Raw genomic sequence first — 144,179 nt, 5'->3', positions numbered from 1 at the left:
TTCAGACTGACTGAAAGGAAATCTGGTATAGTATCACAAAGTCTAATTTTTCAAGCTCCTACACAATACTAAAGCTAATATAGAACTGAATTAAGCATTAATGCATTAACCATTCATTTTGCCCTTGTGCAAGGACTTTCACAGTCATAGCCATTTTATAACATACCTCAGCAGGGATAAATTGTGATACCAGAGTCTTGACCACAGTTGTATTATAAAGGGGAAAATTAAATACTATGATGTGTAACAGGAGCAGAATTATCATTCTGTCTATTTTATGTCAGATTTTGCATGGAAGATTTAGCTGGGCAGTATACTCTATTATCCATTTGTATGCTGGCAGAAACTAGCATGTAACTTTATGACTCAGACATGCTTTGTTTCTCAATGATATGATTCAGCAAAGTGTTTTTGTCCTTTAATCCAGACTTTTCTTTCTCAAAGCATTAGCTTTCTAAACTGGTCGTGCCACTTGTGATGGAGTACCTACCTTTATGGCCTGCTTGCACCTGTCTTCTCCCGAGCAGTTTATTTTTTCTCCTTCATCTGTTCACCTGATGTGTTGAGCAGCAGGGGAGGAAAAAATAAAATGCTCAACAGCTTTCAGAGCATAACCACGGGTATGCATTCTATCATATTACGGCTTGCAAAAAGAAGTCAGTTTCAGTTCAGTCTAGGTGTTTGAATGAGTCTTTCAGAGAGCTGGGACTGAGCAAATTGATCCTTTCTTATGAACTCAGCACTACAGAGGAAGGCAGCCTGTTTCCATGAGTGACCTAAGATGAACCTTATTCATGAAGCTGAACCATTTAAATATTCTCCCAGCCCTGTGGGATCAATTTCTGCATTACTGGGAGTATGGGTAAAGGGCACTTAACAAGACTTGACAATTTTAAACACTTAGGATAACTAGGATGAGCAGATTGGGGGAAATCATGTATACAGAAATGCCAGCTAGGGCCAACAGTATGTGTCACAGCCATGGACTCAGTATTCTGGCTAGACTGCAGCTGTTGAGTCATTTTGCATCCCATGTTTCCTGCTGCTCCACTTCCCCTTTCAATCTCTTAAGGAGGACACCAGCAAAGTGAAAGTGAAAGCAAGTACAATAAAGATTTCTGCAGATGGAAAGGGAAGCAATAGTCACTGATTCCCTCTTTCACTGCAGAATTCTAATTCATTTTCATGCTATTCCTGGGGGAGGGGGTTATACCCTGGAAGCAGCATTTGCTGGGGCATTATGAGCCGCTGTGGTAATGGGAACTTGTATTTTACAGATGGAAATCACTTTCATGCACAGAAATTACCACTGAATCTAACCCAGAAAGACAGCCTGATCCAATCTTATCAGACTGTATCTACGTCAGAAAAAAAATCATTCAGATTAGCTACCCTCCTAAAAGTAATGAGCAGGAAGTGCTTAGTAGGGATGATCACAAACTGGCTGCCAAAGTAAAGATCATCATGAATTTTGGCTGGTACATGGGTCATGAAGCAATGTTTGCGAACAGAAGAACCGCCATGAATTTTCACTAATTTTGATGCAGTTTGTGAAGAGCAGAAAGCATGGGCTTAAACAGAATGTATGACCACTGTGGCTTTGGCCACTGGACCATCTCTGCCATTCATTCGAAGATCTCCAGGTATGCCTTGACATAATCTTCTGTGTCCAGTTTGGAGACCCGGAAGGCAGGCATCTGACCCCCAGCATGAGGTACCTCCATTCCTCTGGGAAGCCTGGTCATCTCCCATGTTTGGCACAAGTCTTGTAGCATTGTGACCTGGGCTTCTTGTTGCTGCACCACCCAGTCCCACATTAACTTATCCTGCTGCTCAGCCAGCCACTGACCTAACTGAGCCAAGTCCATAGCTCTGCTAGTGGCAGGCACCTTCTGCATGGCCTCCAAGGAAGGGGGAGTATGACTTGGCCTGAGCAATCAATTTATGACTGGGCTTCCACACTGCTGGAGCCAGTAGATGGTGACAAGAATGGGTCGCTACCTCAGTACAGGCCACCAAGTTGTCAGGTCTTGTGGGCTCTGGGGCTGGAGCCAGTGGGGTAGAGCCCTCCAAGGAGTGACTTCTGCTGGTTGGCTTAACTCTGGCCTCAGATGGCAAAGGTGGAGGGAGGCGTGTTCCCACTCCCCCGTCTGCAGCAACCCAGTCATTCACCCAGTATCCTCAGCCATGCTCTTCCTTCATGGCTTGCAATATGCCCACTGCTTAAGTCCCCCACCCCAAGGCAGGATGCCACCAGACCTGCCAATCCCCTGGCTCCCCATATGAGACCTGTGTGATGGGTCTCTTCTGCACCCTGTGGGGCACTACTGTTCTGGCACCACCCTTCTCCCTTACCCTCAGCATTGTCAGGGCTCATAGGAGATAGAGCTGCCAGCCCTGTTCCTGGCCTCATTTCCATGCTACTGCACTGGCCTGCCACCTCCTCCCCTGGTAGCATCACCTTCCCATGACCTGCTGTGGACTGAGGGTGCCCTGACATTCCTGGCCTGGTGTTACCCCAGACAGGCAATGCATCAACAGTGGTGGCATTCAATCTTGGGGCCACTCCCTGCTCCTTGGAGTCTTGTCACCCTTTTTTGCACCCAGGGACTTTCTGGTCTCCCCCTCTACAGGTAAGGATGGTGGCAGGAGTGCTGCTTCCAGACAGGGAGCCTTCCTAACTTCATCAAGCTGGCTATTTCATACGAAGGGACCACAATAGAGAGTACATGTGTGAAGTTGTTGATTTTGTCCATTTGCAGGGTGGCACCAACAGAAGGCCCTGTTGAGAAGGAAAAGATCACATCCATGGTTTCTTTCATGCATCAGGTCTCTCACAATATGAGAGAGGTTTGTGGGAAATTGTGTCTTCTTTGTTCATGGCACCAGTCTCTAGATTTAAATAACTGATGCACCTGTGTTGTGAATTAAATATGTAGATATACCAATACACCCTTGTACTACAAATATGGTGTTACCAAAAGAAACACCAGTGTAAGTTTTCCCATATTTGTAGGACCCTGGTTCTGGGGGACTTTTAAACCTGCAAATACACACCTAACTTGATATTCCTCTACTTGAAGGAAACAGAAATGATGCTTAAACTAAGAATAATTTCATTGTCTTAATCAAGATGCAGACTAGCTAAGAAAAGTAAAATAATGGCTTTTGTATGTAGCAAAATAGGACAGCAAATCTAGGTTCTTCAGTTTTAAAATATAGTAATTTACCAGAGGTAGCCATTAAAAACATTTACTTCTGTCCAGCTGTAGCTATTTTAACCCCAAACAGTTAATTCCTCCAACATGGCTAGTCTAAGGATATGAACCACCCAGGGTGCAGAGAAAGGTGTAAAATATACCCCCAAAAGGGATGCAAAGATGAAGACAGAGTTTGGAGAACAGAAAAAAAGATCACTGGAAAGGAGAGAGAAGACAGTGCTGAAAGACTGAGACCTCTGGTGGCCAAATTCCATAACTACAGCAAAGATTAACATCTTAGAGCTGCTGAGAGCAATTATATTGCTGTTTCATAAAGAGTATGTTTAAGATCATAAAGAATATGGTTAGGATCATAAAGAGGGCCAACCCAAAATAAATTCCTCAACAAAAGGAAGCTTCTTCCTGCCTCCAGAATCCTCAGGGCTTGTTGGCCTGCTCCAGGCTGTCAGTCTGCCCACAGGTGCTTCCCTGGTTGCCTCCTTCCCCATACCCTGGACTCCCTGGTTGCCTCCTCCCCCATACCCTGCTCCCCCACGCCAGTGCTAATGGAGTCATTTTAAAAGCTTCCCAAATGACAGGCAGAACAGGCAGGGGGGGAAGGACTGAACCAAATTATCACTGGACAGAGAGAATTTCCCTATACCCTTCTGATGCAGTTGTAAATATGGAGGAAGGTGAGGAAAGCCTTCCCAAAGGGAGGTGTGACTACAGAATTACCAAAGGGAACAGGGCAAGAGCGTTCAGTCACAGCTAGCCTGTTGCAAACTTTGCTGTAGACTACTCTGCCACTTATGGATCACAATCTTTCAGAGAACTTAGTGGCATATTTAAAGCCTTTAGCAGAGCAATTGAAAGAGATAAAAACACTCATGCAGACCTCATAAAAGGCTGACGCTGCTTTAGACCTTGGACTAATTTTACAGGATGAAAACTGGCAAGCAGATATGTAACTCCTTACAGAAAATGTCATTCAAAAAGATAACTCTGCATGGAAGGGCAACCTGAAATTCTGTGGATTTCCAGAAGGCATGGAACAGAATACAGACTTGCTTGGATTTTTGGAGACCTGGTTAGCTAAATCTCTGGACTTTAAAGACATGAATATCCTAACAATAACAAAAGCTTATAGACTGGGGAACCCAGCTAATTCTAAGAGAAAATTCCCTTGGGACATACTTGTGACTTTTGCAGATCTTCCTGGAACACAATGGAATTAATTCTGGATGTCATCATTTTAAAATATAGAAAAGTAATTTTAATTGTGATAGTTTAAATATATTTAAATATAAGTTTATGTTTATTACTATGTTGTAAAATGCCCTGAGCCCATTTGTGGGAAAGGAGGGCTAGAAATCAAATAAATCAAAAGCTATTGAACTGCACACTGCCATCACATTCATTTTCAGGGTCTTTTCAGGTCTTTTGAAAGAAAAATCTGACACCAGTTTTAGGCATCCAGAAATGACATTTATCAATTCAGCACAATGTTTATTGCATTTTCAGTATAAGTAGTGCAGGGGTGAGGCTTAAACATGCACTCTCCCTATCAGCATTGCATGGAGAAAGGCCATGAGGCTTTGCTGAAAATAAATCATAACCATATTCAAAAGCACTTGCGATGTACAATGGAAGGACCAGCTTCTTCGTATACATCTTTGCTGATCCACATTTGCTGGAAGGTCGTTACAGAAGGCAATATGGAACCCGCAATTCAGACAGAATATTTACGTTCTGGTGATGCAATCATCTAAAATTGGTTGAGGGGTGAATATAGCACAAAGAAGAGAAGAAATAGATCAGGTAATGACATCTCTATTTTTAGTCATGCTAAAGGCTTCTATTTGACTGCTTCTTTCTGGAAATAACCAGAAATTTACCTAAATTAACAAAAAGAATAAACTAAACCTGTTAAGAGTAAACTTGCTAACATTCACACAGGCCTGCACCCCTAGGTCAGACTGAGATCCTCCACCCCCCTCGCTATCTTAGCACGCACAAAGTGCACATGCCAGTGATGTCACAATGATGTCACTGTCACCCCCCCCCCTCTTTGCCAAAGACTCCTGAGCCTTGGGAGACCCCAGCAAATTCTGGAAGGGCAGCAGGCTCCACCCCCACAGTGCCATTTGCAGGGAGGGCCCCTCTTGAGGAGCCCTCTATGCAAACGCCCCCCCAACCTTTCCACACCACTTTCCTCTGACTGAGTCTCGAGCGGGGCGAAGAGCTGGAGCAGGACCTCCTCTTCACTCTCGGGCTGCCTCTCCTGCCAGGGAGCCAGCCTGAGAGCGGCTGAGCCACCTCTTTCCTTCACCCGAGTTGGGTGATTGGGTGGTGGAAAGAGCCAGTGCAGGGCATCCTCTTTGCTCTTGGGCTGCCTCTCCTGCAGGGGAGCCAGCCCGAGAGCGATGCCGAGCCGCCTCTTTCTTCCACCCGAATCTCAGGCGGGGGAAAGAGCCGGCGGGGGGCATCCTCTTCACTCTTGGGCTGCCTTTCCTGCAAGGGAGGCAGCCAGAGAGTGAAGCCGAGACTCTTTCCTTCGCCTGAATCTTGGGTGCGGGAAAGAGCTGATGCAGGGGCTTGTTGTCGCTCTTGGACTGTCTTCCCTGCAGGAGAGGCAGCCTGGAAGTGAAGCTGAACTGCCTCTTTCCTCTGCCTGAGTTTCGGGTAGAGGAAAGAGGCAGAGCTGTGCCAGCTGGCATGTGGGAAGGGGGCCCCTTGCAGTGCCCTGTAGGCCATGCAGTGCCCGAGGCAGCCGACTATGTGGCCTACTCCCACGCGCCGGGCCTGCATTCACAAGTATTGAGGTGAACATAAAGACCATCAAATCAATGCCCATCACTTCTTAGAGAATCTCTCTGTGAAGCTCTGTGTCCACAATGTGCCTTTACGGTAGACTGTTTTCATTGTGTTTAAATTTCAGGTTTTGCATTTTAATGTGTGCTGGTTATGCACAGGCCAGAGCTGTCATACTCAACATTATTTGGTCGCTTATATGATTGACAAGCTAATACAGCCAAGTGTTTACTTGAACTTATGATATCTTTTTGTAGATACAAATTACACTAGAAAGCAATGTTATCAGTGTCAGAAGAGCATCTGTTGCACTTTCCTGCTGCTTATCCTGAAAGAGCTGTGTGCTAACCTCAAAAAGGTATGTTTTAAAAAATAAATTATAAACATCTGCTACTCTAAAATTAGTACTAAGTAGTTGTTAACCTTGAGAAATTTTATACAGTTATATGACAAAATATTACTGACACCTTCACTTGACACAAAATACTGATTGATTTTAATCTAAGTTAGGGAAATAGGTTATGACCACTATCAAGTCAACAATAGGAATGCAAGTGCAGATAACTATACTACCTGGTATTCTCTTGTGGACATCTGCCATATATTCCTTATAAGAAGAATAAAATTTGAGTCCTGTAGTACCTTAAAATTACCCAGGGTATCGGCTTTCATGAGTCAAAGCTTGCTCAATTGGATGACAAAAATCACACACAAAATCTTTGTCAAATGCTAGTAGTACATTCCAGCTGTATTTTTAAGGGTCACATACAAAGGAAGGTTCCCCAGTCAATACTGGCCTTGTTGATAAGAGGAGTCCTCCTTTACACAGCATGACAGGTGCAACGTGCCAGCAGGAGATCTAACTGACAGGTCAGGTCACAGTGGCCTTGTCAGCAAGCCGGTTCTGGCTGGTTAAGGACAAGAGGAAAGTACCTGCTGGAGTCAGCAAGATTATGGACTGCCTGGATTGGCTGATGTACATATATAAGGACTGCATTACCTGTGCATAGTCCTCTCACTGGAGAGATAGATGCTGGCGGAGCACTTTGTTGCTGAGGTTGATGTTTGTCACTGCACTAGTAACTACTTTGTATATACACTGTTTTAATACTAGGTGCAGGTGTCTGGCTCACTTCCTTACCGGAGCTCATTATTGTACATATCTCATTTCTCACTCTGCACACACACGCACCGACAGGCCTGCTCTGACTTCATTTGATCTGCCTTTCCTCATAACCACTTCTCATATCAACCTGCATTTTTCCTCTGGCTCTACTTTACATGTTGTCTATCTCCTTGCTGTTCCACCTCATTCAGGGTGTTTCAGGACACCACTAAATGGTACATTGGAGATCTATGACAGGGCCTCCCATCTCTTTAAATTTCTATAAGTAGTACTGCAAGAGAAAACAGGGTCAGGACAGATAGGAGTAAATCCTTCTTTACTCAAAACTGTGGAATTCACTGCCAGGGAGATAGTTAAAAGGGATTAGACAGATTAATGGAGGAGAGGTTCATTAATGGCTACTAGCCATGGTGACTGAAGAGGCAGCACTGGGAAAGTTTTTTGAAACTTCCCCCCTCCAAACAATTTTCAGATTGTAAATCATCTTCCAAGGGCTTTTGTTTGCCCTGGTAAGGAAAACATGGAGCAGCCCAAGGGAGGAATAAAATTGACTGAGGAAATAACACAGGGAAAGCCCATGGCACCTCCTTCAGTGCCATGGTCTTGATTCAGGTTCAGATTCCTCCATGGTTGCTTGCTAGTCATGGAAATGCAGAGGTGAGAGATTCAGTCACATCTGCCCAGTATCTTGCCCAACTGATGATGATCCAGCCTCCACCTCTTGCTCATGCTCTACTGGTCATAAAACCCATCCAGAATACTCATTTTGACATCTGATCAACGAACATAAGAATTGTCTTGGTAGGTCATCCAGTTTATCTTCCTGTCTCTGAGTAGTAGGCCATGATAGAGGAGATAGTCATCACCAGTGTTCCCTCTAAGCTGAGTTAGTATGAGCTAGCTCACAGATTTTTAGTCTCCAGCTCACACATTTTTGTCTTAGCTCAGGAAGAATGACCCCAGAGCATACTAATTTACACAGTAGCTCACAACTTTAATGCTAGTAGCTCACAAAGTAGAATTTTTGCTCACAAGACTTTGCAGCTTAGAGGGAACATTTATCACCAGGGCTTTTTTTGTAGCAGGAACTCATTTGCATATTAGGCCACACCCCCTGATGTAGCCAATTCTCCTGGAACTTACAGTAGGCCCCGAACTAAGAGCCCTGTAAACTCTTGGAGGATTGGCTACATCAGAGTTGTGTGGCCTAATATGCAATTGAGTTACTGCTACAAAAAAAGCCCTGGCCATCACTTACCTGTAGGCTTCCCAACCCTCCCGCCCTGGCGGGGGACCCCCGAATTTTCAGCCTCCTCCCCTGCTCTTAAAAAATCTGGGGGCGGGGGGAGAGAGAACATACCTGTAAGCATCATGTTGTTTTACAGCTTGGGATCTGTTTTTAAAATGTGTCCCTTTAAGGCTGCACAGGAAACAGGAACAGCCCCTCCCTTTCTTTTCCTGTGCAGCCTTGCTTTCGTTTTCACAGCGAGCAAATTCTGCTGGAAGAAGATCAAGTACGGTAAGTATTCGTGTGTGTGAGAGAGAGGGAGGGGGCAGGGAGGGGGATTCCCTGGTATGGAGGCCCTCCCCCCATTTAGAAAGTGGGGGGGGAGGGAAATGTCTACTCGGCACTCTATTATTCCCTATGGAGAACGATTCCCATAGAGATTCCCATAGAGAATAAGCTTTTCTAGCTAAAGTATTATCCAAACTTTTATATGGCTCACAAACTTTTTTTATAAAGACACCAACTCCCTAGAAGCCATACTGTCCACATTCCTAAGGAGTATATTTGGTGTTCTTAGAATAGAATCAGACAACTATCACTGGAGGTGAACAGCTGGTATCTAGCAATATGCCTTTGGCTTAAGTTAAACTGAAATCCATCTGGACTAGCCCCCTTAATCCTTCTAGATACCTACCACTCAGGTTGGATGGACACTGTCAAGAACAAACTACAATTATATGACTTTTTCCCCACAGCAAGTTGCCACCTTGGACCTTCAAGAACCAAAGCAATAATAAAACAATGAATTTGGGATACATCTCTCTTAGCTTATCAATGTTGGGCATGCCTCTAGCCAGCAGTGAGGATTTACACCTGAAACTTTGTGCCAGAGAACTACCTTTTTATACCATAGAATTCACCAAACACTGCAGAGCCTTCACACTGGCCTGGCTTAATCTTTTGCCCTCCGTGCTTCTAGAAGGGAGATGCCCTCATATTCTATACTTCATACACATTGAGTGGAAAGAACATCTTACACAGGGGAGTTCCTTAACACCTCCAGAAATCACTCCTCCCCAATATGAAGATTGGTTTAATGTTTGAAAGGGAAACTACTACACCAAAATATAATAATATGACAAATCAGAAAAAAATAGATAAAGGGGCGGCTCAGAAAGTGAAAGGAAAACTGAGGAAAAATCCTGCATGTGAAGGGAGAAGAGGGTGGGACAACCATAGATGCATATTGGAGCAAATAATCTCAGCTTCACTTATACACTGAAGAGATCTGAGTTGATAGTAACAGACCAATCAAGGGATCTTTGGGGTGGTAGTGGATAGCTTGATGAAAATGTCAACCTTCTTTGAGGCTGCTGTGAAAAAGGCAAATTCCAAACTAGCTATAATTAGAACAGGAATATAAACTGTTCCATCATATTGCCCTTATATGAATCTATGGGAGACCACAAATGAGATATTGTGTACTGTCCTGGTCACCACACCTTAAAAAGGATATTGTAGAGCCTGAAATGGTGCAGAAAAGAACAACCAAAATGATCAGGGGCTAAAGCAGCTGCCCTATGGGCTGCTTAGCTTAACACAAGATGAGCAAGGGAGACGTGATAGAGGTGTACAAAATTTTGTGTGGAATCGGAGGAAGTAATACTATAACCAGTAATACCATAATACTATAACCAGGGGTTGTCCACAGAAGCTGAAGGCTGGTAGATTCCTTCTTCACACAGCACATAGTTAAATTGCGGAACTTGCTACCACAACAATGTGGTGATGGCTACCAACTTGAAAAGCTTAAAAAGAGGGGTGAATAAATTCATGGAGAATAGGACTTCATGTGGGGGACAGAACATTATATTCCTCATAGACGTGGAAAATTAGCAGTTTAGAAGTTTTTGTCTGATGCTATTTTTTCTTCTGCAGGAAGATTTTGATATGGCTACTTTTAAATAAGCAATCTGTCACTTGTATTCTGACATGGTACTGTCTCTTCCTCTTACCTCAAAAACCCTATGATGAGATATGCAGATTACACCACATTACTGGCAGAAAAGAGTGCCAAAGCAGGATTACAGCTGAACATAAAGAAGACAAAAATAACAACTGCTGGGGAATTATACAACTTTAAGGTTGATTATGGAGAAACTGAAATTGTTCAAGATTTTCTATTCCTTGGCTCCATCATCTATCAAAAGGGAGACTACACCCAAGAAATCAGAAGGAGACTAGCACTGGGAAGGAACAGTCATAAAGGAGCTAGAAAAGATCCTTAAGTATAAGGATGTGTTGCTGGTGACCAAGATCAAGTTAATTCATGCCACAGTATTTCCCATTACTATGTGTGGGTGTGAAAATTGGACAATGAAAAAAAGCTGACAGGAAGAAAGTAGACCAAATCAATCTTGAATTCTCCCTAGAAGTTAAAATGATTAAACTGAGGCTATCATATTTTGTTAACATTATGAAAAGACAAGAGTTACTGGAAAAGAAAAGTTGAAGGGAAAGTTGAAGGCAGCGGGAAAAGAGGAAGACTCAACATGGGATGGATTGACTCCATAAAAGAACCCGCAGCCCTCAGTTTGCATGACCTGAGGATGGCTGCTAATGGCAGGATGTTTTGGAGAACATTAATTCATAGGGTAGCCATAAATTGGAAGTGACTTGATGGTACTTATCACACAAACAGTCCCTTGAGAGGACTATATCACATGGCAACCTATACATTTCAATCAGATATTCATTCCTTGATTGCCGCAACTCTAATGGCTTCTTTCAAGAATTTCAAGATGTTATAGGAATAGGAAATATGCCACAGGTAACTGCATTACAACCTTAATCAAGGGGATTCAGTTGCCATTGAGGAAAACCTTTAATGACCAACTAGGTTCCTCTACAGCTCTCCTTTCTTCTGTTTTATGAATGCCACAGACAGCTGAATACTGCTTTTATCAAGCCACAGCATTCTCAAATGCTTAAAATTAAAATGTGTGATAATGGATTCATTTCATATGCTGTTCACAAGAAATGAACAGTAGTATTAAGTCATTAGTGGAAGATTATGACCCATATCCATGTTTTCCCCATTTTACATTGGATGCTCAGAAACTGCAAATACATTAACACTTACATGCTGACCTAAATAGCTATTCACAGTAAAATGGAGCAGCCTGGATTTGAATATTGTGAACTGAAGCATGTGAGCCAGAGAATGCTTCAATTCATTGCCCATGCATTCTGTTTTTCACAGCTCAGTATCTACAAGCCCATGGCAATAAAGAAATATGTATACCTACAGAAATGTAACAATAAACATGACTGCACTTGGGAGCCAGATGAAGGAAGGTGGAATTACTTCCTTCAAAACTGAAACTCAGTGCCTCTTTTCCGGTTCTTGATGCTATCTATTTGCCTGGCTATGAAACTGTGGTTAGTAAATGTCTCAGCATTGCAAAAAGATAAGGTCCTATTAATAGATCCAGATGGCCAGTCGTGTTGGTCTGAAGCAGTAGAACAAAGCAGGCGTCAAGTAGCACCTTTAAGACCAACGAAGTTTTATTCATAATGTAAGCTTTACATTAGAGCACACGAAAGCTTACATTCTGAATAAAATTTTGTTGGTCTTAAAGGTTCTACTTGACTCAAGGTTATATTAAGTGAGTGGGATATCATAGGAGGAGCAGGAAAGAGTTTGTGGATAATCAGAAAACTTGTGTGCAGTGTTTCTCCAAGTCACACTAACTTACCTGTCTTTATTCCCATTTTATTAGTGTGTGTGCACACCCTGAATGTCTGTGAGTGCTCATTTATGAATTCTCCCCCAAAAGTTTTTTTTCCTCCAAAGTGTCAGTGTCAGTCATGACTGCAACAATATCCTCTTAAGGGGATTATTCATCTCCTCAGGGGCATCGCCACACTATCAGGCAAAATCACTAATTTCAATATATTTTCTATTAATGTTCTCAAATCTCCTTGCTCATTCCATATTTATCTCAATTGGATCATTTCCTCTTCTGTCCTTTTTCTGTTGCCTGTTGTTACCTGTTTATAAGCGGCTTGCTTTCTCCAATACACATTTTAGTCTTGATATTATGCTTTTTTAAACTGAACATTCTGTTTTTAACTGCTTTGAGCTGTGGAAAAGAAGAATAGGTTTTTATATCCCATTTTTCTCTACTTTAAAGAGTCTCGAAGCAACTTACAACAATAAGTTCTCCCCACAACAGACACCTTGTGAGGTGGGTGGAAATGAGAGAGTTCTGAGAGACACTGTGACTGGCCCAATGTAACCCAGCAGGATTTGTGCAGAGGAGTGGGAAATCAAATCCGCTTCTTCAGATTAAAGTCCATGGCTTTTAACCACTACACCACACAGGAAACTGACACAAAACTTTTTAAACATTAATATTTATGGGGTTTTAATTGCCTGCCACCACCAATATACTTGGCACCTTACTAAATAACAAACAAAAAGACAGATTCTTGCCCTGATGAGCTTACCTTCTGAATTTTGACAGACAAAAGGAGTACAGAAGGAGAAATAGAGGTGAGGGTAACAAATAGAGGTGAGGGTATAAAGGGAAGACTGAACAAATGCAATTCTATTTACTTGGCTTTGTTTCTACAGGATGAGTTTGAAAGGGTTGCATTTTGATGGGGAAGATAGGCTTTGAGCAGTCCTAGAAAGTTCAAGACAGCTGATCCCCTATGATCTGATTTGAAGGGGAGGACAGTTGCAGCTTGTATTTAGCAGTAAAAGCACATTGGAGATCTGTCAACCCTGTTGACTGCACTGGGTTTGGGACAGTGTAACTACATAGGACTACACAGTATGTCTCTTCTGTCAGCCCACTACAGACAGCAAAGTTAGCTGAGCAAAGGTAATGGGCAAGAGGCACAGCACCCACATCCTCTTTCTCCACTTCAGAATTCTTTCATCACTTCAGAAGAAAACCTATTGAAATTCAGAACACTTCAGCACTCGGACTCACCAAGATTGTATCAGGTCCCACACATCAAGCAGGCTACATGCTGGACTTGATCTTTGGCATGAGAGTTGATATGGATCTGATGGTCAAGGTGTTGGTGCCATGGTCGGATCATTGCATCCTGCAGGTCCAGCTGAGTATCCCCACCCCCTATCTAGGTGACATGGATTGATGCTTGCCACAGAGACTAATGGACCCAATTGGGTTCCTAGATGCCCTGCAGGAACCAATGCCCTCTGATGAATCCTTAGATGAGCTGATAGAGGACTGGAAGTCCTGTCTCTGAAGCCATTGACAAAATCACCTCCCAATGTCCTCTCCATCCCTGGCATATATCATCCCCTGGTACGTTATAGAACTCAGAAGAATAAAATGGAAACTCAGATGACTGGAGCAAGTTTGGCAGTGAGCTCACAATGAAGCTACAAGGGCATCTTATAGGACGCTTACGAAACCTTATGAGATGGCAGTGAAGGCCGCTAAGAAGAAATTCTTTGCAGCCTCCATTGCATCTGCTAGTTTACAGCTGTTTAGGACAATTCGGTCTCTTATGTCCCTTTCTGAGATGACCAAAAAACCCTAGAAATTTGACAATAAACTGTGCAGCATTTGTGAGATTTTTTTTGCGAAGTCCTGTCAGCTCCACTGTGACCTCCCAGCCAACCTTGATACAGTATGTGAACTGGAGGCCTCTTGGCCATCTTTGGATTCAGTCTTTGACATCTTCAAGTGGCTCTTTCAAGCCAATGTCAACAGGATTTTAGGTGCTGTCCAGTCGACCACCTGCCCTCTAGATCTGCACCTTTCATGGCTGGTGAAGGCCAGTGGTGGGGTGCTATGGGGTCTCCTGGAGAATATTATCAACCTACCCTTGGGTTCAGGGGTTTTCCCAGTGGGACTAAAGGAGGTGGTGGTTATCCCACTCTTTAAAAACTTTAGATCCTACAGATTTGTCCAATTACCCCCTGGTTTCAAATCTTTCATTTCTGGGCAAGGTAATTGAGAGAGTGGTGGTCAAGCAGCTCTAGCAATTTCCGTATGACACATTGGTGTTAGACCCATTCCAATTGGCTTGGGAGAGCTTCCACCCTGGCCATGGGACAGAAACAGCACTGGTCACCCTCACAGACTATCTCCATAGGCAGCTGGACCAAGGCAGGTTGTCATTGCTGATCCTTCTTGATCTTACAGCAGTGTTTGACACAGTTGACTATGAATTTTTGATTCACCACCTTGCTGACATTGGAGTCTCTGGGGTAGTCCTGCAGTGGCTTACCTCTTTCCTCCATAGTCGGGGACAGAGGGTGGCACTGAGAGAGGAAGTGTCCCCAAGGTACCCACTAGTATGTGGGCTCCCACAAGGGGCACTCCTTTCCCTGATGTTATTCAACATCTATGTGCACTCCCTCACCCAGCTGGCATGGAGTTTTGGGCTAGGGTGTCACCAGTATGCTGATGACATCCAGTTATTCCTGTTGATGGGTAGCCAGTCTGATGCCATCCCCTTAAATGTAACCAAGATGGTTGGATGGCTAAAGCAGAGTTGGTTGAAGCTGAATCCAGATAAGATGGAAGTTCTATTGTTGGGTGGGGGCCAGCCATAGTTGGGTTGCCAACTTCCGGCCCTTGATAGGGTGCCCTTCTCATTGGCACCTTCTGTCAGGAGCCTGGGCATGACTCTGGATGCCACCTTGTAATAGAGGTCTTCATCAAGAAGGGTGCTAGGCTGGCATTTTTCCAACTTTGTCAGAAACGGCAACTAGTTCCCTACTTGTCCTGCTCTGACCTAGCCATGATAATCCATGATAACCCATGCAATGGTCACCTCCAGGATAGACTACTGTAACTCATTCTATGTGGGCCTTCCCTTGAGGCTGGCCTGGAAGCTCCAACTGGTCCAGAATGCAGCCACACAGGTCCTGACAGGGACCCCTTAGACAACACACATCCAACCTATGCTATGTGAGCTGCACTGGCTTCCAGTGGAGCACCGGATCAAAGTCAAGGTGTTGGTTCTAATCTTTAAGGCCATTTGCAGTCAGGGACCTGCATACCTTCAGGACCATCTGTAATGTACTCGGAGACGAGACGTGTTGAAGGCAACATGCTTTATTTACTGGTACATCACAACAAGACGGGGCAACGTGGGCCGGGACCCGTTTTATATACACTCTACCCGGAACGGCCCCTTAGCTGGCCCAGACCTATCCTGGCCCATCAAACTTCCTGCCACTGGTCCTGATTGGCGGGTCACTTTCACGCACTGTGTCTAGTGACCAGGGGATTTCCCCTGGTCACCTCTATTGCGTGTCGCGCGGTGCTTAACTGAAGCACAATACACTCCACCATCTCTCTCAATATGCCCCCAATAGAGCATTATGCTCAGGTACTAAAAATCTGGTGGTCCCTGGCCTGAGAGAAATCCAGCTATCCTCAACCAGGGCCAGAGCCTTTTTTAGGCCTGGCTCCTGCCTGATGGAACTCTCTGCCAGAGAACATCTGTGCCCTCCAGGATTTACTACCTTTCCACAGGACATGTAAGGCAGATATGTTCCACCAAGTCTTTGGTTTAGAACAGTAAGTAGTCTGGTGCTCCTGGTTCCCCCAACCTAAAAGTCCAAATAATAAATAAATTCAGTTTTCTGGGTTACACCTCGAGCATGCCAGTCACAGTTGCTGGCAAAATGTCAGCTCTCACAATGCCAAGGCTATAGCCACACAGCCCAGAAAATATACAACAATCAATCAATAAATTAAATAAATAGGTATGACCTTTTGGTTGAAAGTTGGCAATCTTTTGACTGGCTTAATAGTATAAACAAGCCTCCAAGAAAACTCACTAAAGAATGTGCTGCACACACAGTTTCAACTGCAGATCTGCATTAATGAATAGAGAGAAAGAACATTTAGGAATAGTGTATGAATGACTGATATTCAGTGGGAATGAACTGGCCAGCATTCTACAAAGCAGTAAAATGAAGAACAGAAAAAACTAAAGTATGACAAGGCTATGCTGCCACCTAGAGGATGAAGAGTGCAGGGGTTTTGCTCCCTCTATAGAAAAAGTTAAGCACAGGAAATCCCATGCCCCCCCCCCCCCCCAGTTTACGATTTTAGAACTGTTAAATGTTATTGTATAATTAAGCTGATTTAATTATGGACCTTAGGAAGAAGCTATTGCTCTGTAGTAGTGTATTTACTTTGTATGCAGAAGATCCCAGATTCAGTCCTCAGCATCTTCAGAGAAAGTATCATGTGGAAGCTGACCTCTATACAAGGCCTTGGAGAGCTACTGCCAGTCACAACAGACAATATTAACCTCAATAAATGAACTAACCTCAATAAATGAATGGTCAGTATAAAGTGGCTTGAACTGTTCATTATATGCCATATATATGCATATGCCATTATATGCCATATATATGCATATAACCTACGTAGTGGAAAGTTTGTACCTTTGTAAATAGAACAGGCATACCAAAGTTGGACAAAATTTTATTTTCCTGTAGTAAAGATGAGTTCTAGGGACAAGAAAGGAAAAAGGGTGGACATCAGGGGTATGTGGGGGTGTCATTTTTTTTCAGATTCAATTGAACCTGAAAAATATCAATATTTCCTGATATTTCCAAATTCCAATATCTGTATGGTATTGGGATTCAGGTAAATATTCAGGAAATCTAAATTTATTTGGCTCCATTATACCCTATGGGGACTGGAGAATCAATCTGAAGTTATTCAGGTCGCTGGGGACTGTTTTTTGAGGTAGAGGCACCAAATTTGCTGCTGGTGTCTTTCCTCAAAAAATATGCCCCCAAGTTTTTAAAAGTTTGGACCAGAGAGTCCAATTCTATGGGCTCCCAAAGAAGGTGGTGCCATCCTCCATTATTTTCAATGGAGAGGGGGAAGAGCATTTAAAGAAACCACAGGCTCCTTAAATGCCTTCTGAGTTCACTTGCTGAGTTGCACTGCCACTGTGGCATGGCATGGCTTTCTTTAAATGCTCAAAGCTGGCCCTTGCTGTGGCAGTAGCAGGACTCAGCAAGTGAACTCAAAAGGCATTTAAAGAGACCACGGTCTCTTTAAATACCTTCTCTAAGCAGTGCCTGAAGAAAAGCCAAATAATAACAGCTTTTATTCAGGCTCAACTATATTGGTAGCCTAATCCAATTATAGAATCCGTATTCAGCTATATAAATACCAAAAAATACCAATAAGGTATTTATTCAACTGAATACAGATTCTCTAATCAGATTAGGCTACCAATATAGCTGAGCCTGAATAAAAGCTGATCTTATTTGGCTTTTCGGTTTATATGGAATGCACACCCTAATTGGACCTACATTTTCAAGTCTATTTCTTGCTTTATCACAGGTCTCTCTGCTGGTTCTCAGAGCTCTAGTTTTCCAGTTGTGTTTGTATTCATACCATCTAAGTCTTCAGTTGTTCTGAGCTAAATTTAAACAAGGCAGGATATCAATTTAGCCCTGGCCAAACACTGAACTACAGGATAAAAAGCCAGACCAGAAAAGAAAAGTATTGTATATCAATAGTCTGGAGCACACAATGTAGTATAGTCATTTAATATAGTATTACTCCTACAAAATGGTTTGGACTCAATTATTCTTTGGATTAAACAAGAGGTCTTCACATGAAGTTCAAGCTGGGTTTCGGAGAGGTAGAGGAACTAGAGAGCAAATTGCCATCATTCACTGGATTATGGAGAAAGCATGGGAGTATCAGAAAAACGTCTATTTCTGTTTCATTGACTAAGAACATAAGAGAAGCCATGTTGGATCAGGCCAACATGCCCATCCAGTCCAACACTCTGTGTCACACAGTGGCCCAAAAAATTATATATATATATATATACACACACACAAACACTGTGGCTAATAGCCACTGATGGACCTCTGCTCCATATTTTTATCTAACCCCCTCCTGAAGCTGTCTATGCTTGTAGCCGCCACCACCTCCTGTGGCAGTGAATTCCACATGTTAATCACCCTTTGGGTGAAGAAGTACTTCCTTTTATCCGTTTTAACCTGTCTGCTCAGCAATTTCATCGAATGCCAACGAGTTCTTGTATTGTGAGAAAGGGAGAAAAGTACTTCTTTCTCTACTTTCTCCATCCCATGCATTATCTTGTAAACCTCTATCATGTCACCCCGCAGTCGACGTTTCTCCAAGCTAAAGAGCCCCAAGTGTTTTAACCTTTCTTCATAGGGAAAGTGTTCCAACCCTTTAATCATTCTAGTTGCCCTTTTCTGGACTTTTTCCAATGCTATAATATCCTTTTTGACATACGGTGACCAGAATTTCACACAGTATTCCAAATGAGACCGCACCATCAATTTATACAGGGGCATTATGATACTGGCTGATTTGTTTTCAATTCCCTTCCTAATAATTCCCAGCATGGCGTTGGCCTTTTTTATTGCAATCACACACTGTCTTGACATTTTCAGTGAGTTATCCACCATGACCCCAAGATCTCTCTCTTGGTCAGTCTCTGCCAGTTCACACCCCATCAACTTATATTTGTAGCTGGGATTCTTGACCCCAATGTGCATTACTTTGCACTTGGCCACATTGAATCTCATCTGCCACGTTGACGCCCACTCACCAAGCCTCAACGACTACACTAAAGCCTTTGATTGTGTGGCTCACAACAAACTGTGGCAAGTCCTTAAAGAGATGGGAGTACCAGTCCACCTCACATGTCTCCTGAGAAACCTGTATAAGGGTCAAGAAGCAACTGTCAGAACAGGATATGGAACAACTGATTGGTTTAGAATAGGAAAAGGAGTTCGACAAGGATGTCTATTGTCACCCTGCTTATTTAATTTATATGCAGAGTACATCATGTGGAATGCCCACCTGGATGAAGCAGAAGCTGGAATTAAGATTGCTGGGAAAAACATCAACAACCTCAGATATGCAGATTATACCACTCTAATGGCAGAAGGTGAGGAGGACCTAAGGAACCTCTTGTTGAGGGTGAAAGAGGCGAGCACAAAAGTAGGCTTGAAACTCAACATCATAAAAACTAAGATCATTGCATCCGACCCCATCACACCTTGGCAAATAGAAGGGGAAGACATGGAAGTAGTGACAGACTTCACATTTCTGGGATCCAAGATCACTGCAGATGGTGACTGTAGCCATGAAATTAAAAGATGTTTGCTCCTTGGGAGGACAGCTATGGCGAACCTGGGCAGTATAATAAAAAGTAGAGACATCACCCTGCCAACAAAAGTCCGTATAGTCAAAGCGATGGTATTCCCAGTAGTAATGTATGGCTGTGAGAGTTGGACCATAAGGAAGGCCAAGCGCAGAAGAATAGATGCTTTTGAGCTGTGGTGCTGGAGAAGAATCTTGAGAGTCCCTTGGACTGCAAGAAGATCAAATCAGTCAGTCCTAAGGGAAATCAGTCCTGACTGTTCCCTGGAAGGTCAGATGCTGAAGCTGAAGCTCAAATACTTTGGCCCCCAAATGAGGAGGGAGCACTCCCTGGAGAAGATCCTAATGCTGGGAAAGACAGAAGGCAAAAGAAGAAGGGGATGGCAAAAGATGAGATGGCTGGACAGCATTACTGATATAAAAAACATGAATTTGAGCAGACTTCGAAGGATGGTGGAAGACAGGCGTGACTTTGTCCATGGGGTCGCAAAGAGTCGGTCTCGACTGAGTGACTGAACAACAACAACTTCACATGTGGCTATTACACACTGCAGACTTGATTTATTTCCACTTCACCTTTGCTTCACCATGCCCACTGTGCCTTTCTCAAAAACATGTTTTCTTATGTAGCAGAAACAGACTGACAGCAGCAAAAGCCCCTACCATTTGTTCTCCAGGCTGTTTATCATACAGCAGGGCAGCTGGTTCTGTGTGGAACCTATGGAACCAGCTCCCGGAAGAAGTGTGGGCCCTGCGGGACTTTGAACAGTTCCGCAGGGCCTGCAAGACCATCCTCTTCGGGATGGCCTTCACCGATTAAAAGATAGACTGCTTAAGTGATTTTTACCATCTGTTGAAATAGCACCAGGATGTTAATTTTATTAATTTTAGAATTTTAATTAAATTGTTAAATTAGTTATTGCTTTTAAATATTGTACAACTTACTGTATTGATTTAATGTTGTCAGCCACTCTGAGCCTGCTTTGGCGGGGAGGGCAGGATATAAATAAAATGATTGATTGATTGATTGATTGATTGTGTGGTGCACTGCGGGGCAGTACATGTGAATAGTGTAATCATATGGATGGGAAAAATGGCATGGAGTCAGCATCCTGCCTGCCAGTAAAGGAGAGTGTGATGTGATGGAAAATACCCAAGTATTAACCCCCATTCATGGTCATAATATTTATATATGCTTCAGTGCACTATGGGACTGCATCATGCAAAAGGGGTTCCACACATCTGGACACACATGGGAAAGGGAGCCCTAGTGGTGAGGCTTTGGGACATCAGTTATTACAGATATATTATCCACCATTTTCAAAAAGTGACAAATATGATTCATAACGCCAAAGAACAAAAGGATAAAATGCACTCACCTTTTCCATGTCATCCCAGTTTGTGATAATCCCATGCTCAATAGGATATTTCAGGGTGAGGATCCCTCTTTTACTTTGAGCTTCATCCCCAACGTAGCTATCTTTTTGGCCCATCCCTACCATAACACCCTGGAAGACTGAATAATGAAAGGAAAAGCATCAGCTTCAGTATTACATTATTGTGTATAAATGTTTACCATAGAATGCCATTGTCACCTCTTGTGGGGGAGAGGGTGTTTGAGTATGTATGTATTGAGTAAAGCGAGGTGAGAAAGCAATTTTTCCATTAATGTGTAATTTTCATAAGATTATTTTAATTGCTTTATTATGCATGATCATTTTGTTCTTGCCTGGGGAAAGAACTATAATTCAAAACAGGAACAAAATGCTTTTAACTGCATATTTCAAATGTCATTTTTGAAGTTTTTCTGAAGTTTTAATATTTCAACTTTACTAACCATGAACTTTGTTTGGCATCAGAAATATAAGTATGATGGACCTGATTCAGTCAGTGATGCATTTTTATGTTCTATTGACTTCATTAAGCATCTTTACTCTCCCAGTAAATTGATGGTACTTTTTGCTGCATTCTCCTGTATATCTGAAAATGTTCTCAGTAGATCTTATCAAAAGCGAATTTGTATTTGGTCAGTTGTCTGGCATTTCTGAAATACTGAGATCATTTCCACTCTAATTAACTTCTATTTTAAAGATACAAGTTTAAATAATCTGACCTTATAGAGTACTTTATACCAAGCTGGATTCCTTATTTAGGAAATTAATAAATTGTTTTTATTTTAAATTTAGGAATTAATAAATTTTAATTGTTTAATTGTAATTTATTGTTTTAGTCATTTAAATTTGTTGTACTCCACCCTGAGCCTGTTCATTGGGAGGGCAGAATAGAAATCTACTAAAATAAAAATAAAATACTGAAAAAAAATCAGTGACTAAGATACTCCATACGTTGTGAGATAATCAGCAGCCTAAAATTTTTGTTGCATCCCTACCATAACACCCTGAAAAACAGAGTAATCACAGGAAAAGCATCAGTGTTAGCAGTCCTGTAGTTAGGGACCATGCGGGGTGGGGGCCACAGGAGGCAACTGGGGAGGGGCCCATTGGGATGAGTGCAGAAAACTGGAGAGGTTGGGGGCCATCCCTCTACCTCCCATGTGATTTAAAGAGCCTGCTGATCAGCTGATTGGAGGGCCCTTTAAATGGCATTGGAGGGGCAGTGGCACAATTTAAATCACACAGGAGGGGGTGGCCCCAAGATGGGGGTGAGGGGCCCCCAAACCCTGTCAGGGGACCAGGCCCCTTGAGCTCCTGGTTAGCTATGGGCCTGAGTGTCACATCATTGTGTTCAAATTGTTCTATTGTTTCAAACCAACATGGCTATACACCTGGATCTGCTTAGGACTTTTCTCTAAGGATCTTTGCAGTGAGCATAAGGAGCAAATCTGACAATTATCAGAAATATATTCAGTGAGAAAAGTTTCTTCAGTTTTCTAAGGACTACACTAATTACCCTATTATAAGTTACTTGTTTTATACATTTCATTAATTTCTTGACTCACTTTGCCCTTTATTATTTCACGATGCCTATAATTCAGCCATTAACAAAATAAAAGAGTCTAGTGGTGTCTTAAAGACTAACATTTATTTAAAGATGAGTTTTCATGCCTAAGTGTGGATCTGAAGAACTGAGCTGTGAGTCACATAAGCTTATCTTGAAATAAAGTTGCTAACCTTTAAGATGCCGCTGAACTTTTGTTTTACTTTCTTATGATAGACTAACATGCAATAACCATTAACTAGCCTCCCTAAAATGTGATAGAAACTAACACTGAAACCCTGTGCTGCACTTGTCCAGTATAAGCCTATTGATTTCCATAGAGTTACCAAATCCAGGCACAGAAATCCCTGGAGATTTTGGAGGTGGAGCCTGGAGACAGCAGGCTTTGGGGAGGGGAGTGACCTAAGGGGGTATAAGGCCAAAGAGTCTGCCCTCCAAAAGCAGTCATTTTCTCCAGGGCAACTGATCTCTGTAGTCTGGAAATCTGTTGTAATTCCAAGAGATCTCTAAGTCCCATCTGGAGGCTGGCAACCCTATGACTGCATAGTGATTCAAATAAGCTCAGTCATATATGTTGTTTGATATGACATCTATGCTTTCCCCCCCTGCTTTACCAATAGTGTTTTAGTAAGAGTATGTACATGATAGAATTAAATGCAAGCAGTTTTAAGAAAACAAGAAATGTCTTGCTGAAGCAAAGTTATTAATCATGAATTTAGCTCATAGATAATACTAGAATAATAATTTAATACCAGAATAATCACGAGTGTTGATCCTTTTTAACACATTTTCCTAAGATCCCAACCTAATATTGAATAATGTTGTAAAATAAAGGATTCCTGTCCCACTAAGTGAATTCATGCAGTGTGCAGACTTTTGCTGCTAAACCAAGATGTCTGTTCTTCACCCAGAGGCCTAGTTTATGCATGCCATGAATCTTCAAGTTCTTTCTTAGAGATCTGACACCAAGACCTGGGCCACACATCACAAAATACTTTAAAACGGCAACATAAATCAGAAATGACTTCTAATCATGCAGAGAATCTACTATCCATAGAGTGTTAGCCACTAAAGTCAACATATTTATAAAAAGTGATCTGGTGCCGGGGTTGTCCAACAATGGATGGAAATACAGCCCATGGAGCATCATCTCCTGCAAATCCTGCTTTACAAAGCCCAGAACCATTATCAGAAACATTATCACTCATGGCTTCTCACAGTATTACACTGTAGAAAGAACAATAGATGAAAGGTTGGGTCCAAGTTTACTGCAACAGTGCTCCCCCAATAACATCCAATCACAAAGTCAATAGACAACTTATTTCTTTGTTCCAATAGTACTTTGAAGGCTTCAAATTAAATATTTCTTATTCTTAAAGCAATTTTGTAGCCTTCCAAGTAAGGCTACCAAAAACCATCTAACACTGCATTTTTTTTTCTTATTTCAAGGCATGCAAACTTGGATCCAGGGTAAATATAAATATCCATTTACCAGGTGATTACCAGCTATGATGTGTGTGCCAGCACTTCTGCACCTACTAACCTATGAAGATGTTTGACAGGTAAACTAGATTGTGTACAGTACGTTTTTTTAATTAAAAAGAAGGTACAAAAGGCTGCCAGTTTGATCAAATGAATGGCTCTGAGGCACTGTACATATTCCTCACATGATGGGCTCCCAAACAAATTCATCTCCCCCACATATCTTCACACAATACATCGAAAAGTAAATTGGAAGGAACTGAGAGAAAGCACCAAAGCAAAACCACATGGTGTACTGCTTGAGAAACTGGCATATTTAATTCACTGTCAACCTCCATTTATCATGAATACTGGATAACAACATTTAGGCTGTATTGTACATAGAGAAATAATGAAGCACTGCTCTCAGTCTACAGTACTTCTGAAAGCAACACCCTCAGTGCACCAAGGTTCTTTGACTTGTGTGGCTAGCTAATTAAAGTCACATAGTGAGACAAAATCCAGACAGCAAAAAGAGGTAACAAAAGTTTTATTTGAATAAGTGAGAGGAGTAAAATAATGAAATGAGCTGAAACAGGAGGAACCAAATGTAATGTCTTAGTGATTGTTAAGGTGCAAGGAGCAGAACCGGGTACAAACATTTAGTAACCATAGCACAGGGGTAGTAGCCATTGTTAAAATGCAGAAACCGAAAAGAAATAACGCGGCTGAACAAGCCATGGCAACAGTAAGATTGATAGCAATAGAAATTAATCAGCAGCAAGTACGCAGGCGTAATCAAGTAATGAATATTAACTGACACACCCCACCTCGGGGAAAAGTAAATTTAAATGCACATGCAATGTATGTAACGGGAGGGGTACATATCAAGGAGGGGGGTGAAGTAGGCATGCCAGGTAGCCTGTAGCCTCTAAGTACCTCAACCTATGGGGAAAGGAGGAGGGACTCATCGGCCGGGAGTAAAGGATAAAAGGGTATGTATGGAACTAATCAGGGAGCTCGTTGAAAAGCGACTCCCCTCTTTCTTGATATCAATAAAGTTGTATACTTTAAAGGAGACTCCCGACTGACAGCTCTTTTTCTTTGCATCTCCTGGAGGGGCCAGGGGAGGCGGACAGATTGTCTCTAACATAAGGAATAACATACAGCCAAAGGTTCAGCTCCGTCATTCACTGAGCTCCAGTGTGGTCACACTTTTATACTCTTGATCACTTCCCTCCCTTTACATCATTAATCTGACATCATCACACATGCACTCTTGCATTTTCTTTGTCTCTAACATTCATTCATCTTACATTTGACAAACAAGATGTTCCTGGCTTATTTTCAACTTTACTGTCCTTCTCATCCACAGGTGTGTTGTCAAGACTTCCTCATTAAAAATGAATTGTAATATCTTTCTAGACACTGACTTTCTTGCTACCTTCAGCTGACTACTTTCCCAGACTTTCCATCTCTCATGAACTTACAACCTTAAATTCATATCACAAGCACAACTTAACTTTATATTGTATAATGTTGCTTCTACAAACATAAAGACATATAAAAACATTTGTTCATTAAGCATTCCTACAAAATATATTAAAAGAATTGATAATAATACCACATCAGTCATTTCTTAGAAAAACTAAACTTTTATATGGACTTTTCAGCTTCAGAATAGCATATATTGAAAGAACTTATTTTTCTCTCTTGAATACATATTCTTGTTTATTCTCTAATTGATCAGGAAGCTTTTATCTGATTTTTCAAGATATTTAAGTTTATATTTTCTGCAAAAACTGTAAATAAAACACTTGTATTCTTAACCACTTGAGGGCCCTCTTTTCTGATTTCTGATGTTCTAATTACTATTTTAATTAGCCTTCAAAATTTGATTAACTTTCACCTGGTTCAAAGGTTCTAGACAAGAATCATAAATATCAAAACATCTGTTCTGTTAAAAGTATCTTAGTTGACTATTTCTTGACTCTGATCCCAGCCTAATTGCCTGAAAATACTTTCCAATAACAAGGTCTACCTTTGCTTGTTAAAAATAACAATGCTGATTTCAACAGGTTTTTAATTCCTTGCTACCAGCATAGAGTCAGGTAGGTTAATGATCAAACTGCTTAAACTTCATGCATTTCCTTAGCTAAATATAATAATTCTCTAACAATTCAATATAACACAGTATTAAACATTTAGAAGCCTTGTGATAAACATACAGTAGAGGAAAGCTATTCTGCATTTGAGTGTTAATAAATCATATTAACTAGCAAAGCCTCTCCTGTTGCCTGCCTATTTAGAGGCTCTTTAATTGAATTATAACTTCTTTTTATCCATAATGCTCAAAACTATTATTTTATGAACTCCTCAGAATCTAAACTATAAGCAACAGATTTCTTAGCTAATATTAAAATATTATGGGCTATAAGCAACATTGGGGGACTTTAAACTTTCATTCACCTTTTGAAACTGTGATCCACCTCAAATAAAGAAATGGCATTTTGCCAAGTTAGTTTTGTCTGTTCAGAAACTTAAATCATAAATTTCCCATTTTGACATCTTGTTAGTGAGTTGCATTGTATAGCTTGTTAGGCTGACAGAACACAGATTGCTCCTATCTTCTACTGTTGTCAACTGCTTTCTGGAGGCCCAAAGCATGATCCAGGAGATTTCCCAAAGATCTATGAAATAACACTAATTTAAGCCTTGCGCTTACTCCCAATCAAATTCACAACCTCTCATAGTAGCAGTATAATGTTAGGTTTGACCCTGAGTATACTTATTGCTTAGTTTAGCTCAGTATTGTTCATCCTGACAGGCTGTAGACAAATGTTTTCACCCTGTTACCCAAGGCCTTTTAATTGGAGATTGATTCCAGGACCTTGGGCACATAAAACACTAAAATAAGAACCCTCTGATCAGAAACTTTTAAAGGTGATGGAGTTCTTGCCTTTCCAAGAGACAATTAAGAAAACCGCTTTATGTCGCTCTGATTTGGATGGCCCAGGCTAGCCCAATCTTGTCAGATCTTGGAAGTTCAGCAGAGTTGGCCTTTTAAAGTATTTAGATGGAAGACAATCAAAGAAATCCAGGGTTGCTATGCTGAGGCAGACAATGACAAACTATTTTTGCGATGTCTTGCCTTGAAAACCATATGGGGTGGCCATAAATCAGCTGCAACTGAATGGTACTTTCCACCACCACCACCTTATGTTACATAGCACCATGGTAAATGATCAGTTGTATTCACCTTTCTATTGTAAACAATGTAAGAAACACTAAATACCATTTTAAAGAACTATTTTCTCGCAGTAATTTTTCCATTGCTCCAGGGGTGTGTCAAACCTACAGCCTGCACAGAACTGGCCTGCCCAGAGCTTTAATCTGTCCCACAACTATCTGGGTCAAATCTCAGCAGCTAATCAGGGTCAGTGATTGGAAGGGAGACTACCAAGGAAGGCTCTTCAGGGGAAGGCAATGACAAACCACCTCAGATTCTCACTTGCCCTGAAAGACACTTTCTAGAGTCACCATACGTTAGTTGTGATGTGACAGCAAATACGGACAGAGATGGTAATTTGATTGCATGAAATTTAAATATGAAACAATTATGGCAAAGAAACCTGATCTTAACAGTATACACACAAACTCTCTAAACTTGCTGAAAATGCTTTAACTATAGTGAATTCTAGACAGCATTTGTCCTAGGTATCTACTATTGAAAAAAAATCTATTGTTTAATATAGAACACATAGAAGTAACTATTGGATTCAACACTATAACTATATACTAAGCATATGGCCATTAAGAATGCAATGCCCCCACCCTCCAGTATACATACAGACAAATGCTAGCTTAAACCTAAATCCATTCATCCCAGTGAGAAGACCATGGCTTCAGTTTGCACATTACAACATGCAAAGGTAAAGGTAGCCCCCTGTGCAAGCACCAGTCATTTCCAACTCTGGGGTGACAACGCATCACATTTTCACAGCAGACTTTTTACGGGGTGGTTTGCCATTGCCTTCCCCAGTCATCTACACTTTCCGCCCAGCAAGCTGGGTACTCGTTTTACCGACCTCGGAAGGATGGAAGGCTGAATCAACCTTGAGTCAGCTACCTGAACCCAGCTTCCACTGGGATTGAACACAGGTCATGAGCAAAACTTGGACTGTAATACTGCAGCTTACCACACTGTGCCACAGGGCTCTTATTACAACATGCAGCAAAAAGCTAATGTACAAAGTGCTCTTGCTTCTCCATTTTTTGTTCTATATCATCACATCCTGAATGAACCCAAGCATTTCTGCCCCAGAGTATGCAGTTCATCAGTTCTCTGAGCAAGATGCAGAGATTTCCTTTTTTTATATGATAGTGTTCAGTGAGACTGGAAAACTAAATACAGATGTACATCTGATTTCTCTCACATATTGTCAATGCTTAAAAGCAGCCTCAAGTGAGCTTTACACTTGGTGCTACTGTTACTTCACTAATCTGTGAAACGCTCATATGTACAGTGTTTACAACTAAACAGAGGCATTAAGTTTATATTTCTGGCAAGCTAAAAGTTTTTTTTTTAAAAAGAACAGTTGCTGAGAAGCTGCTGTGCGTGAGAACTATTGCTGCTCAAATGCATGCATTCTTATTCCACAGGAGATCAGGAAGTTTGAGTTCAGTGTTTAAGGCTGTAGTGTTAATTACCTACACACAGTGTTCCAATTGGCCAACAGCAATTAGCAGAACTCTTCAACATACCATTGCTCACGATCACCAAGTGGCAACTAGACCACAGATATGCTATTTCATCTGGCCATCCTGAGTTATCAGGAAAAATATAATCTATGACTTCAGAAAGAACCAAGAACTTTCTGGAAATCAAACTTTTATTAGAAATAAAAACATAGAGAAATACTTACCCCAAAGACCAGGAGATGCCCTCTTGGAGCAAATGAAATGATCTCACATTCTATTACATTTATATCTGCTTGTGGAATGGTGTTCACAGAATATCTTAGTCTGCCCATACCATTTTTGGAAAGATTTTTTTGAGCTTGCACTTATCAAAGCAACAGCTTCAATGGTTGGATAAATCAGGGCAGAATTTCTGATATCCTTGGATGCTTTCCCAGCTGGAGTTGCTTTCTGTGTAACTGATTTTCCCCTCTGCTCCACCCCACCCCATCACATCTCCCTCTTCTCTTTCCCCTTTTTTCCAACTAAGAGGCAGGCTGGTTGATTAGTATGTTCACTGTCAATTCCAGATCAGAAGTGTTTATTTGCTGCATTATTACCTCCTTACCTAAAAATAGCTCTGTTCATATTTAAGAGGTACCAATTTCAAAAGGAGACATTACTATGCATAGTACTGCTGTGTGAAATATGCATATAGATATCAGGCTTCTGTAGCAGAGAGACAGAGAATAGCCACCTTATCTTAAGATTGCGTGACTCAGTTCCTGAAAATGAGGTCTGGATCAGAACCTAGCTGCCTATGTGGTTGCAATCACATCCAGATCTGTACACAATTCTACCTAAAGTCTATCTTATTACATGCAAGATTACCTAAGTTCCATATTACAGATTTGGTTTGTGGATCTTTAGAACTTAAAAAAAACCCCTGGAAATCTCAAATAGAGCATACACTGTGCCTCTTTGCAAGCGTTGTGTTGTCTTGGAACATTCAACTGGAGGAAAGCCATTTCTGCATGCCTCTTTCTCAGTGTCAGCTTCTAATAACAAGATCTATGTTAGAAACATTCTTGATCTTTGACCAGCTGTTACGGTAATCAGTGCATTAAAAACCATCCTGTTGTGTAAACAATGTGTATCTGTACTTCCAGAGATTGTGCTTGGAGTGTCTCTATTGTGATCAATAAATATTTCAATGCAGAGAAGAGATACAAGTTGTATAATGATGTAATCATATGCATCCTCAATTTTACAGTGCTTCATATTTTGACATAAGGCAAACATTTCTGTAAGAGTTAAATAATGCACACAGAAAGGTGAAGGCTAGAACATTATGCTGTCTTTTAGTATTGTGTTCATATGATGTTCTCTCTGATCTTTGGACTGGAAAGCCTAAGAAAATATCAAGCCCACATTAAATAAAATTACGCTTGCATTAATAAAATTACCTGCATGTATGATACTTTAAAACATTTCTATGTTAATGCATTCTGAGTTCAGTAGAACTTTAAAAGCCCAGTAAAATATTTCAGGGTATAAGTTTTCATGAGTCAAAACTTACTTTGTTTATAAAGTTTGTTTATAAAGTTTATATCTCTGCTACTTGGCATTACATTTTATGACACACATGGCCCGGCCCAACAAGGACTCATTTATATCCGATCTGGCCCTCATGTGTTTGACACCACTGAGTTAGATCTTTCTTAACAAATAATACCAGGCTAGCGGAACTGATCCATTTTGTGCTGTTTTTATTCCAAATGGAACAAATAGTTTTGTACAGTAACAAAGATAGCCTTGGCTAATTGGTTTCCACTACTACTTTAACCTATATGTCATGTACCACTTATTAGACAAATGACATACATTTATTGTAGTTGTGAAATGGATCCAGTGCTTCACTGCTTTATTTCTGCAATTTCTCCCCTGTGATTTCAGTTCATGTACTGAACATTTAATATGACAGTGAAATTTTCACACGTTTTTAAAATGATAACGGTTGTTATGAAAGAAACTGGACTCCACCTGAATCTAGAATAGTCAATAAAGTGGAGTGTGATGATGGGCCAGTTGTCAGGAGCTCAAACACAGGATCCTGACATACACAGAACTAGGAGGAGGCAAGAGTTTTGCAGGTGACAAGCACGGAATAATCCCAGAGGTAGAATTGAGGGAGATAAATAGCAAGAGGCCCACTTACAGAAAAGCAAAATGGTTTGAGTAAGAGTTCCTTACTGATAATGCAGTGAATCAACCTTCTAAAATCCATCATGTCTATTTGCGTCACCTTTTACAATTTGTTATGTGCCTTTGTGGGTCTTGAAATGTTCAAGAGAAAGACATACAAATAAACATTTAAAACAAATAATGTTTGTATCAGCCAAATCCCATACAGACCATGATAAATGTTCAAGCAGAGATAAGAGAAAGCTACTAAGTTTTTAGATTTTATTTAAAGGTAAGAAACCAAGAATGATTCCATCTTTTCTCCCTGTATTGCACTATGTAGGCTTCTTGTTATAATCAAGAAGACAAGAGACCCAAGAGAAGATATTTTTTTTCAAATTTATAATTCAACTCTGCTAAAATAAAATTTATATAGAAAAGATAGCATTTACAGCCCATCCAGCACTCATTATATATTCCCAAAGAATATGAAACACCCCGAATTGCAGCATGTTCTTAGTAGTGTGTTTGGATAACAGTATATTTTTCTTTAGCAAATATAATATTCCATTGTTAAACAACAATTCAACTCAACTTTGGAGAAACTGTGATGTACATTTAAAACTACTTCTTAAATAAGACGTTCAAAAGCCACACACTATCTGAGAATATTTACAACTGTGTTCAGTGCATAGCGTAACAGCGGCTTGTAAAAAGTCCATTCTCTCACCATTATTGGCACACCATTATTTAGAAAGAAAATAATTCACCCATAAAGTTCAGTGCATTTATAAGACACCTGTTAGACAGAGGAAAACAAGAAGATGTAGTATCACCAAATAACTAAGGAAGAGATAGCGGGATTTTGCTCTGGAGGTCAGCAACTTGGAGCAGTAAAAACTTCGCCCCCGAATCCATCTCTGGAAAGAAAGGGCCCCTCCTTTCACCTGTGCAGAAAAGAAGTGCAACATCTTATTAGAATGCATATAGTTTCCAACTAGATTCAGTAGGGACAAAAGGAAATACTTCTTTACACAATGAATGATTAAAATATGGAATTTGCTCCCTGAGGTGGTAGTTGGCTACAGGCACAGATGGGTTTAAACAAGGATTGGAAAGATTCATGGAGGATAGTCTATCTGTGGCTATAAACCATGGTGACTCCACATTCAGAGCCAGTCAACCTCTGAATCCCAGTACCAGGAGACAACATGATGGGAAGGTGTCAGCCTTTATGGCCTGTTGTTGGTCCTCCAGAGTAAGTGTTTGGCCATTATGTAAGACAAGATGCTGGACTAGCTGGACCACTGGTCTGATCCAGTAGGGTTATTCTTCCATTCTTAAGCAAATTAAATCATTCAATGACAGCAAATGTAATTTCTGCCAATTCCCCCTTTCTGCAGCAAACACTCAATTTGGCCCTCCCAAGGCCCTGCTGCCCTCAGGTGCAGCATTTCAGGGAGATCAATGAACTGCAGAGGAAAGGGGGAACATTGCAAAGTTCTGTTTCACTGATGAAAGGACCTTCTATTAGCAGAAAACTTAGTCTAGATCTGGCCCCTAAACTGGGATATCCTGAATTAGAGTTGATTCTTTCAGCCAACATGCAAATATTTTTATGTGGTCAGTGGGTCAGCCAAACAACAACACTGAAAACTGAGTTACTGATAACCAATTTATCAGGATGGAATCTTCTGTTTCAGCAAGTTTCTTAGAATTAAACAAAGACTACCAGATATTTGTTAAAACCTATTCACAATTAATGTGATAGAAGTAATATCTCAGGTTTATTTTTAGGATTTATAAACTTACCTTTCTTACTACAATATGCTCACTAGTGTTGATGATCAGAGCATCTCTTTCCTCATCGGACTCCATCTGAATGGCATATTCTCTAGGTAAGGACCTAAAACTACCTATTTCAAGCCTTAAAAAGGGAATTTGAAAAACACAAAAGCATTAGAAGAATGAGTCAGATTCTGCAGCTCTTGTTTACTACAATTTTAGTAGTCTTTAAGTAATACACATTCTTTTTAACAGTTACAATGCAGTCTGTCTTGGTTACCCAAAACTTCAACTAATGATTTTAAAGTAAAAATGCAGTCAAAAACAGAAGGTCTCAGTTCAGTAAATTCAGGTTTTAATTCTGTTTTCCAGGAAATTATGTAAACCTGGCCAGGGGTCTCCTAATGACAAAATCAGAAATTGCAAACTTTCTTTAAAGACATCTTGTTTACAAGTTCCCCTGAAACATGCAAGCCGCAGGAGAATATTTAATGTATTCTACAGTAATTCCAGCTAGGTAAAAAAAACAGTGATGTCCAACAATGGCTGCAACCAGTGTACCACATGAACTAATTGTATCACTTTAACCATGATCACAAATTCTCTGTCAGCATTCAGGTCTTCCATGACAGATGAATAAGGGCAAAGGATTCCATGAAGTGAGTAAAGGTAAAGAGAAAAAATTGACAACCAATGCAGTACACCATAATACAACTGGGGGAGACGGATTTGTGTACACAGATCACACTTTTAGGTCTCAACTTCCATCTAAACCATAGGAATAGATTTCTGCATTCAGTACGGACAGCTGCAAATATCAAGACAATCCACTGGGGAGCAATAAGGTGTTGCAATCAAAAACCAAGGAACATTCTTTTAAAATTGCTCCAATTATCTGTTTTCCTTTTAGATCATTCTGAGTTGTATATTTAGATATAGCTACCTTTTAAGTTGGCTCTCAGAGAGCTCAAGGTGTTCTTCTGCAGCTTGTCGCCTTTTCCTCTCTTCTGAGAGCGTTTCCATGAGTTGTGACATAGTTTGTTGCATGGAATCATGTTGCAACTCCATCTCTGCAAGCCTAGAAAAAAAACAGATTCTAAATATACAAGCAGAGACCTGCAAGAAACTTGTGAGGAGGCATTCTCCCACCTTTGCTTCTTTCCCCCTCCCCTTCCTTTCCTCTCTCTCCAAAACCGAATACACTTTTTTCTTTCCCTCTCTCCCCATGCCAATTTTCCTTTCTCTTCTCCTCCCCCCACCAAGCCAATACCCTCTTCTTCTCTTTTCTGTCTCCCCTATGCCAATTTCTCCTTCTTTGTCTTTCTCTCCCAAGCTAATCCCTCCAATCCAATCTCTCCTTTCTATTTCCCTCTATGTTCCCAACAAGCCAACCCCCTTCTTTCTATCCCCTGAAGCCAATAATCCCATATTTCACTTTCTCTCCCCCCCAAGCAAATACCCCCATATTTCACTTCCTCTTCCCCTCCTTAGATGTCCCCTTCCCCCTTCTTTTCCCCTACCTACCCAGACCAACAGAACCCATGGAGAGGGATGGATGAGGGGGAAAGAGTTGTTCTAAAAGATACTAGAAGCCCTTGTTGTGGGCAGCTGCTGTGCCGATCCCTCTGAGCCCATGCAAGTCCAGCTCCCAGGCTTTGCACAGCCCCTGGCCCCAGCTCCATTGCAACACACAAAAGAGTACCCTGTTGGAGCCATGCAGCCCCTCTGCTATGCCACTATGTTCCCTCCCTCCCATGCTGGCTGTGCACCCTTCTCCTCTGTGGCCATGGCTGCATCTCAAAGAGCTTCGGCGGCCCTGGGCAGGAGGGGATGGCTGCAAGCATCCAGTGGCCCTCCCAGTGCCCTGTGTGAGCTGTAAGCTTCAATAGTCCAGGTGGTAACAGCAGCAGCTTCCTTTGTGCTCTCTTGGACATTCTCCCATGGCTGACTAAATAGAGCATTCTGAGTTGTATTTTTATAGAGTAAAACACTGTTTTACTTTGGTGGGGATTTAAGTATCCCCCATATACTTTTTTCAATATTTAAGATTTTTCTGCACACCTGGGGAGTGGCCCACAAGCGCAGGATAATCATTTACCATTCATGTGCCTCTGATATGTGGGAATAAGTATCCACACATGGAGGCTATGTTGGGAATTAGATATAAAGATTCAAAGCAAAGCAAATCTGGCTCAGCATCCTCACTCAAACTAAAAATTAATAAAGGTAGATAACCAGTCCTGTAGTCAGAAAACTTTGGGTGGAGGGGCCTGGGAGCTAAAAAATTTGGTGGGGGGGGGGCTGCGGGGCTTGGCTGCTTCTTCCCTCCAGTGGCCACCCAGCCCCAGATCTCTCTTGCACTCTCTCTCTGGCTGTTGCTCTCTCACTCTCCTCATTGCTGTCACTCTCCTGTTTTCTCTCTCACCACCATCGTCTCTCTCTCTCGCTGCTGCTCTCCCCCTCACTATCACTCTCGTTCTCATGCTGTCTCTCTCGCTTTTGCTCTCCCATCTTGCTCTCTCTCCCCCTTGCTGTTGTGCAGTCTCTCCCCCCCTCACTGCCCCCTCTCTCTGCCGCTCTCCTGCTCTCTCCCCCTCACTGCCCCCTCTGCTACTCTCCCATTCTTTCTTTCACTGCCCCCTCTCTCTGCTGCTCTCCCTCACTGCCACTCTTCCATTCTCTCTCACTGCCACTCTCCCACTCTCTCTCTCTATCACTCTCCCCCTTATTGCCTCTCTCTCTCTGGCTGCCACTCTCTCGTTCTGTCTCTCTCACTTTGGCTGTCACTCTCTTTTCTTGTGCTCTCTCTCTTGCTGCTTTCTCTCTCTCCCCCTTTTCTGCGGGTCCTGGAGGTCCTCCAATGGAGTTTTTAAATACAGCAGGGAAGGGTTTTTTTTAAATAGAGCAGCCTGCCTCCCCAGGCCACTCCCCCCCTGTAGCTACAGGCCTGTGATAACATTTAAAAACACAAAGTAAGTTCTCCCTGAAGTGTGCCGTCATTTTATGGCAAAGTCAACAACATAAAAAGAGCTATCAACAAACAATCCTGACCTTTTCCTGAGATCACTAAGTTCCACATTATCTATTTCAACAAGGACAGCAGCTTTCTCCTGGGGAGCTCCTGGGGGAACTTCTGCTTGAGCTTCACCCTAAATACAGCAAATATCAATATGCTTCTTATGAGAAAAATGTTCACTAACAATAGTTCGATTTCTTAGTAGAATTAACTTGTCTGGCACAACACACACACACCAGACCTTTTTGTTAAAATAAAAAAGAAACGGAGTAAGAAAGGTGGGTACATATATTGTCTTAAAACAATTATGAGGAGATCTTCCAAGAGCAAAAGAACTCTCACCAACATCCATATATTCAGACACAATATAGGTTACTCGCCACTTCTTGCCTCTCGTGCATGAATTCCCTCTACCTGCCTTAACCATGTTTAAGGGTAAACACTGACAGCAGTCACAGCTAATGCCAACCATAATGTTATTAATTTCACCATTTGTATAAATAGAGAGTTGCCCCAAAAGACCAGCACAACCACATTTAACTTTAAAAGGGGTAAATTCTCTGAGATGAGGAGGCATGTGAAGAGGAAACTGAAAGGAAAGGTAAATACAGTCAAAACCCTTGGGGAAGCTTGGAGGCTATTTAAAACTACAATCCTAGAAGCTCAGATAAAATATATACCACAACTTAGGAAAGGCACAAACAACTATAAGAAAAGGCCTGCATGGTTAACAAAGTAATGGAAGCTGTAAAAGGTAAGAAGGACTCCTTTAAGCGGTGGAAAGCTAGTCCAAGTGAGATTAATAAAAGGGAACACAGGATGTGGCAAATCAAATGCAAGACTGTGATGAGGCAGGCAAAAAGGGACTATGAGGAGCATATTGCAAAAAACATAAAGACCAACAATAACAATTTCTTCAAATATATTAGAAGCAGGAAACCAGCCAGGGAGGCAGTGGGGCCCTTGGATGACCAAGGGGTCAAAGGATTACTGAAGGAGGATAGGGAAATGCCTGAGAAGCTGAACGCATTTTTTGCCTCCGTCTTCACTGTGGAAGATGAGAAGTGTTTGCCCGCTCCAGAACCTCTAATTTTGGAAGGGGTGTTAAAAGACCTGAGTCAGATTGAGGTGACAAGAGTGGAGGTCCTACAACTGATAGACAAATTAAAAACTAATGAGTCACCAGATCCAGATGGCATACATTCAAGAGTTCTGAAAGAACTCTTAAGGTGAACTTGTGGATCTCCTGACAAAAATATTTACTCTTTCATTGAAATCTGCCTCCGTTCCTGAGGACTGGAAGGTAGCAAATGTCACTCCCATCTTTAAAAGGGCTTCCAGAGGAGATGCAGGAAATTACAGACCAGTCAGTCTGACTTCAATACCGGAAAAGTTGGTAGAAACCATTATCAAGGACAGAATGAGTAGGCACATTGATGAACACAAGTTATTGAGGAAGACTCAGCATGGGTTCTGTAAAGGAAGATCTTGCCTCATTAACCTGTTACATTTCTTTGAGGGGGTAAACAAGGCTCCTCATCAAAGGCTCCTTGTTTCCTCATCAAAGGCTCCTTAGTAAGCTCAAGAGTCATGGAGTAAAAGGACAGATCCTCTTGTGGATCAAAAACTGGCTAATTAATAGGAAACAGAGAGTGAGTATAAATGGGCAGTCTTCGCAGTGGAGGACGGTAAGCAGTGGGATGCCACAGGGCTCATTACTGGGTCCCATGCTCTTTAACTTGTTTATAAATGATTTGGAGTTGGGAGTAAGCAGTGAAGTGGCCAGGTTTGCAGATGACACTAAATTATTCAGGGTGGTGAGAACCAGAGAGGATTGTGAGGAACTCCAAAGGGATCAGTTGAGGCTGGGTAAGTGGGTGTCAACGTGGCAGATGAGGTTCAATGTGGCCAAGTATCCCAGCTACAAATACAAGTTGATGGGGTGTGAACTAGCAGAGACTGACCAAGAGAGCGATCTTGGGGTCATGGTAGATAACTCACTGAAAATGTCAAGACAGTGTGTGATTGCAATAAAAAAGGCCAACGCCATGCTGGGAATTATTAGGAAGGGAATTGAAAACAAATCAGCCAGTATAATGCCCCTGTATAAATCGATGGTGCGGTCTCCTTTGGTATACTGTGTACAATTCTGGTCACCGCACCTCAAAAAGGATATTATAGCATCGGAAAAAGTCCAGAAAAGGGCAACTAGAATGATTAAAGGGTTGGAACACTTTCCCTATGAAGAAAGGTTAAAATGCTTGGGGTTCTTTAGCTTGAAGAAACGTTGACTGCGAGGTGACATGATAGAAGTTTACAAGATGCATGGGATGAAGAGGATAGAGAGAGAAGTACTTTTCTCCCTTTCTCACAATACAAGAACTCGTGGGCATTCAATGAAATTGCTGAGCAGTCAGATTAAAGTGGATAAAAGGAAATACTTCTTCACCCAAAGGGTGATTAACATGTGGAATTCAATGCCACAGGAGGTGGTGGCTACAAGCACAGCCAGCTTCAAGAGGGGATTGGACAAAAATATGGAGCAGAGGTCCATCAGTGGCTATTAGCCACAGTGTGTGTATATATATGTGTGTGTGTGTGTGTATAGGCCACTATGTGACACACAGTGTTGGACTGGATGGGCCACTGGCCTGATCCAACATGGCTTCTCTTATGTTCTTAACCAAATGCATACTTAACCAAGGTTTACTAACTACCTGGCAACCTGAGGAACTGGATTAGCCTTAACTATGGCTGTGGTAATCAAAGCAAGTGTAGGTGATTCTCAGATACATTACAAAAATATCAAAGATATATTACTAAAAAAAATAGAAGTCTAACTTTAAGAAAGCAATTTTGTTCATAATAAGAATGAACAGGATCCTAAAAGTCTTCAAATAGACCTTGACACACTTGAAGCAATTACATTAAACAGCTAGGATCTGAGATAAGTATCTGGCTAAAAAGGTAAAGGTAGTCCCCTGTGTAAGCACCAGTCGTTTCTGACACTGGGGTGCATCACAACATTTTCATGGCAGACTTTTTACGGGGTGGTTTGGCATTACCTTTCCCCCCAGTAAGCTGGGTACTCATTTTACTGACCTCGTAAGGATGGAAGGCTGAGTCAATCTTGAGCCAGCTACCTGAACCCAGCTTCTGCCAGGATCAAACTCAGGTCGTGAGCAGAGCTTCAACTGCAAAGCACAGCATTTCAGCCTCTGATGAATGTAGGTGCACTGTGATTCAGGATTAGATATTTCCATTGGTGCTGTAGCCTTCACTGAAGACCACAGTGGTCTGTTTTATTTATTTTATTTTATTTATTTATTTAGAATTTATATCCCGCCCTTCCCACAAGTGGCTCAGGGCGGCTGTACTCATATACCAGGGTTTTTTTTAACATGATACAGTTTAAACTTTTCTACCAGCAGCATTTGCAGGTTTTTTTCCCCAGAGCAGATAGCCTCATTTTTAGACATAACCACTGAAAAATAACATTTTTACTCTAGCCTAGAAATTTTCACCCTGGTTATGTACAGGGTTTTCCTGTTCCTCTACTCATCCTAGAAAATGGCACACATTCTGAGAAGAAATGACCTATCTGAGCATGCACAAAGAGTTTCCAGTTCTGCTTTTTCTGCCTAGAAGCTTCCTCTCTTATGCATCAATCTGATGAAGAAAGACTGCCTCACAGAAAAAGTAATACCAAAGTAATTATCTGTGCTTTCTTACCTCAGAAGTACCCTGAGCAGAAATTTGTGTTTGATATTCCCTTTCAAGCTGCAAGTAACGATTCTGCAGATCAGTGTAACAGAGCTGGTTATCCTGCAAAGCCTGGGACACCATTTTCAGCTGGGCAGACAATACAGCATTTTCTTCAACCAACTGCATTACCTGCAACAGTTGGCTAGGGTAAACACCACTGTGCAACTGTTTTTTCAAAGAAGGTTGCTTGACCATTCACTAACAAGTTTGTACATCCACTATGGGGGTGAAACACTGCTAGGTGAACATATGTAAATATGCCAGTTTGCTTTGCATTGCTTATGACACTTCCAAAAGTCAAGCAGTGAAACAGAAAGCTCCCTGAAGCACACTGCACATAATCCTTTTGACTGCGGATTCAGGTGGGTAGCCATGTTGGTGTAAATCAACAGAACAAAGTTTGAATCCAGTGGCACCTTTAAGACGAACTAAATTTAATTCTGGGTATAAGTTTTCATATGCATGCACACTTCTTCAGATACATTGAAACAAAAAAGGTGGTAGGTTAGTTACTAGGATGTGCTAATTAGAGTCAAGATGTGTAAGTAACTGAGTGATAACTACAGTAAGATTGGATTAAAGCAGTTGTAACACCTGTGAATAGCAGCAAATTAGCATACAGATAATAAAAGAGGTAACAAACAGATGTGAGAACTAAGTTTGAATCCAGTGCTCTACATAGGGCAAACAAGTCAAACCCTACACCAAAGGATAAAGGGACACAAAGCTGAAATCAAGAATCACAAAACTGAGAAAGCTGTAGAACACTGCAACCTCCCAGGGACTGGCTAAAATAGCTATTTTATTGCAAAAAAAATCATAAACAAATTACTGAATTACAAGTTATTACAACAATCAAGACAATGGAACCCCCAGGGCTTTAATAAAGATATCGCATTCTTATCTCTCAGTACACAAGCTAAGTGATTCAGTTCTCGCTTGCACCCAGAAATAAACATTGTTGGTCTTAAAGGAGCCACTGGACACAACTTAGTTCATACATCTGTTTGTTAACTCTTTTATTATCTGTATGCTACAGGTCTTACCCCAACTGCTTTATTCCAATCTTAGCTTTACTCAGGGGTTTTTTTGAACAGGAACGCAGTTCTGGCTGGCTAGGTGTCAAGGGGTGTGACCTAATACACAAATGAGTTTCTGCTGGGCTTTGTCTACAAAAAAAAGCCTTGGCTATACTTATTGTTCAGTTATCAGCATCTTGACTCTAATTAGCCCTTCCAGGCAACTAACCCCCACCCCCATGTAATGTTGAGGAAGTCTTGTTTCAATGTATCTGAAAAAGTGTGTATTAACACAAAAGCTTATACCCAGAATTAAACTTTATTGGTTGGTCTTAAAGGTGCCACTGGACTCAAACTTTGTTCTAATCTTTTTGACTGTTGATTTTAAAAAGCCTTACCCTCTGTTGTATTACAAAATGTTTTTGGAACTGTCCCAAGTTTAGAATGCATTTTCTCATATCGAGCTAATCACACTTCAGGCTTTCAAGGGGCCAAAACTCACATGGAACTGAGTGACAGAACTAGCGAATGACATGGGAAGGTGGGAAATAGGAAGGGAGGGTAGATGTCCATAGTACTACCTCCCTAGTATTAAGGAGACAAGGAACAGTGGGTACAAGACTGGTACAGGAAGCATATACTGAAGTGCCAGTCTGACTAATAGGATCTTCTAAGGCCTGAACCTTCCAACAGTCTCTGATCCCATTTTCAAGCTTTTATGTCTGTCATACACTAAAAAGGCTGAAACCATCAGAATTAGATTTGTGCTTATTTCATTAAGTGAAAATTATTATGACACCAAATTCTTTGCCACTTTATAAGATTGTATACATATGATGAAAACCTGCAAAAAAGCAGAATATATGTATTTATAATGTAATCATACAATTTTAGTACCCTTTTAAGAGTTTGAGAGTACTTCAGATACATATTCACTTATAATCAGGTAATCAATATTTTCAAATGTATCATAAAGTTTATGATGCCAACCAACAGTTCTTTCCTGAATTTATTGTGTGTTCAAAAGTGACAACTTAAAGTATATAAAATGTACCATTTCAGCTCACTAGTTCAAGGATTTTTATTCTAATAAATGGGAAACATACTGAAGTCTTTTAAGCATAAGATATTAATAGCTACAGAATACAATTTATCTAGAAATCACTTTGTCTGTATCTTTGAATTTATTTGCTGGAGTGTATATCTCTCTGGCACAGCTCTTAAGGGCAATGCTGGAGCTGATTTCTCTCCGCCAAGAGACAGTTCTCTTGTTCTCCTGCTTCCAGCAAGAGCAACAGTTTCTAATCCAGGGGTGGCCAAACTGTGGCTTGGAAGGTCGAGGAGGAACTTAATGCAGGCTTACTCTCAAGTAAGTGTGCTTAGCACTGGGACCTCAGTCAGCCTCTAAGTGCTGACCTATAGGTAAGCAACTATTTCTGCTATGAGGAAGGAAACAGGCAAGCTTGCAAGCTCTTCTCCACCACAGAGGTTATCAGGAGACTTAGAACAGGGAAAGAGAGTGCAAAAGCCAGTGGAGCCACTGGAAGAGGGAATGGAATTAAAGAGGGCCTTTCAGGGTTCCCCCTTAGCATCATAGCTCTTGTAGGAGCTGTATTTACTAACCCTTGGGTCAAGGCAAAGAGAGATGTATAATGATGCAAACGGTGCTCAGTGATTTACTTGTGTTTCCTTCTCCCACTGATGCCAAAAAATAATGCCCTAACCTTTCTCTATGCTGGTCTTATGGGGACTTATTCCCAGTTTGTTTGTTTTTAATCTCCTTCTAACATGGTTGTGTTGTAAAGTGCATACATATGTATATATGCAAATAAAATATTAAGAGTTTTAACAAAGATGTGTATGTAATATTTGTTCATGTCTTGTGGTTCTCAAACATATGATGTTTATTCTATGTGGCTTTTACGTTAAGCAAGTTTGGCCACCCCTGTTCTAATCCCTTAGACAAAGCACACAAACATACACAAAGCTACTGGATCTGGCAATACTGCAGGTGCATTCAATATTTCCAGTGCAGAATTATTCTAAAGACAATTTTTCTAATACTTAGTTTCATACTTTGTTACTGGGTAACAAACCTTAACCCTTACTGGGAACCTTAACACCGAGCGTACATAATGAAGTAATGCTCATTGTTATTTGCCCTTCCAAAAGAGCATGCATAGAACTGTGGGAGCTACTTGTGCAGATCCAGTTTTTAAAATGCTGAAATCCCACTGACTGGCAGGGCACAGAGAGGATAATGTTAACAGAATTCAGTTTCCTCTACTGCTCAGTGGACAGGTAAATATTTTTTAAGTTAGCTTTGCATGTGCGTCCTTGGATGCTGGATGGGAATGAGGAATTAGATGGCCAGGACCCATCTGCATGGGTGGTTGCTTATCCAGCTGAGGTTAGGCATGTGGAAACCTGTTTCTACTCTCTGAATGCTGCTTATTAGATGGAGGTATTTATACGGACCTAAATAAGAAACATCTCATTATATATATATTGAAGTATTTATATCCTACCCTTCTGCTAAAAAAATAGAAAAACTCTGAGATGGCATGCAACCATTTTAACTACAGCATGAAAACTGCAGATGATGATAGAAACAATTAAACAGTTCTCTCTTTTTTCAAAATAATCTTTTCTTTCAACCCTTAGATCAAGTTCTCATCTCCCCCTTTCTTACTGAACCTTCTGTGTTTGGGAAGGGAGTGAGTTGCTCTTGTTTTCTCAAAGTGCTTCTTGCTATTTCCTCATTCCATTCCAGTATTGTAGATGGAATGGGATTGGACCCACTTCATCCATCCTACAAGTACATCATGGCTTTCCACATCAACACTCCCTCTGTTGCTTTCACTGAGGGTTGAGGAGCATACTCTGAAAAACTGGATACAAGGGGGATGCTTAAATCCACAGGATCAGAGAAAATCCCATGTTTAGGATCTTCTAGTGTGCCATTATCTTCTCCCTGTAATGAGAGGAGGAAGAAAAGAAACAAAAAAACATGGTTGCTCTTACTCGTAACCACTGTTCATTCAATGGTCTTCTGTGCAGGCACATATGGGGACCGCATGTCTGTAGGCCAGCAGCAGAGATGAATTTACAAGATTTTCTGAAGAAAATTCTAGGCTCTGAAGTGCTTCCCCCTCCCCTCTATGTATAGTGATCCCTTTTCTGCCCAAAGGGTCAAATGGCAGAGTCGGGGCTAGCACTCTTTCCCTCAGTTCCTTTGTGAGAATTGAGGACTGTGACCTCTCTCTTTAACAAGGTCTTGAGACTTTGCTTCCAACTGCCATAGTGGAAAGCCATGATGTACTCGTAGGAGGAATACAGTGGGTCCAGCTTTGTGTTGGTATGCCACTTCCTGAATATCAGCCACATGGGATTATATATGCACCCTGTAGCTAATCTTCTTAATTGAAGTATAATGTCCACTATTTCTCTAGAGAAGCTCTGAAAGTCTTTCATTTCCAAGCTGGGTCTGGGTGGAGGATGGGACCCTGATGCGAGAGGTCTGGTCTCATTGTCAAGCTCGAGGGTGGCGCAACTGCCATTTGCACTAAGTCCAAGAACCAGGATAAGAACATAAGAGAAGCCGTGTTAGATCAGGCCAATGGCCCATCCAGTCCAACACTCTGTGTCACACAGTGACAAAAAATTTATATATATATATTAGCCAGTGTGTGTGTATGTGTATATATATATACATACACACACACTGGCTAATAGCCACTGATGGACCTCTGCTCCATATTTTTATCTAAACCCCTCTTGAAGGTGGCTATGCTTGTGGCCGCCATCACCTCCTGTGGCAGTGAATTCCACATGTCAATCACCCTTTGGGTGAAGAAGTACTTCCTTTTATCCGTTTTAACCTGTCTGCTCAGCAATTTCATCGAATGCCCACGAGTTCTTGTATTGTGAGAAAGGGAGAAAAGTACTTCTTTCTCTACTTTCTCCATCCCATGCATTATCTTGTAAACCTCTATCATGTCACCCCGCAGTCAACGTTTCTCCAAGCTAAAGAGTCCCAAGTGTTTCAACCTTTCTTCATAGGGAAAGTGTTCCAGCCCTTTAATCATTCTAGTTGCCCTTTTCTGGACTTTATCCAATGCTATATTATCCTTTTTGAGGTGCGGCGACCAGAATTGCACACAGTACTCCAAATGAGACCGCACCATCGATTTATACAGGGGCATTATGATTCTGGCTGATTTGTTTTCAGTTCCCTTCCTAATAATTCCCAGCATGGCATTGGCCTTTTTTATTGCAAACGCACACTGTCTTGACATTTTCAGTGAGTTATCTACCATGACCCCAAGATCTCTCTCTTGGTCAGTCTCTGCCAGTTCACACCCCATCAACTTGTATTTGTAGCTGGGATTCTTGGCCCCAATGTGCATTACTTTGCACTTGGCCACATTGAACCGCATCTGCCACGTTGACGCCCACTCATCCAGCCTCAACAGATCCCTTTGGAGTTCCTCACAATCCTCTCTGGTTCCCACCACCCTGAACAATTTAGTGTCATCCGCAAACTTGGCCACTTCACCGCTCACTCCCAACTCTAAATCATTTATGATGTCTCAGCTAGAAGGGTGCCATGAATATCACCTCTTCCTCTTCCCCCCTGATCCTGTTGAGGATCCTACTGATGAGGAGCATGGGAGGAAGGTGTAGAGCAGGCCTGCAGGCCAGGGGTGAGACAGTGCATCCTTGTCCACCACTCTGGGATTGCTGAATCTCAATAGAAACCTCCTAACTTGACAGTTGTTTGGCAATGCTAGCAGGTCTGTCACCAAGATCCCAAGTCTGTGAGTTATCTGGATGAATATCTCTTGGTTCAGGCTCCATTCTCCTGGGTCCAAGCCTGCCCTGCTTAGCCATTCTGCTTCCAGATTGGCTAGGACTTTGAGGTCTTTTGCCTTTGGACTGGCTATGTTCCTTTCCAGCCAAATTAGGAGGCATTTGGCTTCCAGGAACAGAGACTCTGACCTTGTGCCTCCCTGACAATTGATGTGGACCTTTGTTGACATGTTGGTGCGGACTAGCACATGTTGGTCCTGCAAATGCTGCTAGAAGGCTGAGAGAGCTAGCCTGACTGCACAAAGCTCCAGTCAGCTGATGCTGTGCGTTTGGGTCACCATATCCATGCAGTGGGCTTCCCAACCTCTCTTGCTAGCATCTGTAGTCAGTGGCGTAGCTAGGGCTTTGGGGGCTCGGGGCCCAAGATTTATGTGGGCCCCCCTATGTGTGTGTGTGCACGCCTCCAGAAACAGGATATGATGTCACTTCCAGTGATGTCACTTCCGCAAGATGGCCACCACTTGCGAGGGAGCCCTGCTGGAAACAGGAAGTGATGTGACTTCCCTCATTTGCATATCAGAAAAGAAACAAATTTGCATAGTTGTAAATGAGAAGTGTTTCTTTCTCTGTGGGGTGTTTAGCAGCTTGTCAGAGAGCATCAGCGGGAGATGGGTGTCTGGTTGTGCCTACCAAGATGGCTGAAGCAGCATGCCTACCAGCGGGGAAGGCACCAACAATGTCTGTGCAGTTGCCTGGGCCAGTCCCATGCAACACTTGTGCAAAAAGCCAGTGTGGTGTAGCGGTTAGGATGTCAGAGCGAGATCTCAGAGACTCAGGTTCAAATCTGCACTCTAAAAAAAGCACATACAGGTTCCTGTTTCCAACCAGCAAACAGGAACTGAGGTGAACCATCAGGTGTCCCTATGAAAGGAGGAAAGATGGTATGGTATATAGCCTGATCTTGTTGGATCACAGAAGGTAAGCAGGGCTGGTATTTGGATGGGAGACCACCAAGGAAGGCTGCAGAGGAAGGCAATGGCAAACCTCCTCTGCTTTTCACTTGCTTCAAAAGCCTCTTGCTGGGGTCACCATAAGTCCATGGCATAGCCCAATCTTGCCAAGTCTTGGAAGCTCTGTAGCTAGGGGCCAGGAGGGAGGGGGCCATCTAAAGAGGGGCCTTTCAAATCATGCAGGAGGCTGGTGAGTCCACCAATCAGCTGATTTGTGGGCCCTATAAATGGCATGGGAGGGGCAGTGGCTGCTCCTGGGTGCCTCTCCTGCCTCCTGCATGGGGTGAGGACCCCCCAAAAAAACCCTGTCAGGGGGGCAGGCCCCGTGGGTCCCTGGTTGGCTACAGGGCTGCTTGGAAGCTAAGCAGCGTTGGTACTTGGATGGGAGACCACTAGGAAAGGCGCAGCAGAGGAAAGCCATGGCAAATCCACTTCTGCTTCTCATTTGCCTTGATATCCCCCCCTCTGGGGACACCATAAATCAATTGACAGCACATACATATATATGTACTAAGCCTGCATTAAACACAGTTAGGTACACCAAAGATTGCAGGTCCCAAAGTATGGAGGATTCACAGTCTCTTGTATGACACTGAAGAAACAAACGTCAGGGGGACTCCCTCACACTTCCTGCAATTTGTCATTTTTTCTTAAAATGGAGATGAGCAGGGCATGCTGTACTCTGGAAGGACCTCGCTGGGGTGACTGACAGCAAGCTCCCTCCCCTTTTCTGCTTTGCACAGGGCAGTAGTAAATAGAGTTATAATTTGTGTTATAGTGCATTTTTTGACCCAATTTTCACAATGTACTCACTTAAAATTGCTTCTGCTCCTGTGATTTCACCCTTATCCTTAAAACAACTAGGAATAGCTGTTTCCATCTTGCTCTGCCTGTAACATCCCCAGGGGAATCTGGGTGGCTGCTGCTATTGGAATCAGAGTCCTGGATTACTAGGATCCATTCTACCAAGAGTTTATGCAGATCAAGGAGGAGAAGAGGTCTGTTTTTAACTACACATTCTAGTCAATGTGGGGATTAATATTACATTGCAAAGCAAGAACTGCAAAACACTTTTAAAGCTATTTTCATACATGGTAATAATAGCAGTGATGTTGTTTTTGCATTTCCCATATCTGTAATGCAAATATAAAACATACATGGGCTAGAATAGCACCCTTCCTTCCTTTATTAACAGAACTGACACTTCAATACATTAACATGATATCAGTGATGTTTGTTATGGGTGGAAGCACCCTCTGGATTAATATATTCACATGAGATTATTTTCAGAGTAAAATAGTATGAAACATCTATATGACAGTATTTATTCAAATGCAATACTAGTTTCTTCCTCAGGTATACTATAAAAAAGAAAGAAAAGAAAAAATCTTATGTTTGTATATAAGCTACAGCTATGTCTATTAATAATTTTTTTTGTATAACTTTTCAAGGGGGTCCTCTTACATTCAGGGTTATCTTCCTTTTCACACACACACACAGAGCAAGATAAAAATTTAAACAAGATTACAATCCGCTGCATATTGAAGAATAAAATATAAACCAGAATGTAATCATTAAATTCATTTAGGAATAGTAGTAATTAAGCATTCCAAGCCTGATTTTCTTCCCCCTAGGGCTCAAAGTGGCTTACAAAACTATTTAAACAAAGAAAGAAAAAGATATATAATACAATTTCAACATCCTGAACTGTTCCTGAATCCACTCCACTGGTCTGACTAAAGAGCCACAGAATACCTTAGGTTCACATCACTGCCCACACCCAGGTTTTAATACCTGTAACCAAAGCTCAGCCCAGATCTCTCTTAGGTGTTCCCAAGATTCCCCTCCCTTGCTAGAAGTGAATCTAGTAATGTTCGGGTTTAAACATCTGTGACACTTACTGGTTTTTACAGAGTCTATGTAGACACATATGTAACTATGTAATGAAGTGAATGATTATTGCCTGCTACATAAGTAAAGAGTAATTAATACTGCTAACTGTCTCCTAGCTTGTTTGCCCGGGAGAAGATCCCACGGTGTGCACGGAGGTTTAGGATTGCGCTTCGTGGGTCTCTCGGCATGGTGTGTGGGGTCCGGCCGGCTGGCGGGATGACTCAGAGAACTGGGCGCTGGGGGGGGGGGTACTTTCCAAAGAGGAAGCCCCCTGCCCGCCTTTCTGGTGCAGGTTAAGAAAGAAGCTGCTTGCCTGCCCAGGGCTCTGGCTTGAGTTATTTGCTCGGGTCCGGCAGAATCATCGCCTTTCTCTGCTCTCTCCTACCAAATGCGAAACCTATGCACAGCTTCCTAGGAGGTAAGCCCCACAACGAGACTTGCATCCGAGAAAGCATGCTTCAGAACAGATGGAGGAAGTCTCTCGCTTCACAGTCGGCTAGGACACACAGCCCTAACGGGACTCTGATCTGATTGTGGTGACCGTGAAACCGCCCCCGCCCTTTGCTCGTGTCGTGTGTTCGGGTTCTCATGAGGTTATTGAGTGCAGGGAGTGAAAAGAGAGATTCAAGCGTTAGCTCCTCTGGCACGCGCACCTTCTGAGGCGAGGCGAGGGAGGAGAAAAAGCGACGCGCCGCCGCCTTTGCGTGAGACGGAGAGGGGGGAAAAGGGGAGGGGGAAGGGCACGAGGAGCCCCGATGTGCGCGCGCGCTCCCCGTTGCTGTCGGGCGCCGCGCCTCCATTCTTTTTCTCCCCCCCCCCTCGCAGAGCAGCAAACACGGCGTCACGGCCATTGTTTGGGGGCCCCCATTGCCAATGCGGGGACCCCCAGACCCGGGGCGGCGCGCTCCCCCCGCCCCCCCCCCTCCTTACGCCACTGTCTGTAGTTACAATGATTTGATGTGGTAAGTGAAGCTGATCCCTTTGGTCAGGTCCTTGTGCACTGTCTACCCCTTTAGTTCCTTCTTTAGGTGGTCTGAGATCTTGATCCGCTTGTGTTTGAGCCTTGATATGTCCCTCTGGAATAGAAGGAGAATTCACTGTAGGATTCCAGAGTGGAATCACATTCATGGAATCAAGTCTGTGGTTGAGATCATGAAGCCCTGTAGGGTGGTGGTGAAGAAATAAACTCTATCCTGTAACCTTCTGTAATACTTGATAGCACCCATTTGTCTGATGTTGAAGAGCTCCAGGCCTCCAAAAAGAACTGGAGCCGGCCTCCAATCAGGTAGTCAGGCGGAGTGCTTTTTGGCAGGCAAGTTCTTGTCCTGCATGAAGGGTGCTGGTTGTTTCTGATGGGCCCTGGGGCAGTATCTGAGGGATGAGAAACCTCATACTGTTCTACAGGAAGGGCGAGCTAAAAATTGAATAAAATAAAAAGTCTCTTCCACATTCTGGTGGGCTGAAGCTGCAAAAGAACTGAGGTGATCAGGCCTTGGCATCCTTATCCCTGTTGATTGAGGATGAAGACATGGTCCTCTTCTTTTGTTTTCTCTTGATCAGGACTTTATCTACACTGGATTTTCCAAAGAGGAGTCTGTCCTAGAATTTTTCTGATGAGACACTGCTTTTGGACAAGGGATCCACCTTCCAGTGTTCAACTAGATGTTCCATTTTTCATTTATTAGTTTCTATGACCAAAGGTCTTAAGCTAAAAACAACCAGATGTTCTTTTTTAATATGTTTATAGCTTGAGCCCTGGTGCAAAGCTGGATGGTGCCCTGAGAGCATCAGAGGCAAATTCTGCCACCCTCTTCATCTTGAGTGGGAACCTCTTAAGTAAGTAAGTAAGTAAAATTTTATTTATATCCCACCCTCCCCCGCCACGCAGGCTCAGGGCGGCTAACAACAGCAAAACAACAATACATTTAACAAAACATTAAATTAACCCCAAACCGATTAATACATTAGTTAAAACAGTTACTAAATCTAAAAACATTAAGTTAGATCTGACAGTACCGTTATTAATCGACGCTATGCCTGTCAGTTTGTGAATGATGGCGGATCTCCAGACTGGACCATTTTGATGTTTCTCTGTGGACTTCAATGGGTTTATGTACAGGTTCTGCAGCAGATCATCTGCCCAGATGACTATGACGTGTAAAATTTGAGAGCACTGCCAATGCCCTGATTGCCAAAGATGACACCTTGTGATTTTTCTAATACTGCCTCATTCTTCCTGTCCATTGAGTCTTTTTGTGCATTAGTGGGAAGCACGGCCACCACCTGTGCATCCACCAGAGACACATTAAGGTCCTCCTCAGCATCCTCTGGTAACACGTAGAACTTCTTGGCAAGAGACATTAATGAATTGCCACAGCCCAGCAGGGCACATTCTGCTTTAATAAGAAACCAAAGGAATTTGGGAAAGGGAAAGCAATCTGTACTCTGGCAGGTCTTTTGAACCCTCTGCTGTCCAGGTTGGCAGAGTCTGACAACCTTGGCTTTTCTAGCAGCTCAAGCTGGTAGTTAAGAGTGCTAATCACCTGGACTTCCGGGTTTCAGCGCTTCGAGCTTGTTGGTGATCCATGGAGCTTGGCTCCAACGCCCCCCCCCCCGAATCGGGCAGTAAAAGAGGTGCAGCAGCATCTCGATGGGGACTCTGGAGGGGTCTCCTGACAGCAAGGAGCTCTACAGGAGCCAGGGAAACAATGGTGGTTGTTCCCTGTTCTTCCTGTCTGCTCTGGTGCTCCATCGCCATGGTTGCCATTATGGCAGCAAGAGGTGAATGCCCGACTGCTTTCCTCTCTTAACAAGCTTTTGATGCATTATTCTTCTGCCTTAATCACTTAAATTCTATTATGCAACTAAGTCTTCTTTCTAACTACCGGCTAATGAATCTTATAACAACAATTGGGACTATTCAAAAAGAAAGGGGAAGAGGAGGATAATTCCCCCCCCCCTTCTCCGCAAGGAAGGCTTCAAAAAGACAAAGAACAAACTTGAGAATTTTCAATAACTTAAATTGGACTGAGCACAGATATTCAAACTGATTTGGTTTACAATTAAACAAGTTATAATGAGATCACTACTTGGTTACAATACGGTCTGAATAAAAATGTGATATACCTTTAAGAGAAATGTATGTGATGCTTGATCAGGACTGAAACGACTACAATTGAAATGCAGGAGAAAAGCACACGGCTAGAGGAGATCTAGAAGGATAGACTAACTGGGACTTTGAGCTACTTTTTAACTTTGATTATCAGACTGAGTTATTCTGTGGAGAAAATGGCACTGCAAATTAAAGTGTTTGATAAAAAAAGATCCTTAATCTCCTTAAAGCAGGAAACTGGTCTGTTAACAGAGTTGATACAAAAGCAGACGGAAACCTTTATTCTGAAATATAGTGAAACTGAAAATTTATATGAGCAGAGTGGTAAAGAGACCACAGTGATGTCTGCTGAGTCGAGAAAAATGGATAAAGATTCATTGGGAAAGGTGCCGAAGGAAATCAAAATGGAGACAACATGCGCAGTTACAAAGAAGCAGCAAAACCAAGACTGATCAAAATTCTCACAGGAGGAAGTGATGGCGTGGGGGCCTTATCATTTTCAGCAAAACGGATGGATGTGCCAAGGGGAGAAGAGGTAGATTTTAGCAAGAAGATCAAAACTTGGAAAGCCTTCAAGAAGAAGAGATCATAAACTGTTTTTTCTGCATATAATCGGTTAACATTGAATCAATAAAAGGGAACTGGCATATGATTTTGAAATGGCAAGTGAGGCTTTTGGAATCTGGATGTTTCTCTTCCGTTCGTTATTTTCATTTATGGAAGCTAAATAGAGCAATGTAATAGAGAGTGGGCAATGGAGATTGTATGATTTTTTTCTCTAGGTAAAAATAAACAAGTGTGGGAGATAAGGCAGTTACTACATATCAAACTTGTGTTTCTTAAAGTAATATAAAGATAAGAGTTATAGTCTCCAAAAGTTTTTAAAGAATTTTAAACATCTGAAATAGGCAAACAATTAACGTGGGTCAATTTGTAACAAGGCAGACAACACAAATATTTTGTAATCCTGGAGGTCCTGGAGCGCCGGGACCTCGCAACAGTGATCCATGCGACGGTCACCTCAAGATTAGATTACTGCAATGCACTCTACATGGGGCTGCCTTTGTGTCGAACCCGGAAGCTGCAGCTGGTGCAGAGCGCAGCGGCCAGGCTGTTATTAGGACTCCCGAAATGGGAGCATATACAGCCGGGGCTGCGTGAACTGCACTGGCTGCCAGTTACATACCGGGTCCAATACAAAGTGCTGGTTATCAACTTTAAAGCCCTATATGGCCGAGGACCTGCCTACCTGAGGGACCGTCTCTCCCCATATGAGCCCCAAAGAGCACTGAGGTCAGCAGGGAAGAACATGCTGACTATCCCTGGGCCAAAGGAAGCAAAATTACAGAGTACCCGGGCACGGGCCTTCTCTGTTACAGCCCCGTGCCTTTGGAATCAACTCCCGGAGGAGGTACGGGCCCTGCGGAATTTGGATCAATTCCGCAGGGCCTGTAAGACCATTCTTTTTAAGCAGGCTTTTGTAGACCGTTGATAGGATGGCTGTTTAATCCATCAACGATTTATCCAGTGACCCCTGCCATAACATAAGTGAACAGAACAACATCAGGAAGATCACTGCCGTCCAAACCATGGAATGATCCAGGCAACTGGAACTGGTTTTAGATCGCTGTTTTAAATTATTGTATAATCTTATATTGTTTTAGATTGTATTTTATATCACTGTATAACCTAATTGTTTTAAACCCTATACTGTATAACTTATTGAAATGTTGTTAGCCGCCCTGAGCCTGCCTAGGCAGGGAGGGCGGGATATAAATAAAATTTATTATTATTATTATTATTAATCTTAAAAGATCTGCTCCTGATGTTTCTGACTGGAGAAACTGTTTATATTGAAATAGACAAAGTATTGTGTTTTTTGTTCTTTTCTCTCCTCTGCTAAAAACAAGCAAGTTAGTATTAAGGATAAAGAAATTATATTTATCTTTTATGCTTATGTTAATTGTTAATACTGTTAAATTAACTAGTTAGCTCTTATTTTTAATATTGCTAAATTTAACCAGTTAGTTCTGTTTTGTGACTGACTTCTCTGCTTTTCTCATTTGTATGTACTGAAGACGAATAGTTTAGATTTAACTGGAGAGCCAGTTTGGTGTAGTGGTTAAGTGTGCGGACTCTTATCTGGGAGAACCGGGTTTGATTCCCCACTCCCCCACTTCCACCTGTTAGCATGGTCTTGGGTCAGCCATAGCTCTGGCAGAGGTTGTCCTTGAAAGGGCAGCTGCTGTGAGAGCCCTCCCCAGCCCCACCCATCTCACAGGGTGTCTGTTGTGGGGGAGGAAGGTAAAGGAGATTGTGAGCCGCTCTGAGACTCTTTGAAGTGGAGGGCGGGATATAAATCCAATATCATCATCATCTTCTTCTAAGCAACGGAATAGTTAAAAGTATATAATGAACTAATAAGACTGTAGAATTTAATGGTTATACTGGGTAAAAATTTAAAGACTTGCAGGTAGAAGGAATTTGGTACTATGCTTTGAGGTAGAAATGTAACAGATATATTTGCTGCCTTTCTCTTTTTTTTTGTATCTCTATCTTGTACCTCCCCCCTTTATTTTTGCTTCTGTAACCCCATATTATTCTCCCTTTTTATACCCAAACTTAGAGTGCTAATCACCTTCTTTAGAAGGCACTGGAAATGTTGTACTTGGAAGAGCCTAGAGGAGCTTTCTTGGACCTCTGCCTCTTCCCCCGACCATTCACCCTCTACTTTCTCTGAGTCACCCTCCAAAGAAGCTATCACCAAGAAAGAATCCCTATATTCTGGGAAACGTGGATGCCTTATCTGTCTTCTGGCTTGGGTTGCCATCTCCTGGGGTTGTGAGTCTGCTATGCAAGCTTGAGTGTTTGCTGCTCTGGGCCTCATCCTCCTTGGCAGCGTCCAAGGAATGTGGGTCTATGTGCCTTGGTGCCACTTTGGACTTGACCCACTTGTGGGGTAGGATTGGTGAGGGCTCAGATGGGGAGGGGTCAGCTGAGGAAATGGAAGCCCTCCTGTGGCAGACCTTGCCAGCTTGCCTCCCTCTTCTGGCTTTCAGACACTGATCCACGTCCTCCTGTGGCCATGCTGTAAATGGGCAGCCCGGTGGAGCCACCTTGCCTGCTTGGCTGTTAATGAGAGCTCCCCAAGCCAATGGGAAAAAGCCATCGTCTCCTATCATATTCACTCTGGATCCAATGCATACAGCCCTGGGTCTACCTATGTGGTCAGTGCCATATTGAAGTCCGTTTGCAGGACCACAAATTCATGGAAGGGAAGGCCTGTTTGTTCTCAAGGATAGCCCATTTCTTTGCTCCCTCCCCCCCCCCCCCATGGCCTCTGATGAATACTGGACATTAGTTTGGCCCTGCATCCCTCGGCCCTGTCTGGGGGAAGGGTAACCTCACCCCACAGGCTTTCCTGCCTGATGTCCATCCCACAAGGCTCTGCCATGATATGCGAGATTAAGCTGAATCTTGTGGCCACTGTGCTGCTCACACCTGCTCATTTATTTTTTTGCACAGCAAAAAGCAGTAACCTTAAACTTCAGGTTGCCTCCTCATGCAGTTGGCCTCACTGCCTCTGGTAAGCTCTCTGCAGTCACCTCCCCACCTCCCAAAGCTTTGGGTGATGAGGACCTCTCTCTGGCTTCCTTCTTCCTCCTCCTCAGCTGTTGCTGATGTGGGAACTTCTTCAGCTGGACTCTACTCCACTTCTATGGTCCTAGGCACTTGCAGGTTGAGGTCTTCATCATCTTTTCTTCCCCTCTCTCTCTTTGGCTTTCTTTAAGTCTTCTTAAGGGTGTGTGAAGTTTTTTAGAACTCTGTAATGCTTTTCTCAAATTTTTAAAAGTTTGGCTTGGAGCAGAGCTCCAGCCTCTGACCTGAGCAGTATGGCTATCCAAACTGGAGGGTTGCCCTACAATCTCTCCAGTAGGGGCCCACACAAAATTTGCATAACCCTACCTGAGTGAGCAAAGGTGTAACCTAACCAGATTTGATTACTTCCACCCGCTAAAGGAGAAGCCACTGAAAAAGCCTAAGTCTATGGAAGAAGGTGAGGGATTGATAGAAAACATGCTACTGCACAGGAACATACAGGCATAGGCAATGCTTCATGAATGCAGACCTCAGGTAATGAAGGACCTTAAAGCTGAGCACAAACACCTTTTGGGGCACTTGGAAACTAATAGGCAGCCAGTGATGCAACTTCAGAATAGGAGTAACACAGTCCCATCAGATGAACTGCTGTATTTTGTATCAGCTCTAATTTCCAGATCATCTTTAAGAACAGACTTGTCTATAGCATATTACAGTAATCTCGCCTCAGGGTTATTGAAGTATGGATCAGCATGACCTGATCAGATGTCTGTAAATCTGGGGTCAGGTTCCTAATCAGATGTAGATGGAAAAGCATAGTTTGCTGTTTTCATGGACACCTCTTTCTGGTTCTAGCAAGACACCAAATCTCTTAACAGAGTTGTTCAACAAAAGTGGTATACTAATAATAATAATAATAATAATAATCGCATTTAAAACACTGGCTCTTCCTGCCAGCATCAACCTCAGTCGTCAACTTCAGTTTGTTCTACAACATGCACAAATGAGATAAATTAAAACCTAGTCGGTTAAGGACTGATAACTCTGTTTTAAAAATAACATTTGAATTCTGCTTGACTCTCAAAGCTGTTATTAACTTTAAATTTGAAACATAAAACATTATCTGTACTGGGTATGTTTAAAAGTTATTGAAGTGGGTTTTTTAGTTAGTTGTTTTACCTTGGTTGACTGAACACTGCCAGAAGAGCCAGATCCCTGAGATACCATTTCACAGTGTACTCTCTGCAGTTCTGCAATCTGTCTGTCTTTCTCTGCGATAGTTGCCCGGAACTTATTTTGAAGTGCACGAGATTCTGTCAGTAGAAGATTTTTTTCCCTCCTGGATATAAAAATATTACACAATGCGACATTATTAACACTCTTAACAAGGTTTCTTCCCCAAATTACTAGGGTTTTACTGATAACAACTTTGAAGAGGAGTCATATATGCAACATACAGCTCATCAAAATAACAATAAATCAATTACAATGCAAGCCCACATATATGGGAATGCACAGCACTTGGCTGTAGTGGGGCTGGTGAGATACGATATAAATGCAAACCTTTTGTTTGTTTGTTTATATGAGTAAGGGAGAAGCTTTTCATTTTTTATTCCAGATTACATTCTTAAACTGAAAAAGTATTTATACCAGGTACAGAAGCAGTATAGACTGCCAGGAATACTTGCTATCTCTCTTCAGTACTTTTGCCTTATTCAAGGTGACATTACAACAGTGGTGGTAAACCACTGTCCCCTATCCACCCATACTTTCCAGAATACAAATGTTTTAATATAGAAAAACATCAAACTTCCGATGAACTCCACAAACCAAACACACTGAGGCTTACAAAAAATAGCTCTAATTTGCACACAAGAAAACGGATACCCTCACAAGATCTTTTATTGCCCATTCTTAAATATTTTACCGTAATCCAATTAATTCACTTTGGTATGAGATTCTTTCTTTCACAGATTCTTCTTGAAAAACTTTTGTCTGGTTCAAGTCTCTCTCAAGGTCATAAACTTTGGATTTTAGATCTGATATCTCAGCTGTTGCAGGACTAGCTCCTTCTTTAGCCTACAGGAGAAGAAACAAATTAAGAAAACATATGAAAGGGCTTATATCTACATAGTTTTGTAAATCAACAGTTCAACTAAAATAGTTTTCAAACTTAATGTTTGACGTTGCATGCTAACCAGCTTCAAATGAGATCCAACAGCCTGGTTGGACCATCCAAAAAAGGCTAAACTGGAGCTCACAGAACCTACTTAGCCCAAAGCAATGTGGGATGGGGATGTAGTAAGGATGAGAATTGGGTGAGATTGAGTGAAAACATTGGCCGGATCCAACATTTACTCTCAATGTAGAGACAGTTACTTAGTGTGCAGCTTCAAACATTAAATTTCCTTAATTAGAAAAAGTAACCCTAATTACTATTGTAAGACAACACACCTATTAAAACTTACCAGTATCTCCCTATCCATCTGAAGAGTCTCCAAATTATCTTTATGAGAACTAATCTCATTTATGTAAAGAGAAGGTATGGAGCTCATGCCCTGTTTTGCTTCAGTAACTATTCTCAGTTTATTCAGTTCCTGCAGAAGACCGTCTCTATCATCTTGAAGACTGGCCATAGCCTTGGAAAAGGCATCAATCTGCTGGCTATAATTCTCACACTCGGACGAAAGCCTGTTAACGTCAATATGTTGAGTATTTAATGTCTTGCACAGGTTTTTGATTTCTTCAATGAACTGTTCAAGAGTAATGTTTTTAGCTTCTTCTGATGCCTGACTCAAAAGGGTATTTTCTTTGAGCAAACTGAAAACACTTGATTTGATACCTTTGAGCTCACTTTCAAGTCTGTCTGCTCTGTTTTTTTCAGACCTGATTTCAGAAGTGTATCTGCTCTGAAGTACCTTGAAGTCCTCAATTAACAGATCCCGGTCACTTTGTAGGGCTGTCATAGCTTTTCCGAAAGACTCTATTTGAGACTTCAGTTCTTTATTCTGACTCTGAACTTCCAATATCCTCTTTTCTGCCGATTCATTCTCTAGTGAACAAGCGTCATGTTTTGAAGAAGAAACAGTTGTGTAACACCTGTCTTCTGAATTGACTGTATTTTTATCAGGTACTTGCTGGAATACTTGCAATTGTTTCTCATGTATTTCTTCAAGTTGCTCACTGATGATGTGTCCTCTCTTCTGATGAAATTTGTACCCTTCCTGAGGTAGAAATTCCTCTCTGGATTCAGAAGCTAACCTCTTTTTATTGATTGATGCTATGATAATTTCTAAGTCATGAATTTTTGCTGTTAACTTCTCGTTTTCCAACCTTAGAGATTCTATGATCTCCTCCTGCACTTCCACTGTCAGCTTCATTTCTTTCTGTTTTTTCTGAAGCTCAGTTTTTTCCTGTTCAAGACTCCTAATGATTTCCAATTTTTGTGCAAGTAATTCTTTCAACTGGTGATCTTTCAGAGATAAAACTTGATTCAGGTCTTCCCTATATTTTGTGAGTTGTGCCAACAGCATTGCGTTTTCAGAATGAAGATCATCTATTTGATTCAGAAGCTTCCTTATTTCTTGTTTCAAAGCTTGGCTTTCATTCACACTGTCAGCTACAAAGCTCTCTTTCTCACTTAAAACTATCTGATGCTCTCGCTCTAGATCTTTCAACTTAGAAAGCAGGGAATCTCGGTTATACTGAAGAGATGACATGGACTTTTTAAAGGCATCAATTTCACTGACCATCTCAGCCCTGTGTTGAACAGCTTTGTCAGCTTTCATCTGAACAACTTTCAGGTCATTCTGTAGCTTCTGACAGATTTCATCAGATTGTTTTTTGGCTATTTGCAGAACCTTTAACTGTTGTTCACACTCAGCAACTTGTTGTCTATTCTGAGTTTGTATTTCAGCAAGATAGCCAGAAATTTCTGTATCCTTGGATGAAATAAGAAAAGAAATTTCTGTATCTTTCTTATTCAGCATGGCCTTCATTTGATCACAAATGGAAACCTGGTTTTGCAACTCAGCTTGGAGTTCACTTTTTTCCAAAAGAAACTGTTGTACTTCCTGTTCTTTTTGCGTCAATTTTTTTTGCAGTGCTTCCATCTCTTTTTCTATGACATCATTGTTTCTTATGAGATGGTTAAGGGATTTTTTCTCCTTTATCAGTGCCTGAAGAGAATTTTCTTTTGACTGGAGAGCAGTTTCTAGTTCACACTGAATGTTCTGAAGAATGGCATTTTCTTCCTTCATTCTGGAAAGTTCACTGAAATGGTGGCTTTCTACTGAGGCCTGCATCCCACTCTTAGGTTCTTCTAGTACAGAACATTTGCACTCCAGTTCTTGAACCTGAATAATTTTCGCCTTTATTGCTTCTTGTAGCAATGCTATTGTTTTATTGCTAGCCTCTATCTGTTGCTGTTTATTTTCAATAGCTTCTTTGAACTGCGTTTCCCATGATTTCACTTCACCAATGACTCTGTCCTGGTCATTTTGAAGAGAAGACATACATTTAGCAAAAGCAGCTAATTTAGCTAACGCATCATTTAGCTTAGCCTGTAGATTCTTGTTCTGAGAGTCTTTCATGCCAAATTCTTCTTGCAGCTTATGGTGTTCATCATGGATCCGCTTGTTCTCTTGTTGAAGGGCACTGTATTTTTCTTCTATGTTTAAATATTCTTTTTGGCAAGTTGCTTTCAACTGTTGAAGACCAATCTCCAATTGTCTGTCATACTCCTTCTTTTGATTTAATATTTGGCTCACTTTCTTTTTAAGTTCTTTTTTATTATGCATGTTTTCAGTGGCTAGCAGCTCTACTTCAGCCCTAGACTCCTCAAGCAATATTTTCTGTGAAGAGACCTTTTCAGTTAGCTTCTGTATCTCTTCATTTGATTTGGCAAGTTTTTCTGCTGTATTGTTTAAATCTTTCTCAAGCTTTTCACTTCTGGACTGTTGCAATTTCACTGATTTTTCTAAGTCTAGAATCATCTCCTGGTATTTAACAGAATCTTTTTGCAACTGGTTGATCTCTTGCTGTTTTTCCTTTAAAAGTTCCTGCAGCTCTTTGGTTTTGTTCTTTGTCCCATTATTGTCTCTCTGGGCAGACTTCACTTTTCCTTCAAATACTTTGACCAGATACAGATGCTGTTCTTCTTTCTCTCTAATCACAGTGCTGTTTTCCACTCTTAAATCTTCCAACTGCTGCACCACCAAACTGTTTTGTACCTGCATTGCTTTCAGTTGGTCAGTTGTCTCATCTAATTTTTTGATATGATTCAGTAATTCTGTCTCCAAAAATTCTCTCTCATTTTTCACTTTGTAAGACGTTTCTTGAACATTTTCCAATTCTTCCTGTAGCAGACATTTATCGTCTTCTAGTATCTTAATTCTCTCATTCAGGCTTACTATATCCTGATTAAGCCTTTTATCATCATTCTCTAATTTCGATAAAGAGATTTCTTTCTGGCACAGCAATTCCTCCAGATCCTTTAACCTCTTTGAAATAAGTTTGTTCTCTTGTTTTAAGATCAGTACACTTTTCTCCTTCTCTGAAATCCCTTCAATTAACAAATGGATATGTTTTAATAATGACTCTCTCACACCGGGAGTATCACTGAACTCACACTGCACATCAAGCTTGTCCAATTCCAGCAATGTTTGGAAATTCTTCAGAGCAGCTTTTGTCAGATTAAAATCCTTGCAAAGAGTCTCATTTTCATTCTGAGTTTTCTCTAATGTTTGCTTTAAGACTTCAGACATCTCTTTTAATTGCTCATTTTCATTTATTAGTTCCTTGTTCTCAACAGCCTTTTCTTGATATGCTTCCAAACACAACTTATGATCAGATGCCCATCTTTCTGATTCAGTCTGCAGTTCATCAATTCTCCTCTGTTTAGATTCAACAAGCTGTTTTAGTTGGTCACTGACATGTGCATTTTCAGCAGTTGCTTTTTGAAGCAGCTTCTCAAGTTGCTGTTTTTCAGATTTGGCTTCACTTGCTTGGTGAAGGGCATCTTGCTTTTCTTTTCTTGTAATATCAATCACTTGTCTCATTTCTGCTATTTTACTACTAATATTCTCATAAGCCTGCAGCAAAGACTCATATTCCTGTTTCAATTCACTATGTTTTGCTTTCCAACCTGTCAATTCAACTGTCTGAGAATCTTTTAAAGAATTCATCTGAAAAGAAAAAGCTTCCTTCTCTTGGACTATAGTCTCCATGGTAGATTTAAGGCTTTCACATGCAGCACTCAAATTTTCATTTTCAACTAATAATCTAGCGTTTTCTGTCACAACAGTTTCATTCTCTTTATACAGTGAAGAAGTAGCAGTCATGTCTTGCTTTTCTCTGCTCAAGTCAGACACCGTATTTTCCAGGGCATGAACCTTATTAACCAATTCTTTGTTTTGTGTCATTAGCAAGTCCACTTCATCTTTCAGTATTTTATTTTCTTTCAGAGCTTCTTTACGTGACATTAAAGCAGCTTGGAGCTTTCTTTGGAGATGTTCAATGTTTTTTTCTTCAGCAGAATACTTCTGCTCTTGGGGTTGATGGTCATCTCCATTTCTGTGTTTTTCTGTCAGTTCCTGGGTGACATCTCGTGATTTACATGAGTCTTTTTCTTGGACCCTGTCCTGCATCTGATTACCTGAATGTAAGCATACAGCTTCCATGTTATTTTGTCTTCTGCTTTCCACCCATGCTTCCACATTTTTCCCTTCATTAGAAGCTGGTAAAAGTTTCTCATGCAGCAGATTTAGCTCCACCAATAACTTTTTATTTTCTTCACTGCTATGTATTAACTCTTCTTTCATTCTTAGTAATTCTGTATTTGATTTCTCTAAGTTGCTGATATAGTCTTCTCTTTCATGTCTCATTTTCTCAAATACCATTTGGAAATACTTTGCTTCTTCCTGACTTTTCTGTAAACTTTGCTGCAACTTAAAAACTTCTTTCATTATTTCTTTTCCATGACCAAATTCGCCTTTGAGATCTTTAAGAGAATGATGCAAATACTGGATCTCTTCACTCTTCTCTGCAATTCGTGTGTTGGCTTGTTGAATTTCATGTTTCAAGCTTTCAATTTCTTCCTTACTGTCCAGCTGATCACTTTTTTTAAGGAAAATTTCCTTTTCATTATTCACACTTTCAGTCACAGTTTTAACTTGCATCAGTTCATTTTCATGTATTTTCTGTTGCTGCTGAAGTTGACCTCTCTCAGTTGGCACATCATTTTTGTTTTCTTCATAATTCTGGTTTAGATGTTCACCAGTGTTCTTCAGATTCACTGTATTCTCTAAATTCCTTTCACATTTCAACAGCTTATCTTGTAACTCTTCTTTAAAGTCTTTGTTTTCTTCCATAAGCCTAGTGTACTTACTGTGGAGTTTTGCTAGCTCAGCCTCTTTCACTGCCACCATCTTTTCTGATTTTTCTACCACAGCGTGATCCTTCATATTTAGCTCCATTGAGCCCAGTGTTTTATGTTCCACATTTTCACTGCAGGGAAGAACTACCTCAGTCTCCATCTCTTTCTTCAGAGAACATAAAAGCAACAAATTGGAGTCAAATTCCTTACACTTCATCTGATGAATCTCCTGGAGTGCATTATGTTCTTTTTTTAATAGCTCAAAGTCTTTAATTTGTTGATTGAAATTTGCTAACAGCTTAGCATGCTCCTCCTTTTCTTTCTGAATTTTTGTAGTGTTCTCCTTACGAGCAACAAGCAATGCCTGAAGCTTCTTTTGCAGGATTTTCTTCTCCCTCTGCAACTGATTAACTTGATTAATTTCAGAAAGATGTGTGGTGTCAGTACAAGAACTTTCAGCATTTAAGGTCTCTTCTCCCTCATTTGTTTCCTTGAATGTTTCTTCTTTCTTTGCTAGCTCAGCTTTGAGATTTTCTATAGTTGAGACAAGCTGGGAATATTCCATTCTATATGTTCTTTCTCTCTCATTGAGTGCAGATTGCAGCTGTTCAACCAGAGCATCTTTCTCCTGTAGAGATATCGCATACTCATCAGACATGTTTTTCTGCTCAGCAATGCTATCTTTGAGTTCTGTAACATTTTTCTGGAACTGCTCCAAAAGTAGTTCCTTAGCAGCCAACATTTCACTTATGTCTTTTATCTTGTCATCTTTCTCTATCAATTGTTCTTTTAGGACTTCAACTTGGGCTTCAAGGCCTTTGTTTTGAACTTCAGCATGTTTCCTCTGCTTCATCAATTCATCAATTTGCTCCAGTAAATCTTTTGTTTTTTTACGTTCCCTTTCTATATCTTCTCGCCCATTCTCCTCAAGCTTTCCAATCTTTTGCATTAAGTCCTTCCTTATTATCAAAGCTGCCTGAAGTTTCTTTTTCAAATTCTCTTTTTCCTGAAGCACTTTTTCCAGAGTAAAATTTAATTGCTCCTTTTCACTCATTAAATCTTTAATTACAGCATCTTTGTCGGCAAGCACAAACTGAGAGAGTTCAAGTTCTTTCTTACATTCAGCAAGCTGTTGGGATAATGTATCTGTCTCTTTGATAGCACTGTTCTGAGTGGCTTCCAGTTTTTGCAGTTTGGCAATAAGTACATTTTTCTCTTCAGAAAATTTTACCATTTCATTAGACATGGATTCCATGACCTGAGTAACTGAGCAATCCTTCTCTTTTAATTGCTGGCTTAGAGAAGAAATTAAATCCTTCTGCTGGTTAGCTTGAGATGTTAAATTGTCTATCACTTGGTTTTTGTGCTCTGCTTCTTCTAAAAGTTTTGCTACTCTTTGACATTCAGTATTTATTACCTCCTGAGCATTTTCAAATTCTTTTTCTGAGTTAACAATCTTTTCTTGAAGAAAAATAATCTCTTTCTTCATGTTCGTTAATGCAGTTTCCCTTTCTCTGCAGAGACACTGCTGATTACATAATGCCTCCTTGGTAACACACAGTTTGGTTAACAGATGTTCGATCTCAGACTGGTGAGCATCTTTAGCCTTCTCAAAGTCAATCTGCATCAATTCTTTCTCTTGCTTCAGGGACTGTATGCTTTTCAGCTGATTATTTAGCTCGTGTATTTCCATGGTTCTGTCTAAAAGGGTCTTTTGCAGTGCTGATGCTGCACTTTCTTCACTGAAAATTCTAGCTATCAGAGGAGAAAATTTTTGCAGTAGAGACTTACTTTCAGTTATTTGCTGATCAGCAATACAATCACTGTCTTTGATAAAATACCTACTACTTGTTAACACAGACAGGAGTTCAGACAGTTCTTTTTTAATCAGGTCCTGTTCTTGGTGTACAGATTGAATCTGATCATCTTTTGATTTTATTTCCCTTTCTAAATTGCTCAGTTGTTCAAGATTAATTGCATTTTGCTGAGTTGCCCTATCAAGTTCTGTCACCCATTTGTTTTCTGACTCACAGAGACTTTGTTCTAGTTTTTTAACCTTAAATTTTAATTCACCAACTTCTTCACCCTTCACACTAACCTGCATCTGCAATTGTTCTTTCTCATTCTTCAGTTGTGAAGTAATGGCATCTATTTGCATCCGTGATTTATTTTCTTTGTCTTCAAATTTTTCTTGAAATTCCTGTAGCTTTTTACATTTCTCCTGCAACTGTTTCTCCAATATAACCAGGTCTTTGTTTTCTAAACTCAGTTTTTCAATGTTCTCCTGTAAAAAAGTTTTGTCCTTAATTAAAGAATCCACCTGTTGTTGTAATTTTTCTATTGAAAGTGTGTGGTGGTGGTACTCTTGAGAGGATTTAGAATTTAAAATGCTGAGTTCAGAATTTAAACACTCAATCTGCTTAGCCTGCTCAGTGCATTTTTCCTGTATAACCTGAAGAGCTACATCCCTTTGTTGTACAGTTAACTTCCATAGGTCCACTGCTTCCAATGCTTTCTGGTATTCTGATTTTGCAGAATCTAGATCAGCTGTCAGAGAGTCTATTTTCTTCTGACTAAGTGCAATACTTTCGTCCTTCTCTTGTGACAGATTTCTTAAGCAAATGGCATTTTTCGCCAATTCTCCTCTAAGCAACTCAATCTCATTAGTAAGAGCATGAATATTGCTTTCTGCTAGGTGTACACTGATATCTTTCTGATCTAACGAATTAAGTAAGTCAGCAATAAACTCTTCTTTTTTACTCAAAGTAGCACTAAGGTCATTTTTTTGTTCATACTGATCAGCAAATTTGTCTTGCAAAGACAAGAAAGCGTTTTCTTTCTCTTGTGCTAGTTCTTTTAACTTTTGGGTTTCCTGAGTGAGTTCATTCATTTGACTGTGAAGCTGAGAAATCTGCTGTATTTTTTCCTCTTTTATATAGAGTTCCTCTCTTAGTTTATTAATTAGACTGGTATTATCTAAAAGAGAAACTTTTCCTATCAATGTCTCACTAATGTCATTTATTAATTTTTTCTGGTCACTTATTTCTTTTTTTAGATTCAAGTTCAGTTCTTCTGCATCTATAGCTTGCTTCCTCAAAGTCTCATACTCAATATGGATGTCTTGAAGTTCAGTTTTTAATTTACTGTTAAGCAATGAAGTATTATTTAACACCAATTCTTTTTCAGAAACATCTGCTTTCAGTTCTTCTATTTTAGAAGTCAATGACTCTACCAGTTTCTGGTGTGCACAGGAAGACTCAGAAATGTGTGCTTGCAAATTAATACATTCTTCTTCCTTCTGTTTTAAGAAGGCATCTTTCTGTATAATTGACTTATTTAATTCTTCTGTCTTTTCTAACATAGTTTTGCACTGGCTTTGAAGATCTGAAATTATTTCCATATGTTCAGATAATTGACCTCTAAGCAAAACAGACTCCTCGGATTTATCTTTAAGCAATTTTAATTCTTGTCCTTGCTTTTTAAATTCACCTTCTTTGCCTTGCATTGCTTGCTGAAGCTGGCAAGCTTCACAGCTTAGAACCTGGACCTGACTCTGCAAATTTGAAATCATTTGCAAATATTGGCTTTCTCCTGCATCCTTGTTCTCTTTCATTTGCTGAATAAAAGCATCCCTCTGAGAAAGGAGAGCCTCTTTATTCTGAACACTACTTTTCAGTGTTTCTGTTTCAGTGACCAGAGTATCAATTTGGCCCTTCAAGACTGAAACACTATGAGCTTGCTGTGACAGCTCTTCATTTAAAGCAGCTGTCTCTTCACATTTTTTCATTAAGGAAGAATTGACTGTTTCAATATTGGTTTTACATTTCTCATTTTCCAATTTCAGCATATGAATTTCATGCTTTACAGACATAATTTCACTTTGATGCTGTGTCAACTGATGCTGAAGAGCATCACATTCACTTGATTTTGTACTGCAAATAGCCAAAACACTGTCCTTTTCAAATGTCAAAGCTTCTATTTCTTTGCCTAATAATGCTAGTTGATCATTTAATGCTGCACACTCCTCAGTTTTCTTTGCAATCTGCCTGTGAAGATTCTCCAACTCTAGCCTTTGATACTGTAGAGCAGAATCCTTTTCTGCAACATGCTGAGACAACTGCCTGCAATCACCCTGAAACCTTTCCATTTGCTTCTCTAACTCTGTCATATTGACTTTCTTTTCTTCTATTTGCTTAAGCAAAGCATCATTAAGCACAGTCTTTTCTTCTAGAGATTTGCATTTTACTTTTAGGTCCATTTCCAAGTCTTGAACATGTTTCTCCAATGACAATATTCTTCCTTCTTCCTGATTGAGTTGTTGGACCATTTTATTATATTCTGACTCTTTCTGACTTAGCACCACTTCTTTCTCCAGCTCTCTGTCTTTAGCACACTTCAGCTGAGTGCTGTATGACTGAATTTCTTCTTCTAATTGCTTTGTCACCTCCCTGCTTTTCAACAGCTGATCAGTCAACACATTATAGTCTTTTTCCTTCTCCAGCAACTTCTCAGCAACTGAATTTTCTTTTTGCTTGATAAGGCCTGAGAGTTCTTCAACCTTGTTCCTTAAGGTTTCTTTATCACAGTTGACCTCTGAAAGCCTTTTTTGGAATTCCAGAGCACAGTCAGTCATCTTGCTGTCCATCTCTGCCATGGACTGAGTACGCTTCAACAACTCACATTCTTTAACATCTAGTAATTTTGACAAACTTTCATTCTCACTGATGAGCTGCTGCTTCTCCTTCTCCATGGTATGTATCTCATTTCTAAGAACTTCATTAGCTTTGAGTTGGTCCACAACATCTTTTTCTTTCTGCTCAAGAACTGTTTGCAAATTCTTACTGGCTAGGGTGTTGTTTTCTATTTCTGATTTCATTTTATTAATTATTTTGTGCTTTTTATGTAACTCACTATTAAGTTCTTTACACTGTTTTTCTTTCACATCCAGCTCTTCAGCTAACTTAAATATTTCCTTTTCCTTTTGCTGTTCTAAATCTTTAATTGTGTCTTGCAATGAAATTATAAACTCTGATTTTTCTTGTAAAGACCTCCTGGTGATTTCTAGATGCTCAGTATGTTCTGCAAGTTGTCTGGAGAGATTAGCCAATTCTTCATCTTTCTTAGCATTTTCTAAAATTAGCTGATTATACAAATCCTTCACAGATTTCAGTTCATTCACAAAAATTTGCTCTGTGTTCTCTCTCTCTTCCAGCAAAGTATGCAGTTTTTCCTTTGCAGAAATATGTTCATCAAGTTGGGATTTGAGATAATCGGTTTCCTTCCTGTATTTTCTCTCAGCTTCTTGCAGCTTTTCAGATGATTTACTTACTTGTTCTTTAAGCAATTTAATTTGTGACTCACATTCCATGAGTTTGCTGTTATATGTTACATCTCGGGTCTTGATGTCAGAATGGAGATTTTTAATTGTTTTGCTGGTCTCTTGGATTTGCCGAACAAGTTCTTCATTTTCTTTGGTTTTAGCCACATTCTCAACTTTCATCTTTGACAGTTCTGATTCTATTGCATTAAACTGATGGGAAAGTGCTGAAATTTTTGTGCTTGCATCTTTCATGTCTGCTGTTTGTACATCTTTCAACAACTGGGCTTCCCTTTCAGCCTTGGTTCGTGCTTCTTCCATCTCTCGTACTTCATTCTCTTTGTACTGGATCTGACATTTCAGAATATTAATCTGTTCAGAATATTCAGTCATACTAGAAGAAAGAGCAAAAATTTCTTTGTCTTTCTCAAGTAAAACTTCTTTTAGATTGTCAATTTCTCTTTCGTGTCTCTGGAGGTCTTGAATGAGTTGAGATCTTTCATCTAAATGGCTTGTATTCAATCTGTCAAGTTCTTCATTTGTCTGATCAAGATCAATCTGCATTGCTTCCATAGCAGCATCCTGCTTCAAGCTCTAAACAAACAAACAAAAAAGCTTATGAGTGCCTAAAAATCAAAACATTCAACAACTGTTGCTAGGATCTCAACACAACATTTGTTTTTCTTTTGAACGACTGCTTATTCCCAATGTTATATCACATTCTGCTTCTGAAACTCATTTAAAATTTAAAATCAATTTGCAATGTATATAGGGTTGCTGTTCAAAAAAAAAGTGCAAGTCCTATTGAGCATAACTTATTAATCTCTATCTGTAACAACAAAGAAAAAATAGTTTCTTTTTAACATATTACATATAAACAGGTAATCATATTTGAAACAATATACATATTTTTCATCTTAAAATTAAATAGATTTTCGTACCTTTTCTTTCAAGGCAGCCATTTTCTCTGTTAGATCACTGATCACCAATTTTTGTTCTGTGCATTCTACTTCATAAGTACTGCATTTCTTCAAGGTATTTTCCAGCTAGGTTCAGAAAAACAATCTTACCAATTTATGTAATTATAACAAAAAGGCAAAGTCGACATGGCAACATAATGCTGATATTTATTAGACTCTCACCCAAACATATTGTCTTAATTATCACTCATGGCAAACTTCACCTAAAGTGTTCCAAAACAGAAAGGGTATGAACAAATTACACACACTCCCTGTGTGAAAATACCTTTCCTTTTTCTGTTTAATTTAAACCATATTTTTATTTCTTAACTGGAAGGCACAGCAGCATATTTACATATATTTATTCAGGTTACTTAACGAAATCTACACCTACCTCCCAGTTAAAAGGGACTGATTTTTGCTGTGCACTGGAATTTAATGGAATTTAACCTGGAACAAATAGTTTGCACACTCTGCTGCCCACACAAAACACATACATCATTTTTACTGACAATGAAACGTACCTTTTGTTCCATGTGCAAAAGTCTTTCAGTCAGTTCCTTGTTTAGAGTTTCTTTCTCTTGAAGTGACTTTCTCAGGTCTTCTACATGTTCAACCTTTTCTGCTGTGATCAAAAGCTGTTGCTCCTTCTCCCCGAGCAAAGTTTCAAGCAAGGCATTTCTTTCATTTAACCTGTAAATAAAACAAATTTCTGGACTTAGCAAATATTGGCTTGTATTCAATCATACATGCATGAAACAAATGCAGAGCTTTCCTCTCTCCATGCTGGTATCTCCTTATAACACCTGGAAAGAGGATGCTTGTGGTCACAGGATCTGTAAGGAGGAACAACTGTGTGTGCCTAGTTGTTGCAATGAAGAAGAGTGAGGACATGAAGTCATTTGCTTTCTCTTCCTTCACTGGAGCTGTGCTTGTGGAAGGCATAGGAGCAATTTCACACCTTCTCCTGTCGTCCCTTCAGGATCATGACCTGTATGCCTGTTCCTTTGTTCAATTTCTACAACACCAGGAATTATCTTTCTAGGTGTCGGTAAGGGTTGCCAAAACAGACAGGAACATAGGGAAGAAAATCAGCACACATGGCTGGATTCATAGCTCATTCTTGGAAGAGACAACTCTTTACCTAACAAACAAAACATTAAAAAATATCTTTGTATTTGAAAACCAGATTGATTTTTCTATAAAGTACCATAATGTAACTAGACATGAAAAAAATCACCAGTAATCCACTAATGAGATTTTATTAGTATACTGCCATCTAGAAGTTTAGATATGCACTCCTCCTCCCCGGTTATTGCTGTCGATTTAAACATCCGTGAACTTTTTCTAAGACATGGAAAGTAATGGCAACCTGGGTGATTTTTATGTGTATTTGCATGTGTGTGTACATATGTTTCATACTTTACCCTTTAAGTTGTTCATTCAAATTGGAAATAAGAACTAGGTGTTTTTCTGCCTCACGTGCTTGCTGGCTGCGCAGCTGCGTAAGCTGAGACTGCAAACGGTCATTTTCATTCTGCAAGGATATGGCGTAAATTATGTAAATTGACAGAAACAACTGGATTAATTTTAAATTATTTGAGTTAGAAATTATCATTGCAACTCATTCATTAAGATCCAGAAAAACAGTATCAAAGATTATTTTCCCTAGCACAAATGGTACAGATGCATTTTGAGAGTTTTCTCCCATGATGATTTTATCATGAGATTATCAGAACAGACAGAACCTGTTATCACCTTCATACAGAAGCACACCATGCACACATACTGTGTGGGAGCAGCTTACTTCTAACATGGGCCATCTAAAAGCAGCTTAGAAAACCATAAAAGATTGACATAAAATACAACATTAATTTGAAAATCCACAATTCAGTTTGAATTGCTGGTATTCTGTTATGCCCTGCCCCCATCAAAAATCACCTAATGGTCGGGAACTAAGAGTGAAATTAGTTGTGAAGTGCAATGCTTGGGGAAGCAAGCAAGCTCCACTGACACAGTCAGTCATGCAATCTAAACATGTTAGTCTACCCAGCTTCACAGCACTACTGCACAAAGTTAAATTGCAAACCAACAGCAACCATGAGCACATACAAAGTTACCATCAAGTGCTGGGTATATCAAACAACATAACAAGTTTCACTTCTAAAAAAAATAAGCTATCATTTGGGAATGGGCAGACACACCTGTACAGCCCTCAATAGTTGCCCTTCTTCCTCTACACCAAATGCCACCTGTATTGAAAGGCTTTGTTACAACTCAGATATCACTTCGAAATATTGCTAACTGCTGTCTCTTGAGGAAAAAAATTCTGTAAATGGCGTATCATCACACATGTACTTTTAGTATGTTAAAGAAAGTACCAGTAACACACACGGCTCAACAGATAAAATGTTTAAATTATACCGTGTTTACAAGAAGTTTACAGGAAATCCTAACATGGCATCCTTTACTTGTTTGAAGTGAAGCCTTGTGAAAATTTATGGGTGTATTTTGGTACTTTGACACATTATCTGTACTCTGCATATTTGCACAATATGGTAAGTAGGAGACATTCTAAGGATTTTAATTTTCTATCACTTGATTGTATTGTTTTCTCTTTTAAAGAAATATAAACTCTAACATTTACATCTAAACTTGATTGTTAAAAGGCAATACTGAGTAGCTACTTGCTGGAAGGCCTTCACTGTCTTCTTTTGTCTCCTTTGCAATCTTTAGAAGGCTGTTCATATGCCTATTGCTATCTAACACCATTTTTACTTTAAGCTGTCTGTTCCAAACTCTTTTGCATCATTCAACAATGGGGGGGGGGGGCGGAGAATTATTTTGGGGTAGATGTCTTCATCCCACCTAGTAAATCTATTAATGTGTAAGCATTTTTTTAAAAATGTCATGCAATATTATTTATAAGATTATACTTCAGTAAACAAAGCTGATACAGATTTAAGCACTACGTAGATCCAGTAATACCAAACACTGTTAAGATAAAGTTTTGCTGTTACAAAAGTGAAAATGCTGTTATTTTGGAATATCTTAAAAAACAAAACAAAACTCCACTGTACCTCCAGTTTCCTACCTGTAGAGCTTCCATTCTGCCTTGGAGCTGCAATCTGTCTTCCAAGCCTTGACAACGTTCCTCCAGGAACAGAATTTGTTCTTGCAGATGATTTCTTTCCAATTCCAGCTCTTCAACTACAGTCCGTAAGCCTATTTCATTCAAGGTACATACTTCATTAAAGGAATTTTAGCTGATTGAATAATTTACTGCAGTATCCACCTTCTTCCATCTTAGAAGGGCGAGACAGTTGGCCCCCTTCCTAGAAGGTAGCGACCTAGCAACGGTGATCCATGCAACGGTCACCTCGAGACTAGACTACTGTAATGCCCTCTACATGGGGCTGCCCTTGTGCCGAACTCGGAAGTTGCAGCTAGTGCAGAATGCGGCAGCCAGGCTGCTACTGGGACTACCTCGGTGGGAACATGTGCGGCCTGGGCTGAAGGAACTGCACTGGCTTCCAATTATATTCCAAGTTCGCTACAAGGTGCTGGTTATCACCTTTAAAGCCCTATATGGCCAAGGACCTGCCTACCTTAGGGACCGCCTCTCTCCACATGTTCCCCAGAGAGCACTACGATCTAGCTCCCGAAGTCTTTTAAGGATCCCTGGACCAAAGGAGGCCAAACTGAAAGTAACGAGGGAGCAGGCCTTCTCTATAATGGCCCCCCACTGGTGGAATCAACTACCGGAGGAAGTGCGAGCCCTGCGGGACTTTAATCAGTTCCGCAGGGCTTGCAAAACCACCCTCTTTCTGCAAGCTTATAAGGAACCCTGAAAGCGACATCTAGCCATCGGAATATACCTATTGAATATAGCACCTTAATTTATTGTAGTTTTAAATTTTATGTAACTGTTTTTTAAATGTATTTATTAACTGTATTTTAAAATTGTTTTATACAATATCATGGTACATACCATGTCCTGTTAGCCGCCCTGAGCCTGCTTCGGTGGGGAAGGCGGGATATAAATAAAAATTATTATTATGATTATTATTATTTCTCAGTATTTCTGCAGTATCTGATTGGGACCCCAAAGTGGGTTGCAATTCTCTTGCATGTGGATCTCAGGCCATGGGGGTAAACTAGGAGAGGAAGCACTGGGAGTCTCAACAGTAAAATTTGACTTTGCCTCTATAAAATTTGCAAAATACAGCTTGTTGCTCATCTATACAAGTGTTGTATAAATATTGCTTATTTATAATGACAACAGATGGACATCTTGGAAGTTAAATTTCCTCCTGAGTAGCGCAGAAGAGTAAGCGTTCTTCTGAGGTACTGTGGTTTTAGAAGCACTTATATTAAAAGTTATGTTAAAAATTGCTGTCTAATTAATCACAGGAACTTTTGGAATTACTTCAAAATCTTTTAACCCATAAGAAAAGAAAAGACCTTTGGAGACCTTTGTGTATTGAAGGGGTTAGAGTATTAGACTGGAAAAATTCAGGGTCAAATCCCAATCCTTCCCAGAATTCAACTAGTTAACAACCTCAGGCTACCCACAATCTGATTACCTCACACAATTGTTATAAGGATAAAAGGCTGTGGAGAAAATTTTGTATGCTGCCTTGAGTTTCTTAGACTCTGAGGAAGAGTAGAATAAAAGTGCCACATAACAGATTTTTTTTAATAATAGTAAAAAAAAAAACCCCAACCTAAAAATGGAGAAAAATATCTGTAACCCATTAAGTTTTGTTTTCATTGATTAAAATTAGGTCCTACAACTAAAACAAAATACCTGTATCCCGTTAATTAAAATAGGTTTTTATTAATTAAAATTTGGCCCTACTGACTATCCAACTAAAGTTTGATTAAATGATTGCAGTCCTAGTATTTTCTGCATCTCACTTGGTTCATATTTAAAATGGAAAAAGGGATTCTTGATACACAAAACTGCTTTTGTTTTCTGACATTAGTAAAAAATGTTGGTCTTTATACTTTTTAAATATATATATGTTATCTTTTATTCTGCCCTTTCTTACAAGAACATTATGGTTTGCCCATTTTAGAATCTGGTGTTTCAGTAATATACTGGAGGAGAATGAATAATATGAAGAATTCTGTGAAATATGGCCACTTTCAATGTCACTTACAATACAACTTTAGCAGACCCAGGCAAAACAATACTAACAAATTCTTGAAAAAGTCTTTCAACTAAATTAAGAGTAGCTGTGCACCAGAAATGTAGTTTTTCATAAATAACTGTTCTTGAAATAAAACCTTATCTGTATCATAAAAACACATATCTTAACAGACAAACAGAAACCAAACAAACCAGAAAAGAATGGTTGGTTGTGGAGCAAGATACTGGAGGCACTTTCACAACAGGATTTGTAACATAAAATAACAATAATCTTACCATGAATGATGATAACCTTTATTCAGACATGAGAGCCCAAAGTGTTAAACAACTGAATTCAAGATTTGAACCAAAACTAGACAGTTCATCTAGCACGCACATGCTTCAAAATGAAACAAAAAGGCAAGCCAACAAAAAATTCAACATAGAAAACAAACACAAACACAACATGGTTTGTTAGTTGAATTTGAAAAACAAAAATAAGACGGAACAGATGCTGTGCATGCTTTAATAAACTGTCTAGTGGTTGCCACACCTGCACTAGGGGAAGTGTACTCTGGCCACCAACCTCCCATATTCTCTCCTTCAGCTGAATCAGTGCTATCCAGTGTGATATTCAGATCTTCATAGCACTGTTTTCCATCGAAGCCATAATCTTCCTATATGTAAGAGGGGGAGAAATAGCCCATAAAACACAAATTGTAATACAGGACAAAACATCACATTATTCTGAACCTCTCCTTAGTTTCACAAACCAAGCACTTCATATCACTGGAACTAAATTGTTCGTATCTATATTCAGTGCCCCCCTGTACACACACATTACAATACCAAATATACTTATTATGCTATTAATACCATCAATGAAAATGTGTATTCTTAAGGCAATCCAACATACCTGAGGTTTCCTGCCGAGCTGAGTACTCTTTCTTCTCTCTGGATGCATCCTGCCAATCCCTTGACCTCTAGCCAGTTCCTCCTCCAGCTCCTGCTGCCCTGAGACTATGGCTGGATCAGAGCAGCCAGGAAAAAACCAGTCATCCTCAATCAGTTTTGTGCCACAGGAAAGCAATCACAAATCAGACAAACATTTTGAACACATTCGCAAAAGGGATACAGACAGAGGATTGTGGTAGGAATAATAAAAGTTACAGAAGCCCTCCATATCATCATTCACCTTGTGGTTTCCCCCTCTACAGAGCATATAGGGAAAATGTTCCTGTAAGCCATGTAAGGTATAAATCTCTTGGCAAAAAAAAAATCAAATTAAAAAAAATTATGAGACTGACAAAGAGGGCAGCCACTTAAATAACCATATTAAACCTACATAGAAGGAACACTACAGCTGATGTGTACAGTAAACACATCACTTAATATTATTCAGGTTAGCTTATATTTGTATGGAAATGAAGCAAACCTTGCTTATCTTTTTAATATTAAATGAGTGTTGTTATTACAAGTACTATGAAGAAGTCACATGCCTGCATTGTGAAATGCAATCTGAATCAAGCCATATAACTGGTCATTTTTTAATAACAATAAATCGAGAATTTCAGAAAATGGTAACTTAAGTTCATACACCAAGAGACTCTGTTTTTAATTTTAAGGACATTCCCATCTGTTTTGTGATCCACAAAGCACAAATATGTGACACATTTCACATAAAGCAGACAAAAGTCAACATGAAGAAATGAAGGCAAAGTTGGCTCCATACTTTACATGTTGCTAAATCATTAAATCAGTAAACTCTAACTGCTCATTGTCAACAAATGAATTATTTTTTAAAGGACAACACCAAATTAAAGAAATAAAAACTTAATTTGTCCATTTCTCAACTATTGATTATTACTAAATTTGGTTAAAAAAAGAGGCCAGATTTAGTTAATTAATTTGTTTAGTATTAGGAATTTAGTTGTCTCTTGCACTTTGGATTGGATCCAAATGCCCCCTTGCACAAATGGTAGGCATTTCTGCTATGGAAAACGGAGGAGTCTGCAACTTTCTCTGATCATTAGAAGTAGCTTCTGGGGTGCCACAGGTGTTTGCAAAAGGACAGGGGAGGTGGGAAACATCCATTTTGAGAACAGAACTTTGCTCCCAGTTCTCTGGATTCCATCCTCTAATTTTAAGTAGATACAACACACACACACAACTGAAAATGTGCAATTCATAGAAACTTGATCATGAGTCCTGCTGAATACACAGGAAGGGCCGTTTGTTGCTGCATGATAGGTGGAATCGGGCCACAGTAAAAGCTTCTTTTGAAACATCCTTTTGTCTAAATTTGTCAACTGAAAAATGAACTTGTTTTTGTACTTACTAAAATAACTGGTACTGAAATTTTTCCAGTTAAAATTTTTAACTAATTCCTTTTAATTTGTTTTTAATTTATTAACCTTAATCAGCATCTCTCTGTTCAAACACTAAATGTTCACACTTTTTTGTTCTTCCCTAGGCTGTATGAAAATATCCCATGCAGGTGCTGAAACAACTGTGCATGTGTGGTTCTTGAAAGCGCACCGATATGCTTCCCTCTGACACAAAGGGAATGTAACGTATGGTTCATGTGAAAACACATAAATCAGTAATATGAAACCAGCAACACCAATATTAATTTCAGCCACAGACTCACCCAGTCACAGGGAAAGAGGCCAGGCCAGGAAATAGGCTGCCCTGTCTTCAGCTGTCAATTTTTTAAAATATATTTTTACTATAATTTTAGTCCAATAATTTTTCAATATTAATAACATAGAACATGTACAAAAATCGCTCAGAGCTGGCAGCAACAGCTCAGGCAACCAGGAAGCGCTAGCAGGCACTTAGCAGAAACATTTAAATGTACAAACACTGAAACAGTTTATATAAACAATGACTGCCAAACTGTATGCTAGTATCCATGAGCAGAAATTTCCCTTAAGAACTATTAATAGTCCATAAGTTCACTATGAGTACAAGAATGAATGTCAGTGATATGTAGCTGTCCAGGCTGAAGATATTTACATAGTGGACCAGGACACCACAAAGCCAAAATACTTGTCCAGATAGCTGTGCATTTCAAAAACTTTATCATTTGGTTGGCTTTAGCTGTTGGAACCTGAATATCCTGTCTATTTCATGGAGTGCTAATGGCTAACTTTCTGCTGGCAGAAGCAGAAAGTTAGCCATTAGCACTCCATGAAACAGACAGGATTTCATGAGTATTTCATTAAGTTTTTGAGATGCACAGCTATCTGGACCTTTGTGGTGTCCTAGTCCACTAGTGCCTCCTGGTTGCTGCCAGCTCTGAGTGATTTTTATAAATGTTCTGTTATTTCTTGAAAAATTATTGGACTAAAACTAATAGTAAAAATATATATATTTTAATGTGACAGTTTCCCTCAGGAGGACACCTCTGTATTAGCACTCTCTATATGCTGAGAGTTTCTGTATACTTTTCGCCTATCTTCAGCTGTGATAACAGGTAGAAGCCTTGCTGCAGCATCAGGGAGCCTTCTGGGCAGACAGCCCAGCAATCTTCTTGGTGAGCTAGCCAATCATTGGCAGCCTGGAACGTTCCGGAAAGCAGGGCTGGAGTGGACCTAAGAAGTGCAGTCTTTGTACTGACCCATTCCGCCTCTTGTTTAGGCCATGCAAGACCGCCTCTCCTCATATGTTCCCCAGAGATCACTGCATTCTGCTTAACAGCATCTTTTGACCATCCCTGGCCCAAAGGATGTTCAGCTTGCCTCGACCAGGGCCAGGGCCTTTTTGGCCTTGGCCCCAGCCTGGTGGAATCAGCTCCCTGTGGAGATCCAGGCCCTACCTGATTTGATGCCATTCCGTAGGGCCTACAAGACGGAGCTGTTCCACTGGGCCGTCAACTGAGGTAGCGGACATCCCTATTTCCATCTGCTTGGCCTCCCTTGCCTGCCACAATGCTATGTTATTTTATCTTAATTTATTATTTCATCTCTGGGCCTACTGCTGTACTAATATATAGAATGCACCCAATGGGAACCACCTCCTTTGATATATGTGTTATTTGTTTTATTGTATTTTATGGTTTTAGCTTGTAGTTTTTAATTGTTTTAACTCTTGTTGTGATCCGCCCTGAGCCTGCTTGCAGGAAAGGGCGAAATACAAATAAATACTGCCTGGGCCCAACTGCTCTGTCAGCTTTGGACATTGAGGGGGAGGTCACTGAAGAGGACCAAATGAAGAAGACACCCAGAGTGACAGAAATGCAGATGGGGCTGCAGCAGCAGATCAGGTGGCAATCTCCCTTTGTCCTCAATGAAGGCCAGCAGCGGTAAACTGCAAAGCTGGCAAGCAGAGAGCACATGACTGTGGCAAATTCAAGTGGTTTCAGCAGCCAACAGCTCTGTGGCAACTCCTCTAGAGCTTGCTGCAACATCCTTCCCCCCCCCCCCTTTTTCAGGCAGCATCCTCCTCCTCTTCCTTTTCACGGCTTGTGTGGAGCCAGAGCAGCCCACTTGGATTCTTCCCACCTTCTGCCCTGTGCTTGGCCCCCACCCTTCTTTTCTTCTCAGGGCCCAGCCTTCCCAAACAGCTGAAATATTACAAAGAAAATGGGGGTGGGGGCTGATGCACTCACTTCTCCTAGATTTTGGGCCTTGTTGGCTCCAGGATACAGTGGCTGCTGTTTCATCACAGTCTTTTCCCTCTTTCAGTTTTGTTCCTCCTTCCTGGCATTTGGCCCCTCCACCTCTGGCTGATATCTCAAACAAACAATAAAGAGTGTATTATATAGAGAGATTTATAAATAAAGAGCTGAATCCACGTTCGGGCGACCGCAGCAATACTGACGGATGAGCCTGCAGGTCCCCAGACCACTCCCTGCGTCTTTCAGGAGGAATCGACACCAATGCCGAAGGCACACAACGAGTGGTGGAGTGATGAGAAACCCTCGAGAAGTGCGAAGCTTCTGAGCGTTGGTCCCATTCCGGCAACTCACAGGAAGGATACCACAGGTATGGCGATGGATATGGGTAAGGCCCAAATGAGCAAGGCCACTGACGTTGGTCCCACATAGGAGGTGGCGGGAGCTGTCGACTCACAGCACTCGAGTTCTGTCCGCCCTGTTGTAGGCAGAAGTGGTGCTAAAGGTTCACTCGGCGCCAAAGCCTTGACCTCTGATACCGAACCACTGTCACTCCGATGACGCGACCCCGACCTGGACGAGTGAGTCTGCTGGGTTAGGTCGATTTCCTGTTCCGATCGCGAAAAATGGGTTGGCTGAGAACTGCATCTTCCCAATACCGATGGACTTCGGGGACTGGGAGAAGCCAGAATCCTCCGAGGTGGAGCAGTTTGTGCTGACCCCGATTCCATCAAAGCATCCCTAGAAGGAGAAGGAGTGCAGGAAAGTCTGTTCTTCCACTTATCCTTCGATTTCGGCTTCTTAGGGAAAGACGATCAGGTCCCTGAATCGTCCCGGCATTTCTTGGTTGGCATGGGCTCCACTAACCCTTCAGAGGGTCGTTTTGTGGATCGACCCCACTCAGTCGGCATACCCGTCTGTGATGGCAGCGATGGATCGATCGATGTTGAAGCCATAGACTGGGTAGCATCCCCCATCAATGCCGACAGACCCGTAGCCATTTTCGGCGGACGAAGAGCCGACTTGACTAAAGCCGCCAATAGCCTTGCCACCCAATTCTTCCGCGTTTGCCTTGAAAACCTCGAGCAATGCGGGCACAAGTCGACATGGTGTCCCTCGCCCAGGTACAACAAGCAGAGGGAGTGACCGTCAGGGGGTGCGATTTTACTACCGCACTTCAGGCAGCGCTTGATGAACCCCCAACGCCTTTCCATAGGCACCAGAACCCATGTATAGCCCCGAGGGGCAAAGTCCAACACAAAGTTCTTTTTTCCCCCCAATAACTAACAAGACTAACAAGCTAAGAAAACAAAAAATGGACAAGAAAAAGGGGGAAAATCCAGAAGGATTACCAGGCACCGACCGGAGTAGTCGAAGAAATATCCTTTCAACGCGGCGGTCAAGAAGGAACTGGTGGGGTCCTCGCGCTGGCTCCGGTGAGCATGCGTACTGGGACGCCTGTGCATGCCCACTGGTGCCGAGCGCGAAAAATCCCGGGCTTTTTAAGTACCGATTCGGGGGATCAGCACAGGTGCTCTATCCCATGAGTGTGAAGCACAGAGACCACGAAAAAGATCAGATCTGCAGCCTCTGGGTTCACACTTTCTATGCACTTTTTTGGGGGGGGGGGGCAGTCAGAGCTGTTTGAGGCATAACTGGCAGGGGGATACTTCTCAAGGTGGACAGTGCCAGGGGGAAAGTGAGCAAGACTATGGGACAATTTGTGGAAACAGCTTGTGGCTCCGTTATTTGTCACCGAGACATTTCCTTCAGGCAGGCCGCTCTGTACAGGGCAGATGGCTTCCATGAGATTTGTGACACAAGTGGCTCCATGGGATTTATTACACCTTGGTTGTAGCTGCAGGTGCTTTGGTTCTTCTTCTGGTTTTAGGCATTGGGGCAAATTTATTTGGGAGGGGGAGGCTGCACCTGCATGCCCGTCTTCCTAGATGGGGACCCCCTTAAAGGGTCTTAGGGGCTGAGGCCTGCAGTGGCATGCCCAACTCAGGGGCTATTGCTCAGCTACACTCCCATGTAGCAAGGGAACCACGGAGAGGCTTGCAACCATGGAGGTCCACTGGCTTGCCATTCCAGGTTTACCTCCAGCATGCAGGTTGAGGAAGGATTCCATTGGTCAACAGGCAGGTTGCCCAAAGTCTGGCTCTGTTCCCTATGCTGTGCCAATGCTCCATCAGCTGTAATCAATAAAGCAATTGCCTTTTTCACTCCATCTGGCTTTCAGTGTTTTTCTGTGTCCCCCTTTTCTCCTCTCAGCCACTTTCAATATTGGATTCTTTGTGAACAATCAAAACTATTTTATGGATTTTAGTTACCTGTCAATGTTCAGATGCTACAGTATTGTTTCAGCATCTGTAAATCAACTACATACACACAACCTAGAAGAACAAAACAGCTGATCTCATAGGCGTTACTGAAAACAACTGGGAGAGTATTTATAACTGCCAGTCAAGCATTCTAGTTTAGAAAAAGTATGCTTTATAATCATTATTTTTAAAATTATGAATACTTTAATACAATGTGGAAGCTTTCACTTTCAAAATTAAGGGTGTGTGTGTGGTGGTAATATAAAGGTTTTTAATCGCTCCTGTCACTTATGTATATAAGCCATCATGAGGCAAGTCTATTTCTCTGAAGAGATAATTGACAATAATTGACAAAACAAGCAATACAGCAATTATCATTTATGTCAAACATGCTACTACTGTGGAGATGATTTAGTAAAAGCACTTTTAAGTCCTCTTGGTTTCAGTGGGAGACTTTAAATTAGCTGGGGACACACAGTAGTTTAATAAAGCAGCAAGAGAAGCTTTACTTTCCCTGTTGGAGGAACATATTGTGGCCTATTGTTTTGCTCTTAGCAACACATGCCATAGGTTTGGCGTGGGGAGAACTCTGCAAACCTAAGTGAATTAAGTATATATACCATGAGCAGTAATCTCTCTTGTAAATCATCTTTAACTCTCTGAAAGCAATGACTGCCTAGCTTTAAATCTCCCAATGAAATAAACGGGCCTTAACTGTGAAAACTTTCACAGGACTATGTCCTTGGCTTTGGCACTAGATTCCACAACACAGCTGCATAGGTTATCACCTACACCAGTATAAAGTCCTATCACTTGACTTTAAAGAGGGGTTCAAACACATTAATACCATTATGGGGCCAAGTCCTAAAATGACTGCTTGACTTGTTCTTAAGAATTTGACAAAAATATGACCTTTATCATTTATGGTTTGAAAGCTCTTTAGAAATATTTAGCCAAATATTTATTCATGTTTCTGTAAAAATTTATGTTTGTAGAGAATAAATGTGGGAATAATCTACTTTTTTAAAACACTTAGTCTATTATTTATCTTCTACCATACAGTTATTTGATAAATATGGAGTCAGCTATTAGTACAAGAAAGAAAGAAAGAAAGAAAGAAAGAAAGAAAGAAAGAAAGAAAGAAAGAAAGAAAGAAAGAAAGAAAGAAAGAAAGAAAGAAAGAAAGAAAGAAAGAAAGAAAGAATTACATTGATATAAAGAACAGGAATTGCAAAAGGGAAGAAAACAGAATTTAAAAACAGCATTTGTTATATATGCTTCTAACAAAATAAACTCCACATGGCACCACAACCAGCTGTTATAAAATACCGTTGGAGATTTCCCAGACAAATTGATTTAAAGAGGAAAATCAGCAACAGTACTTTATAGGCTGTTGTGGACGCAGAATCCTGCATGCACAAAACTGATGGGAAACTCTGTTCTCAGTGGCTGACCAAATCGCAGTGAGGGTTAGGAGTGGAGGGGGAAGGGACGTCAAGTGCTCATCAGGTTTAACCATGAAGGGGGAAAAAACAAACAGAAAGATCATGCTTAACTGAAGGAAAAAATGCAAATTAAATACTAAGTGGATACACAGGTAATTCAACATTTGACTATATTAATGCATAAGGGCTGAAAGACAACATGGACAATTTCAGTCTCCAAATGTTTAGCTTTGCCTTTCATCTGCATTCAGGCAAAGGACCAGTCAGTAGAATATATGCATACTCTTCCTATGACTCTAGTGGACCTCATACTAAGAGGAACCGTATCAGTTTAGGGCTCCCAAGATCCTTTTAAGGGGCATGAAAGAACAGTAAAGGACCAAAGAAAGGTGGGGGTGTCAAGAAATGTGGCTATAATATCTCCTCATAAATTATGGTTTTTCAGTGTCCCTATGGATAACATCAGCCTTTGCTTTGATTTCCATTAATGCTTTCAATGTTAAATAGTAATCAATATTGTTAAATATAGATGTGAAGTAATTCATGCTCAAATCTATCTGGTTAACAGAACAACTTAAAGAGAAACTTTGGAGCTGCACATACAACTTAAACATTTCCAAAGTTTGCCAAGCTAAGAAAAAGAAGTAGTAGCACAGCAAATATACTAACTCACCTTCTCTTTCCTCTTCAATTTGTGCCATTCTGAGAGCCATAGCAGATTTCTCTTCTCTGATTTGACTGTGCACATCCTCACATTCAGGAACAATTTCTTGCCATTCCAAAAGCTGACTCTGTAGTTCATCCACACTGCCTGACTCACTAGCCTGCAGAAAATTAAGTTGAGACGTGGAATTAATACAATCAGTTCAACAGTGTTTTTATAAGCCAAATAACCTTAAAAGCTTTCTTGTACACATTCAATTTATGAAACTAGCTAAATATCATGTTCCAGAACTGGAAAACAGTCATTATACATTTTGTTGGCCACAAACACATAAAAAGAATAGCACTGAATTGCTTCAATGGTACTTTTGTGGTAGATGACTACAGCTCAGTTGGTTCCATATAACCATCACAGTTTGTTTTAAAGTCTCCACTTGCAATCCACTTGCCTCCTCCGTTTTTGATATGATAGCTCCCTATTTACTTTAAAAGAGGAAAGAGTAGGAAATGGGTAAAGGAAAGCACAAGATCTTAGAACATGAGATCCAGAGAACTCTTAAGTCAACAGGAATGGAATAGTTTAAAATTGGTTTTCTTCTTGCACACAAAGTGAACTGCCCTAAATCCAACAAACATACATAAAGTCAGAATAATTGTAGTAGCCTCTGAAGACAAGGAAGATACCAATAGAGATACCATGACTATTAGTAATTCACAAGCACAGCAGATTTTTAAATAATTCCCAGTCCTGCACACCATTAGACATAATTTCTACTACTGAAAATTCCATTAAAAAAACAGCAGCAGACCTGTGAAGCTGCCCTCTTTGTAACTTGTTCAAGGTCAGCTTGCAATTTTCGCTGCTGTTCTTCATAAACTTCCAGCTTAGTCAGCAATTCTTCTGTAAAAGCAATTAACTATATTAATTGCCAGCATCAATAGTTTACTAGAATACAGTCATATATTAAAAAAATTAAGTTCAAACTGTGTTTACAGTTACTTTTAATTTCCACTAAACTAGCAACTCCAGCAATAGGAAATTAACAATTTAAAGAATTATCCATATAGATTTATCTGCAGCAAATAAATAATCTCAGTATGATTCTTATATTTAATTTTATTTAATTTAATTTTTAGATTTACATCCCGCCCTATCCTGCAAGTGGGCTCAGGGCGGCTTACAACTATAAAACAGAGTTAAAATAATATAATAAAAACAGACATTACGAAACAGGAGCAGCACAGTAAACAATCTTACAGACATAGGTGGTAAACAGCAGGGGGCTGATGGCTAACAGCATAACATAACACCATAATGGTGAAATGCTGGGGGAAGTGATGACTTTCAAAGGATGCCCACTGTATTAATTAAAAGCCTGGTGGAAGAGCTCTGTCTTACAGGCTCTGTCTTACAGGACTTTATAAGTCCTGCAGGGCCTGGATCTCCAGCGAGAGCTCATTCCACCAGGTAGGGACCTGTACTGAAAAGGCCCTGGCCCTCATTGAAGCCAGCCAGGCATCCTTGGGACCAGACCTATGAGAAGATGTTGAGCAACAGACCTCAGAGCCTGGGGGGGGGGGGGGGGGGGGGGGCGGTTCATATGGGTATAGGTGGTCCCGAAGATATGCAGGTCCCTGGCCATAAAGGGCCCTAAAGGTAAGGACCAACACCTAGAACCAGATCCAGTACTTGAGAGATAGCCAGTGCAGTTCCCACAGCATCAGATGCATCCGTGCCTGCATAGGCCTCAATGTCAACAACTGGGCTGCTGCGTTCTGTACCCGCTGGAGTTTCTGGAGCAGGGTCAAGGGAAGTCCCGCACAGAGAAAGTTACAATAATCTAATCTGAAAGTGACCATTGCATGAATCACTGTGACTAGATCATGGGAGGTAAGGCAGGGGACCAACTCCTGGGCCTGCCTCAGATGGGAAAAGGCAGCCCCCCTGCAGTGGTTATGACCTGTGCCTCCATAGATAAAGAGATATCCAGAAATACCCCCAGGCTCTTCACCTCTATTGATGGTGTCAATTGGTTGCCATCGAAAGGTGGGAGCCTGATCTCACTCCCCACCCCCTTCTGACCCAGACACAGGATGGTTTCTTCAGGAAAGGGTGAACCAGTGCCTCCTTCAAAGCCTCCAGGAATGTCCCTGATAACTAGGAAGTGTTGATAATCTCCCACAGGGGAATCCCTACCTCATTGCTACTGGCTTTTACCAGCCGTGATGGGCAGGGATCAAGGGGGGAGGTGGTCGATTTCACAGCCACCAGGGGCTTGTTAACCTCCTCCTGAGAGAGCGGGCTGATCTGGTCCAAAACTGGACCCAGAGACAGGCAAGGGGCCTTTAGTTCACATATTGTACCAAATGTAGCTGGGAAGTCACGGCACAGCGATGAGATTTTATCTGCAAAATGATTCGCGAAAGCCTCACAACCAATTGCCAATTCCCTAGCATTTGGAATGCCTTGAGGCAAAGAAGTGAAAGACCAAATTAATCTAAATAATTGTGCTGGGTGAGATTTTGCAGATGCAATGGAGGCTGCATAGAATTCCTTCTTTGCAGCCTTCATAGTCATTTCATAGGTCTGAACAAAGGACTATAGGATGCTCTCGAAGCTTCATTGCGAGCTCTTTGCCACAATCTCTCTAGCTGTCTCAGCTCTCGCTTCATTTGCCTCAGCTTCACGGAATACCAGAGCTCTGAGTGATCACGAGGGTGAAGAGAATGCCGGGGGGTGACCACATCGATGGTTGCAGAAAGACAGTCATGCCAGTCTTCCACTAGACCATCTAACAGGATCCTGTAGAGCCCTTTGGAACGCATTAGGGTCCATCAGGTTCCACGGGCGAGCATAAATGCGCTTGCCGCCTAAACAGGGAGGGCTAGGTGCGCATAGCCAGGCCTTCAAGGCAAAGTGGTCTGACCATGGCATCACATCTGTGGTAATACAGTCCACCATAATCCCTGAAGCGAAGATAAGATCTAGCCGTTTCTTACTAAGATCTAGCCATTTATTACTAGCTGTTTCCACCTGATGCCATGGGTCCCTTGAAACCTGTCTTACATAAAAGCTGAACAACTTCTGCTGAGTAATCAGCACCCTGAACACTATTTTCAAAACTCGAGGGAGTCTAAACATCAGTATGTGATTCTCTGGACTCTCTGAATTCTCTGAAAGTATCTTTGGATTCTCTGAAAGTATCTTTACAGACCAGACTGGAATTCTTAAACATATTTATTTGCAATTAAACAGCAGTTAAAAATACTGAAATGCTATGTGAACTGAATCTGACTTAGGAAGCTGTGATAGAGGTATCTGCTTGGCACTTAATGCTACAAGACTCATCTTTTGAGCACTTTTACTTTGAAGGCAAAACAAAAACACATAAAAGTGTCTGTAATACAAAATGCACATTGAGCCTGATATTGGACTCAAGCACACAAGCCTGGTGTGAGCCCCTTTTCCTAACACAAGGGCAGCAGGGAGGATTCATAACGGATGTTGCATTAGGCTTTACAGCATCTAGCATACATGTGGTACAATGGCTAGTGCGCTGGACTTAGTAAACAGACAAGGCCTCCATCTCTAAATCAAAGGTACTCGACTCAAACTGTTACATGGACCAGAATCAATCTGGACTTGAAATAAGTGGGATGCACTGTGAAATAATATAAGACCCCACTAGCACCACACCATGATATTAGGCTGTGTCCAAATATTTCCAAAGTTTGGGATGCTGGAGATTTAAAAACACTGATGGCTCAAACAGATGAGACAAAGATTTCAAAACAGTCATCAAATTGAAAGCTGCCACCTCCTGCCTGTCACCGTAACAGGTAGAGTATGCCATTTTTAAATAAATCTGTAGAGGCCCTCCAAGAGCTCTTGAGCTCTCGTGAGAACTGGAGCTTTTGTGAGATCTTGGGAAGCAGAGAGTTGTCTTGGCAATCATTATAGTCATCTGTGTTTCTCTTGGCTTGCCTAGAAGCTGCCACCCATCTTTTCTGGACCTTAACTTGATTACTGCTAATGCTACCTCACTGTCTGCGGCTTCCTATTAAACAAAGGAATAAATAATTATTAGGTTTACATATCTGCTGATTAGGTGAACATATCTGCTGATTTGGGGGGTAGACCTCCGATGCTGTTCCTAGGGGTCCCCTTGACCCTCAGAAGCAACATTTTGAGAGGAGGGTGAAGGTGAGGAAACTGCATTGCACGGGCACAAATCTTTCCATCAGCTATAATTTTTGGTGTGATCCAAGCCATCAAATTGATGCCCAGAACATTCTTAGAATACACCATCGGCTCAACATCCAAAAGGGAAAGAAAATCTTTTTACTAGTCACCATTTTGAGTTTTAAGTTCAGAAAATGCTTGTAGTGTAGACTGTAGGTCTTCCTTTTTCCTTTCCAGTTCCAAAATTTGGTTACGTAAAGCAGTTACATCGTTATTCTTGGAAGTAACCTACAACAAAAAAGAAAATTTAAAAACTTCATTACTGTGTGACTCCCAAACAAAGAAACTGAATCCTGTATTCATCTTATAATGTGCTTGACACCTTTAAGGCATTCTGGAGTAGCATCATTCCTAAAATAAAATAATGTGCAATGCTTGCAACCCAATTATTTTAAGTATTTCAGTAATCTAATAATTTATACTACACTAATCCCTTCATTTGCCCCAACCTGGATGGCCCAAGCTAGCCTGAATTCATCAGGATGATATGGAAACTAAGAATGGTTGGACCTCCTTAGTATTTGGATGGAAGACCACCAGAAATTTCTTGAGTCACTATGCAGAGGAAGACGATGGCAAACTGCCTCTGAATGCCTCTTGCCTTGAAATTCCTACAGGGTTATCATAAATCTTCTGTGACTTGAGGGTACTTTATACACATACAATCCCTTGATTTGCTCAGTATCAGCTTTCATGGGGTCATAGTGAGCTGCTGGGGAGAGGGAGAGGAACGAAGGACCTGTGGTCATGAACATCTTCTACTTGCAGTTTACAGGGTCCAAAATATTTCTTTGCATCTCGAAGTTTAAGTGGATACTTTTGCACCATTTTAGTTCCTCAATCATCACTGAAACTTATGCATAGCGTCACTTTAAAAAAAAAGTTTACATACATTTTTTAGTTCATCTTCAAGCTGTTTGATTCTGGATTTGGACCAAGCTTTCATTTTGAGGAATTTAGCTTCAGATTTTCTGGCCTCTTCCGATTTAAGTCTTGCTTCAGCTTAAACAAACAGCAACCCCAGTCATTGTTCATAATTACAATAATAAAAGTGCTATTATAAAATATAGCCTGGTCTGCTGACATACCAATACATGAGTTTTAAAGCTAAAATTACAGAGGACTCTCAGATACACATCAAAAATTACTAAGAGGCAGCTCACACATAGTACGGGGGTACAAGTAATCCCTGTACTTGCCTTGCCCTTACTTGGATAGCCCAGGCTAGCTCAATCTTAAGAAGTTAAGCAAGGTTGGCCCTGGTTACAATTTGGGTTGAAAAGTACCAGAAAGGCTAGGGTTGCTATGCAAGGGAAGGCAATGACAAACCATTTCTGAACATCTCTTGCCTTGAAAACCCCTTATGGAGTCACCATAAATTGGCTGTGAATTAATGGCCCTTTCTACCACCACCAAAGATAATCCATGTGGCAGGATGCCAGAGTGAGAGACTAAGGACTGCACACCCTCCCTGCCTGAAATTAGAACCAAACGCATTCAAGAGAACAAGAACAAGGCTTACATAGGACAAGTGCCTACATTCAACAAGCTCCTGCATCCCACCAGAGGAATACCCTACAGGCCCTCAGGTTCTCTGCAAATTGGCCATAAAGAAGCATCTCAGAACTTTAAGAGAAACCACACTACTAGAGTTGCAGAAGCTGTTTCAGAGCAATATTAAATGTGCACTGAATGTAGCAAGCAACCAACTGTAAAAGCTGCTGTAATTCAACAGGATACCTTCTAGTTGGTCCAGCTTCTGTTTAATTACAGAATCTATATCAATAGTTTGTTCCAAATTACTCTGTCCACTGGTACTTAATTTGGCTGCTTGTTTCTGAAGCTGAAGCAGGGCTTGGTCTTTTTCTTGCAGCTCAGTTTCATGTTTCTCTTGGATTGCCTGCAGGTCAGCATTATGTTTCTCTTCAACTTTTTTCATTTCTGTCTCATGTTTCTCCATCATGTCTTTCAGCTGGATTCTCATTACATGCTTTTCAGCATCCAATTTGGACTGGAGGTTATCTTTCTCTGATTGAAGTCGTATCAAGGTTTCATTAATTTCCTGGATTAAAACAATGGTATTTCAAATAAACAGAGGTACAATTTTATTTTTAACCTGAAAACTGTTTCTCTTGTATTCACAGACAGATGTGGTGGGAAGGAAGAGAGAAAGAATGTATCTATTAAGTCTCAGAACCCACAGATATGAAGTAGTTTTGCCACTGAATACTCTTCCTTGAGCTGCACTTATGCATGCCACCAGATTCCATCTCAGTGGGTGTCCAGACCAGAAATCTGTGTAACAGATGGAAGGAATTGTTTCCAGACAGAGCTCTCCTCCCATTACAGAAAGACCACTTTTGCAAATAACCAGAATTCCCCAGCACAGGACACAGGATGTCCCCACATTTGCTAGCTCCCCACCTCACATGCCCTGAAGTTTCCAATATTATGGCATGACAATACCTTTCCCTCCTTGTATCAAAGGCAATGAGTTTGATGTCTCTATGCACATGCAGAGAAAACTAGAGTTTTTGTAAAGAGCGAACTAGAATCACTCAGTTGATCACCAAAACATTTATGGCTCTGGACAATAAGGAATTTGTTCTGTACAACTGGAGTCATTTCCAGGTAAGGGGGGGAAATCTTTTATATCAATATTATGACTATTAAATCATTACTACTCCTTGACTCAATCATCAACCAAAAAGAAAACTGCAACTGAGAAATCAGGCGATTGAGATTAGGAAGAGCAGCCAATAAGGAGCTAGAAAAGATCCATAAGGATAAAGAAGAAAATTTTGGGTGGAGGGACCCCCGAAGAAAGAAATTTGGGGGAGGGGCACGGAGAGCTTCTCCTGAGGAGCCCTTCACACAAACTCCACGAGTTTCCCTGCCTCCTCCATCTACCCGCCAGTCGCTGTCAAACCCTCCTTTCCCTTCCCTCCCCCGCCCAGAGTGCCATCCGCCCGCCATCGCAGCCTGTGCCTCCTCTGCTGGCCCGCTGCCGCCCACCCCTTCCCTTTGCACCCCCCCAGCGTGCCACCCACTCACCCACCGCAGCAGCCTGTGCCTCCTCCACCAGCTCGCCACGGCCGCCCACCCCTCCTTGCCCATCCCTTCCCTTCCTGTCGTCTACTCCCCTCGCACGATCACAGGGCTCTGCTATGATCACGCCGGGGGGGAGGTGATGGGAAGGGATGGAAAAGGAGGAGCAGGCGGCAGTAGCAGCCGTGGCAAGCCGGCAAAGGAGGCACAGGCTGCAGTGGTGGGCGAGTGGGTGGTGTGCTGGGGGTTGTGCAAACAAAAGGGAAGGGGTGGGCAGCGGCAGGCCAGTGGAGGAGGCACAGGCTGTGGCGGTGGCTAAGCGAGCAGCGTGCTGAGGGGGGGTTGCAAAGGGGAGGGAAGGGGTGAGTGGCGGAGGGCCGGCAGAGAAGGCACTGAATGGAGGGGCCCTACAGGGGGAAGGGGGGGTTAAGAGAGGGGCTGTGCCCCGCCGGGCCCCCCATGTCTACAGGCCTGGTTGCTAGTGACCAAGAATAAGGATGTGTTGCTGGTGATAATAAATACCATTGTATTTCTCTTTAATACGTACGAATATGGAAGCTGGACAGTGAAACAAGCAGATAGGAAGAAAATTGATTCATTTTAAATCTTGTATTGGGAGAGTTTTACAGATACTGTGGATTGCCAAAAAGACAAACAAGTCAGTTCCAGATCAAACTTAATCTCTCCCTAGAAGCTAAAATGACTATCATACTTTGGTCACATTATAAGACGACAAGACTCACTGGAAAAAAACAATTCTGAGAAAAGTTGAAGGCAGCAAGAAAAGAGAACTCAGTATGAAGTGGATTTATTCAATTGTGGAAGCTGGAGTCCTCACTTTGCAAAACCTGAGCAGGGCTGTTAATGGTGGGATGTTTTGATGGTCATTAATTCATAGCATCACCGTAAGTCAGAAGTGCCTTAACAGTACTTAATACACCCACATTTTAAAAATGAGCTGATGATGATTCACCCAGTGTTATTCCACTGAAGTCATCCTGTGTTTACTAATCCCCATCAAAGATCTGTCTCTGATCAATTTAATAATTTCATTGTTTGACCTTAAAATGAGCTGTCTTCCATTTCATAAAATGTTGGTTCATTTTATTGTTTAGAAGGTGATGATCATTTTCAAAGGATCAATCCGATCTGCTAAATATATAGAATCATCAGCCATATGCATTCCACCCAAGATACAAAATAAAAGGAGAAAAAACTACCACCTTGAAACAGATCCCAACAAGGCTTTAATACTATATGTTTTGAATGTGTGTCCCATCTGTGTTATAAATTAATATGCAACTAACGTATTTTTATTATAGAAATTGACATCCTGACCATACACAAAGCTTAAGTCCTATTGTGTACTGACATAAGGAGGAGGGCTGCAAAGCGGACAATTACTCTGCCTCCCTCTCCTTGAATAGTCCTGAATTTGGGGATTCCCAACATATGCAATATTCTGTAAAATCTTACATGAGAAAAAAATTGAACTGGTGGAGACTGACCAAGAGAGAGATCTTGGGGTCATGGTAGATAACTCACTGAAAATGTCAAGACAGTGGTTGATTGCAATAAAAAAGGCCAACGCTATACAGGGAATCGATCCCTTTCAGAAGGTGTTTTTCCAACACCTCTGAAAGAGGCACTGGTCCGCCCTCTCCTGAAAAAACCGTCATCAGATCCGGCCGAATTGGCACATTACCGGCCGGTCTCAAACTTGCCCTTTTTAGGCAAAATAATCGAGAGGGCCGTGGCGGTGCAGTTACAGGAATTCCTGGAGGACGCTTCCGTCCTAGACCCATGCCAGTCCGGCTTTCGCCCGGGCCATGGGACAGAAACAGTCCTGGTCGCCCTCATGGATGACCTCCGACGGCAACTGGATCGAGGCGGCTCGGCAGTATTGCTGTTGTTAGACCTATCGGCGGCGTTCGATATGGTTGATCATCGGCTGCTGACCCGCCGCCTCGCCGACGCAGGAATTCGGGGGCTAGCCTTACAGTGGCTCTCCTCCTTTCTTGAGGGTCGGGGACAAAGGGTGGCGATCGGGGGGGAACTGTCTCAGAGGTATCCACTCCATTGCGGAGTGCCTCAGGGGGCAGTCCTCTCCCCGATGCTGTTTAACATCTTTATGCGCCCCCTTGCCCAGATTGCACGGAGGTATGGGCTGGGTTGCCATCAATATGCAGATGACACCCAGCTCTATCTATTGATGGACGGCCGGGCTGGTGATGTCCCAGCAAATTTGGACCGGGCACTACAAGCCGTGGCTGACTGGCTCAGGCTGAGCGGGCTGAAGTTGAATCCGGCGAAGACTGAGGTCCTTTGCGTGGGCCGCGGCGGACCGGGAGGGGAGACTACTTTACCGGCCTTTGACGGTGTGCCACTGGTACCGGTGCGCAAAGTCAAGAGCCTGGGGGTGCTACTGGAGTCCTCCCTATCAATGGAGGCCCAAGTAGCTGCCACTGCTAGATCCGCCTTCTTCTATCTCAAGAGGGCGAGGCAGTTGGCCCCCTTCCTGGAACGCACCGACCTGGCAACTGTGATCCACGCAACGGTCACTTCGAGGTTAGACTACTGCAATGCCCTCTACATGGGGCTGCCCTTGTACCGAACACGGAGACTCCAGGTAGTCCAGAACGCGGCGGCCAGGCTGCTGGAGGGACTACCACGGTGGGAGCCTGCACGGCCTGGGCTGCGCAATCTGCACTGGCTGCCGGTTGTCTACCGTGTTCGCTATAAGGTGCTGGTCATTACCTTTAAAGCCCTATATGGCCGAGGACCTGCCTACCTAAAGGACCGCCTCTCCCCATATGTACCCCGGAGAGCACTGAGGTCTGGTTCTCAGAACTTATTAACAATCCCTGGGCCAAGAGAAGTTAGGTTGAGGGCCACTAGGGAGCAGGCCTTCTCGGTGATAGCCCCTCGCTGGTGGAACGATCTCCCAGAGATGGTGCGAGCCCTGCGGGACCTGAACCAATTCCGCAGGGCTTGCAAAACATTTCTTTTTCAGTTAGCATTTGAGTCACCATGTGGCAACTAAGACGGAACCTGATTAATGAATGAATAGACACTCAGCCATCTTAAATACATCATTTTAGCACCTATTTTTATATCTTATATGTTTATATGTTTTTATGTATTTTAAATAATTTATTGTAATTAATGTTTAAGTTGTTATGTTTTATGAATCACGGGACTCCCATGTCTATTATTGTTTAATGTGAATCATGAGACTCCCGTGTCTGTTAGCCGCCCTGAGCCCGCCTAGCGGGGAGGGCGGGATATAAAAATAAAATATTATTATTATTATTATTATTATTATATTAATTATCAGGAAGGGAATTGAAAACAAATCAGCCAGTATCATAACACCCCTGTATAAATCGATGGTGCAGCCTCATTTGAAATACTGCATGTAATTCTGGTCACCACACCTCAAAAAAGATATTATAGCATTGGAAAAGGTGCAGAAAAGGGCAACTGGAATGATTAAAGGGTTGGAACACCTTCCCTATGAAGAAAGGTTAAAACTTGGGGCTCTTTAGCTTGGAGAAATGATGACTGAGGGGTAACATGATAGAGGTTTACAAGATTATGCATGGGATAGAGAGGCAGAGAAAGAGGAACTTTTCTCCCTTTCTCACAAAATGAGAACTCGTGGACACTCAATGAAATTGCTGAGCAGTTGGGTTAGAATGGATAAAAGGAAGTACTTCTTCATCCAAAGGATGATTAACACATGGAATTCACTGCCACAGGAGGTGTGGTGGCAGCTACAAGCATAGACAGCTTCCAGAGGCGATTGGATAAACATATGGAGGAGAGTACCAGTGGCTATTAGCTACAGTGTATTATTGGATCCCTGTCTGGGGCAGTGATGCTCAGTATTCTTGGTGCCTGGGGGGGGCAACAGTAGGAGAGCTTCTGGTGTGCTGGCTCCACTGATGGACCTCCTGATGGCACTTGGGGGTTTTGGCCACTGTGTGATAAAGAGTGTTGGACTGGATGGACCATTGGCCTGACCCAACATGGCTTCTCTTATATTCTTAATTATCTAGCTGTAAGAAATCAATCCTTGCACCCTGTTCCTTACCTTTAGTTGCTGATCTTTGCCATCCAGTTCTTGTTGCAGCATGACTATTACTTGCGTCCTTCCTAGCATGACCTCCTCTTTCTCATGCAGTTTCTGCTTTAAGGCCTTCAGTAACTGTTAAGGATGAAACACTTTCATTTACAGAATAGTAGCAGACACAAGATATATATTATTACATATCCAGTCACCATATGTCGGAAGCAACTTGAAGGCACTTCGCACACACATGTCCCCAGTCCTATCACCACTGTCCCATTTCACTACCATAAAGCTAAATTCCAGGTTCACATTTTTCGAACATATAGTGCCAATCAGCCAACAGGTCTTCAGTGTCTCAAAAGATTACAAAAAGCATTCTCTTTATTCCCATGTAGTCTCCTATAATCACCCCATGTAGTCTATTAATTTTTCCTGCCCTATTTTTCATGCTCAAGTTCCATCTCTTGGAGCAGGGTGTCCTGGAACCTTCCCCCCCACCTCTAAGAAACACAAATAGGATTTAGTTCTTGGAATCTCAATCACCACAGCACTGTAGGGTTAGGGGACTATGGAAAGAATATTAGAGATCATCAGAGGGCATCCTATGACCAAGCCCACAAGAGGTCAATGATCTCAAGCTGGAAGCTCTGTAGGCTGGCAAGACGTGGGCCAGAAAAACAAATGGAGAGACGTCTTAAGGGAGAAACAATCTCATGTCTGCCTATAGAAAAAGTTTGAGTTTGCTCCTTGCTCCACTGTCAGTGCAGATGTGCATCAACCAAACTAGCAAGACATGATTAGGACTTCCCATGATTTAAAAAAGCTCATTAGCAGCCCAAGGAGCCACTCTAAAGATGAGGGAAGGATTGCAGAGGAGGTATTTATGTGGAAAATGAAAAGACAAGGAAGATAGCTAAGGCAACAATGGAGAAAGACTTAAGACAATCAGACAGGTCAGGGGCTAAAACTAATTTAAAAGCTTATTTCATGGTGGTGGTGATGGCAAAGAAACAGTATTTCTTCACAACCACTGCATCTGCACTGTGTAAACCTGCTTGAACCCTTCCAAGAGGTCAGAGGCTTATTGGGTTCCAGCCTACAGGAGGAGGTGGACTACTCTAAAGTTTCCTACAATTATTTTACTTAATGCTTTCCAGATAAAAATTTCTTGCATCTGCTAGACTTCAACTCTACATTAGCAGCGACCAGATTAGATGGTGCCAGGATACCAATTTATCCGGTTCTATGGGGTATCATTGTTTGTCCAGTCTGAAGATGTGGACAGGCTTCTTGGAAACCTATCACCTGTGTATATGGCCCTTGCCCCTCCTGGCTGTTTAAATCTGCTGGGGTGGAGAGAAATGGACTGGTGCCAGAAGACGGTAAATGTCTCCTGGAGAGATGGGGTGGACATTCTTCCCTTGAAGCAGCAGAGATGCATCTGCTCCTAAAGAAACCTGCTCTGGAATAACTACTATCCAGTCTCAAATTACCATTTTCAAGCAAAGTGACAGAGCAAGTGGTGGGTGAGCAACTTCAGAAATTCCTAAATAAAGCAGATTGTTTGGACCTAGGTTTAGGTCTGGTCATTGGACTGAAACTAACTGATGAATGGCTTGCGCTAGGACACTGACAAGGTGAATGCAACCCTGCTAATTCTCTTTGACCTCTTGGTGGCTTTGGATTTCATTTGAATTTAGTGGAGGCTGCAGAAACCATGAACAGGTGCATCCTAACAAAATGGAGACACTACTGATGGGGGAAAGGTTTGCTGCAGGGGGAAAGGTTTGCTGCAGGAATCAGAGTATCTCTTGTTCTGGATGAGTTTGCACTCTTGCTAAAGGAGTGGGCTGGTAGCTTGAGGGTGCTGATGGACTCAGGCCTCCTGGTGGATCAACAGGTGACAGTGGCAGCCAGGGGTGCCTTTTTGGCTGTTGAGCAAGCTGTGGCCTTTCCTAGGTGGGAAAGATCTTGCCACCGTACTGCATGCCCTGGTAACATCTTGATTAGAATACTGCAACACAGTTAACACGGGGCTGCCCTTGAAGACTGCACTGGATCTTTAGTTAACACAGAATACTGCAGCCAGAATGCTGACTGGAGTGGGTTGTAGGGATCATATAATTTCAGTTTTGTTTCATTTACACAACATCCCAATTTGCTTCTGGGACTGCCTTCTCCCATATTAGCCTACCCTTCCACTCAGGTTATCTTTGGAGGCCTTCAGGTGCCCCTGCCAAATGAGGATAGACTTGTGGCTGTCTGAGAAAGGGCCTTCTTGGTCACGGTGCCAAAATTTTGGAACTGCCTCTCCAAGAATATTTGTCAGTCTTCCTCTATCATTATTTTCCAACAGTGGGAGAAGACTTTTTATTTGTTTGGTTTGGAATTCCCTCATTAACTGTAATTGACCCTCCTTTCTGGTTGAATTGTTATGTGTATTTATAAATTTATTGTTTTACTATTTTATATACACTTACGTTTTGAGTGCTGTTTTAATGTCTTGATGTTTTAATGTTGAAATGTTTTAATATTCTGATGATCACTGACTCAGAGACCCTATGTGGGTGGGAAGACATAGATGTTTTAAATAAATAAATATTTAACTCACAGTGGGAAAAGGTAAGTATCTGTATCAGGCTTCTCTCCCACTAGGAGCTAACTAAAGGAGCTGTTTCAGTCATAAAAGGGACTAAGCACCTCCCCCAGCAACAACTCCTCCCTGATCTTCAAAGCCAATGCTAATTAGATTTAAAAAACAAGCAACAAAAGAGAAGACTGAGTTTCACCCTACAGCTGTTGGTATAACTAAGAAGACACGCAGGGATATACATTGGAAATTGCAAGAACATACTTATCTTTAGATACAGCCTGCTGGACAAATCAAACTGACAGCGTAGCAGCGAAGAGCAATAGTAGTCATATAAAGCCATTGGCCATTGTAAGTTAAACCATACTAGAATTTTAAAATACAACATCCGTCTTTAAATATTCACTTTCACACTCAAGTATACTGATTACCTAAAATTTTAGAATACAAAAATCCATCTCCAACGATTCAAAGAGTATGCTAGATGCTTTAACTAGGACCTCAGGAAGCAAACTCATGATCATGTGATGGCTTCATACACTTGAGTCTTAATCATAGTGCATTTTTCCTTACCTGCTCTAAATCAGCACTAGCGTCAGATTTGGCAGCCAGCTTAAACAGTTCTTGTTCGTGTCTCTGGGCTATTTCCACCAACTCTTTTTCTTTTTCTTGGATAATGTTTTGAAACATACGGATCTAAAAAAAAAGAAATCTGTATGAAGCTGATTCAAACAAAGTGACACCATTAAAGTATTGTACTAGTGAGTAAATGTGCTTGTAAATCTAGAATCAAAATCAAAATCTTTGAACTGTGCCAATGGATTTACTGATGGTTCACCCCTTCAGCTTTCCTCCTGGGAATAAGAGAACAGACCAGTTAATGGAAGTTGCCTTACACTGAATCAGACCATCAGTCCATCAAGGTCATTATTGCCTATTCAGACTAGCAGCAGCTCTCCAGAGTCTCAGGGAGCATATGAACATATATGAACATATGAAGCTGCCTTATACTGAATCAGACCCTCGGTCTATCAAAGTCAGTATTGTCTACTCAGACCGGCAGCGGCTCTCCAGGGTCTCAAGCGGAGGTTTTTCACACCTATTTGCCTGGATCCTTTTAGTTGGAGATGCCGGGGATTGAACCTGGGACCTTCTGCTGCCCAAGCAGATGCTCTACCACTGAGCCACCATCCCCCCCCCTGTCCTTCACATCATCTACTACTTGCTCCTTTTAACTGGAGATGCCAAGGATTGAACCTGGGACCTTCTGCACACCAAGCAAATGCTCTACTACTGAGTCACAGTTGCTCCTCAAAGAAGTACAAAAGGAGCAGGGATTTCTCCTTCTTCATGAGTCCTCACAATTTGTCTCTTCTTTTTACTGAAGACCCACTTACATTTTGAGTATACATGGCTTCTCTTTCCTGGAAGTGCTCTTTCTCTTTGTTCTGAAGAATGTTCAGCTTTTCAACCTGTTCTTGGAGAAGGCTACATCTTTCTTCACTGTCTCCAATTTTCTTTGTCAGGTTCTGAACCAGAATTTCCATACTCTGCAGGGAGGCCTCCTTTGTAGAAACCTGATTCTTTAAAGTTCAAGAAAAGACAAATAAAAGAGTAGCATGAAAATCATACAGCTGGAATTAACAGCAGGAACAGTTAAATTTTGATCAGGATTACTGCTAAATTGGCAACAGAGATTTGATAATACTAGTAGCAATTAAAGGCTTGTAGTATTGTACATGCTATTCAGCATACTCAGAAATATGCCACATTTGCAGTTCTAGCACCTCTAGATGCTAGGTAAAACAGGATTTAGGCATATATATCCATACCTTTAATTCACTGTTATGGATGAGTACTTCTTTGGCATCATTAGCTAATCCACCATATAACTGTAAATCAATTATAAAGGCTTCTTTTTCAGCCAGTTTCTTTTGTTTCTCAGCAAGCATGCCATCCATTTCAGCCCCTCGAAGATGGGCAGCATCCAGTTCAGCAATCTAGAAACACAATCATGACTTTTTAAGAAATATTTTACTATCTATTTAATTAACAGCTGGTTCCCTTGTTAGCCATCTGTCACACTGAAAACTCTTTTTGTTTATGTTTGCCTTTGTTTTTCTATTCTTTATCATCCTATAAAGCATCATATTTCATTATCAGATTTCTCCCAACTTCAATGAACCAAAATGGTTGGTTTCGCCTGATTGATAATTGTTTATATTACTTTCATGATATATTCAGTCTTACTGACAAAGCATCACCTACAGCTACTACTTCAGAAAGCTGGCTCAAAAATTACCAGTTAATCGTGACATTTATGTCCCACCCTGCTACGTCCTTAGTAACCAAACCACTAATGTCAAACTTATATATGATTAAATTTTGTTATGAGTGAGACTGACACAAAACGCACTTCTCCCTCTTGTTGGAAAATTTTCCCTGTTATTTCTTTATATTACATAGACACTTTCATAGCACTGTTTCTCAAAACAAAACTTATTCTCCCAGAATCTATTACAAGAAATGCAGAGTCGCTATTCCATAAACAACTGATATAACTTTATTTGTCTCCATATCCAGGCTACTTATAGAAAGGCAATACAATTTCCAGTTATAGATAACAACCTTACACACTATGCTTTATTTGTTAGAGACTCTCTATAATTTTCTGTACCTGCTGGATTCTAAGACTGTTAAACAATTCAGAGGCTATATCTCAGACTCTCTGAAAATTTTCCTAAGTACTCTCAGCACATATCTTTAATAGATCTCTTAAAAGAAAATTGACTGGCACCTCAGGAAGCAGTTCAGCTCTCTGACATGACAACAAAATGTGAGAAAAATTTTGAGGCTTATATAGTTTTATCCATGAGAACCCTCCTCTTCTTACATACTCATCTCAGATAAATATCTTGCTTACTAATCTTACTTTGACATCTTTCTCTGCACCTGCTAGTGCAGATGGACTCAGATAATGTCCAGTGAGAAATGTTTACTATCTACAGTTTTTCATCTTCTCATCTTTCTCGCCAATTTTTACTCCCTTCCCATCTCTCCCATCTGAGATCTCCTTAGATAAACCCTTCTGACCTAAAATACTCTTCTACAAAGCTTACAGGAAACAAATGATTTTAAGCGTTTCAGAGAGTGTATGAATGACTTACAAATCTCAAGGGTTGTTTTCATAAAGGAGCCGACTCAGAATTTTTCCACAACACCTCTATAGTTTCTACTCCCACTATCATCATTATTAATATTCCATAACTAATAAAAATATTCACAGATGAAACCTTACCTCAAATACTAAGAGCCAGCATGGTTTTCTCAAGAACAAGTCATGTCAGACTAACCAGATCTCTTTTTCTGAGCAAGTGACCACCTTGCTGGATCAGGGGAATGCTCTAGACATCGTTTATCTTGATTTCAGCAAGGCTTTTGATAAGGTTCCACATACTATCCTTGTTGACAAGTTGGTAAAATGTGGTTTGAATCCTGTTACTGTTAAATGGATCTGTAACTGGCTGACAGATTGCACCCAAAGAGTGCTTGTGAATGGTTCCACATCCTCTTGGAGAGGAGTGACAAGTAGAGTGCCTCAAGGATCTGTCATGGAACCTGTTTTGTTCAACATCTTCATAAATGATTTGGATGAAGGAATAGACGGAATGCTTATTAAATTTGCAGATAATACTAAATTGGGAGGGGTTGCAAACACAGAAGAAGACAGAAACAGGATACAGGATGACCGTGACAGGCTGGAAAATTGGGCTAAAATCAATTATATGAATTTTAAAAGGGATAAATGTAAAGTTCTGCATTTAGGTAGGAAAGATCCAATGCACGGTTATAGGATGGAGGAGACTTGTCTTAGCAGTAGTATGTGCAAAAAGGATCTAGGGGTCTTAGCGGACCATACACTGAACATGAGTCAATAGTGTGATGTGGTGGCTAAAAAAGCAAATGAAATTTGTAAAAGGTAAGAAGGACTCCTTTAAGCGGTGGAAAGCTAGTCCAAATGAGATTAATAAAAGGGAACACAGGTTGTGGCAAATCAAATGCAAGACTGTGATCAGGCAGGCAAAAAGAGACTATGAGGAGCATATTGCAAAAAACATAAAGACCAACAATAAAAATTTCTTCAAATATATTAGAAGCAGGAAACCAGCCAGGGAGGCAGTGGGGCCCTTGGATGACCAAGGGGTAAAAGGATTACTAAAGGAGGATAGGGAAATGCCTGAGAAGCTGAACGCATTTTTTGCCTCCGTCTTCACTGTGGAAGACAAGAAGTGTTTGCCCGCTCCAGAACCTCTAATTTTGGAAGGGGTGTTAAAAGACCTGAGTCAGATTAAGGTGACAAAAGAGGAGGTCCTACAACTGATAGACGAATGAAAAACTAATAAGTCACCAGGTCCGGATGGCATACATCCAAGAGTTCTCAAAGAAGTCTAAGGTGAACTTGTGCATCTCCTGACAAAAATATGTAATCTTTCATTGAAATCTACCTCCGTTCCTGAGACTGGAAGGTAGCAAATGTCACCCCCATCTTTAAAAAGGGTTCCAGAGGAGATCTGGGAAATTACAGGCCAGTTAGTCTGACTTCAATACCGGGAAAGTTGGTAGAAACCATTATCAAGGACAGAACGAGTAGGCACATGGATGAACACAAGTTATTGAGAAATACTCAGCATGGGTTCTGTAAGGGAAAATCTTGCCTCACTACCCTGTTACAGTTCTTTGAGGAGGTGAACAAGCATGTGGACAAAAAGGACCCAATAGATGCTGTTTACCTTGACTTCCAGAAAGCTTTTGATAAAGTTCCTCATCAAAGGCTCCTTAGTAAGCTCAAGAGTCATGGAGTAAAAGGACAGGTCCTCTTGTGGATCAAAAACTGGCTAATTAATAGGAAGCAGAGAGTGAGTATAAATGGGCAGTCTTCGCAGTGGAAGACGGTAAGCAGTGGGGTGCTGCAGGGCTCATTACTGGGTCCCATGCTCTTTAACTTGTTCATTAATGACCTGGAGTTGGGAGTAAGCAGTGAAGTGGCCAAGTTTGCAGATGACACTAAATTCTTCAGGGTGGTGAGAACCAGAGAGGATTGTGAGGAACTCCAAAGGGATCTGTTGATGATGGGTGAGTGGGCGTCAACGTGGCAGATGAGGTTCAATGTGGCCAAGTGCAAAGTAATGCACATTGGGGCCAAGAATCCCAGCTACAAATACAAGTTGATGGGGTGTGAACTGGCAGAGACTGACCAAGAGAGAGATCTTGGGGTCATGGTAGATAACTCACTGTGTGAGTTTGCAATAACAAGACAGTGTGCGATTGCAATAAAAAAGGCCAACGCCATGCTGGGAATTATTAGGAAGGGAATTGAAAACAAATCAGCCAGTATCATAATGCCCCTGTATAAATCGATGGTGCGGTCTCATTTGGAGTACTGTGTGCAATTCTGGTCACTGCACCTCAAAAAGGATATTATAGCATTGGAAAAAGTGCAGAAATAGGCAACTAGAATGATTAAAGGTTTCGAACACTTTCCCTATGAAGAAAGGTTAAAACGCTTGGGGCCCTTTAGCTTGGAGAAACGTCAACTGCGGGGTGACATGATAGAGGTTTACAAGATTATGCATGGGATGGAGAAAGTAGAGAAAGAAGTCCTTTTCTCCCTTTCTCACAATACAAGAACTTTTCTCCCTTTCTCACATTGAATGCCAACATTCTGAGCAGTCAGGTTAGAATGGATAAAAGACGGTACTTCTTCACCCAAAGGGTGATTAACATGTGGAATTCACTGCATAGCCAGCTTCAAGAGGGGATTGGATAAAAATATGCAGCAGAGGTCCATCAGTGGCTATTAGTCACTGTGTGTGTGTGTGTATATGTGTGTGTGTGTGTGTGTATATATATATATATATATATATATATATATATATATATATATATATATATATATATATATATATATATATATATATATATATATATATATATATATTTATTTATTTATTTATATTGGCCACTGTGTGATACTGAGTGTTGGACTGGATGGGCCATTGGCCTGATCCAACATGGCTTCTCTTATGTTCTTATACTGTGCACAGAGGAACACCAAATGAAGTCCTAAGGCAATTTGCCTGCTTCCCTACACTGGACTGTGTAGTCAATTAGCTAATCACCTAAGCTATACCCACTGACGCTTATGCTGTCAGGCCCACAACATCAGAGAGATGTCTTCAATGTCCCATCCTCCTTCAACCTTGTTGTGTTGGTACCTTTTTCTTGATATCCTGAAGAAGACTCCTGGTCTCTGACTTGAAGAAGTAGAAGCTCCCTTTTTGGTGGGCACCTAGCCTGATTTTATCTTGGCAAGTTGGCTGGTTAGCTAATGGGTGACGCAATCTAATCTAGAAGCTGTCATCTAGCCTTGGCTTAGATGTTAACCTGGGGGGGAGGGGTGGGCTCCCTCTTGGGTATCCTGCCCCCCCAGGGAAAGTGTATGCGCAATACATAGCCTCTCCTTCCCGGTGTAGTGAACGCCGCGTGGTCACTGTCCAGCTATGCCTGGCAGATGGTCACTGCAATGGCCTCTCCTGCATTACTGCATCCATGGCAACACCTTCCCGCTGGTCCCCCCCGTTTCTCAGAGTTTGCCACGTCATGGTGCGACCGAATGTCCGGCGGTATAACCGGATGGGCAGGCTGGGCTCACCAACCTCGCCAGCCAAGAGAAGGAAAACTCTAACATCAAACCCGGGCAGATAGAGCTCGTTAACGTAACACCTACCACCTGGAGGACTCGCTGCCGGCGTCCCAGCTTACTGGGCCATGGCAGATGACCCCAAGGTGAAAGGGTGGAGCCAGTACCGCGCACACTGCGCTTCACCTAAAAATTCCTCTGCGCAGGCCTGAAGGGCATATCCACATCCACAACCCACAACACACCAAGTCCTGCAGCAATGGGCAAGGGGCGAAACAGCAGGTGGAAGATGCCACTGGAAGCCGCAGTCCCGATCCTGCATGTAGGCCGTTCAGGTATTGGTCGCCTGATGCTGACCCGGAGACGAAAGCATCTTTCGGCAGCACCCTGAACGACCAAGCAGCCTTATCTAGGGACAGCACTACTTGCTCCACATGGAGAGGGGCCTAGAAAAGGTGGCCTAAACAAAGCTCGTCTCCCCCACCCCAGTTGGCTAGCCGCGGTCAACGGGCATCCTTACTTGCGGTCAAAAAATAACAACAAAGAAAAGGCATGCACCTGCCTCACAAAGTGTGCAAAGACTTAAGCTTGCGTGTTGGAACATCAGAACCATGCTTGACACAGTAGACAGTGGTCGCCCTGAACGACGCTCTGCTCTAGTTGCCCACGAACTTCTCAGATTGAATATTGACATAGCAGCTCTCAGTGAGGTCCGTTTCCCTGAGGAAGGTAGTCTTCAAGAACATGGTGCTGGCTATACCCTCTACTGGTCGGGTAAGTCAAAGGCTGAGAGCCGCCTTTCTGGCGTTGGCTTCATGGTCAGGAACCCCATTGCCTACAAACTCAAAAACCTGCCAACAGGTCACTCAGATCGCATTATGTCCATGCGCCTCCCACTTCAAAACAAGCAGCATGCAACACTCTTCAGTGTGTATGCCCCAACCCTTCAAGCAGATCCTGCAGAAAAGAATAAGTTCTATGCTGATCTACGCAACCTCGTAAGGAAGACCCCTACAGAGGACAAGGTGATCATCCTTGGCCATTTCAATGCCAGAGAAGGTAAAGACTCGGAAGCCTGGAAAGGAGTACTTGGCAAACACGGCATTGGCAACTGCAATGATAACGGGCGCCTCCTGCTAGAATTCTGCACGGAGCACCAGCTCACCATCACCAACACTATCTTTCAGCAGAAGAACAGCCTGAAGACAACCTGGATGCACCCACGGTCCAAGCACTGGCACCTTATCGACTACATTCTGGTGCGCCAGAGAGACCTTTGAGATGTCTTACACACCCGAGTAATGCCCAGTGCGGAATGTCATACAGATCATCGTCTTGTACGCTGCAATCTCCGTCTTCACTTTAAACCCACACCCAGGAGAGGAGGTATCCCTCGGAGGAAGCTTCAGGTTGGCAGCCTTCAGTCAGCCGAAGTTAAAGCTGCCTTCCAGGCAAAACTCCAGTCAAAAATGGAGGACCCCAGTTGCCCCACAGACCCTTCTCCAGAAGCACTCTGGGAACACCTAAAAATTACCATCCTGTTGATCTCTGAAGAAGTCCTCGGGTTCTCCACAAGGAAAAACAAGGACTGGTTTGACAAGAACAATCAAGAGATCCAAGAATTACTAGCGAAAAAGAGATCTGCCTACCAAGCAGCCAGTTTGGTGTAGTGGTTAAGTGCATGGACTCTTATCTGGGAGAACAGGGTTTGATTCCCCACTCCTCCACTTGCACCTGCTAGCATGGCCTTGGGTCAGCCATAGCTCTGGCAGAGGTTGTCCTTGAAAGGGCAGCTGCTGTGAGAGCCCTCTCCAGCTCCACCCACCTCACAGGGTGTCTGTTGTGGGGGAGGAAGGTAAAGGAGATTGTGAGCCGCTCTGAGACTCTTCGGAGTGGAGGGCGGGATATAAATCCAATATCTTCTTCACATCTTGCTCAGCCCTCCTGTCCCGGGAAAAAAGCAATCTTTCGCGCTGCATGTAGCAACCTCCAGGGCAAGCTTCGAGACATTCAGAACAAGTGGTGGACCAAGCTTGCAGAGAGAACCCAGCTGTGTGCAGACACTGGTGATTTAAGAGGGTTCTACGAAGCCCTGGCTGGGCAGGGCATATTTCTAGGATGGAAAACCACCGCCTTCCCAAGATTGCTCTGTATGGTGAACTTTCCACCGGCCATTGAAATAGAGGGGCACCAAAGAAGAGGTACAAGGACTCCTTGAAGAAATCCCTTGGCACCTGTCGCATCAACCATCACCAGTGGTCTGACCTAGCCTCAGATCGCAAAGCATGGAGGCACACCATCCACCAGGCTGTCTCTTCCTTTGAGAACGCACGCATAGCTGGTCTTGAGGACAAAAGGAGATTGAGGAAGTATCGCACTGCTACAGCACCAACCCCAAATCAGACTTTTCCCTGCAGCCACTGTGGCCGGATCTGCCTGTCCCGCATTGGTCTTGTCAGCCACCAGCGAGCCTGCAGCAGACGTGGACTACTGCACCCTTCTTAAATCTTCGTTCGCGAAGTCAAGCCGAGAGAGAGAGATGATGCCCTGAAGGCAGTATATGGCCCATCATATCAGGCTCAGAGTCCCTTGCATAGTGCAGACGGCCAAGTGCTCCTCACAGACAAGGCATCCATACTGAACCAGTGGTCGGAGTATTTTCAGGCTCTCTTCAGTGCCAACCGCGTAGTTCAAGATTCAGCAATCCACCTCACCCCACTTCAACCAGTGAAAACAGAGTTGGATGAGATCCCCACCCTAGAAGAGACTGTTAAAGCCATCAAGCAACTGAAAAGTGGCAAGGCAGCGGGAGTTGATGGAATTCCACCAGAGATCTGGAAGCATGGAGCCACAGTACTACATAGCTCACTTCACAAAGTACTGGTCACCTGCTGGGAACAAGGCAAATTACCACAGGACTTTCGCGATGCAATCATCATCACCCTATACAAGAACAAAGGGGGAAAGTCAGACTGCTCCAACTAACCCTGCTCTCCATCGCAGGCAAAATCCTTGCCAGAATACTCCTGAACAGACTGGTGCCCACCACTGCAGAAGAACTCCTCCCAGAGAGCCAGTGCGGCTTCAGAGCTAACAGGAGCACCACCAACATTGTATTTGTTCTCAGGCAGCTCCAAGAGAAATGCAGGGAACAGAACAAGGGTCTATATGTGACTTTTGTCGACCTCACCAAAGCTTTCAATACCGTTAGCAGGAAAGGCCTGTGGCAAATCTTGGAACGTTTAGGATGTCCCCCAAGGTTCCTCAGCATGATCATCCAGCTACATGAAGACCAGCAAGGCCAAGTCAGACACTGCAACGACCTCTCGGAGCCCTTCCCAATAGGCACAGGTGTAAAGCAAGGCTGCGTTCTCGCGCCAACTCTCTTTATGATCTTCTTTAGCATGATGCTTCAAAGAGCCGCAGTAGATCTAGATGATGACGATGGTGTCTACATCCGCTATCGCACTGATGGCAGCCTGTTCAACCTGAGGCGACTAAAGGCCCACTCCAAGACAATGGAAAAACTCATCCGAGAGCTACTATTTGCTGATGATGCTGCACTCGTCTCCCACTCGGTATCAGCTCTGCAGCATATGACGTCCTGCTTTGCAGAGGCTGCCAAGCTATTCGGCCTAGAAGTTAGTCTGAAGAAGACAGAAGTTCTCCACCAGCCTGCACCCCAGGAAGATTATCACCCTCCCTGCATCACTGTGGGTGAATCAGTACTGAAGACAGTCCAGCAGTTCAGCTACCTGGGGTGCATCATCTCCTCAGATGCCAAGATCGACAAGGAGATTGACAACAGGCTGGCAAAGGCAAACCGTGCATTTGGCCGACTGCACAAAAGAGTGTGGAGCAACAAGCATCTGAAAAAAGGCACAAAGATCAATGTTTACAAAACGGTTGTGATGACAACCCTTATCTACAGCTCCGAATCGTGGGTTTTATACCGTCATCACCTGCGACTCCTTGAGCGCTTTCATCAGCGCTGCCTTCGCACCATCCTCAACATCCACGGAGTGACTTTGTGACCAACACTGAAGTCCTCAAGAGGGCGGAGGTTACAAGCATCGAAGCACTGCTGTTGAAGACGCAGCTGCGCTGGGTAGGGCATATTTCTAGGATGGAAAACCACCGCCTTCCCAAGATTGCTCTGTATGGCGAACTTTCCACCGGCCATCGAAATAGAGGGGCACCAAAGAAGAGGTACAAGGACTCCTTGAAGAAATCCCTTGGCACCTGTCGCATCAACCATCACCAGTGGTCTGACCTAGCCTCAGATCGCAAAGCATGGAGGCACACCATCCACCAGGCTGTCTCTTCCTTTGAGAACGCACGCATAGCTGGTCTTGAGGACAAAAGGAGATTGAGGAAGAATCGCACTGCTACAGCACCAACCCCAAATCAGACTTTTCCCTGCAGCCACTGTGGCCGGATCTGCCTGTCCCGCATTGGTCTTGTCAGCCACCAGCGAGCCTGCAGCAGACGTGGACTACTGCACCCTTCTTAAATCTTCGTTTGCGAAGTCAAGCCGAGAGAGATGTTAACCTGTCAAGGCTAGATCTGAACAATCTATGTCACTGTGGGCTGGCTTCACAGGTGTGACAAATTAGTTTCCACCTTAATTCGTTAAGTGCCTGTTACCTTGACACAATGCTAGTGCAAATCCTGAAAAACTTAAAAACACATACAGACATTGAATATGCAAACACTTAGGTGTCTCTCAATTTCTTGACACATAACCTGATAAAGTTTTAATTGGATATCAGTGTTTTGACTCAAATCTCCAGGTCAGTCTAACATATATATTCTCCTGCACCTGGGGATTTTTCTTTCCTCCCAACAGAGTTTGAGGTGCAGCCATAAAGTCTCCCCCCACTCCAAGCTTGCTTTAGACTGATCACTTCAAAAGTATGGATAAGGGGGTTCAAGTGCCAAGCAAGGAAATTAAAAGTGATCTATCCTGGCACCTCTGACAGCTTGACCAAATGACAGGAAACACAGCACTCAATTACCTTCTATTAGCTCACAGATAACCATATACCTGCCTTCCCCCTTCCTGGGATACAAAATAAGTACTTCTATCATCCTTGTCTACAGATATGTGTGTGTGGTAGTCTAAGAGCAAATTTTATCCTCCCACAAAAATGCCAGCACTAATTTAAAATGATTACTAGCTTATATACCTTTTTCTGTAGTTCTTCATCCTTTTGAGCATTTTGGGTTTCTAATTCTTCTATTTTCTTTTTAAGTACCAATATTTTTCCACGACTTGCAGCAGCATTATGCTGATCACCATCTCTACACTCCTAAAAATGTAAATCTGAAAGTTTAGCATCTATTAAAACAAATTATTTATGTTACATCAGTGCTACAGGACAGCAAATTTTTCAATCAATGCATATTTTAGGGTTATTTTCAGTACACTAGCAATTAAAGAGATTTTATTCATTGGGGCTTACCCCCCTAGGAAACTGTTTTTAGAATTGCTTTTCAACTCACCTAATTGGACAATAAAATATTTGATCTCTGAAATCTGAATTAGGTATTAATTAAAAAACAATTTTAAATAGAGGATTACAAGAGAGAGAGGCCCATGAATACTTACAACAATACAGAGCTTCCTTCTTCTCTCCAGACCCTGTCTTCTTCCCTGCTCCATCTCTGCCTTTACTTCCTCCATTCCAAACCTGTTTTCCCCTCACCAGCTCACTCTTCCCAGTCTTCCTGGCTGTCCTGCCACCCACCCTTCCCCCATGTGCCCCTCATGTTCACTACCCACTACCCCTTCGAGCTTCTGATTTTCTACACCCTCACTCTTTCCAGCCCATTTTCCTTTTTTCCCCCAAATTTCACCTCTTGTTTTCTCTTCTTTACCCTGCTCTTCAGTTCAGGAAAAAAGACAACCAAAAATTCACAAGCTACTCCCATGAGACCTTGTCAACAATCTAAAACTGTCAATGCAAACACAAACATGAGATTTCAGCCATCATGATTGTTTGTATTTTACTTCACTTTCCCCACTTTTTAAAACCCATACAGGGATGCAGAGTCATAGCTATGTGATTTTTGTTCGAGGGGGGGAGTTGTAGATTTAGAATCCTGAATGTATTCACTTATTTCTCATTACACAACTTATAGAATGCAGCTAATGGAATTGAAAATAAATTAGCAATTAAAATATCATTTATGACCGGAAATTTCATAATAGCAGAAGGTAATCTGAAAACATTACATAGAATTTACAAAACAGCCCATTTATTTATTTATTTATTTAAAAAAAAAAAACCTTTGCTATCTCTACAGGGAATGTGCCCCTGGTGCCCTACAAAAATAAAACATAAAATTAACAATTAAAACCCAAAATTCAAAATCCAGTCAAAGCAGAAAACCAACATAAAACTGAGTTGCATGAATCATTAAACAGAAAACAGCCTATGAAATGTTAAGAGATCAAATATCTTATTTAAAAGTCTGGGTGAAAAGAAATGTTTGACCTGGGGCATAACAGAGAGTAGCAATGTCTGAGCCAGGCAATCTTGAAGAGGAAGGCATTCCACAGGAAAAGTGCCACTGTTGGAAACGCCCAGTCTCTGGTTACCTCCTGCCTCATCTCTGATGGTGGCAGCATGTACAGCAGAGCTTGAAAGGAATATCTGAACTGGAGGGCTAGATAGTCTGGGTGGAAATCAGTTGGTCAAGTAAGAGCAGAACCACTGAAGCACAGTATCTCCTATTCCCAGCTTTTCCAGAAGAATAGCATGGAATAGCATTGCTAGTATCAAAAGCTGACTGAAGATAATGATAAAATCTTAGTCACAGTATGAGTGATGGGAGTTCATTTCATTGCCATCATTGCCACAGAGCAGGCATGATAGTGTGCTCTCACCCATATTTGATCATATTCACTCTAAGTTTTCATCCACTTGCACTCCTAACTGCTTCATAACCTAAAGCTCCTTGGTATACCAAGGAGCCTTCCAGGCTTCCCAGAAGGAAAGAGATTAATCAGGTTCTGGATTTTACAAATCAAACAGGGCTGTACCAGGAGCACCAACATGGCTGATCTATAATCCTAATCACATTTACAGAAGATGATGATGATATTGGATTTATATCCTGCTCTCCGCTCAGAGTGGCTCACTATCTCCTTGATCTTCCTCCCCCACAATAGACACCCTGTGAAATAGTCCAAGTAAATAGTCCAAAAAATAGTCCAAGTAAATGTAATTAAATTTGCTTCTGAGTAAGTGCATATTATTGGACTATTATGTTTATATCTAAACATGGGACACATACACAAAGAATCACATAGCAAGCAAATACACCCTGGTGATGCAATTTCTCCACAACTGTCTGAAAAGACAGCTCACAATTTAATAAATAAATTGCCTTTTCAACAGCAGTATCAACTTAATAAAAGTAGCAAGGGTTCTTTCTTGGGGGGGGGGGGCGAGGTTCCGTAAACACATGTACAATTAAAGCCAAAATTTTAAAGTCAGACTGACTTTTTAAAAATTATAACTCACTTTTTTTTGTTCTAGATTTCCTTCCTGTGTACCAGCTTCTGATAACTGCTTCTTAAGTTCCTCTAATTGTGAATTTAATGATGCTACTTTGGCTTTGTTTTGTAGCTTTAATTTGGAAATCTTGGCTTCAAAGGCTTCTTTTTCTTCCTAAAGATTATTAAGTGCATGTTTTTAACTGAAAATGCAATCTGCACAAACAATTTAATTCCAGCTATTAAAGACAGCTCAAGGCATAAATACATGGCAAACCCAAATACCAGGCTAATTTCTGCATTAAAAGAACTTCAGCTCCAAGACAGGTGGCATTAGGCCCAACAGTGTAATACAGTCACCAATTTGGAAAGGATAATTTTAACCCTAGGCTTATAACAGCATCTGTTCTCACTTGGGAAGTATTTGTATTTTGAGTGACAACCAAATCTGGCAATTTATGGAAAGTTAAAATAAAATAAAAGGAAGATGCGCAGCCTAATTAAGATTGCTGGGAATCCAGTTTTGAAATAATAGTTAATCCAGTATTTAGGAAAGAAGTTCACTGCACAGAGCTAAAGAAATTCATTTTCACCACATTGATATACAATCAAATACCTTTAACTGTTGCTTATAATTGCATAGCTCATTATCCTTTTCCTTTACAAGTTCCTTAAGCTGTACTACCAGTTGTTTAGTTTCGGCCAGCTGTTCGGTCAAATCGGCCACTGACATGCTTGCTGCTTTGGAAGTCCCATGAGCCTAAAAGATGTCAGAGTTAATTTAACAGCTGCAAGAAAGCTGCAAGACAAGCTCATACAGTTTTGGAATGTAACATTTTCTACATTTCAATATCCATGAGAGAGCTGTGGAGAACCGTTATAGATCCTTTAAAATAATTGTATTTATTTATTTACTTTAGATTTATATCCCACCCTCAAGGACTCAGGGCAGCTAACAGTCAACCAAAACATTACAATGCTAAGATCACTGAAACAAAACAATGCTAAAATCATTAAAATATAAACATTATGGTGCTAATTCAAGATAAACAGGCAGTTCAAAACCTTCTCCAGCACGCAGATTCAATTCATATTATTTTTTTTAATATATTAATTTCTTAAAGTTATTCTATCCATCGGTGGTCTGTGAGATGGCTGGTAGTTGCTCAGTTATTAAGGTGGCAGCCCTCTCCCACTCAGATTTCATAGGCCAGTTGAAATAATTCTGTTTTACAGGCCCTGTGGAATTGGGAAAGATCCCACAAAACCCATACAGCCTCCAGGAGGATATTCCACAGCTCCAACACTGCCACTGAGAAGGCCCTGGCCCTTGTAAAGCTCAGTCTAGCCTCCCTTGGTCTGGGGATGGAAAGGAGATTTTGCCCTCCCAACCGCAGTGCTCTCTGAGTAACATGTGGGGAAAGGCGGTCCCGCAGATAGACAGGTCCCCAACCATATAGGGCTTTAAAGGTCAATACCAGCACTTTGAAGCGAATTCAAAATGCAGTAGACAGCCAGAACACTTCTTTTAGCACCAGTTGAATGTGCTCCTGTTGGAGGAGCCCCATTAACAGCCATGCTGCAGCATTCTGCACCAGCTGCAGCTTTCATATCAAAGTCAAGGGCAGCCCCATGTAGAGGGCATTACAGCAGTCTACTCTTGAGGTCACTGTAGTGAGGATCACCATTGCTAAGTAGCTATGCTCCAGGAAAGGGGCCAACTGCCGTACCCACCGCAGATAGAAAAAGGCAGATTTAGCAGTGGCTGCTACCTGGCCTCCATAGTTAAAGAAGACTCCAGGAGGCCCAGCCCCGTAGCTGAGAGTCACAGGAGGAGGGGGGCCACAGGGGGGCCATATGAGGGGGGGCTATGGGGGTGAGAGCAAGAAGTTGGAGTAGCTGGGGGCCACCCCTCTCCCTCCCCCCCTCCAGTGTAATTTAAATTGCATGTAAACTCCAATTCCCCTTCTACCTTTCCTGGAGCTCAGCCTGCAGTGACCAACTTCCAATTCCAAAGTTCAAAAGAAGGATGATTTGTATCTCTGCACTCCCTCCCCATTTCCCTGCTTTCCTGTGCCCTTCCCCAACCGGGAACAGCAGGGAACGTGCACAGCTTGTACATGCTGGCTGGGGGAGACATGTCCTGGCCGCCCTCCTTCCTCCCTCCCTCCCCACCCCAAAAGGACTCTAGCTGCCCTTGCAGACTGTGCAATCTAGGGGCCTCTCCTCCCACCCACCCAAGAATTTACTGTTCAGGCTCATAGTGGTGGAAAACAAGGCAGCACATGGAGCCCCCAGTTCTTCATGGCTGGACTAAGGGCTGCTGGGAGCAGAGGGTGGGGCTGGCTACCCACCCAACTTTCAGAATCTGGCCGCCCACCCAACTCTGCTCAGAGTGCTTCAGGGGAGAGCTTGCCAGTGCCACTACCTGCTTCATGTGCTGAGGCGATCAGGGGGAGGGGTCCGGAGGGGGAGGGATGGCACTCCATCAAAAGCCGACAATGGGATTTCCCTTCCCAGGCCGCCACAACTCAGATGGAGAACCTCCAACTCAGTAATTTTGAAGTAGGAACAGATACGAACTGTGAGATCTCCAGTCCCACACACTTTAGTAGAAAAAGCAGATCCTACCATGTACTTGGAGCTACCCCCTGCACCTACGTGAAACCCTTTTAAATATATTAAGCCACTGTCCTATAGAATCCAGGCTTTAAAACTTAAATCAAAATACTTGTAAGTTTTTGCCTTATGCAAAGGAGCAGTATTCTAGAAGTTAAACATAACATTATTTCTGCATTGGCTGATCTTATCTGTACAAGCAAGAATGCAGCAGCCAAGTGTTGTTTTAAGGAAGCTGAAACCCATCAGTCTTCTGGCTATATGTCTCACACACACATGCTCAGTCTTATGCTTGAAGTTTCTTTAAAAGGCTATCATGCACAGCCCTAAATACTAAATCAGTTTTCTAAAAAAAAAATTATAAATGACACAAAATAAAGCAGATGTGGACTTAGTTGAACACCAATTGGACTGGGAACAGTAAATCATAAGGCAAACATTTGAGATGTAACCATTTTTAATATTAATAAAATTCTTCTTTGTAAAGTTGAAGAAATTTACAATTCTTGTATTTGTGAATAAATTTATAAAATACAGACAAACATCAGAACATTTTAACAGTACTTACTCTAGATGTAATGGCTGAATCATCACCACTGCCCCATTTCCACATAATTTAAGATGGTCTGTGGGAAAATATAAGGAATTTTAGTAACAAATATATTTATTTCAGGCATTTGAAACTACATTTTTAAACAAATTTATTTTCAGTGTGGCAATAAAACATTTGTGAAACAGTAAAACCTAAGAACCAAAGGCAAACTAAAGATAAGGAGACCTATTGGATCAGATAAATAAACCATATTCCACAGAGTCCAACCAGATACCCGATAAGGGTACAGGCCCAAGCCTTTCCCCTGCCGTTGTCCCTAGCAACTACTATTCAGAAGGCATTACCTCTAAACGTGGAGGTTCCAATTAACAATCATGGCTAACAGCAGAAAGAGCTGGCTTAGATCCTACACAGTCCAAGCAGAACTCCTTCCCACCCTTTTCTTCAGCATTTGTGCCCCAAGTGCCAACAGATTTCCAGAAACCCTAAGGGGACCAAGTGAAGGAGCTGTAGTGTGAGTGGGGAATTGTCAGAAAATCACACACCCCCCACACACACACACACTCTTTCATGAGCAGAAGTGGCTTTTACAAACAGAAAGGGACCTTAGGATCCAGACAAGTTAAACACACTGTGAACTGAATAGTCAGTCACTAGAAAGGTTTTATGATCCACCAAATTGACAATAGCAGCTTTCTTTAGAAAATGTATTCCCCAGTCAGTGCTATTACTAAAAAGACTCTACCCCCTGCCATAACCGTCCTCAGCTATGTAAAAAATAGGACTTAGGATACAGTATTACAAAATGAACTAAGAAGGAACCAGCATTCCCTAAAGTATGCAGACAGTTCAAGGCTTACAGTCAATACCAGTTTCAGATAAGTAGCTGTGATGGTTTGCATTAGAAGAGTAAAATTTGAGACCAGTAGCACCTTAAAGACCAATAAGATTTCCAGGGTATAAGTTTTTGTTGGATGGCCCAGCCTGTCTCAGAATCTTAGCAGAGTCAGCCCTGGTTTGTACTTGGGTGTGAAACCATTTACTGGAAATAGCAGATCCACGGTTGCTATGAAGAGGCAGACAATGGCAAACCATCTCTGTTCATCTCTTGCCTTGAAAACCCTAAAAGGTCACTACAAATTAGTTGTGATTTCACAGTACTTTCCAACAAGCCTTCAAGAGTCAAAGCACCTTTTGTCAGATACTGGTCAAAAGGTTTAAACTAGTATCCTTCAGTTGTGCCTGGAAAAAAGACTAACCAGACAGGGGATACAGAATGCTGCTATTAGTGAGGAAAAAGAAATCCTCCTGTCAGGGTAACACCTCAGCTCTCACCAGGTACAGATCATTCCAAGGGTGGCCAACGGTAGCTCCAGAAGTTTTTTGCCTACAACTCCCATCAGCCCAAGCCAGCATGGCCAATGGCTGGGGCTGATGGGAGTTGTAGGCAAAAAACATCTGGAGAGCTACCGTTGGCCACCCTTGGAATATTCCATCTACTTAAGAGATAAATAGCACAGTCTGAATTAATCCAGCATGAAGAAATTTCTGTAGAGCACATGTATTTGAGAAAGCAATATTTAATAACTATTTACAAAGCTGCTGAAACAACATCTTGCCTAAAGCTTAGGAGGCTGAATTAACTTTATCTCAGTATAACACACAGCATAAGGAGAGAGAGGATGAAGAAAAAAGTTACAGTTAACTCCTTGAATAACACTTTTTGGATAAGTAAAGTCTTTCTTTAAGATTCTCTAAAACCCAGCTATAGTTCTTGGCAGTTTTAAAACCTTTTATGTGATATAAATCACCGTCACTGACAAATGAAGATCTCTGGCCCCATCTTTCCAGTTTTTCACACTGAGCTTTCTGTGCTTGATCTGTTGATGGAGACTAGGGATGCGCATGAAACAAGTTATGAACCACAGTTCACGCACAAATCAGACCGGTTTGTGATTTGTTTCAAACTGGTTTGTGAGAAAGTGCCTCCCATGGACCTCTCGAACCTCCCCATGGTGGTTTGGGGGGGTTGGGAAAGGTTCATTCCTTCCCTCCAAGCCTTGGCTTCCCTAGGTAACCTACAGCTGCAGGGCACCTGTGGAAGCCAAGAGAAGCCAGTTTAAACTGCCCTCCCTCCAAGCCTCGACTTCCCTAGGCAACCTGTGGCTGCCAGTTTAAACTGCCTTCCCTCTCAGGATCAGCTTCCTTAAGCATCCTGCAGGCATGAAAAGCTGCAGGAAGTCTCCATGTCTCAGCTTCCTTAGGCGTCCTGCAGCTGCAGGGTTCCTGGGGAAGCCGAGTGGAGGCAGTTTAAATTTCCCATGCCCACAGGACACCTAAGGAGGTCAATCCATGGAAAAATCTGATCCGGAAACTCCAACTGGTGAAGGACGCAGTGCACCTGCTTGCTGCAGCACCTATGTGGGCACGCATGCAACCAGCGCTCTGCCAGCTGCACTGGTTACCAACTGAGTACCGGATCCAGTTCAAGGTCCGGATTCCACTTCAAAGCCCTGAATGGCCTGGGACCAGCATATCTGCGAGACCACTTCTTCCTGTATACTCCCTGAAGAGCTTTACACTCCATGGATCAACATCTGCTGGTAATCCTTGGCCCAAAAGAAGTCCACTTAGTTTCAACCTGGGCCAGGGCATTTTCCATCCTGGCCCCTACCTGATGGAACAAGCTCCCATTGAAGATTAGGACCCTGAAGGGACTGCTGCAGTTCCACAGGGCCTGTAAGACAGAGCTGTTCCACCAGGCATTCAACTGAGGCGGTGGACATTTTGTTATTTTGTGGCCTCCCTGCTGCAGGGGCCCCAGTGAAATATCTTATACCAGCTGGGGGATATATGAAAGGAGTGGAGGCAACTGATACCACCAATTGCAGAATTAGAGTTTGTTTTTAGATTGTTATATTGTTTTTATTATATGAATCTGATTTTAACTTTGTATTATTGATTGCCCAACCCAAATTTTTAGAATAATTAGGTCACTCACCTCCCTTGCATGGGGAACTCAAAAAGACAGTAAATTGGCAATTAGCTGTGAGGCTTTTGCAAGCTATTTTGTGGATCAAATCTTGGTTGCTTTGCCACAACTTGCCGGCTACCATTTTTACAGTAAGAGAACTGAAGGCCCCTTGGCCGTCTTTATGTCCAACAATGGACCATTTCAGTCCGCTCTCCCAGGATGAAGTTGACAGGATCCTGGCTGCTGTGAAACTCACTTCTTGCCCTCTAGGCTCATGTCCATCATGGCTGGTGAAAGCCAGCGGTGATGGAATACAGATCCCCCTGGCAGATATCATAAACTTGTCCCAGAGCTCAGGGACTTTCCCAGGGACTTTAAAAGAGGCTGTGGTGAGAACTCCTTTAAAAAACCAACTCTGGTTTCTACCGACCCAGCCAACTGCCACCCGGTGTTGAACCTTCCATTCCTGGCTAAGTGACAACAGAACAGCTCCAGTCTTTCCTGGATGACTCCTCTGTCCTGGATCCATTCCACCCTGGCTATGGGATGGAGATGGCTTCGGTCGCCCTCACAAATGACATCCAGGGACACGTAGATCAAGGCGAGTCAGCAGTGCTGTTACTGTAAGATCTGACAGCAGCGTTTGACATGGTCAATTAGTCTAATGACCCACTGCCTTGCCGATGTGGAGATACAGGGGATAGTCCTGCGGTGGTTTGCCTCCTTTCTCCACAGTCAGGGACAGAGGATGGCACTTGGCGAGAGGGTTTTACTATGTTACCCTTTGGTATGCGGCATACGTCATGGGGCAATCCTCTCTCCCATGTTATTCAACTTCTATATGTAACCCCTTGTGCAGTTGGTTTGGGGGGTTGTCACCAGTATGCTGATGACACCCATCTATATTCTACCCCAAATATTTTGGCCAAGGGTTTGGAGGCTGTGGCTGGTTTGTTAAAGCAGAGTTGACTAAAATTAAATCCATCAAGGATTGAGATCCTTTGCCTGAGGTGTGTGTGGGGATAAGGGTGGGAGTTCAACTCCCAACTCTTGATGGAGTGTTATTGACACCAACACCAACAGTAAAGAGTCTGGGGTGTGATTTTGGATGCCTTTCAATTGAGGGCCAAATCCCAAATGTTGCTAGATCTGCATTTTACCATCTTTGGAAGGTCAAGCAACTGACTCCCTATCTCTCTTCCCATGACTTCACCACAGTGATCCATGCAACAGTCACCTCCAGACTGTTCTACTGTAACTCACTCTACGCAGGGCTACCCTTGAGACTGACCCAGAAACTTCAAAATGCAGTGGTGCATGTCCTCACCAAGACAACATTAAGAGCATACATACAACCAGTGCTCCACCAGCTGCACTGGCTCCTGATTGAATGCCAGATCAGGTTCAAGGTTATGGCGTTAATCTTTAAAGGCCACCGTGGCCTGGGATCTGCAGGACCATGTCTCACAGTACATCCCTCAAAGAGCCTTGCACTCTATAGACCAATATCTTCTGGCCGAAAAGATATCTGCTTAGCCTCAACCACAGCCAGAACTTTCTCAGCTCTGTTGCAGGCCTGGTGGAACACTTTCAGATCAGGACCCTATGGGACTGTAAAACAGAGATGTTCTGCCAAGCCTATGGTTTAATAGACATTCTTTGTTCTGTGATTCTCTCTTTAGCTAGGCCTATAGTTGAGGTGGCAAAAGTCCATCTAAATCGGCTTCCCCTGCTCTGCCCTGTGCACTGTGTTATTTATCTCATGTCATCTGCTTGCTGCCTCTCTTGCAACCCACTTGCCCTAGTATTAATTACCATCCACAGGCACACATTTATAGAGTTACAGGAACAACTGTTAACTTGTGCCTGATCACCACCTACTTAGTTTACTTGGTGACCTATATAGATTTTAGTGATTGTGCAATTATGTTTTATTGTTTTAAATCTATTGTTTATATATCTATTGCTATAATGCACCCTGAGCCACCTGTGAGGTGGTCCAAATTGAGTGACTGACCCCTAGAGACCCAGAATACAGGGTCCTTGCTAAGGAGAAAGGGGGGGTCTGACCCTCACTCTCCCAGATCCCCTCCTGCATTTCCCACAGAAGTAGTGGAACTGAAGGGAAGGCCTGGGAGAGAGGCTGTTTCAAAAACCTCTAAAAGGTACTTTTTGTCCTCCCATGACCCCTTTTCCTTCATGGACTGAGAACAGGTGTGGGGGAGAAGGGAGGTCACTACCCCCCATCCCCCACCCCCAACACTCATTCTGCCTCCCAACTCCACAGCTGTTCAGACATGTGGCAGCTACAGTGGCACATCTTTTCCCCTCCGATCCTCCACTCAGTCCTTCAGCATGTCTTTCCCCTCAGAGCAGCACGAACACGGCAATCCAGCTGTCACCAATCCAGGGATCAGCTCTCCTCCTCTGCCACACCGGCAGGGGACCACGGAGGGCATCTATGGGCTGCCAGCAGTCTGGTAAGGGTCTGTCTGGGAGGGCCCAGAGCACCTACCCAACCACTGTGTCTTCCTTCTTAACAAAACACCTTGTATCCATGACCGAATAGACATGAGGACCAGAAAGTATAACAATAACAAGTTTACTGTAGGTGCTCAAAACAACAAGTAGTTTTAATTATTAGTGCAACAGTAAAAGGTAGAAACAGTAAAGGTGATGAAAAGAAATAACAGCCTTGATGTGACTAACTAAACATTCCCTTCCTCTAATACCAAGAGACTCACCACCCTTGAATTCCTCCTGCTGCAGCCTCTATCCAGCTCAGCATTCCCAGAGAAAACACACTTCCCTCTCTAGCTGGATTTTTATTGTTTCTTCCCAGGTCCCATCCCTCTCGGCAAGTTTTCGCTCCAAAACTGCTGCCCACCCAATCAGAGGGACACAGAGGGAATCCTGGCAAATGTAGCTACTCTGATACAGGCTACCCTGGAGCCTGTAGGCCTCACTAGGCCTAGGATCATGACTTCCTCTCTCCCCTACCAGCCCCATAACTTTCTTTGCCTTCACTGCCATTCCCTCACCGCCATTATTTTACCTCAGCCTCATAGTCCTGACACCTAACAATTTCCTTTATATTTCTTGACAACTTCAACCACACACTTCACCCTGTGCACCCGCTCACCTGCCCTCAAGCAGCCTCCTGCCTTCCCTCCCTCACACCAGTTGCTTACAGGCCATTTAAGAGCCCTGGATTGGCTGGTTTTGTCCCCTGGGCCATATGTTTGACACCCCTGGTTTAAACAACATCCTGGCTAAAGCTTAGGAGGCTTCATTAACTTTACCTCAGTATAACACACTAATACAGACAGGAGGTAGTAGAAAAGTGGCAGGTGACTGAGTGACTACCACTAAAAAAGAGAGGGACTGATTCTGGAGGAAAGAAAAAATCAGCACAGAGCATACAAAATCCTACCTCTTGGAACCATAGAACTTTTACTCAAATTAGGTTCCAGAGACTTTCCAAAAGCTGCAGCCAGTACGTTGACTTAATAGCTCAAAAAACTGTTGCTTGTAAGGAGCCTCAGAATGAAACATGATATTCTGAAATAAATAGATTCTGCAGAGTAGACAGAAGTTATGAACCTACAATATGAAGCATTATTATACCTCCCCAAATTATAATTCTTGATTCAAGGACTGAAGAATCTAAGCATTAGGGACAGACTCGCAGTTTATATTTGAGCAGGGCTTTTGTTGTAGAAAATGCCCAGCAGGAACTCATTTGCATATCAGGCCAAACCCCCTGATGTTACCATTGTTTTTTGTAGAAAAAGCTCAGCAGGAATTCATTTGTATGTTAGGCAACATCCCCTGACACCAAGCCAGCTGGAACTGCATTCCTGTGTGTTCCTGCTAAAAAAAAAAAGCCCTGTATTTGAGTATACATTAATGCTATTCTCTCACACCACAAAGAAATACATCACCTTCAGGATCCCTGTTATGTAATACGTATAGAATTAACCAAGGGAGCTTTGGAGATTATCCATTTGGCTGTTAGTTCAGCAACAGAACACATGTTGCCAGTCTAATATCCCACATTCAGTCCTTGGTATTTTGTTGGTTTTTTTTAAAAAAAAAAAAAAACCCAAGTAGCACAGCTACTGGAACTAAACATTGGATACAAAACAAAGTTTAAAATCACTCTAAATAGCTATAAAAGAGCAGAATAGCGGTGAACAAAGGCGGGGGGGGTGTCTATGCATCAAAAGAAAACTAACGGTATAGCAGGTGAAACAATGAAGACGGGGGGGGGGGGGGGGAATTAAGCATTCTCCTTCCACTTACTGTTTCAGCATTGATAGCACTGGGATAAACTGACCATTAGACTGATTTAGCAGAAGTACATACGTGTGTGTGTGTGTGCGCGCATGTATGTATGTATGTCAAGCTGTTGTGCAACTGGAGTCTCCCTATTTTGGTCACATATACAAATTAGTCTGGTAGAATCACATCCAGGAAGAACCAGTTCTGTTGCTTCCCAACAGAACTCAGCTGTGCTGGCCCATGCAATATGCCATCTCTTCCACTCAGAGTTTCAAGTCTAATTTTTTTCAAAGATATATGATGTGGGGGCGAACTTTGCAACACACACCAAATAATTGACGCTGGATTGCTAGTATAAAGCATTCTGGAGATGGAAAAAACAAAATAGCCAGCATTGTATTTCGAAGCAAAGTGTTGTTTGTGGAATGAAGGTAAGCACAAGTCAACCTCAGCAAGTGGGAGAAAGTGCACACCGTAGTTTGCACATCCACTTCATGTACCCTTATACACAAATTCTAAATGAAATTGCATAGGATTAAGTCCAATTGTTTTGGTTGGGTTTACCTTCTTACAATGAGCCTAATCCAGCAAGGCCTATTGAAGACTGTGGACAGAGTTACATGAGTACAGCAGGGCTTCTAACTTCCATTTGCAAATAGCAACTGTTTCATGCTAATCTGCTTCAGAAACAGCACTGGAGAGGCGCTATTTAAAAAAGAAAGTTAGATGTCACACAGCACTTGTCACAGTTCTGGACTGGACTGTGTCTTCTAGCTGAAAACTGTCTCTAGCCAAAGATCTTATACATCTTTTATTGGGTATGTAAAATATAAATTAGCAGTCTGAACTAACCTCGGCTGACTCAGAGTCCTCTCAGAGATTGAAAGGTAAGCACAGTCAGCAAGACTATCAAAGAAGATTGGGGGGGTTTATGCACAGGAAAGCACTGGCAAACAACCTCTGCTCATTTATTACCTTGTAAAGCCCATGAGGTTACTATGAGTTGGTCGCAATTTGACAGCACATAATAATCATTATTATTTACTTTTCAAGACTGGCAAGTGTTACAAAACAAGTTGAACACCTAACCTGATTACATTTCTTTTTTTTTTTGGGGGGGGGGTGGAGGTCTGGAATTACGTTAACCAAAATGGGACAGGTTCTTTAGACTTTTCAATAGATTTTTAACCCACTCTTCTCCCAAAAGATCAGGGCAGTTTGCGAAGTTCACTCTCCCCCATCCCCCAGATGATCCTCACAGATAGCCTAGCCTCTAATGCAGGGATGTCAAACATGAAGCCCGAGAGCCAAATCAGGCCCCCGGAGGGCTCCTATCAGGCCCCCATGCAATTGGCTGTCATCTGCTTCCTTCTCCCTCTCGCTTGCATCCTTCTGCATAACAGCTTGCTTTGCAAGGCTTGCTCAAGCACACAGGAGCAACAGAGCAAAACCTCTATTTTTTTCCATTAGGCTGAGGCTCCTCCCTTGAGGAGGACGGGAGGGAAGGCAGAACTTGTTTTTCCAGGCTCTCAATCGCACAGCAGAGCTACTGAGCCAAGCCTTTTTATCAGCTGAGGCTCCCCCCCCCCCCCCAATCGCCTGGGCAATTCCCTGGATCCCATGGGAGAAACACAAAGAAAGCACATTTAAGACCAACAAGTGCTAATGTTTTAAGCATGTTTTAAGGTATATTAAGGTGTGTGTATATATATATATACACACACACACACACTTTTTGTGGTTTTGTCTTTATAAAGTTTATATCTCTGCTACCTACTCTTAAATAGGTACACACGTGGCTTGGCCAGACATGGCCCGGCCCAACCCGACATGGCTCGGCCCAACAAGATCTCATTTATGTCAGATCCAGCCCTCATAACAAATGAGTTTGACACCCCTGCTCTAATGTGACACCTTCCAGTGTGTTCCCTAGCATCTACTTCCTTCTCCAAAACATCTCTTCCCAAAAACCTTACTAGGGCAAAATGCTTCAGGAGCCTAGAAAAATCACCTTTATTTCTTTAGGGTGCTCCCATTCAGAACAGCTGCCTCCATCATAGGAGGACTCAGATCCTCCCCAGCAATCTGTCACTGACCCCCCACCCCCACCCTGCAGCCACTTCATCATGGCACATTTTCTATATACACAACACTGTGAAAGATAGCAGAATAAATTTGTATGTCATCATCACACTCACAGCCAATCCCAGAACTTGTGACAATATAGACATGCATTTGATGTTTGCAAACAGTCCTATACTGAAGTGCTAGTTCCAGGAAAGTAAACATACTTAAAGCAACGTGAAGCATGTTAAAAAGACACCTGAGGCTGCGGGGCACTATACTCTTTTCAAAACAACTTTTATTTCCATACTCTAGGCTCAGCACATATATATTTGGGAGAATAAATAATTTTATACTTGATTATTCACTGCCATTGGAATAATTTTGCTCCTATCCTCAGTTTTTTCTAGGCCTTGTTTGGATATTCATACTCTTTGAACCTAACAGTTGTATATACAAAAACACAGGCTAACTAATACACAGTATTACTCACAGCATTAGCTGCTATTTTTCTTACATGTTGCATATTCACAGCTTTCCAAACACAGTTATTTTGCCTCAACTAAATAACAAGTTCAATCATAAATATTATACCAAAAGCAGCTCTATATAGGCATAAGACTATTTTTATATTAGTGTGTTTTTATAATTGAAGTGGGGGAACACTTTGAAACTGATCTGTGAAAGAGAATATAACAGCGAATTTTACACTGAGCATTCCCATTGTCAAAAACAGTGTATGCAACCAAAACCAAAGTGCACTTATTTTTGTTAATAAACTTTTTAAAATCAAACTAATAGATGGCATGTGTCCTATCTGAACAAGCTTTATTAAGAATATATCAAATAATTTTTGTCAACCCAGAAATTGCCATAAGAACTTTTTATATTTAAAAAAAAAATCCCTAGGAAGGCAGTATTTGAAGTGTTTTGTCAATGCTTTTAAAACTCAAGGATTCGATCCTATGCACATTTACTTGACAGAAGGCAATACTGCACTCAATAATAATTACTTCTGATAAGAACCAGACAGGAACAAGTTTCATAAATATCCAGCTAAAGACAAATTCTGACTACTTTAAAATAACCTAAATATCAAAAAGAAAGATGTTTTGAAAGAACCAAAGGAAAGGAGGAACCAAAGTTGGTATTGCAGGCTGAATAAAGAAAAAATAGGATAACTTGGCATGTTTTTAAGCAATTAAAATTAAAACTTAATGATATAAAGAAGGCCTTTTACTTTTGTTTTCCTGACAGTTTCTTGTCATTACTTTCAGAACACATTCTTTCTACTACTGATGAATGTATGATGCTCAAGCAGAGAAAGTTTTTTTCTCGTTACATCCACAGTGGATGTACAATTTCTGGAAATTGTACAATTTCTGGATGCTACAATTTCTGGAAAATTAACAAGACTGATGAAGTTTAAGTATCCCAAGAAATAAGAGAACTAATTGTATGAAAAAAGGCACATTCACATAGATTTTTGTGTGTGTGCATCACAGAGTCCTCTGCAGATTGCTGCCTATAAAGCCTCAGAACTATTTTTAATACTCAAGTGAATGCATGGTATTTAAAAGCAAAAATCCACAGACTGCCAGTGCTTTACTATGAATGCCATAATCTACAAACCGACTGTCTCCTCCCAGCTATAAATCCCTCATTTAAAAAACCTCATCTGCTCTAACAAGGAAAGAAAACAAAAACAAAGAAAAGTATCTGCTCCTACCTCTCTGTCTGAACAACTACCATTGTAATTTACATGAATTTGCTTTGATCACTGCATTTTTTAAAAGCCACAGATCATGTTTTATTATTTATGTCTGCATATTTGTTTGTAAATATTCCTTTACATAAAGAAACCTATTTGGCACTCACTGTAATTTCTCTTACTTAAGCTGCAAAGTATACATAAGTCTGTATATAGAATTTTTAAAAGGCTCCAGTCACACACACAATTGTTGTGGACCACAAAAGCTTATACCCAGAATTAAACTTTATTGGTCTTAAAGGGGTCACTGGACTCAAACTTTGTTCTCACACCCTATTATTCTTCCCCGTTTTTCTGCCCTAGCACATGGGACTAAAGCTACAGCATCTCTGTCTAGATGGTGTCCAGCTCTTTCCCAATAACAAGGTTGCCTATCTGTATAATGCAAATGAAAATTCCAAATCAGCACTCTATCCTGAGTGCTGGCTATAGCTGCTTCCAAAGATAGGCCCCTGCATGACATTGCAGCAATCCTAAACATAGTTACCCGGGAGTCAGTCCCACTGAGCTTAGTGGTCCTTATTAGTGCGTAGGCATGGCGATGATCCCACTGATCATCTACTCCACAAACCTTACAATTTGGGACAGAACTGTCTTGTTGCACTGATCCTTGAATGACAGCTGGCTGGCAATCCTCGCTTGGGATGCCCAATTACACACAAATGTGATCTGATTGTTCCAACGCAATCTTTCCGCATAGAGCTGCACAAGACAAAGAGAAAAGAAGACCTCTACGCAGGTGCCCATTGAAACGGGGCTCTCCTAGGAGGCCTCTGCTTCGGGACGGTAAGAGGCTGCTAGAGGCAAAGGCAGGCGCACCCCCTTTAAGGGGCGGTGCTTAAAGCAGGTAACACTTCCGGTTTGGACAATAGGCGACCTCTCCCGTCTCTCCAAACTAAGCCCGGAGAAGAAGGGGCAAGGGACACCCGCCTCACCCACTTACCTGCCAGGACGGCAGAGGGAACCTGGCCCCGCTCAGCCCTCAGGGAGAGGGCAGGGGGAGAGACCTGAGCGTAGAGACCGCCCCCTACAGGCAGCCTCTCCGGCTCTTCTTTGGCCCAGTCCTGGCAGCCCATAGGCCAGCCGGGACCATCATCCCGACACCAGCAACACGGCTGCCGGAACAGAAGCTGGCTGCGGCGGCCGTACGACGCGCAAGGCTTGCACACGTCAATGCGTGCGCAACCTCGAGCGGAGCCAATGGCGAACGAGCGAAGCAGCTGTCGTTGTCCCGCCCCTTTCTTCCCCCGCTGTTAGTGCAGCCAAACATTTCCACCCACCTGCAGAACCAGCAGCCCCTGGCGGCCCTAAGGACTCATTGCATTAAGGACAGGTGGGTTTCCTGAATGACTTTAAGAGGTGCCCTGTAGCCTTTGGACTGTTTCCTGCGGAATTGCGCGGGGAATTGGAAAACAGATTGTGGAAAGAATTTAACTTCTTGGAAAGCTTATCCGGCTTCTGCAGTCGAGGCAACAGAGATTTGGAACAAAAAAGCGACCTTGCAGGTATCGTGGCAGAAAGTTATAGGGTTGTCCGTTCTTGGTGATGAAATGCTTGAATATTTCGGGGGTGGATCCTGAGGAGGATGGAGGTTGAGGAGGGGAGGGACTTCATCAGGATACAATGGTGGAGTCCTCCCTCCAAAACAACCCTTTTTTCCAGGGGGACTGATTTCTATTGCCTGAAGATCAATTATAATAGCGGGAGATCTCTAGGCCCCACCTGAAGGTTGGCAACCCTAGTTGAGTTCATTTTGGTCAGACATGACGTATTTAGCGAGAATAAATGATACAAGACTGTTGTGTGTGCGTGGTGCTTTTCAACGCAAAACTAGAGCTTCGGCCTCTTTACAAAGAGCGTCCGGGAAGATGAGTAGTCTGGAAGGAGGGTTTCACACAACGCACACACACACCGCCCCTCTTCCCCTTCTGGAGAACGACGTGTACCTCAGGCAGGAGAGGAATTATTCCTCTCTGTTCTAGCCGAGCCCAGTGGTGCCCCTCCCAGCCTCAAATGCCCCGCCCCCTTCCTTGCATAGTGGTGTAGATCTCAGAGCATGTAGGCCTGGTTAAGATGTCTACAAGAAAAAAGAACTTTTGTGACCTTGGGTTTCTCATTGCTTAAGTCAGAACTATGCATGCACAAACCCTGTTTGAATGTAAACTTCGAGAGAGAGAGAGAGAGATTCTCTAGGTACGATCCTTTTGTACAGGACAACTATTTTTATTTCCCCACACACACATAACTCCTTTGAGTTGGGAAAGGTGACAGAAAGATTTCATTACACTGCAGTGCATAGTAAAATTAACAGTATTTCTTGTGTTAAATTTCCAGAAATCCTCATCAGTCTGAAGACTTCATCTCTTTATAATATCTGTAGTTGGGCTGGTGTATGTTATGTATATATCAAATGCTGTTATCCGTGTTATTGTCCCAACAGCAAGCTCTGTTCTGCAGGCTGGGGGGGGAGGGGGTGTGTGTGTTATAGCATTGCCACTAGAGGTCCTCTCAACCTTCTAAAAGCCATCTTTAAGGAATAGTGAGGCAAAGCTTCTATTTTTCAAGATATTCTCTATCACAAAGAGCAGTGTTCTAAAGAAGGCTAAGGTAAAAGGTCTATCATATGCAGTATTCTCCTCCATTTTCAGAACAGCCTAAAACTAAAACACGCAATCTGTTTACCTCACATAAATATATCTTTTTTTATCACCCACACTGACAGAAATGAATGATTTCTAAAATGTGAATCACTGCATTCAGGCTTTGGCTATGGCCAAAGGAAATCATTCTGCACACATTCCGCCACACTCTTAATTTGCCCCATGGCTTTGTCTGCCCATCATTTGTGTGTTTAAGTAATGGAAAACAAGTTCCAGAACTGAGCACTAATGACCCCCATAAAAGGCAAGCCTAAGGATCCCTGTGGTGCAGAGTGGTAAGCGGCAGTACTGCAGTCCAGGCTCTGCTCACAATCTCGGTTTGATCCCGGCGGAAGCTGGGTTCAGGTAGCCAGCGCAAGGTTGACTCAACCTTACTGAGGTTGGTAAAATGAGTACCCAGCTTGCTGAGGGTAAAGTGTAGATGACTGGAGAAGGCAATGACAAACCAGCCTGTTAAAAAGTCTGCCATGAAAACGTGATACAACATCACCCCAGAGTCGGAAATGACTTGGTGCTTGCACAGGGGACTACCTTTACCTTTTACTCCACAGGACTATTGTACAGATAAAAAAGGAGAAGAGGAGAATAATGTGAGCTGCTGTGGTTCCCACTGTGGAGAAAAGTAGGGTATAAGTGAAATAAATAAAAAATAAATATAGTTAAAGACAGAAAGCAGATAAAGGTAGGTTGGTGAATGACTGAGAAGGACAAAATGAGGCGGGGAGAGGATGTGGAGGTTGCTGGAACAACAAACGAAGGAAATAATGTGGGGAGGGAGATACAAAAAAAAGTGAGATGCCATTCCACAAGTCCTTGACGGGTTGCTACCATGAAGTGTGGCCTTGTAGCCAGCCCCACATAACTGGCCACAGGTTTTCTAGGTACAGGCTGCCCATGGGGAAGGGAGATGAAAAGGACCAGATAAAGGTTGGCCATTGGTTTCTCCTCAGACTCTACTACAACATCTCCAGAAATTTCCCAACCTAGACCTGGCAATTCTAGCCAGGCCTGCCCCCAGTTGATCCGCCCTCAAAGGCAAAAATAGACCTGGAAAGGGCCTGACCCATCTCCCTTTCCACTGGCAAAACCAAGCCTGGAATACTGTGGCTGTCTAGCAACACCCACTGAGGGAATCTGTTACATAAAGCTACAGGTGCTCCTTTTATCATTTTTGATTTTTTTTAAACTCCACAATGCGTGTTTATTTTTTTAGACTTCATTTTTTCCTGCAAACACAATGCCATTTTCAGGTTTGTAGAAAGATCTGTCTTACCCATACACAGCTGCAGTCACCAGATTTAACTTTCCAAAGATTTGGCCAACTTGACTAATACTATATAGGGGTGACCAGACTGCAACTCAGGAGCCACATGTGGCTCTAACATTGTGTGGCTTTCTAAGCCCCCACCACCATGTTGGCCAGCTTGGAGAAGGCATTTGTCTCTTTAAATTACTTCTCTAATCCAAGCCAGCCAGCAGCTTGGAGAATGCATTTAAAGTTGCTTTCTTTCCACCTCCCTCCCTTGTGGCTCTCAAACATCTGACGTTTATGTGGCTCTTATGTTTACCGAGTTTGGCCACCCCTGAAATAGACTAGGGTTGTGAGACCCCCCACTTGGGGCAGGGGTTCCTCCAATTTCAGGAGCTCCAATCTGTGGACAATGGGGGAAGTTCCACCCCAAATACCTCCCTCCTGTGAGGTATCCCCTCGGTGTGCAAAAAAACCTTTAAAAAAATACACAGGGTGGCTGCTCTCCCAAGAAGCTCTGCACTTATGCACACAAACATTCACTCCTCTGGATGGGTCTTTGGCCAAATGATATACTTTCATGCTTCTATGATGGGGTGGAGAACCTCCACTTGGTGTGGCCCTCAGGGATTGCTGGACCTCCCTAGAGCCTGGCTGGCCAGTAAGGATCGTGGGGGCCCAGCTGCACTGTGCAGCAGTCTCCCCAGGGCCAGGCAGGGATCACAGGGCCCAGATGTACTGTGCGGCAGCCTCCCTGGGGCCTGGCTGGCTGGCCAGAATTGCTGCAGGGCCTGGAAAAGTTACTGTTACAGTTCAGTTTGCACTTGATTATCCCAGATGGTGTGCTATATGCTAATGAGTGTGTGACCTAATATGCTAATATTAGGGGATGTGGTCTAATATGCTACTGAGTTTTTGGACTTATGCATTTGCCTAGGGTGGCAGGCCGAGTGCCAGATTAGGCTCTTCCCACATGACTTCAAATAGAAAAATAATTATTTGCATTAATTTTGCTGGCCTGAATCATTCTCCCTCAGCAAAGCACTGTTTTTAAGCTGATAATTTTTTATGGCCCACAAAGGATGTTATAAATATCCATATGGCCCTTGGCAGAAAAAAGGGCTCTGGGCATTCAACGCAAGATAGTCCCACTGGACACCTTGAAATTTGCTGCTGTCTTAATTTTTGAATTTGAATATTTTATTTACAGTCAAAGACCATTATTTACAACCCACAGGCCATTAACCATAATACATTCTTATTAAAAACCACCAAAGATATTCCAAGAAGTATATTTGATCATAAAAACTTTCAAACTTTACAAGACTCCAAAAAGTCTAAAATGTCAAATATCAAATGTCTATAAAATCATATAATTCATGCAATTCAGGCAGGTCATTGTATTTCTTATTGTGGAATTGTATTTCTTATTGTGGAATTTTACCAAATGGTAACAGAATTTAGCTATTTGTCTGGAGGTAAGCGGATTTTCATCAATTAAAAGTTTCTCCAGGCAGGCCTTGTCTGCATCTGCTATTCTGTCTAAAAATGGGGAAATAGACTTATGCCTATATATTTGATGGAATGGACATTGAAAGAACATATGGATCATTGATTCCACTTCTCCCAGAAGACACCAGAGCCCATGGAGCAAGGGCAACATCTGCTTTCAATGCATGAATAAAATAGATTGGGCTGCAGAGAAAAGACCTGGCCACAGTAATCCATGCAACAGTCACCTCCAGATTAGACTACTGGAACTACGCTGGCCTACTCTTGAATCTGATCCAGAAGCTCCAGTGGGTCCAGAATGCAGCAGCACAAGTCCTGACAGGAACACCATGGATGGCACATATTCAACCTGTGCTGCGCCAGACGCAATGGCTTCTGGTTGACTACCGAGTCAGATTCAAAGTTTTGGTTCTGACCTTTAAAGCCTTGAGCAGTCTGGGACCAATGTATCTACAGGACCACCTCCTCTACTATGTCCCTGGAAGGGCGTTACACTCTGCTGGTCAGAACTTGCTGGTGATCCCCGGCCCCAAAGAGGTCCAGCTATCCTCAACAAGGGTCAGGACTTTTTTATTCCTGGCCCTGACTTGGTGGAACATTCTGCCAGAAGACACTAGGGCCCTGTGAGATTTTCTACAGTTTTGTGGGGCCTGTAAGGTGGCCATGTTCCACCAAGCTTTTGTATAAGGACAGTGATGGTAGCTATGCTGGCATCTCTCTCCTTTCACCCCTATTAGGGAGTTTCCCCCCCCTTGATAATGTCTGGTAATCTGAACACATAGCACTTTAATGAGAAACCTGGGGGGGTTGTAATTTGGTTTTAACTTAACTGGTTTTTATAAATTCCAATATATGTATTTTTATCCCTCTGTTGTACATAGCCCAGAGCGCAGCACCAGCTGGGATGAGCAATTCATTAAGCTGAATGAATAAATAAATAATAAACAGGCAATAATTGGCTGCTGGGGTCAGGCCTCCCAATGGTACTGACTGTTTCAGCCCAGGTGCCTTCCAGGGCTGAAACATTTCAGCATCCAAACCCTTCCTTTCTGAGTAGGTTTGGGGCAGCAACTCACAAGGTAGTAAAAATGTTTCAGATTCTGAGCAAGAGGCTATCTTGCGACTTCATTCCACAATGGGAAAAAAGAACTGAGAAAACTAAGAAAGAATGGTGGGGGGACAAGTAAACACTGAGACAACACAGGAATATTTCATTCATTTCATTTTATTTAGTTTATATCCCGCCCTTCCCACCAAAGCGGCTCAGGGCAGCTCACAACACAAAAGTTCTAACATAGGATTAAGTTTTAAAATACATCAATTTACAACATTTAAACAATAAACCAGTAAAAACGGTAAAACAAAGCCATTTACCAAAGTACCATACTACAGCCTTCTATTCGAAATTTTAAAGTAAGAACATAAGAGAAGCCATGTTGGATCAGGCCAATGGCCCATCCAGTCCAACACTCTGTGTCACGCAGTGGCAAAAAAAATTATATATACACACACGCTGTGGCTAATAGCCACTGATGGACCTCTGCTCCATATTTTTATCTAACCCCCTCTTGAAGGTGGCTATGCTTGTGGACGCCACCACCTCCTGTGGCAGTGAATTCCACATGTTAATCACCCTTTGGGTGAAGAAGTACTTCCTTTTATCCTTTTTAACCTGTCTGCTCAGCAATTTCATTGAATGCCCACGAGTTCTTGTATTGTGAGAAAGGGAGAAAAGTACTTCTTTCTCTACTTTCTCCATCCCATGCATTATCTTGTAAACCTCTATCATGTCACCCCGCAGTCGACGTTTCTCCAAGCTAAAGAGTCCCAAGCGTTTCAACCTTTCTTCATAGGGAAAGTGTTCCAGCCCTTTAATCATTCTTGTTGCCTTTTTCTGGACTTTCTCCAATGCTATAATATCCTTTTTGAGGTGCGGCGACCAGAACTGCACACAGTACTCCAAATGAGACCGCACCATTGATTTATACAGGGGCATTATGATACTGGCTGATTTGTTTTCAATTCCCTTCCTAATAATTCCCAGCATGGTGTTGGCCTTTTTTATTGCAAACGCACACTGTCTTGACATTTTCAGAGAGTTATCTACCACGACCCTGAGATCTCTCTCTTGGTCAGTCTCTGCCAGTTCACACCCCATCAACTTGTATTGGTAGCTGGGATTCTTGGCCCCAATGTGCATTACTTTACACTTGGCCACATTGAACCGCATCTGCCACGATGACGCCCACTCACCCAGCTTCAAAAGATCCCTTTGGAGTTCCTCACAATCCTCTTTGGTTCTCACCACCCTGAACAATTTAGTGTCATCTGCAAACTTGGCCACTTCACTGCTCACTTCCAACTCTAAATCATTTATGAACAAGTTAAAGAGCATGGGGCCCAGTACCGAGCCCTGCGGCACCCCACTGCTTACCGTCCTCCACTGCGAAGACTGCCCATTTATACTCACTCTCTGCTTCCTATTACTCAGCCAGTTTTTGATCCACAAGAGGACCTGTCCTTTTACTCCATGACTCTCAAGCTTTCTGAGGAGCCTTTGATGAGGAACTTTATCAAAAGCTTTCTGGAAGTCAAGGTAAACAACATCTATCAGGTCTCCTTTGTCCACATGTTTGTTCACCCCCTCAAAGAACTGTAACAGGTTGGTGAGGCAAGATCTTCCCTTGCAGAACCCATGCTGAGTCTTCCTCAATAACCTGTGTTCATCAATGTGCCTACTCATTCTGTCCTTAATAATGGTTTCTACCAACTTTCCCGGTATTGAAGTCAGACTGACAGGCCTGTAATTTCCCGGATCTCCTCTGGAACCCTTTTTAAAGATGGGGGTGACATTTGCTACCTTCCAGTCCTCAGGAACGGAGGCAGATTTCAATGAAAGATTACAGATTTTTGTTAGAAGATCCACAAGTTCAACTTTGAGTTCTTTCAGAACTCTCGGATGTATGCCATCCGGACCCGGTGACTTATTAGTTTTTAATTTGTCTATCAGTTGTAGGTCCTCCTCTTTTGTCACCTCAATCTGACTCAGGTCTTTCAACACCCCTTCCAAAATTAGTGGTTCTGGGGCGGGCAAAAAGTTCTCGTCTTCCACAGTGAAGATGGAGGCAAAACAATTCATTCAGCTTCTCAGCCATTTCCCTATCCTCCTTCAGTAATCCTTTTACCCCATGGTCATCCAAGGGCCCCACTGCTTCTCTGGCTGGTTTCCTACTTCTAATATATTTGAAGAAATTTTTATTGTCGGTCTATGTTTTTTGCAATATGCTCCTCATAGTCCCTTTTTGCCTGCCTGATTACAGTCTTGCATTTAATTTGCCGCAGCCTGTGTTCCCTTTTACTAATCTCACTTGGACTGGTTTTCCACCGCTTAAAGGAGTCCTTCTTACCTTTTACAGCTTCCATTACTTTGTTTGTTAACCACGCAGACCTTTTCATATGCCTGTTTGTGCCTTTCCTAACTTGTGGTATGTATTTTATCTGAGCTTCTAGGATTATTGTTTTAAATAGTGACCAAGCTTCCCCAAGGGTTTTGACCGTATTTACCTTTCCTTTCAATTAACTCCTCACATGCCTCCTCATCTCAGTGTATTTACCCCTTTTAAAATTAAACGTGGTTGTGGCGGTCTTTTTGGGCAACTCCCTATTTATACAAACGGTGAAATCAATAACATTATGGTCACTGCTCCCAAGCGGCGCAATCACTTTTACATCTCTCACCAAGTCTTGGGCATTACTTAGGACCAAATCCAGGATCGCCCCACCCCTGGTAGGTTCTGAGACCATCTGCTCCATAGCACAGTCACTGAGAGCATCAAGAAACTCAATCTCTTTCTCTCTACCAGAACACATATTGACCCAATCAATCTGCGGGTAGTTAAAATCACCTATTACGACACAGTTTTTACGTTTAGCCACTATCTTTAAGCCTTCCATCATATTATAATCATCCTCTCTCTTTTGATTTGGTGGGCGATAACAAACTCCCATAGTTAAATTTCCTTTTGGGCCCTCTATTTCAACCCAAAGCATTTCTAAAAGGGAATCTAATTCTCTGACCTCAGTCTTACTGGACCGTATATCCTCTCTGACATACAGAGCCACCCCACCTCCAACCCTTCCCTCCCTATCCTTCCGATATAACTTATATCCAGGAATCACCGTGTCCCACTGATTCTCCTCATTCCACCAAGTTTCTGAAATTCCCACAATGTCTATGTTTTCTCCTAACACTAAACATTCCAATTCACCAATTTTACTTCGAACACTTCTAGCATTTGCATACAAACATCTGTAATTTCCCAGGCAAGCTAGGCCCGCCACCTTCCTCCTGCCTCCTCGAGACTCAGGCAGACAGTCCATACTGTTTGTCACCATCACAGTGGACAACTCTGATCCGTTACCCGGTAGAAAAATAGCAGCCAACCCTTCATCTTTTTGAGACGAGTCCTCCCGAACCAGAGACATTTCATCTCCTGTCGGCTTTCCCCCAAGATTTAGTTTAAAAATTGCTCTGCCACCTTTTTGATTTTAAGCGCCAGCAGCCTGGTTTCATCCGGGGACAAGTGGAGACCGTCTCTTTTGTACAGCTCCCTCTTGTTCCAGAAAGCATCCCAGTGCCTAACAAACTTAAACCCTTCCTCCTTACACCATCGTCTCATCCACACATTGAGACTTCTAATTTGTGCCTATCTCTCCTGCCCTGCACGTGGAACAGATAGCACTTCCGAGAAGGCTACCTTGGAGGTCCTCGCCTTAAGTCTCCCGCCTAGCAGCCTAAATTTTTTCTCCAGGACCTCACGACTGCATTTCCCCACATTGTTGATGCCAACATGCACCACGACCACAGGCTCCTCCCCAGCACTGTCTATCAGCCTATCTACTACACGCGTAATGTCCGCTACCTTCGCACCAGGCAGGCAAGTCACCATACGGTCAGTACGCGGTTTCGCCACCCAGCTGTCTACTTGCCTAAGGATCAAATCACCAACTACCAAAACTCCCCCTCTCCCCTTGCTCAGGGATGGTTCCTTGGCGCGAAAGGATTCCCGCTCACCAACTGAAGAAGACGTCCCTTCTGAGGGTGCCTTCCCCTTATCCTCAGCACGGTGCCCTGTTCCCTCTCGACCCTCACGCTCTCTGGCAGCGACGGCGCTGCTACGTTCAGAGCGGGGCTCATCTAATACGCCCCCGAGAGTCTTCCCCGAGTGCCTAACTGACCGTCTCTGCTTCTCCAGGGCAGTCACCTCGGCCTCAAGGGTACGAGCCCGTTCCCTGAGGACCAGGAGCTCCTTGCATCGAGCACACACCCAAGACGTCTGTCCTTTGGGCAGATAGTCGTACATGTGACACTCAGTGCAAAACACTGGAAAGCCCCCACCCCCCTGCTGGCATTCTATCTTCATGATATATATATATATATATATATATATATATATATATATATATATATATATATATATATATATATATATATATATATATATATATATATATATATATATATATTAAAATATACAGTTCTCTTTAAATTCTGTCTGTTTAAGTGGCTCCTCTTCTGGAGGGTCAACTTAACTTACCTTACCTTACCTTATGGGAAGAACAAGGAAATCAGGGATCTGGGTTCCTGGTCCTTAGGGAGCCCCCAGCCGAAGAGCCACAGGCCAAGAGCCCTTTAGCTCTTGCCCTTCGGCTCGCGCCAAAGGCTCGTGCCTTTGGCAAGGCGCAGCTTAAAATGCAAAGAGGGTGGGGTAGAGTCACTCCTCAGCAATCAGCAGCAATCACTCTTAATCTCTTTCTCCTTTAGCCCACTCAACCAAACAAGAGCAAACAAGACCAAACAAACAGCAGTTCCCCTGCTATCACACCTCAGAATTTTAGGCAGCCCCACAAGCTCAGAATGAAGTCTTCCAACACTCAGAAATTCCCAGCAACTTCTCCAGCTGCTCTGCACTGGTGCTCCTCTCAGATCTCTGTGAGATAGAGTTGGAAGTACGGATCAGTTGTATGTCAACCGGAAGAGGACTATCTTACAGGCCCTGTGGAACTGCCCAAGGTCCCACAAGGCCCTCACCTCTTCTGGTAGCTGGTTCCACCAGCAAGGGGCTGTGATTGAAAAGGCCCTGTCTCTGGTTGACTTAAGTCGGGCCTCCTTTGGCCCGGGGATGGCAAGCAGGTTTTGAGGACTCTTATCTCAGCACTCTCTGGCGAACATATGGGGAGAGATGGTCCCTGAGGTAGGCAGGTCCTAGGCCATATAGGGCTTTAAAGGTAATAACCAGCACCTTGTACTGAACTCAGTATATTATTGGCAGCCAGTGCAGTTCCCGGAGCCCCGGCTGGATGTGCTCCCCTCTAGAAAGCCCTAATAGCAGCTGGGCAGCGGCATTCTGCACTAGCTGCAACTTCCAGGTTCGGCACAGGGGCAGCCCCATGTAGAGGGCATTACAGTAGTCCAACCTCGAGGTGACCGTTGCGTGGATCACCGTTGCCAGATCGTCGTGCTCCAGGCAAGGGGCCAACTGCCTTGCCTACCTAAGATGAAAGAATGCGGACTTGGCAGTGGCTGCTATTTGAGCCTCCATTGTCAAGGAAGGCTCCAATAGTACCCCCAAGCTCCTGACCTTGTGTGCCATTGTCAGTGGTGCACCGTCAAAGGCTGGTAAGGGGAATTCCCTTCCCGGGCCATGACGACCCAGGCAAAAGACCTCTGTCTTGGCTGGGTTTAGCTTCAATCCACTCAGTCTGGGCCATTTAGCCACGTCTTGCAACGCCAGTTCCAAGTTTTCTGAGACACAGGCAGGCTGGCCGTAGATAGAGCTGAGTGTCATAAGCATACTGATGGCAACCCATCCCATACCTTCGGGCAAACTGGGCAAGGGGGCATATAGATTTTGAACAACATCAGGGGGAGCACCGCCCCCTGAGGCGCCCCGCAATCAAGCATGTGTCTCTGGGACAGTTCACCCCCAATCGCCACCCTTTGTCCCCGACCTTCAAGGAAAGAGGAAAGCCATTGTAAGGCCAGCCCCTGAATCCCCACGTTGGCAATACGGCGAGTCAGCAACCAATGGGCGACCGTATTGAACGCTGCCAATAGGTCTAACAACATCAGTACCGCCGAGCCGCCTCGATCCAGATGCCGCTAAAGATCATCCACCAGGGCAACCAGCACTGTCTCCGTCCCATGACCCAGGCGAAAGCCGGACTGATGGGGATCAAGAACGGAAGCATTCTCCAGGAAACTCTGTAGCTGCAACGCCACTGCCTTCTCAATGAGTTTACCCAAAAAAGGCAAATTCAGGACCGGCCGGTAGTGTGCCAATTCGGCCGGATCTAATGTTGATTTTTTTCAAGAGAGGGCGGACCACCGCCTCTTTGAGGGGCGCTGGAAAATGCCCTTAACAAAGTTGTCTAGTCACCAAAACCCCCAATAACATCAGGGGATGGAAATAGAACATTAAGGCAATCTGGAAAATGCCTTAGATGTGCCCAACACCAAATGCATCTAATTCCTATTTAATGCTGCAGTTTCGGGTAGGGGTGGGGATTAGCAAATTCATTTTTAAAAACAGACCATTAGATACTCACTGTGAAGGTTCTCCTCTGACATAACAAGACTATCTTGATGGGGTGATTCCCACCATCCAATTAAGGGAGACAGGAACTAATTTTCAGCTTCCTGTCTCCAGTCCATGGGAATCACCCGCTTCGGTTTTGGCAACTCAGAAAGCAATTAGACTAAGCTATCAACTCTATAAGAAAAGAAAAAAATAGGATGACAACAAGACAGCAACACAGACAAAAATACAGTCAGTGAACCAGCCTGAAACAAGAAGGGGACCCACTTACCGATTTTTGAGAGGGGCAAGATGTCATCCTCTCCAGGGAGGCTCTACCGACATCTCTCATAGAGTTGAGAACCATGGTCTGTGTGGCCAGAAGGGGACACTAGAATGATGTCTTCTCATTGCTCCTTGATTTTCCTGGGGTAGCATCAGAATGGGTAGAAAAGCAAACAGTAGGGTTTGGGGCCACAGAGAGGTGAGTGCATCCATTTCCTCTGCTTTGGGATGGAAGAACCTTGTGAAAAATAAGTTGAACTGGTGATTTACTGGGAATGCAAAAAAGTCTACTTGTAGTTGCCCACAATGATCGGTGATCTATAGGAAGAGTTCCTCTTGAGGGACCACTCTTCATCCTGTTTTGTCTGTCTGCTGCGTGAATCCGCTTGGTTGTTTGATGTTCCTTTTATGTGGTCTGCTTGAATTGAGAATAAATTTTTCCCAGTCCAATTCAAGGTTTTTGTGACTTCCTTGAGTAGGGTGGATGATCTTGATCCTCCTGTTTGTTGATGTATGTCTTTGTCAATATGTTGTCTGTTCTTATAGGGACTGGTGAATGTACTATTTGCAAATGGAAGTGCCTTAACACAAGGTCAATGGCTCTGAATTCCAGAAGGCTGGTGTTCATTATGGGTTCTGCTTTGGACCAAGATCCTTGGACCAGCTTGTTATCTCGTTTTGCTCCCCGCCCAATCAGGCTGGCATCTGTAAAAATCTGTTGTATCTCTGATGTGCAAAATGTCTTGCCTAGTCATAGGTGGGATAATTTGGTCCACCATAATAGATTGGCCTTCACTTGAGTTAGAATCTGGATGGGCAGGTCTTCCCTCTGCATGATTTGAAGTTGGTAAGGTCTCAGCCACTGTTGTAACTTTCTTGCATGCAGTTGGCTCCACTGGACTTCATCTATGAATGTGATCATTAGGCCTAAGAGCTTGGCCAAGATCATGAGGGAAATAGATGATGATGATAATAATAATAATAAATTTATTTTTGTATCCCGCCCTCCCCCGCCAAAGGCAGGCTCAGGGCAGCTAACAAGGCATGGTAAGTACCATGATTACGATAAAATACAATCATTACTATAAAACAGTTAAAATAGATTGTTACATTCATAGATTAAGCTAAAAATTAAATACAACAGTAAACCATTATAATTTATCAATTAAGGTGCTACAATTCAGAGTATGTATAGGATGGCTAGCTGTTATATCCCGGGTTTCATCTTAAAAGCGAGCTGAAAGAGGGCGGTTTTGCAAGCCCTGCAAAACTGATTTAGGTCTCGCAGGGCTCGCACCTCCTCTGGTAGTTGATTCCACCATTGGGGAGCCATTGTTGAGAAGGCTTGCTCCCTCGTTGTTTTCAATCTAGCCTCGCTTGGTCCAGGGATTTTTAACAGATTTTGAGAGCTAGATCTCAATGCTCTCTGAGGAACATATGGAGAGAGGCAGTCCCTAAGGTAGGCAGGTCCTCGGCCATATAGGCAGCCGAGGCTGTACATGTTCCCACCGAGGTAGTCCCACTAACAGCCTGGCCGCCGCATTCTGCACTAGCTGCAGCTTCCGCATTCAGTATAAGGGCAGCCCCATGTAGAGGGCATTACAGTAGTCTAGCCTCGAGGTGACCGTTGCATGGATCACAGTTGCCAGGTCGCTATGTTCCAAGAAGGGGGCCAACTGCCTCGCCCTCCTAAGGTGGAAAAAGGTGGATTTAGCAGTGGCTACTATCTGGGCTTCCATTGTCAAGGAAGGCTCCATTAGCACTCCCAAGCTCTTGACCCTGCGCACTGGTATCAGTGATGCACTGTCAAAGGTTGGTAGGGAGATCTCCCCTCCTGGCCCGCCGCGACCTACGCAAAGGACCTCAGTCTTCGCTGGATTCAGCTTCAGCCTGCTCAGCCTGAGCCAACCCACCATGGCTTGCAGCGCCCGGTCCAGATTTATAGGGACATCATCAGTTCGGCCGTCCATCAATAGATAGAGCTGGGTGTCATCAGCGTACTGGTGGCAACCCAGCCCATACCCCCGGGCAATCTGGGCAAGGGGGCGCATGTAGATGTTAACATCAGAGAGAGAACTGCCCCCTGAGGCACCCCACAATTAAGTGGTGTCTCTGGGACAGCTCCCCTCCAATCGCCACCCTTTGTCCCTGACCTTCAAGGAAGGAGGAGAGCCACTGTAAGACTAGCCCCCAAATTCCTGCATCGGCGAGGTGGCGGGTCAGCAGCCGGTGGTCAACCACATCGAACGCAGCCGATAGGTCTAACAACAGCAACACTGCCGAGCCACCTCGATCCAGGTGTTGCCGGAGGTCATCCATGAGGGCGACCAGAACTGTCTCCATCCCGTGGCCCGGGCGGAAGCCGGACTGGCATGGATCTAAGGTGGAAGCGTCATCCAGAAAATCCTGTAACTGCAACGCCACAGCCCTCTCTATAATTTTGCCCAAAAAGGGCAAGTTTGAGACCGGCCGGTAATGGGCCAATTCGGCCGGGTCTGATGTAGCCTTTTTCAGGAGAGGGCAGACTACTGCCTCCTTCAGGGGTGTTGGAAAGGAACCCTCTGAAAGAGATCTATTTATGATGTCCCGTATAGGACATCTTAGCTCCTCCTGGCAGGCCTTAATTAGCCAGGAGGGGCATGGGTCCAGATCACAAGTTGTTGGGCGTGCAGTGACAAGGATTCTGTCGACTTCCTCCAAGTTGAGCGGGTCAAAGCAGTCCAAGATCAAACCAAAAGACACGCATTGGGCCTCGAGTTCACTTACTGTATCTAAATTGGCAGGGCAGTTGTGGCGGAGCGACTGGATCTTGTCTGCAAAAAATTTCGTAAAAGCCTCGCAGCCTATTTCCAATTCCTTAACGTTTGGATTGCCCTGTGACAATGTAGTAAGAGGGCGTCGAGGTGCGATCTCATCAATGGCCCTAGAGAGCCGGGTATTCCAGGTCTCCACCAGGCCATTGAGAGAATCGCCAGAGGGCCAGGAGTCCTGCAGAGCCATTTGGAACCGTTTCGTGTCCAACTGGCTCCGCGGGCGAGCCATAATAAGCTCGTTGCCTAAACAGGTTTGGGGTGGCATATCTACACGAGCCCTGTGGGCGAGGTGGTCCGACCATGGCACTGCTTCAGCGGTTATATCATCCACCATAACTCCAGCCGCAAAGATCAGGTCTAACATGTGCCGGCCTGGTGAGTGGGGGTTGTGACAAATTGAGAGAGTCCTAGCGTCGCCATGGAGGACACTAGGTCTGTCGCCTGACTGGAGGTCAGGTCATCAGCACGGACGCTGAAGTCACCCAGGATTACCAACCTTGGGTGCTCCAGCGCCCAGCCTGTCGCCGCCTCGAGCAGGAACGGCAAGGTGCTAGCTGGTGCGTTAGGCATACGGTACACCAGCCAAATCGCCAACCCCTCTCCAGCCTCCCACGCCAGACCGGCACATCCAATACCCTCGATCCTTGGAGCCGGGAGCGCCCTAAAGGAGTAAGCCTCTCGTATAAATAATGCCACTCCTCCCCCCCGCCCGCTAGTCTGCGATTGGTGGAAGACTGAATAGCCTGGGTGAGCTGTTTGTGAGAGGGCTACTGTATCTCCCTCTCGAATCCAGGTTTCAGTCACGCAAGCCGGGTCCATGTCCTGTTCGAGTAGGAACTCTCGAAGGACTGAGGTCTTATTATTAATGGACCTGGCATTGCATAACACCAATGACGGAGGCAAGTTATTCAGCCTGACCCTACTACCTGTCACCCTTGGGATGGGACACAGATTGGAGGAAGATTGAGCACTATCTTGTCTCAGTCTTCCTCCCTTACACCGTCTGTTGCCACTGCCATAGCTCCCCCTCCCCAGGAGCACTGGAATCCCTGGACCAGACATTCCCCGCTGGTAGCAGCCGCTATCTTAGCCACCATCAAGCACTACTGTCACTAGTACCCCAGACCACTCCGCCCCACTAGATCCCCGTGCTCAAATTAACCCAATAAAACCCCCGCCCTCCATTTCCTTTGTATATTATTGGTAAAAGTTTACATCAAATAGCAAATTAATTATAATCCCACCCTAGTAATCATCCCTAAATTAATTAGCTAATTTTTTTTTAACAATCCAATCCAATATATACAATAAATAGATCAAAATGAGTTAATTAGTAGAAATTTTTAAACTAGTAGTGCAAGAGTAGGTGGAAGTAAGATGTTATTAGGGTGCAATATATGCTCTTCTAATTAAGGTAAGTACAAATAGGGTAGGGCACTGGGAGTGATGTATTACAAGGCAGAATGTTAAAAATAGTAAAGTGCAAAGTTAAAGTTAAACGCCGTCGTCGTTGTTGAGGGGGTGCCATACCAGATATAACACTGAGAGTAATGGTCCAGTAGTCCCAGATGCAGGGTTCAGCAGTTAAGGGTCCCGTCCGGTGTTTTTCACGTAGCCTGGCGAGCCCACGGAGGGCAAAGACCCTCCTCGTGCTCCCCCGCCACAAAGTACAGCTCCTGGTTCTGTTTATGAGGACAGTCAGTTCGTTCAGGGCCCCTGCTCCGCCCGTGCACTCGGCTGCCTCCAAGGTCATCTGCATCGACTCTTCTCTTTTCTTCGGTGTCGGCACCCCAGCGTTGTCTACCGTCACCGCCAAACTCCCCCCGACAGCGCACCCCTCCTGGCGCCTGGCTACATCAGCGGCTTGCTCCACTCACCGCGCCCACCGAGTAAACGTCTCCGCCCCCACTCAGACAGTGGCGTCGGCTCCACTTGTTGTCCGGCCGTTCACACCACCGCCTCGGCCGCCTCATAATCTACACCACCGCCTTGGCCACTTCCGCATCCGCGGCAGGCCCCATTCATGGTTCGGCGGTGGAAACCAAGCTTCGTCTGCTTTCCAACACTCCACAGGGCCCTCCAATGCCTCATCTCCCTCTTCAGCGTGGGGGGTTAGCTTATCCTGATTTAACATTAGTCATAGAAGTGGCTAATGCACAGGTAAGGGGCCGGTTTCAGGAGCTCTAGCACCTGAGCTCCGTCCTCGTCGCCATCTCTGTCCTCGTTGCCATAAAGCCACAGGGAGTCGAGCAGCCAGCCTTTCTCCTCCTCCTCCTCCTCCTCTGATCACAGATCTGGACAGCTCCCATATTTTTTGCACTTTGTGTTACCTCAACTGCCTTGTGTTCCAGCCATAGAGTGGGAGAAAGGGAGCTCCTCTGCAGATTGAAACTGTAATCCTGGAGATGTTGAATAGTCATCTTTGCATCTGACTATTCTGGTGCTGAATCTGATCAGATGGTCAAGATACAGATGTATATTAATCCCTTGTTCTCTTAGTCTGACAATTGGATTGATTAGTACCTTGAAAAAGACTCTTGGGGCTGGAGAATGTCCAAATGGAAATGCTCTGAATTTGAAATGGTTTTCCCCAGTACAGAAGTGAAGATGTCTCAGGTGTCTTGAAAGAATCAATATGTGGAGGTTCACTTCTATGAGATCTATGGAAGTGAGAAACTCCCCTGGCTGTAATGATTCCATAATGGAACGAAGCATTTTCATCCTGAAATGCCTTGTTTTGACAAATCTGTTGAGGAATTTTAATTCCAATATGGTTCTCCAGTCTCCATGCTTCTTTGGTACTGTGAAAAATATGGAATAGACTCCAAATCCCATCTGGGGATGGAACTACTTGAATGGTCCTTAGATTTGTTTTCCTGGGTTTTTTTTTGGGGGGGGGGGGGGAGGGTTGGAGATTGTATGAAGCATTCCAATGGGAAGTTGGAGAATCCATTGTATCCATTGTATCCTGTCATTGATC

The 144,179-nt window shown here is 42.6% G+C and overlaps 1 protein-coding gene across 8 annotated transcripts; it reads right to left on the bottom strand.

The window, feature by feature from the left end:
* Positions 1 to 31,105: 31,105 nt before the first annotated feature.
* On the bottom strand, positions 31,106 to 126,316 carry LOC132589122 (golgin subfamily B member 1-like). 8 transcript variants are annotated; one of them, XM_060261768.1, is made up of 29 exons: positions 126,047 to 126,316; positions 114,026 to 114,083; positions 111,455 to 111,598; positions 110,867 to 111,013; positions 108,524 to 108,646; positions 98,467 to 98,634; positions 98,032 to 98,217; positions 97,208 to 97,330; positions 94,066 to 94,179; positions 88,662 to 88,983; positions 87,814 to 87,923; positions 87,032 to 87,149; positions 83,488 to 83,579; positions 82,688 to 82,839; positions 74,545 to 74,698; positions 74,182 to 74,305; positions 71,589 to 71,719; positions 70,699 to 70,746; positions 69,922 to 70,031; positions 69,019 to 69,187; positions 68,477 to 68,581; positions 57,312 to 68,129; positions 56,771 to 56,922; positions 56,023 to 56,182; positions 39,365 to 39,526; positions 35,668 to 35,765; positions 33,560 to 33,694; positions 32,644 to 32,758; positions 31,106 to 31,778 (listed from the first exon to the last, which is right to left on the bottom strand). In XM_060261768.1, the coding sequence occupies exons 2-29, from the start codon at positions 114,068 to 114,070 to the stop codon at positions 31,620 to 31,622; spliced, it is 14,484 nt and encodes a 4,827-aa protein (XP_060117751.1). In that variant the 5' UTR covers positions 114,071 to 114,083; positions 126,047 to 126,316; the 3' UTR covers positions 31,106 to 31,619. The 8 variants fall into 8 exon arrangements, with proteins under 8 accessions (XP_060117751.1, XP_060117753.1, XP_060117754.1 ...); XM_060261770.1 differs by having other exon boundaries at positions 74,215 to 74,305; positions 126,047 to 126,268; XM_060261771.1 differs by having other exon boundaries at positions 74,545 to 74,654; positions 82,689 to 82,839; positions 126,047 to 126,268.
* Between the last annotated feature and the right edge of the window lie 17,863 nt (positions 126,317 to 144,179).

Source organism: Heteronotia binoei, chromosome 21, assembly GCF_032191835.1.
Source record: "Heteronotia binoei isolate CCM8104 ecotype False Entrance Well chromosome 21, APGP_CSIRO_Hbin_v1, whole genome shotgun sequence".
In the NCBI taxonomy this organism is placed as follows: domain Eukaryota; kingdom Metazoa; phylum Chordata; class Lepidosauria; order Squamata; family Gekkonidae; genus Heteronotia; species Heteronotia binoei.
The sequence above is the reverse complement of the archived record's forward strand: the minus strand, read 5'-3'. Positions and strand labels throughout refer to the sequence as shown.

Coding starts and splice junctions, on each gene's coding strand:
- LOC132589122 (XM_060261768.1), bottom strand. CDS start 114,070: ATGTGGAAATGGGGCAGTGGTGATGATTCAGCCATTACATCTAGA. Junction 98,635..108,523: donor ATGAAGAACTACAGAAAAAG/GTATATAAGCTA, acceptor TTGTGTTTCTAG/ATTGCTGAACTGGATGCTGC. Junction 56,923..57,311: donor AGATGGATAGGGAGATACTG/GTAAGTTTTAAT, acceptor CTTCTCCTGTAG/GCTAAAGAAGGAGCTAGTCC.